Source organism: Phyllostomus hastatus, unplaced genomic scaffold (genome assembly GCF_019186645.2).
Source record: "Phyllostomus hastatus isolate PE091 unplaced genomic scaffold, TTU_PhHast_1.1 phas_contig_1, whole genome shotgun sequence".
Taxonomy (NCBI): domain Eukaryota; kingdom Metazoa; phylum Chordata; class Mammalia; order Chiroptera; family Phyllostomidae; genus Phyllostomus; species Phyllostomus hastatus.
In genome coordinates, this window is record NW_025333498.1 from 9,553,602 (window position 1) to 9,697,780 (window position 144,179).

Genomic DNA, 144,179 nt, shown 5'->3' on the forward strand with positions numbered 1-144,179 from the left:
ACAGTAGGGCTATTACCCTGTTGATGACTTTATTTTCTAAAAGAAAATAGGTAATTAGGTGTTCCTTTTGCTTTTATTAGGATAGACACAATTGGGAATTTCTGCACTTATTTTCATAGGAAATTTCACCTTGTGGCACTCTGTACTATTGCGATTGAGATTTGATGATAAAGAAATGAATTAGAAACACAAACTAAACACTCCTGGAAATAAATGCATGAGCTTTACTGCCACTGAGTGATTGGAAGGGTGACAACTCAGGGGCACGAGGGCCCCAGTTCACACTGCATGACATACAGCGTGCTGCAAAAGGAGGTTTCCAGCTGTGAGTGTGTGAAACATAGAGTCTATTCTTGTATTGTTAATATTAATTGATAATCATTTATTAATTATTGCATTGTTTTGCATACGAACAACTGTGAACCCACTTTTGCCCCACCCTGTGTATTGGCAGCATTCCATGATCGTGAAATTTGCATTTCACGTCCATCCATTTTCTCTATGAATGTGGAGGTGAAGGGAAGAAGTATTTGCACTTCAAAAGTATTTGCCTTTTGCTTTTTATTAGGAAAATTTCAAGTATATAGAGGGAAAAGGGGAGTTATTAGCCACACAGCCAAGGTTGTTTCACCTGTAACCCTGCTCATACCCTCCTATTCCAGGTCATTTGTGAAGCAAACCCCATGTACACCGGAGCCTTTCCTTTGAAAATATTTTAGTATAGATCTCTAAAAAAGCTCTTTTAAAAATAAACCACACTATTACCAAAAGATATTTTTAAAGTATTGTAGACTAACTTTTACATGACTTTTATAGTAAAGGTTTCATATAATCAATAAATAGCATCCAGAAACATATATCTTTTCTTTTTTCATTAATTAAAAGGAACTCATTAGCTAAACATACCTTCAATGACAAAATATTTGTAGTGTATATACATATATACATATATATGTGCATGCATATATATATAGATATATATAGGGAGAGAAAGAGCATAGTATAGTAATATGTGTGCATGTGTATTCATTACCTCTTTAGTTAAAATGTATCCTGAACAACAGAGTAACATGTATTTTTTTTCCCAGTGGGCCTCAGGACAGATCGGCAGAGTTGTGTGCATTACTCACAGTGCAGAAACCAGAATGTTCCCATGGAGTGCTGGGAAAACTGGGAGGATCTCAGATAAAAGTTACCTCATGATGCCTCTGGACACTAGAGGCTAAGAGTCCAAAACGCCAGAAAAAATTCACTCTAAGCCTGGCACAAAATGTGTAGAGCTGCTCTCTTAAAGGAACCAAATGGAATTGAACTGAAGAACAAAGGACTAGCCCCCAAAAGTGCTGAACTCATTCAAGTGCTTTAGACCAAATTTACACCTGCCGCATGTGCTGACACATATTTGGTTAAAGTTAGAATGGCTGTCTCTAGCAGAAGGAAACCCCTCATCCCTCTCCTGCACCCTTCAGCTTGGACGCCACACTCAAAAGGGTTGTGAAACACTGGCCTAAGATATAAATTCCAGAAGAGTTGTAACTGTGCATGGATGATAAATTTATACAGATCATATTTATAACAAATTCATATACTTTGGCAATTTTAACTCAATATCAAGTTAACTATTTTGAAAAGTATAGCATTCTCACCTTGTAAATTAATACTTTGGAGCATTCAAACAGGCTGAGTGATAAAATAATAGTCCTCTCAGCCCTGCATTGTGGATGCCAGGGAGCTATGATAGAAACTCTATCAATCTACAAATTGCTTTTTGTATAGATACAGTTTTGTACCCCTAGATCACCCTGTAGATCTATAGATGAAATCATTGTAATTGTTTGTTAAGTTGTCCTATGGATTCCAAATCTTGGCGATGAGAAAATCCAGTATATGACATTAAAAATAGCCACTTATAAGAAGTAGTTTTTAACACAACTGCTAGAGACAAATAGGAGCCATAAGTTGCAGAAGTGAGTTAAATGAATCTTGATGTGATGGGAGTCAGTGATTTGTCAGCAGAAGGCTAGCAAGAAGAGAGGGGATAGAGTTCTGTGTGCTATTACTCTCCCAACCAGATGTCTGTCTCTGGATTGAAAAGCAGGTATCATGGTGTCTTACATCAAGATTATTATGTGGTTCCATCTCTACCTTTCTTTACTCTCAGCTATAAAGATCATGAAAGTACCAGAAATGAGATTTTGAAAATGCCACCAAAAACACATTGTAGTTTGGTGGAATAAATGTTAGATAAAGAACCAAGAGATCTGACATCAGTCCTGACATTGATTCTTCCCCTACTACAGTAATTTTCCCTGGTGGGAGAATTTCAGGCAGCTGTTGGGACTATATGGAAACCTCTCTCTTTGGCCTGCACTCCTTGCTCCACTGAGTCTCCTGCTGGGCTTTTCCATCTGCTTTTCCTATCCGCAGAGCTATACCAGATTAGCCAGTTTTACATGTATCTGAATCTCCTCCTCGCAAAGAAACAGGTGAGCCCATTAAGGGTGCCATCTGTTTGGGTCTTCATTTACTCATTCATCAGTATTTACTCAATTGAGCATCTACTATGTGCCAGGAACTCTGTTAGGAGCTAGGAAGGCAGAAATAAACAAGATAGACACAGTTTGTGCTTTAATGTGGAATAAAGTTTAACAAGGAAAGCAATTTAAATGTGATGTCTCCTGCAAAATACAAACTATAAAATATAACAGGGGAGCTTATTATAATTACAGGTGCTATGAAGAAAATAACATAAAGAAAAATACAGACCAGTGCTTTTGAAACTAAAGTTGCAACTCATTAGCGGAGCATGAAATCAATTTAGAGAGACAAGAACAGCATGCTTTTATTTAATAGAATGAATAGGGATAGAAAGGAATTGTAAAGGAAATATCAGAGTGTATCATATAATAAGAAGTATTCCTTCAAGAATTAACACATAGATGAACGCTAGGATGGATTTTTTAGAAAATGTATTTATTCCTGTGAGTCATGGTAGAAAAAGTTTTAAGATCATTGATTTAGACACACTTTAGAGACTATAGTAGATATTTTTTATCATTGCCTGCTCCACCCACAACTACTTTGATAGAACCTCACACACCCGAGTTTACATGACCTGACTCCATAATTTTCTTTTTTTTTTATTGTTGTTCAAGTACAGTTGTCTCCATTTTCCCTACCACCACTCTCCCCCTCCCCACCCACCCCCACCTTCCAACTGCAATCCTTCCCCCCTTTGGCTTTGTCCATGTGTCCTTTATACATGTTCCTTGATGACCCTTCCCCTTCTTTCCCCCTTTATCTCCTTTCCCCCTCCCCCTCTGGTTACTGTCAGTTTCTTCTTTATTTCAATGTCTCTGGTTATATTGTGCTTGTTTTTTTTTTTGTTTTATTGATTAGCTTCCACTTATAGGTGAGATCATATAGTATTTCACTTAGCATAATGCTCTCTAGATCCATCCATGCTGTTGCAAAGGGTGGAGCTCCTTTTTTCTTTCTGCTGTGGAGCATTCCATCGTGTAAATGTACCATAGTGTTTTGATCCACTCATTTACTGATGGGCACTTAGGTTGCTTCCAGCACTTGGCTATTTGTAGATTGTGCTGCTATGAACATTGGGGTGGATAGGTTCTTTTGAATTGGTGTTTCAGGATTCTTAGGGTATAGTCCCAGCAGTGACTCCACAACTCTCGAACATGTCTGATTAGTTAGGAATGGGCCCCTAAGTCCCAGTGTATTACTACTGATCAATCAGACCTCTCTGTAAGGGTTTTTGAATTGAAACACAAAGTCTGAGCCCATCAGATGTAGGCATTTGAGCAAAACAGAATGAGAAGTCAACGTTAAGTTGGCCGTATAGGTCCCTGTGCAAAAAAATGAGTTAGTGCAGCAAACAGACTCAGAGAGAGAGGAATAGACAAAACACCTGCAGAGAAAGACAGAGAAAGGAAGCTCAGTTCTTGACCTCAAGTTTAGAAGCTCAGCTCTCCCTACTTACTCACTCTTCTGATATTCCATAAGATCTTAGTATTTCTCAGTGAATACCACCTCCCTCTTCACTTGAGCTATTTGAACATGTTAATTTTGTTATGAGTCACACTCAGAAAAAAATTGGAATGAAGTTTATAGTAAGTAACATTTGATTCTTATTAACATCAGTGATAATAATGTATCCACCAGAAAATAAGTAGATTATCATTTGTTTACAAACACCAGAGAAAGAAAGCTAGTCCTTTCGTCAAGGAGGTTTTACAAACAAGTCGTCAATCATTTTCTGTCTAATGTCTAGATTGAGAAATTTCAGCCTTTTAGACTGTATCCTTCCGTAATGAATGACTTTCTACATTGGTTTTGCTGTATTCCCAGCAGTACAGTGATCCATTTTTAGATACAGAACAAAGACACTGGCTCTCTTCCAGGTCACCCCTATGTTAATGACATATCCACAGTAATCCGAGCGAACTAAACTGAGAGACTCATTATTCGCCTACAACACAGTCTGTCTGTTGCCTCTATTGTGAATGGCACAATAGCTCAAAAATGAAGATGCCACTGATAGATGACATCCTTGTGTTCATTCACTTTGAACTTTGTTTGCTACTTGAACTTGATTACAACTGACATCCATTGAGCAATATAAATACATTCATTCTCCCTTTAGTGATTCAGGCACATAATGAATTTCAACAAAACACAGAAGCATCCAAGAATCTGCATCACCCAGAGAGTGCCCTTGAAATGGAGCCTTACCTTTTATTAGAACAATGTGTTATCCACATTAAGAGAAAAGTTTTAAGTGTATATGCTACAGCTGAGGCTGTACTTAGACATCCTATTTTTCCTGTGCTTATGAAACGTTAATTCTAAGATGTCAAAACTGAGTGAATAAAACACAGAAAATGTTTTCTTTTAAGAGAAGGGGAAGAATGGAGTTGGGTGAGAACTAGTCTCTAATGAGAAAAGACAAATTGCTCAGGTTGATGTCTGAAAATAACTTCTTATCAACCTAAAAGAAATCAAGGAATGTAAGGGCAGAAAATAAAAATGTACATAACTATAAGGAAGAAGAAAAATCAGTCTAAAACAAAAAGTTTTGTTTCACTAGACTAAGCAATTGTGTTGTAGCATCTGGCTGGGTCAGCCCTGAGATGACATGACCAAAGCTGGCTGTCACTCTCTCAGATCAGTCAATGCCCGCCATACCCTCAGACCAAATCCCAGCTCACACCAACAATCTTTCAAACACACATAGGATGCTAAAAGGCAGTAACACTTTATCAAAAGTAATTAAATTAAGCTTCATCTGTGCCCCAAAGCAACATCTTAGAGTGTAAACAAAAGCTAATTATTGTTAAAGCAAAATAAAGTTTTATCCTCTTATTCATCATGTCTAAAGCATCAAGAAGAGTGGGAAATACACAAAATTGACTGTGATTTTAACATCTTATATTTTTTTCTAATTAGTGTATTCCAAAGAAACAATGGGGAAAGTGCATGCCTAATTGCTCCAGTGCAGAACCAATAACTCAGCTAGGCAATGTGGTTCTCCATAGCCTCAATTTAAAGTGGGAGGAGAGGTCATTATCAGCCTGGAATCTCTCCCAACCAATCATCTTTTTCTCTTACTCCCAGGATTCATTCTAGGCCTGGTCCGAATTCTGTACTACACCTTGAGAAGAATGAAGGGTCTCTGGATTCCTAGGTGAAAATAAACTCAGTGTCCACTATTAACTACATCTGACCCTGAGTAGGTTCATGCTAAAGGCCATTTAAATAAATCGGGGGTGTGGGGGTGGTCCTCACAACTCAGGACAGGTGTTCATTTAAGTCACAGCTCTCTTCAGTTGGGACTGCAAGTCCAACAGAAGCAGGAGAAATATCCAATGTCAGTCAGACACTACTTTAATGTTTGTAAGGAGCTAAAAATTGGAAAAATAAGGATTCTAAGCTTTCATCAGATTTAAATATCTTTCAATTTATGTGAAAAAGACATTTGACACCTTAGAATCTCATTAAGTTCAAAAGCAAGTTAGAAGGGAAAGACATGTATCTTAGAAGAAAAAGAAATGTAAAACCAACCAAGTTACTACCCTGATTAGAGCTTGTAGACTTCCCTGAACATGCCAAAGAATTAAGCAATATGTAAAACTCAAATCCAAGGTTATAAGCTATATATATCATCCTGCTCAAGTCACTGAGTCATTGCTTTAGCAGCTACAAATGAGCCTCGGTGTGTCCCAACAAAGTCCCCAAAAGGAATCAAAATGGTGAACCAGAAGCATAGGTAACCTCAGTTAACTGGGATGGTGACCCTCTGACTCAGGGAGCTCACAGATTTCAACTCCAAGATTTAAAATTAAGTATGGAAATATTTAAGAAAATCAAAACCATGATATTAATATCTTGTGTTAGAAAGAAGTATGTTCACATTTCATATTTTCTATATTGTAATATTTATCAAAATCAAATCTGAGTGACAGCCTTGTGAATCCACTTTAAAATGTGTAATGGAATGATTAATTTAGACTAATAGTTTTAAATTAATATAGTACTCAGTTTACACAAAGCATTGAGCATCTAGTTCGCCATATTTCTAAGTTTAACATATTAGAATTAGAATTTGGAAAGCTTTTAGGTCTCATGAACACGTATAAAGAAAATAAAGTATATTAAATACATAAAGGCACTTTATAATATTCTGTTTAAATTAGAACAAATATTAATCAAGGTCTCTTTAAATGTGATTGACATTTTCTAAATTTATAAACCAAATGATAGGACACATAAGCTAAACTTAAAAGCCTAACAAAGAACTAGGTATTATGAATTTTTTAAGCCAAAACTAAACTTCTGAATAATCTTCTCTGCACACAAAAACCACACTGAAAAACACCAAAAGTTTCATATCAGCATATTGGATTCAGGAGCTCTAAAGTGTGCACATTGGGAGATTCCCTCTAGGGAATTATAATCTTTAGGGTTAGTTATAACTTAGTATATTTGTATCAGAGTTTAAGAATGAACCTTCTGTAGCACAGAATGGGCAGGATGAAGCTGCATCCTTGTTTACTGTTTCACATCTAAAACCAATGCTCTATCTTGATGCAGTTTCAATCTGACATTCACAAATAGGGGAAACGGAGCAACTGAAATCACACAGATCACAGTGACTTCTGGGAACTCTAAGTAGCTTGGTATAACTGACCACAGAGTACAAAGGATGACAACTTAACATTCCATATGATTGAACACAGAGATCAGAAATCCAGGAACAAAGGATTTCTTTCAGAGCTATATGCAGCCCTAGAGAGACTATTTCATTTTATCAATAGCAGAACTGCCTATCTCCAGGCTAATAGCTAGTTAAACGCAGAGCCCAAATTAGAACTAATGCTCTGTAATATGTTGCTTAATATTTTAAACTACTAGAACAGCTTAGCTTTCCCATAGAACAATTGGCAATTCTTGATAGAAAGGCAAATGCAATTACAGTATCATGATTAACAAATAAAAGACAAGGGAACAGCAAATGGTACTTGAAAAGACATTGGCAATAACTGCTTCAGGCCTCAGAGGAGACTGGAAAGGAGACTTTCAGATCTGCTAAGAAAGTAACCTGGAATATCAAAGAACACTTTCAGTCTGGAATAGTCTACATATAGTTACTAAGGATCTCCTCCTACATGAAAGGAAGTACAAAAAGTGCTACAACCTTGCTTAGTCCAGGAAATGCGGCAGTTGTGTTTCCAAACATTTCCATTCATATTCAACCTTCACAATTTTTGCTATAGTCTCATAACTCTTGTATCCTGTCATTTACTTGATGATATTCTTGTTGAATTTAGCTTTTTCCTATGCAGTAATATACTTGGAATTATAAGTTTGATGTGGATGTGTTACTTATTTTTTTACTAATACACCTTAAAATAAATATACTTCTATTAATTTGTTTTATTTGTTCGTGGCCCGACTTAAATTTCCACACATGCCTTTATGATACCTATATATCTCTATATAAACACCAGCAAGTAGGGAAATGGTGCTTTGATTGGGAATTGCCAAACACAAAAAAACTTTGTCCAGCCCCCAACAGGAAAGATGTTCTACATTTGGCCAAAAAAAAAAAATATGCTAAAATTACAGCTCAAACAACACGAGCACTCACATCCCATCGGGTCCAGTACTGTGCCCCGATGGTACCAGAGACTTGGCCTGGCCCTCCAGGAACCTAGCATGTAATGCCGGATGCATAGATGATCTGAGAAGAAAAGATACCCGTTGTCTTTTAATAAATATTCCTATTATGGTCTTCTCAAACCTCACAGCCACTTCCTCCTGAGACCTATTAGTAAACAATTAAGGACAAAACTGACCGCTGGCAAAGCAGACTGGGGGTCACAGAGTTTAATTTCTCAGAAAGGAGCCAGGAAGGCACAGTCCCATGTGATACATTAAGTTCTAAAACAGGTGATAAAATAGTGTGTACAATGTGAACACAATTATACAACTATGTGTATATTTACACATACAGTAAAGATTAAAGTATACCAAAATAGCAAAATGTTAACAGTAATTATCTCTGCGTGTTGGAATTTTGCATGAGTCTTATGTTGTTACCATTTTTGTGTTGTACAACTTTTCTTCAATTACATTTTTCTGGATATCAGACATAAAATCTTTTTACTTTAATCTTTTATTCCCTTTGCTTTCAGGTTTTTTATCAGAGAGGTATTGGTGTTTTGTTTGTTTGTTTTTTAAAGTCTGCCTCCCTTGGAAAGTAAAAAAAACAAAGCTTTTAAAGGAACATGGGTGAAGGGCACATGGGCAAAGCCAAAGGGGTAGGTTCAAGGGTGGAAGGTGAGGGGAGGCAACGGGGACATGGTGGGGTGAAAATGGAGACAACTGTACTTGAACAACAATAAAAAATTTAAAAACTAAAAAATTAAATGTTTAACCACTTGTTCTCTGCAGTGGCCTCGCCATGTTCTGCTTCATGTCTCTGCGATTCCCTCCGACCCAAAGGCATCTCCTTCACCTGCAGGAGTGAAGTAATATCCATGATGCCTTCCATGAAGCTCAAAGTCAGAAGCAATTTCTTGTTAATTCTGGAGCATTTTATTTGTAACTTATTTATGACAACGACTGTATAATATTTTGAACATGAAAAACAGAATTATATAATTTTAGGACTCAAAACGATCCTGAAGAACACCTCATTCAACCTACTTTGCAAAGAGGGGAACCTAGGCTGGATTAAATTATGTGATAACTACATGCGTCTGTGGATAAAGAGCATCCAGGCATAACCCACAAAAACAGACCGCAGTGCGGGGACAGCCAGAGGGACAGGGGCTTGGGGACTGGGTGCCGGTGGGGGCAAAAAGGTGGGGGAGGGGAGGGGAACATCTGTAATAGTGTCAACAATAAAAATAAATTCTGTGATATACTCCGAATTGCACGGTGAGTTACATGTATCATCAAAACCAGATGCCAGGCTCCATCCACACCCCTAGGTCCCTGTTTCTTCTGTTTACGCTGAGTTGTGCCTACGTGGCATTAGTGATAAAATTCAAGGTGGGGCAAAAGGAGGTTTACAGTTGTGAATATACAAAACACAGTTTATCCTTTTGTTATTATTTATTATTGTATTATTTTATATACAAACAAGTGTAAACATACTTTTCCCCCCACCCTGCATTTTTGTTCAGTTGAAAGGCAAATTTTGTCAACTAAAAGTCTTGAGTTACTTTTCCCCCAACTAGTTTACCAAATGTCCAGTGACTTATGTCTGGCATAACAGGATTTAGCCATGAATTGTCTGGGTTTCTCTTTTTCTTTTTTCTGGCTCTCATGTGACCTCCACAGGCAGATGAAAAAGGAAAAAATAGTCCATAAATCTGGTAATATATACTTGGGTACCAAACAGATGAGCATTCCATCCTTAAGAAGAAAAAAGACCATTTTTAAATCTGATATTTTCAATATGGACTTTTCCTAGAGTTTCCTAGTAAAATACTTAAATTTCCTCCCTACCCATCCTTTCCCAATTATTCACTTAAGTATTAGTATAATGGAAATGTCTCACTTTGTTAGCAATTAAGCAATGCTGACTTCCAAATCTAACAAACAATCTAAATTCACAGAAAGGGGTTTTGCAATACATCCAGGATCCACTTATTACCCCAGACAGTCTGTCCAGACCACCCAGGAGGCTTCTGCTTGTAGCAACACGGGGAATGGGCCAGGGTGGGTCAGAGGAGGGGCCATAAAGAGGGTAACTAGGCCATGGGAATGGGACCTAGCTAGCCGGTTGTGCACCAAGCCACACTACTTGGGTATGGAGGTCAGAGGTTCAAAAGTATTGAGGGCACACAGCCAAAGACTGCCTTCATAAACCACCCAGAGTGTGGTGAGGACATTGAGTTTGCCAGCACAGCATCAGGTTGCACCTCCAAGGGACGTATGCCAAGCTGCCCAGGTAACCAAGCAGTACATCGCAGACACCCCAGCGTGGACACCCTTCCCCTGTCTGCAGGTGCCCTGCCCCTCCCACTGAGGCCACCCTCGGTGCTGCCTGAGACTCCCGTGTAGGGTTTCCAGGGCTCCTTGCCTAGTCTTTGGTTTACTTGCTCTCTGTCAGTAGGCCCCAAGTGTGGGTAACTGGCTGCATGCAGGGACTAGGTGTGGGGTTGTGTGGAGTTGACTGAGCACCAGGGTAATCTCCTCATTGTACAAATGGTGGCAGGGGAGAGGTTCTTACACTGAGCTTGCACAAGGCTATCAAGGCTGTAATTGGAGAAAAGCAAAAGCCCTGCTCCCCCTTCTGGTACCAGATTTGGATTGGAACCAGGGGACAGCAGGCACATGCACAATAAAAATCAAAATGGCAGCAAAGGAAGGTGCCAGACCTAAGACACCTGTCTAAACTGGGAAAAGAAGGGATTGGTTGGGAGGTGAACCCACCCTAAACATGCAAAGGCACCTGGTCCATCCAACACACAAACTAATATAGTCCCTGGAGAACAAAGAATGTCTCTGTTCTCTCTCTCTCTCTCTCTCTCGTTGGCTGGTGACCTGGACTCTCATGATGGACTGTCCTGTTCTTTCACCATGCAGCCCATGGCCTCTAAAAGGAGACTCTCTCACTCTCTTGCCACCTGGTGATGCATTCCCAGGTGCATTCATGTGACCTTGCAGACCTAGCAGCCCCATGGCTTATGGTCATGTGTGGGCTCCACACAAAGGCTCTGGGAGGGAGCCTGAAAAGGACCGCAGCCAGGAACAAGTTAAGCTACCCAGATGCCCACTTAGCAGCTGTCTGAAGGCTTCAAAGGACTGCATTTTACATTGGAGCAGGAATTCTGGACATGGCTTCTTGTGTTGTTCTTGCTGAAGATACGGCTTTGAGACAAGAGTTTGCCATTCTCCCATTTCACGCAGCACCTGAATAAAACCTCTTTTTTTTTTTTTTTGTCTCCAGCATCTGCCTCAGGAGTTTGGCATTTGTGGTGACAAGCAGCCAAATCCCCCTTTTTTGTTCAGTCACACACTTACAGGGATTCTTCAATGTTCATTCAGCTACAGTTCTCTGAATTATTCTCTGCCCCCTCTTAAAGTCCTCCATACACAGAAGCCAGGTTTTTAACAGATATTCAAATAAACATTTCAAGGTAGCTAACAGCAGTGCAGCTTTTCAAACAACCATTTTGTTTCTTTATGATTGTGCAACTTTTTAAAGATTTTCTTATATTTCTTCTCACACAGTATAAAAATGCTCTACTATTATTAATGGAATTGGGGGGAGCAATATCTAAGCATACTGCAAAAACACATCTTTAGCTTCCATCAGATACTCATTGAACCTAGAGAGACTCCTGGGATTCTAATTGTGAAGGAAAAGAAGGAAATTAAAGAATGTGTTCAAAAAGCTAAAATAAAATTATCAAATACTTTCTTGAAACAATATTTAATAACACCATTTCTACTACCTGGGAAAGGAAACCTTTTTCTAACATGTTAAGTCTTTCTCAGCCACCACTCAGGTTCTAGTAAATCATCTATTAATTCTCTTTGACTTTTTGTTCTTGGATAAAGGAACCTGCTTCTACATCAGCTCCCTGGGCTTTCTTCCCCTTCTAAAATATTTATTCTCTCCTCTTTTGGTTCAGAAGCCAAATGATTAGCTTCAGGCCCACGACTGATTTCCCATTGTTCCCTTCCCTTTAACCTCTTGTCAACGTGCCAACAAACTGGACCCCAGAGGGATTTGTCACAGTTCTCCAATTCTCTTCCTCCCTTGGCAGCGATTTTTTATTTGATTTTTTTGTTTCCTCTACTTTTATAAAAAGAAAACTTCTCACTTTAACACTTCCTTTTGAATTGTCCTTCGGTTATAAGAGGAGGAAAGGGCCTTAACTTCTTGGAATTCATGCCATGTTGACAGGGGACACTGGTGCTCATTTCTTTTTGTTACAACCCAGAGAAATAGAAATGATACCCTCAAAAATAGTATTGTTTCTCAATTTATATTTGAATCTATTCATCATAATGACAAACTTCAGTTTGAGTCTATCATAGAAGCTATTTTTTTCAATCAGTTACAACATCAGAACAATCAATATCACTTTTAAAATTTTTCTGGAAAGGAAAGCAAAAATAATACTTTGATCTCAAAGAAACAGTGTGAGTTTCAGGTAACAATGTGCATTTAACAACAGAACAAACATGGTCATTGGAATCATTCTGACCAGGGAAATTTGTTGTCATCAATATCAGTCATAATAACAATGAAAATAACAGGAGCTACCATTTGTTAAGACCTTTCCATGACCCAGGCAGTCCATACTGGAAATTGTATTTAATTTGTGTGAGGTATATAGTTCTCATCCCTTTTTTATACATTAGGAAATAGGCTCAGCTAGGTAGCTTACTGCCCAAAGGCACATAACAGAGCCAAAATGAAAACTCATGTGTAATTGGAAGGCCTGGATGCAAGAAGAAAGCCAGATGAATGGATTCTATATTAGACTCTGTACCACCTGAAATCTTTAAGATTTTACCAAGAACAAGAGACTCAAAATATATATATATCTCAGTTGAAATCATACCATCACCTCTGGTATAGTTTTTGAGCATATATTTTATAGAACAATACAGTAAAAATGTTACCTGTATCACCAATTTTTGTGAATTGTGAATACAATAATTCACAGAACTCTTCCAGAGAATAAGAGAGCAACATTCAAAGGTTGTATAAGAATCATTTCATAATAGTTGTCAACACTACTAAAAATTTTATTGGGGGTGGAGGGAGATAGAAGAGGGTACAGAAGGGATAAATGGTGATGGAAGGAGACTTGACTTGGGGTGGTGAACACACAATACAATATACAGATGATGTATTACAGAGTTGTACACCTGAAACTTATATAATTTTATTAAGCAATGTCACCCTAATAAATTTAATTTAAAAAATAAAAATTTATCTTCATATTTGAAAATGTTAGGGCTTTTTACTATAATTCAATCTATACAGAAAATTTTTGTTCCACTTAACTCATTCACATATATTTTCATACCATTCGAAAGATTTTTAAAAATTGTTTCTACATAAGAAAAGTAACAAGAGTAGACCAACACTAGAAATTTGCAGGCTGACCACTGATTTCCTGGAATTCTAGGAAAGCTGACCAGCCATTTTCTTGAATTCTACCTCTGATTTTCTTTACTTATAATGGCACTAAGATGCAACAAATATGAGAGAATACTTTTGGAATCAATCCCAATGACTGCAAGGTACTATTCATCTCAATTCATCTCTTATTTAACATGAGCGAACACAAAGGGGTGGTGGGTGGGCATTCAATTTCTTCCAAATCAGTTTTAAATTATAAAATATGCACATTCTTGTTTATTTTATCATGAATTTTTAAGGGCCTCCTAGCACTGTTTCCACTTATTAAATAAAATCCTCCAACATCGGTAAGAGCTTCATCCTTACAAATTAAACAATTAGGTTCTTAATTTTAGAAATAAAATTATTTTTCTACAGTTTTCTCCTTTCCTCCTAAGATTCCATATTCAAAACAGTGGTGAGAGGGAGTTTCTCTCTCTTTCCTTGTTATATCCCTCTGAAAGCCTTAGAGTGTTTTTACTAACAATATGAACATGAATCTGTACCTTTGGGGGGGGTCAAAAAAATAACTAAATATTGAGGAATACGGGACTTAGGAGAGAGACAGTCTCTTTTACTCAACAAAATATGACTTCCTGTTACACAATTAAATGAGGAGCCTTTAAAAGTCTTCATTGACATCCTAGGCACCTCTGAGCTTAACAGAATAACATTTTGATAAGGAAAGTTGTAAATAGAGTACATATGGATTATGTTTCCCTTGAAATTCTCAGGATTTTAAAATCTAATAGATAATGTGCTTCGAGCATTCATCTATTTCTCCATTCTTGTGAAATTCAATGACCCTGAACATAGAAGATCTCTCCTTCCCATAGGATTTAAATAGGTCTGGAAATACTAGTCACATGTCATGGCAGATCAGTAACTTGGGCACATAAAATGACCAGAGGCACCAAATGAAAGCTGTATATTCAGATTTGTAATCCAAGCCCGAGAGACACGTTGGAAAGTAAAGGAGGATAGAGAAAGGAGCAAAAGAGGCAAATGCAACAGAAACGGCACAAGAGTATTGCAAGGATTTTATTGCACTAACTGTGAGTCAACAATTCTCAGTCTTGCAAGTTCCCTGCACATTAAAACATTATGAATCAAATATGATTAGCTTAAGAACAATACTAAGAGCATTTTTTTCCTTCTGTTCAAAGACCACAAACAGTACATTCAATGAACTGGAGGGGATATATTTGTACCAGGAAAATAAACTTTTGAACATGTTCTATTTAACAGTGTCTCGCAGGAACTTCTGTTAACTTTTTTAATATAAGTGAATCCTTAGGAGAGGAATTTTACAAACCAGCAACCTGAAAATAAGCCAGTAGCCTAGGGAGCTATACACAAAAGCACTTCAGGAAGGAGAATGAATGGGCATTGCAGTCTACTGTAATGGCATAACTATGCTGTGGGCAGAGTTTCCTGGTCCTAAAAATGCTACAGGACTTACTTAGCAGAGGACAAATAAACTATTCTTTTCTGAGAGAGAGCTATGTGTCAAGTGCTCTATCCATATTGTGTACCTGATCTCTTTATATCCTAAGAGCTCTGTGATGTAAGTGTCATCATCATCTTTAATGTATTAATGAAGGACCCAGAACTCAAGGAGTTCAGGCTAGGTCATAGCTAACTCTCAAGATTATCTTGAAAATCAAAAGCAACATACAAAATGTTATTATATAAACCACAAATAGAAATACAAACACAATAATTTAAAATTGGGTAGTTAACTTCTGGCTCACTATGCCATACAAAACACACATATTTCTCTCCTTCCTCCCAAATTCCCCTTTGACATAACAATTAAGGTAGACCAAAAAAAAAAGAAAGAAAAGAAAGAAAAAGAAGAAATCTTTGACATTGTGAGGTCAAGATAGAATCTCTTTCTCTAGATATGATATTCTGATACATTCACAAATTTCTGGGAGATGGAAAGGGAAAGGAACTATAATTATAAGCCCAGCCTTACAAAACCAAAACAGTTCAACTCACATCCATGCAGCTGTACAAGGGGGTGTTGTGTGCCTGTTGGAACAGATGCACATTCATCTACAGCTGGAGCCCCAAGACCTTCACACGAAAAACAGTGTAAGGTGTGTTTGGTAAGGAGTATTAGTAGGAATGTTGGGCTGGGGACAAAGGCAGAGCAAGCTTGAAAGAACTGTACCCTTCCCCTCAAAAATACCTCAGTGAACCTAGACAGGAGGACAGAAATGACAGTTAGTACAAGGAGTAAATCTGTTCTGGAATTGTGTCTGCCCTGAATTCATTATGTTAAAACCCTAACTCCAGTACCTCAGAATAGGACTATATTTGAAGATAGGCTCTTTAAAGATATAATTAAGTTAAAATGAGGTCTTTAGGGTGGGACTTAATCCCAATATGACTGGTGTCCTTATAAAATGAAATTAGGACACACACTTAGAGGGGAAGCCAGTGAAGACAAAAGGGAAAAAGTGTCATCTACAAGCCAAAAAGAGAGGCCTCAGAAGAAATCAATTCTGTCAACACCTTGATCTCAGACTTTTAGCCTCCAAACTGTGAGAAAATAGATTTCTGTTGTTTAAGTCACCCAGTCTGTGGTACTTTGCTATGGTAGCTAGCAAATGAATATTATCATTACCATATTACACCCAGTAAAATCTCCCTTACTTTGAAAATTGTGAGGGTTCTAAGTTAGCCTACCAGTGGCCACCAATGGAACCTAAATTATGTAGTCAATTGTTTTATTCAATAGGCCTTTGGCAAAGGAGATTTAATACTAGGCATTTTTATGAATCAACATATTTCCTATTTCAAAAATATAATTGCTCAACCAAAATTCAACAGATTTCTAATAAAAACTAACAGAGTGAACTGAATAGGCTTACCTTGGATGAATTAAAAATAATAGATGTCAGAAAAAACAGTCTTAAAAAAAATTCTAATTAGTATCCTCAAAATGTTTCAAGTTATTATGGAAATGGAGAGCCAGTCTCAGAATGGAGAGCTGTCTCACTTGGAATGACCTTGTCATGCCCAGTACACCAGAACTGCCAGCCACCTGTTTCTTTAGGCTCTGGACAAAATTAGTAAACAATAGAGGAAAATACAATGACAAAAAGAACAGCATAGACAGGTTTTCTTTGTCTATGCCCTACAACATTTCAAAATACCTGGTCAGGAAGATTTGAATAGTACCAGAACTATTGTATATTCTAATAACAGATCATTCATTGTATGTATGTAGATGAGTCACAAACTCTAAATCTCACTGTCTGATGTGCAAAGAAAGTGCAATTTCTTTTTTTACCTATAATGAATATGGCCTAAGTTCCTATTCGTTGGTAAGCAAACAAATATGCACATGGATGATAGATGATAGAAAGATAGATGGATAGATAGAAATATATTTGCTAAATTTCCAAACTTGATATAGTCTCATTCAGTACATTAAAACAATTCCTTGCCAGCCAAGTATACAACTGCATCAAACTGCTGTGAAACAGTGGTATATGCCTGGTGACCTCAGGCCCAGATTCCCTTTTATCAACTTTGTGCTCCCTCAGCTCTGGCTGGCTGCAGGCCCCAATCCTCTGCATCATCTTGTGTCAGGCTCCCAGCCCAGGGGTCCACCTTACCATGGGTGGCCCTCAGTAGACAGGCTAGAATTCCAGAGTCCACACCACTCAGGAAATCCAGATTTCAAATCCCCACTCTATCCTTCCATTTTGTTTTCAAGTTTACTTTCATGTGGCTGTGCCCCAAGTTTTACGTGGGCACCCCATGTAAACCCCAAAGACAACCCTTTTATAGAGCCCTAACAAAGAAAGGGGAAGGAGGTCCAGTTCTAAGAGCTCTGTCTGCCTTGGATGAGACCCCACAGAGCTGAAGTCCCTGCCCTCAGAAATATCCATCTCTGGCCATCAACATCCTCTTCTCTGCTTTCCTTCCAGGGTCTGAAAGGGCGGGATCTCCCCACTTTCTTTTCCTTCCCAGACTTCTTGTACATAACATCATCCAGAGCAGCCCACCAACCCTGGACTTTAATAAGATAAAAGAAAAGATAAAATAACTTATAAAATCCTTTCTGAAAATAATAGCCTGGTTTTTAAATCTGAAAAAAAAATCTTATTTTTGAATATAAATAGTTAAGCATTATTTTTGCTCTCCTTGCTTCGATTCCTATTCTTCCCAAACCAAACCCAGGCCTATGGATGTTCAAAGTCAACCAAGATCATCTACTCAAAACAGAAAATAATTTTTTTAATGAACTCTTATTTATAAATGTTTCTTTTTAGCTTTAGTCGTATTTCAGAGAAGAGATTAATTCATTGTTCTTTTTGTGTAATGGTTGGCAGAGTGGTCTGGCCGGGTCGCTGGGCAAAGTGGAGGGATCCTGGAGGTGGCCGAAAGGCTCCACTTCAAGAAGTGAGGGAGGGGCCATAGAAGGAGGCTGCCCCAGGCAATAAGAAACAAGCTATCACAGGCAGTCCAGCGTGCATTGCTCTAGCAACCCAGCAGGGGGTGTGACACAACAGAGGTAAGTTTGCACAGCGTATGCACCAGGCTAGTGAAATATCTGGACAGAGGAAAAGACCCTATTGCCCACTTCCAGATCGCCAGGGCAGGAGGAAGGGCAGGGATGCTGGTGCAGGCTGACACTGTGATGGGTGTCAGCCTAGACTGGCTGGCAAGCTGGATGCATCCAGGTGCACAGGATTTGGAGGCAGAATATTTAGATGGAGTGAACACAAAAACTCGCTCTCATTCCTCCCCTCACTAGGCCATTTGGGGGCTGGGGTGCAGCATTCCTGGCCTAGAGGACCCTGAAAACTGTATGGCCAGACAACAGGCCCCCCACCACTTCAACGTGAGAAGCACTGGCAGCTGGAGGAAAGCAGTAAGTAGCTCTCTGGCTCTGGAGTACACAGACTCCAAAAGACACCTGAAGCAGGCCTGGGACCAGGAACCAGGTAGGCCACCTGGATAATCATGCTACAGCCACCTGCATATCCCAAAGGACAGTGATTTTAAATGGGAAAAGAATTCCAGGTGCATCCTTGAGTGGATCTGGCAAAGAGTGGAGGAGTTATTTTCTTTTGGGTATTTTAAAGGGAATGGGCTTTGAAGCAGAAGCCCATTATTCCTCCAAAATTGTGTAGCTTTTAAATAAAAGACTACTTTCTTTTGTCACCAAACCTCTGCCTCTGGGATTTATGGACTGTGGGCAGCAGAACCCCACGTGGCTATACAGTAACACTTGCACGCCAACGAGGGTTTCCTGTACCTGAAACTGGATGAAAACCCCCAGAACTCCTGCCTGTAGGATTTCCAAGGCCCCGCCTGAGAGTTCTGTGAAGTCTGAGAGGCTTGGTTTTCTTCCAGGTACCTCTGAATCATCTCCTGCTTCTGAATTCTTGTTCCCTCCTCTCTTTCTGTGGTCCCTGTAAGTCTCTTCACAGGTGTCAACCCAAACAAATGACACCACCCACCTCTTTGATTTCCTCTACCTGATCTCAACACAACTCACATGAGTCAGCTGTCAGTGACTGACTTTCTATAGACATTTGGTGGCAGCAGTGAAGGGGAACGTAATCACCATTGAAAATTTAAAATTAAATAGTAGACATTTGTTCTGTAATAAAAAAAATATTGACTTTTCACTCAGATTCTAGTTCACTCATATTTTCATTCTTTTGCTTAGCCATTTCCATTTTTATACCAGCTGCAACATTTTACATGCTTCCATTTTAGTGTAGAAAGTATACATCGTTGCCCAGCACTTATATCCAAATTCTTCAATTAGTGAATAGATGAATAAAATGTGATATATCCATATAAAAAATATTACTTGGCAATAAAAAGGAATGAACTTCTAAGTCATGCTATAACATGCATGATCTTTGAAAATACTAAGGTAAAGCGGCCAGTCCCAGAAGACCACATATTTTTTATTCCATTATGTAGGACTTCCAGAGCAGGCAGATGGATAGAGACAGGGAGTAGATCGGTGTTTGTTTAGAGCTGAGGAACTGGAAGGAAATGGGAGTGACTGCTTAATGGGTACAAGATTTTGTTATGGGGTGATGACTATGTTCTAAAATGGACATGTACAACTCAGTAAATAAACTGAAAAACATTGAATTGTATATTTTAAATGGGTAAAATTTATGGTATGTAAATTATATCTGAATAACATTGTTATTCAACAAACAAACGAAATACTCATAGCCAGCATTCCCCCATGACAATGGCAGTCGACACTTTGTGGCGGAGGGTGTGCAGCAGGTAGGCACCACCCCACAGAAAAGTGTCTAAACAGGACTTCCTCCTCTCCGGGAGTGAGACATGTTGTAACAGCTCCCGCACTGATTGATATTTGTGATTTAGTACCATCATTGGCCTTCATCTGGCACACTGATGATACAGATCAGTGCCACCTGTTCTCCACTTGTCTCTCGCTGTGACTCCTATTGTTCTGTTCATCCTATCATTAAATAAATCTGTTTCATTTAAAAAGGCTGTGTTTGGGCTCACACTGCACAGTAACAAGGCCTCAGAAACTTGGCTGTACACACCTATTCCTGATATCATTTTAATGAACTTTGGCACACATAGGCAAACTACAGATAGGGCATTTTCTAAAACATTCTTTTTTCAAAATGGAAGTAGATATATTAAAATCTCAGATAAGATACTCCTTTTTAAATTAATTTTTAATTTTCTCTTTTATGTTCTTCAAAACCAAAAAATAATGAACACAGAAAAACCTTATAAAGCCAAAATACCTCACCAGAGCATTAGTGTCAAGTATTGAAGTAATGCTTAACCAAATAAAGGTTTCTTAGTCATGGAAAGGACATAATAAATACATTTTCACATTTATGTCCATTCACGTAGGTTTATTTTTTGACTTCTAGGGGCCCATGACGACAAGGAGGAGGCCCAGGTCTTTGTTCCAGACCAGGGTTACCAGAAAAATAGATATCTGAGTCCATGTGAAAGTGAACTCGGGAAATAAAGGACAACTCTAGGTTGCAGAAAGGGAAAGAAGGGCATCTGAGGTGTCTGCAAAGGACAGGCAGAGCAGCTGACCGGGTCCCTGAGGCAGAGCCCAGAGAGGTTCCCGACGGCAGTGTGACACAGGAGGTGAGATGTGGTGGGACAGAGCCAGACCCAAACAAGGACAGCATCATGAAGGGTACTGCCGCTCTGACTTTTTTAAGCTTCATTTTCTTCTTGAGGATTTAAAGTGCTGTACGTTCTATGCCTCATGCATATTTCTCAAAATCTTAAATGGGAATTGGATATGCAGTTCCTAAATCTTCAAACCTGCAAAAGTATTTGATCTCAAAACTCATGTTCATAATTATATATAACTTTTACCAGTTCTTTTTGTGACCTTCATATCAGCCAGAATTGGAGGGAGGGGAGACTAAAATGTCCAGCTCGGGCACAATTGGCCTTAAGTTCCCAAACAAACATTTCATGAATTCATTATGAGAAAGCATAGATGGGAAGAATAATAAAAAACGCCAGGTCCAACAGAGCTCCGAAGTGAGTGTGGGTGCTTCATAAGTGCTTGTTGTTTGAATAAACATGAAGAAATACATGCCTAAACTGAGTCTGCACAACCATTCCCAAACTCACCATAAAATACAGACTTCAGAAGTGTCGGCTAAAGACGCTGAATGTTTAGTGTGTTAGAGATACTACTACAAAACCTGTGATATTAACCCCTGCAACCAACCCTTCAGAGCAAAGACACACTTTCAACAAACTCCAAAGCACTGTAATGGACCACTTTAACCATTTACTCCATATAGTTACTCTGAAGCTTCCAGAGTGAATGGGCAACAAGTCCTGGAATTTCATGAATGCTTTATGATACTCCACAAAAGGTAAAATTTGGGACTCTTTTTAAAGATATAAAGAACATTTGTGCCTTTCCCAATTTCTAGATATGTTTATTATATCAGTAATTATGCATGAAACCCCAGAATAACTTACTTAGGAAAGAGAGCTTCAAGTACATTAAAAAAAGGATTAAATTAATATGAAGCAAAAATTGATTGAAGAAAAAGGCAAAGCCCTAATCCTACTGACAGTATTGACAATTTAAGCACAATTAATTATTTTCATACACTATTCATTTGCAACATTTTTCCATGTTTTAAGGAAATAGAACTTATGGAAATAAGTTTTCATTGTGAGATCATAAATAAAACCCACTACTTTCCTAATAGGTTCTTGTTAATAAGAGGCATTTGAACCATCACATATTCTAATAAATAATCATGCACTTTACAAGCATAGTGAATGTGAGGCAAGATACTGAGAAACAAGATGGGAAAGCTTTTAAGCTGAGAAGGAAATAGAAATGTGTAATTATGAACTGATAATTTCAAAATGAGGCCAGTAGTTACAATAAGAGTAACTCTAACCACAAATACAGTAGGATAAATTGTTTAATCCCAGAAAAATAGAGCAAGTCCAAGTTTCTAATAAATAAGGGAAGATAACTAACACTCTTGAAAGTGCCAATTTTAAACTATAGATAATACAACTGACTTATGAAAGCCATTTGAACAGTTTCTGAAACTTTTTTAAAAATCCAATTTTATTAGCTGTCACTGCCAGGGAATGCATCAAGTTGAGATAAAAATGGCACACAATTTGTCCTTCAGCATAAAATCAACAAAGTGTTCTGTTATTAACAACAAGCACCTTCTTTATTATTCATAAAGAACTTCATCTCAGTGCCTTTGAATCAAAGGGGGTTAACTTAGTGAACAGTGTCCTCCATTTATTGACTACTTTCTCTAAAGCCCTGGCCATTTCCAGCTGACAAATACAGACACGGTTTTCATTTTCAGAAACAACATTAGTTTGCTGCACCATTGGGTGAAATCCAAGCATTTAGTCAGGCTTGTTTCCCTTGCTGCCTGGCTTAGCACATGTAATGAGAATTATGTCTTTCACTTCTATGCCAACTTGAATACATTAGATGCAAGAATAACAGAGTCAGCACTATATCAAGACAGGCATGCCTGCAGAAAATAATCTAATGTGTCCTTACCCAGGTGGCATTTAACTTCTAAGTACTGTAATTAATGAACCATAAAAAAACTAATGACAGACTATGGTTTTCTTGTAGTCTCATAAAATTTCATAATTTAAACCATTCAGCCCATTTGTTTTTTTCACAGAATTATCCTAAGACTTTCAGATAATCTAGTCAAGTATTTTTTGCCATTTTGAAAATGAGTATATAAGAAACAAGGAAATACAACCAGATTTTAGTTATAAGGTTAAAAAAACTACCACACCAAACAGAATATTATTTTCTGAAGAATAGTTAAGCTCATGAAAATTAAATCTGAATAATTATATTTGTTTTCTCCTTAGTTTTATAAGTAAATTTTAGACTTTTTTAGTAAAGTGCTAGATGCTAGACTGTACTCTTTTGCATGTATTTTCTAACTGAAGCCTTGTAGTCATTAATGAAATAGACACTTCATTATCTTTATTTTAAAGATGAAAATTGAGGCTTAATGAAATTAAGTAACTCATATACATGAGCTGAAGTCCAAACCTAGGTTTGCTGACTCAATTGACCAGTAGGCTGTATGACCTCCCCGGGAAGTTTGGTCTTCATAAACAATGACTGCGTATCTTTACCATTTTTACCATTTTATTTCATTTGTTTTCATTTCTCATTGCCTTTGATTCTAGGTACTTATATTCTCCTTATGTTTACTCAAATGTCCAAAAATCCCGGTTCTTTACAGAAGTTAGTATTGATAAGCAGGAATTTGAACCATTTATTGTGCTCCTGAACTAAAGCAACTCTTGTTTTGACTAACATTCATTCACTCAGTGGACTTTTATTGACTACTGTGATAGGCACTGTTAACCAGTGACCCTGGTGGCCACTCCAAGACCCGTCCCCTTTGCTTACCTCTGCTTTAGCATTTGGATATTTTGAATATTCACCTGCCAGACTCCCTTTAGACTAGAAGTGGCTGTATGAAACAGTTCTCTTCAATGAGATGTAAACAGAAGTCACCTGGGGAGTTTGTGGAAACGTCTCTGCTGCCTGATAAAAGTAACACATTCTGCTAATACTACCCTTTTCCTCCTCTTTCTGCCTGGATTATAAACATAATGCCTAGAAGAGAGGTAGCCATCTCAGAGGTCTGAGAGTCAAAAACCGCAAGGACAAAAGAACAACACACCAAAGACATCAGTGCAGACAGGGAGGAAGAGTCCGGGGTCCCACTCCAACCCCATGACAGCTGACCCTTGGGCTTCTTGTCAAGGGTTAATAAATATTCTTCTAGTTAAAAATTTTCTTGGCTGCACTTTCTGTTAATTCAGAACCAGAAAACAATTTTAACTCATGTAAGTGCCGGTTAGGTTTCAGGAACTTTCCCAGGTCCTGTGAATACAGCAAACATTTTCATGGAACTCCCATTCTCATGGAAAAGACATTTAACAAACGACTAACATATTGCAAGGGTCATGAAGAACAATAAAACAGGGTAAGGGGATAGAAGATATGCTCAGGGAAAGTTTCTCTAAGGAAGTGACATTTGACCTAAATAAAATGTGAAACGAAACCATGCTTTGGAGAAAAATCATTGCACGCTGAGGAAGCAGCAGGTACAAAGGCCATGAAACAAGAAAATGCCTGCCATATGTGAGGATCTACAAATGACTATTTTAACTGAAGCCCAGTGAAAGGAAGAACAGAATATTGCTACAAAAATTAGCAGTTGGTTTAGTACCCATGAACTTTCATTTAAAAGCCTTTCATTTATCTGGAAGTGTTTAACTTCCTAAAAAAACCACTCATTTGACTTTTGGCAACTTGCTGCCCTGCACTAAAGAGTTTGGGTAGAACATTATTCTATCTGTAACATTTATTCATGGCAACTTTGGAACAATTTTTAACACACACGCACCTGTTTTTAAGGACAGTGGTGATACCAAAGAACAGTGGAGTTTCTTTGAAGTTTGACTTTAGACATGCAAAGGATGAATAACAGCACTTTCTAGGACCAAAAAATCGGGTCCTTGGACAGACGTCTGGCATAGTTTTCACACTTCTTTTCCCAAGATGCTCTCAATGTTAACCTACAGGAGTTTTTAAAAAAACTGACTTAGCACCTAAGAATGGGGGAAAAAATAAACAATTTCCTCACAAAGTGTTCATAAATGTTGACATCCACCTTTAATGATGAACTATGGGATTCCTTCAAGCCACCATCTGTTAGCGAGCTACATTAGGAGCAGCAGTGCAAAGATGCTGGATATTTCCCTCTGTGAGGACACAGCTGGTGGGCAAAACAGAAAAATGATAGATGCTAATCTAACCAATTAATCTGGTTTCCATATCCCTTTGTATAAGAGTTATGGCAATAAGCTAAGGATGATTGCTTTTCACCTTGCATCTTAAGGGAGGAAAAGTGATGGATCTGCAAAAAGTTAGGACAGTTCTAAAACTGGAGTCAGAGGAAAACACTACACCAAGTTGCAAGACTGGATTCTCTTTTAATACATTTTTGAGCTTCTAATATTAATGTATAGTTGTGTTCATAATAAGGAAAGTCTCCAAGATTCCATGAGTCTAAATATTGAATAAGAAGATAAACACAGGCACATCCATAGAAATAAAAATACCAAATTATGTTTTCTTCTACAAGGATTGAAATATTTACAAAAATTATATTCAATCATAACCTATCTATAAAGAATAGTTTTCTTTATAGAAGAGTTCCAGCTAATAAATTTCAAAGGAATGATAGTATTGGAATATAACCATTTTGCAACTGAAACAAAAACACTAATTCAAGCAATGTTCATCAATGGATGAAACCATTTAGTAACAGGTTGGTGGTGAGCTTATCAACGGGAAACATCAGGCAGTCAACCACCAGAAACCAGTGATCAATCTCAGTGTTTACAAGTGGAGCAACCAGATGTCACACCTCTAGATGAGATGATAATGTTTAGATACACAAATTCCACTGTGTTACAACTGCTTGCAGTATCAGCACAGTAACATCCTGTACAACTTTGCAGCCTAAGGGCAGTAAGCTATATCATACAGCTTAGGCGTGTAGTAGGCTGTCATCGAGGTTTGTTTAAATGTACTTTATGATGTTCACACAACAAAATCACCTAACAATGCCTTTTTCAGCATGTATCCATTGTTAAGCAGCACATGACTGTGTATCCTCACATGGCAGAGAGAGCAGACAATGAAACAAACTCCCATGGTCTCCTTTTATAAGGGCACGAATTCCATCATGAAGGCTCCAGCCTCATGGCCTAACAACTTCCCAAAGACCCCACATTTACTACTATCCCATTGGGGGTTAAGTTTCAATATGTGAAACTTGGGAGGACATAGACACGTGCTCCCTAACAATGATAAGATTTTAAGATTAGCAATCTCACTCCTGAGCCTGATAATTAATCCCTGCTCTATGTAGCTTTTTTTTTTTTTTTATCGTATTGTGAGGCAAGCGAACCTCTCCCTCTCCATCCCAGCCCAGTGCCTCCTTGGTCATTGCAGTATTTCTCCTTAGGAGTTTTGTTTTTCTTCGGTCAGGTGCCCCAACGTGTCAGTCACCTGCTTGAGATACAGTTTTATGTTAAATTCTCCGTTTAGAATTTCCTAAACTACCAGGTTAATGTAACTCACATGTCAAACCAATTCAAGGCATAGACCACGGTTTAAAGGTCTCATAAGAACTTTTTATCCCACCCAAATAAAGAGGAGGAAATCTTCCTTTTTGTCTCCTTCAGCCTGCACCATAAGGGGCGGGTGTTTTCAGGCCTCTCTCGGAGTTTACCTTTTCAGAGATTGAGAGGTTTGTGCTGGGTCTCACCTCTGTCTCTCCACCTCAGTGGCTTCTCTGAACTCCTTGTGTAGGTGTTCAAACCCCAGCGTCCGGGGACCACCTGGTTCCACACCTCTTCCAGGCTGCTGCAGAGCCCACGTCTGTGCTTGTCTGTCTAGTGCTCTTATTCCTATTTGTTCTGGCACCTGACCATTTCCCTTATACTCTTCTAAGTTCATCCATACATATTTTTTACAATATTTTGTTATATTTTCTCAAGCATTTCTTGGTATTTGTCATGGGAAAATTTCCACCAACTTTCTGGAAGGAGAAATAGCAATACTTAACCTTTCATGAGTTGGTAAGCATGTCCGGCTGCCACACCACAGGCATGTCTTCATGTGAAAATGAAAACAGTCACCCATGCTGCTTTTAACTCCATGTACATTTAAATTATTTTACTGGTTATAAAGTCAAATTTTCATTTTATGATGCTAATTCACAAATGAGGGAATGTCACAGAATAGGAGCTTAGTTTCTAAGGTACTTTATTAAATGAGATGATTTTGATGAAGTGAACAAAATATACTAAAGTAGGAAATGTATAGCTTTAGTTGTTATAGATCAGAAAGGAAGGGACTCAAGTGGACTTAACACCAAAATGGTGCCAAGTGAAGCCAAATGGAACCAGAGTTACTATGTGAATTTTTTCAGTGCAAAGAAAAAAAGTGGAAGAAGTGAGTCATCAACTAGATATGACACTATAGCCACCAACCAAAATCCTTATTAGAGATAGGTTAAATACTATCAGTTCAGATAAATACTACCCTCTACCATGTTAAGTTAATACTGCTAATTCAAATTTTATTTGCTTTTATGGTTTCATTGATGTTTAATGTATAAATTTGTTATGATTTTATTTCTGTTAGAATTATAAGAATGAAAAAGTATGTCTAAAATTATGTTTATAAATATTTCTGTAACATTATAAAAATATAAGTAAATACTAGAAGGTAGGTATTTTTAAGATTGAGAAACAGAAATGCAAGTACACAGTTATTCTTTCCAGCTTTGTTTAAGTTGCAATATACTGGAAACAACCTATATGCCCACACATAGAAGGATAATACAATAAACAATGGAACATCCCCACAATGATGTATTATGCAGCTAAAAAAAAGATGGGAAAAGGTCCCTATATGCTGATATAGATGATTTCCAGAATATGTTGTTAAGTGAAAAATGAAAAGCTGCAAAAGACTATAATATGCTACTGTCTTATAAGAACGAAGGGGAAATAAGAACATATACATGTACCTGCTCATCTGTGGAAAATAAAACACAGGAAATATGAATCAGAATCTAACAAGATTGGTTACCCACAAGGAGTAAATAAAAATGGTTGAAATGGGTGGAAAAACAGAAATGGGGTGGAATATATGGGGAGAATGACAAAGTTGGACTTTTAGAGTTTTTTTTGACATTTTCAGTGTTTTACATATCCCAATTTATAAATAATTTAAATCAACAAATATGTGGGGTATCCAATATTTAATACAGATACAAACAGATGAACTTAACTGCATTAAAAATGAATAACATAACCACTTGGAAGAAGATAAAGAGGAGAAAACTAACTTAGTCACTTTGGAAAACAGCATTTTAACTATATACTTTAAAAACAAGGTACAAATATCATTCTCTAATTAGTAAGTTTGTTTACACAGGATATAGATTAGCAATGCAGAAACTATCAATACTTCTAAGTATTCCAGGATTAAGCAAATCCATAAATATATTATGAATAATAAAGGCCATATTCCTACTGTCAAAGAATAAAGCTACAAATAAGGAAAGAAGGGAAAGCTAGAATGAATCAAATGATGTTGGATTGAAATTGCCCAGATTTTGATTTCTCAGTACTATTTCTCAGCAAAAAGAACCTGGGCTCCTTGGAGAAATGACTGGTTCCAGGTCTGGCTGGGTTAGTGAAGGCATCTGGCTGGGTTAGTGAAGGCACGAGATTGGCCTACAACATCTTGTAGTTCCAGAAAGTAAGGAGCTGCACACACACACAATTTTGTAACCACTTTTTGAGAGATATTTTGAGACTATGTAAATATTTTTTTCTCATCACACTTTTGCCCAAAAATTTTAGTACTGATTCTTTTTTTAATGTTTGTTTGTTTGTTTGTTGTTTGTTTGTTTCGAGAGAGAGGGGAAGGGAGGGAGAAAGAGAGAAAGAGAAACATCAATGTGCGGTTGCCTCTCTCATGCCCCCAACTGTAGACCTATCCTGCAACCCAGGCTTGTACCCTGAAAGGAAATCAAATCAGAAACCCTTCAGTTCACAGGCTGACACTCAATCCAATGAGCCACACCAGCCAGGGCAATATCAGTTGATTCTTACCTAAAAAAATTTCCTGTGGTATTTTACAAATGGTGATTTTCCATTTTCATCATCTTTGTACCTGTATTAACTGGAATCCTACTTTAAAGAAGAGCTTAATCTTGTACTCTATGTATCCATTCATTAATTTATGTCAGTCTGATTTTTATTTCATACTATAGATTAAAATACATTACAATCTTTATTTATGTTGTTGTTCAAGTTTGTGCATTGCCCCATAGGAGTTAGTTTCTAAGCCTTGACAAGTTCTCCTTGTGTGTTTGTGGTTCTGCACTTTATGGAACTACCAGATGTTCCAGGCCAGTGTTGTGTCTACACTAACCCAGAGCTCAGGCATAATGGGACAAATTGTCATCATGTGCCTCCTGCTGCTGTGTACTGAGAACACAGAAACATTTCCATAACACTCTAGCCAAAAATACATTACTAAATTTAACCATGACAAAGCATCAGAGCAATTCAAATTAAGTGACAATCTATGAAAAAACTAGCCAGTCCTTCGAAGGTGTCAAGATCATCATGGGCAATACCATTATCTAATTAATAAAACTTTAATAAAGTTCTTAAGTTACATATTAATATTAATGTTAATTTCTTGATTTTTATAATTATAGTGTGGGATACAATGCTAATTTTGGAGACTAAAAAGATATAGGAATTCTGCATGCTATTTTTGCAACTTTTGTAAAGTATGAAATTATTTAAATTATTTTAAAATAAAATTTTTTTTAAAGATTTTATTTATTTATTTTTAGAGAGGGGAGGGAGAAAGAGAGAGAGAGAAACATCAATATGTGGTTGCTGGGGGCCGTGGCCTGCAACCCAGGTATGTGGCCTGACTGGGAATCAAACCTGCGACACTTTGGTTCCCAGCCCATGCTCAATCCACTGAGCTACACCAGCCAGGGCTTAAAATAAAAATTTTAATTAATAAAAAGAATGTAGGCATTCTTCAATGTTGAGAAACATGACCAATCAGGGACAACTGGCCATGGTACAAATAAGAATGTGCAAAACACTAAGGTGAGAAAAGAAATGTTTTCATATTAATCAAAATGTAAAATACAATAGAAACAGACTCATAGAGAGCAGGCTGACAGCTCTGGGGAGGGTTGGTGGGTAGAGGGATGGATTAAAAAAAGAAAAAATAACTCATAGGCAGGACAACAGTGTGGTAATTGTGGGGGGACAGGGGGTGGGTAGAGGTGAAAAAAGGCATAGAGGATAAATGGGATTGAAAATAAATAAATATTCTTTAAATATTAAAACTAAAAAATGTAAAATACAACAATTTAAAAAATACTGAAATACTTCTATAACCAGTTGAATCATTGGCTTTAACCTCTAGGTGTCTCCCTTAACCTCCCCAATCACCCACAGCCCTCCCCCCGCACCTCCCCATGAAAGGAGACTGACAGGTTAACTCTTTGGGCACATGTTCTGATTGGTCAGTGTCCCTGCCACGTCAGTTGTCAAGCATTTTGACCAGCATCACTGATAAATGTACTTGTACTTTGAGACAGATATCCAAGCACTACTAATAATAGTAACACCTAACAGTTATTGAGTTTTATGTATGTGTCAGGCTACATCGCAGTGATTTACACTAATCGTTTCATTGGATCTTTCAACAAATAAATGAGTTTAATACTATCATTAGCTAAAAATAAATAAACTATACTGTAAAATTCTGCCACAATGTAGTAACTGTCATCAAAAAAAATCGATCATATAAAATATGGGTCACATTATGGTGAGGTTAAGGAAACATGTAAACCTGTAGAGCTAACCATCTTAGAGTTCTGCTAGCTTAACTGTGCAAGCTAAAATCTTCTAGTCTCAGAGTGCTTTGACAGCACCTAGTAGGTAGCTATAAATGTAAACTTAAATATTAATAAGAATAATTCTGTCTGTCTGGGATTTCCAGAACAGTGACAGGGATTCCAGGAACCTCTTAGACCATGCCCAGTCTGAGAAGAAAACTGGGACACGCCCCTCAATTTCCTGGTCATATTCCCTACCTAGCTCCACACTCCTCCCACTTGAAGAAGATAAGAACAAGGCCCAGCCACCAATAATACGGATTATTGTGAAGTAGGCTATTATGAGATTATACTTTATTGACAGAATTCAAGAAACTTGAGACTACCAAATTTAGTGGCATGCTCAATAGTACTACTCGTTGGACATGTAATCACAAAGTGCCTGTAACATTCCTTCCATTATTTCTCTAAATTATTTTGTCTCTTTGATTAGTTTTTAAGATATTTATGCATTTCTATCTACAAGATTGTAATGAACTTGAAACAAGAACTATGTTGTTGTGCCCCGCATCTCTCTCACTGCCCTGCACAGAGCCAGATATTCAGAAAATATTTAAATTGACTGAAATGAATAATAAAGTTAAGAATATCACATTGCTTTCAGACATGGAGAGTTAAGAAATGAGAAAATGGTGAGGAAGTAAAAAGCCAGACAATAGACTTGGAGGTCCTGGTAACGATTTTGTTCACAATCCTATGAAAGATAGGAAGCCATTAAATGTTACATTGTCAAAGTGGAATTACTTTTAGATTGTCCTTTGTTAGCCATCTATCTCCTTTTAACTTTCTCAGTTTTTGTAAAAGGTATCCACATTGATTTTGCCTAAATGAGAAAGAGTTGAAGATTTAGTTCCCTTATTATTAGTTTAGACTGTTTGATCGATGAGACTATAAGACCAAATGCAACAGAATTTAAAAATAATCTCCCTAAGCTCCTGTCAAGCCTTTTATACCTCTTCAATCCAATCCTACTCTATTGCAATCCTCACTTGATGAACCATCACATTTCTGATGGTTCTGAGTGATGACTGTTATATGTTTTAGCTGTAATTTTGATGTTGTTGTACAAAGAGGTCAGCCTTCTTTACCCACACGTGGACTTACTCAGACTCACTCTCTCTGAGCTCCAGCACCAAGGTAGCAACTTGAAAGGCACCAGTGGCATCAGGAAGAAACTGAAGTGTCTGGCATCCAGGTGGGGGCTGGGGAACATCTTTCTCCCAGACAGAAAGGCAGGCAGAGGCCATTGTCCCTTTTCTGAGCCCTCCCCACAGAGAGCCACAGAGCCAGCAGGCAGGTGCCATATCTGAGACTCCATCAACCTGGCTAACACTGTTTGCATCACCCTGGAGATCCCATAGACTCTATCCCACCCAACTTATAGGCCCACCCAGGCTGCTTTTCCATATGAATGGCTGGTCTTGGCTCATGCTTCACAACTTCCTAAATCCTCTCAAACAAGCAATAGCCAGCCTCAGTGAGCCCCCAGCCCCTGTAGCTCTTGCTAAGTGGCCTCAGGCCTGGCACAAGCAGCCAGTCTAGATTCACAGTTTGGCTTTGCCTGGGGATCTCCAAGCCCAGGAATAGTAGTAGCCATGTCAGACTGCTTTACAGCTCAGGCAGGGTACCCCGGGCAAAACACAGGTCAGGGCTGACTTTGACCTGTACCACCCAAGAAACCCCAGAGCCCACACACCCTGGGAAGCTGCAGACCACATTGGAGCACCACCATCCTACATAGCTGATCCTCCACAGAGGGCAGAGGTGGGTGGTCAGTGGTCATAGCCAGTCCTTGCAGCTAACTGGCCTGGGTAAATTTCTCCCATTGATCTGCCAACAAGAATCAAGGCTCCACTACAAGAAGAGGGAGTACTCAGTCCACACCAAGGGCACACCTCGAGTACCTAGATGTAGTTTTATATATATATAGAGAGAGAGAGATGAGATAGAGAGAGAGAGATAGAGATAGAGAGATAGAGATAGAGATGATATAGTTATTTCTGGTTTTATAGTACCTAAATTGTCCTGTTTTATTTTGAGAAATAACATGTTAAAAATGTGAGTTTAGAAATAGCAAAAGATTATTCAGAAGTATTAGATCCTTTATTAAAAATTTCTTGAGAAAAAGCTTCAAAGCAAAACTTGTTACTAAATATATATTCACCAATATAAAACAAGTATTTATGGTGAATAAGATTTTTAATGAGGTAACATTGGTTTATAAGATTTTATAAGTGTCAGGTATACAACACTATAATTTCACTATAGGATACTTACTGTCAAAAGTTTAGCTTCCATCAGTCATCACATATTTGGCTCCCTTTACCCATTTGCCCCCACCTCTTACACTTTACCCCTCCACTGACCACCAGTCTAGCCATTGTCAGTATCTATGGGCTTGTTTTTATTGTTTTGTTTTATCATTGTTCCTTCCTTTCTTTTTGTTTTATATTCCACATACAAGAGAAATCATACAATTTTTAATCTGACTTATTTCACTAAGCATAATACCCTCAAGGTCCATCCATTTTATCCCAGGTGGCAGTATTTCATTTTTTATGATGGAGTAGCATTCCACTATATACATATGAAAACACTAATTCTAAAAGATATATGGCCTTGGCTGGTGTGGTTCAGTTGGTTGGAGCATCATCCCGTAACCAAAAGGTTGTGGGTGTGGATCCCAGTGAAAGCACATAGCTAGCCTGTGATTCGATCCACAGTCAGGCACCTATGGGAAAGCAACCAATTGATACTTCTCTCTCATCGATGCTTCTGTCTCCCTTCCTCTATCTAAAAGCAATGAAAACAAAATGTCATCAGGTGAGGATATAAATAAATAAATAAGTAGTTGATATATGTATCCCTAATCATTTTCAATAGGGGAAATAACTGAAAAATCTCAACCACCTGAAGTATTTCACAAATGTTAGTAAACTGGAGTGAAAATAATGTTAAAGGTGGGTGATGTTGCTAACTTGTTCATTTTGTTCACACTTGTGAGAAGTGGCAGACAGAAAAGCAGAATGGAATATTTGACAGTTTTATGGCAAAAGAAGTCAACCTAAATAAATGTTAGGCTGAAACAATAACAAAACTTATCAAGAACTTCTCATTTACAGTGATGATTTCTCAAACTGCAGGACTTTCTTCAGGGCCTAGTAGTTATACTGTGTCCCAAGAAAGTGTTATTTTTCAAGTATGCCTATCCCTTGCTTAATGATTTTCATTAGTACTTGAAAACCATGCTGTTAAGTAAAGGGCCTTTGAATTTTAAAAAAGTATTTCCATTGAATTTAATGGGAAAATTGTGATGCTTTATCTCGACAAGATACTCAAACAATTATCACAGCTAGAAAAATAAATCAGTTTAATGAAAATGTGTTTATATTAGTAATAAGCAGCAATTTGAAAGTAAATAAATACAGCTTCTACACAACACACCATGTTATTGTTCCTTACCCCTTTTTTTTATTTCTGGAACAATTTCATCACCTATCTTTTGGAATTTGGGACTCATGATTATTTTAAACTCCAACTACACTTAAAAATATCACAGAAAAACACCTTTGGTGCAAAATATAGGCCAAGTATGGGGAGGGCATAACAGACCAAAGCTTCATAGGAGATACATTTCCAATACATAGGAGGTACACACTCTCTCTGAGTATACACATGATAGAATTCAGAACATGCTACCCTATAATACGGTGTCTTGACATGTTGAATATTTTAAACTGAAGAAACTTGAGAAACAGTAGGTACAAGAAAAACTTTCTGACTTTCCTTTCTCCCCTGAAGCAGGTCATGGAACCATCATAAGAGAGATGCCCTCGCTATATCCACAGGAAAGAAGGAAAGATCATCCTTACCTCCAAAGATGGAAGGAAGGGCTGAATCTGAATGAACAGGTCTTGCTCAGTTTCCCCTGGTTTACTAGCCTTAGTTCATTCTTTTTGTCCTATCACATTTTTACCTAACCTCCTACTTTTATCTAACCTAGTATAAAAGACTCAGATTTAACCTTTTATTTTGATCATTTCCTTATGAAAGTCCCCGTGTCAAATAGGCCTCATATTAAATACACAGCTATGTTTTTCTCTTGTTAATTTGTCTTTTGTCAATCTAATTCATAGGGACCCAGCCAGAGAACCTAAGAGGAAAGAAGAAAAAGACATTTTTTCCTTCCCTGCACACATAAAGGGAAGTATTTGGATTCATCCATACATGGCAGACAATTTAAATGTGTTCCACATGATAGCCTCTGACTAAAAATTGTTATGTCAAGTAAATTGTTGACTGTATCTTTGCCTGAGACCATAATATTAAAATGTCACTGTTTACAATGTGTTTATTTAGTGTATCTTTTGGTAAACAAGTTGTTTTAAGGAAAAATAAAAAGAGAAAGAAACAGTGATCACTTTTCAAGAGGCATGGTAAATAAGTTGTTCACTGAATATTTATTATGGGGTTAATTCAGAATACAGTTACAAATGGAAAACACATTATTCATTTAATAAGAATTTTTAAATTTTTACTTAAAGCAAGTTGGACTGCTCATGTAATCTAAGCCTCAGGATTTTTTAACTGCCTAATTCATCTTTCCTCGAGATTTTTCTGGAGGAAATGCTACAGGCTTAACCTCTTTAAACTCTACTATGGCTTTCTTGCAGGAAAGCGGCAAAAAAATTGTATCATTTTGCTACCATTTAGAGCTCATTTCCTTTCTTTTGTTTAAATTATATTTTATTGATTATGCTACTACAGTTGTCCTAATTTTTACCACTTTGCTCCTCTCCACCAAGCAACCGCCACTCCCTCAGGCAATCCCCATCCATTCTTCACGTCCATGGGTCATGTGTATATGTTCTTTGTCCTATTCCCTATGCTGTACTTTACATCCCCACAGCTACTCTGTAACTACCTGTTTGTACCTCTTAATCCCCTCAGCTCTTAACCCATTCCCTTCAACCCCCCTCCATCTGGCAACCATCAAAACACTCTCTGCATCCATGATTCTGTTTCTGTTCCTCACGTTCGCTTAATTTGATTTTTAGATTCAATATTGATAAATTATGTATTTATTGCAATTTTATTGTTCATAGTTTTTTTCTTAAATAACTATGCCAGAGTCTGGGACAACTATACTATACTATACTCATTATACTATACTCATTATACTATACTCATTTATTTGTTTATTCTTTGTTTCTTCTTGTTGATCTGAATGGTTGTTTTTTGCTTCCTTATGTTCCAAATCATTGATTTGATTCTTGGCTTCATCCACTCCACTGTTGTTTCCCTGAAAATTATTCTTTTCAATTAGTGTATCCTTCATTTCTGACTGGATCATTTTTATGTTCTTGAAGTCCTTACTAAATTCCTTCAGCATTCTTATGTTTTAAATTCTGCATCTGATAGATTGCTTATCTCCATTTTGTTTTGTTCTTTTTCTGGAATTTTAATCTGTTCTTTCATTTGATCCATGTTTCTTTGTCTCCTCATTTTAGAAGCCTCCCTGTGTGTGTGTCTATGTATTAAATAGAGCTACTTTGGTAGCTACCATGTCTTGGTAGTATGGCATAATGTAGCAGATGTCCTGTAGGGTCCAGTGGCACACAGCCTCCCTTATCACCCAAGCTGGGTATTTGAGGTGCACTTTTTTTGTGGGCTTACACCCTCCTCTTGTAGTTGAGCCATGATTGCTGTTGGTAGATCAATAGGAGGGGAGGGGGGATTTACCCAGGTCAGTCAGCTGCAAGGACTGGCTATGACCACTGACAACAACCCTCTGCCCCTCTGTGGAGGGTCAGCTGTGCAGAGGCAGTGTGGTGATGCTCTGACATGGTCTATAGCTGCCCACTGGGTACATAGGCTCTGGGGTATCCCAGGTGGTTCAGGCCACCCTGCCTGAGCTATAAAGCAATCTGAGATAGCTGCTATTTGTGCTGGACTTGGAGATTCCCAGGGGAAGCCAAGCTGCGACTCCAGGCTGGCTGCTGCTAATGCTGGGTCTGGGACTCACTGAGACCAGATGTTGCTTGTTTGGGATGATTTAGAAAGTTGTAAATCATGAGCCAAGACCAGCCATTCATACGAAAAAGGAGCTTGGGAGGGCAAATTGGATGGGCTGAGTATCTGGCGACCTCCAAGGCAGGTCAAACAGTGTTAGCCACGATGATAGAGTCTCAGATTGTCACCAGCTTGCCAGCTCTGTGGGGGGAGGGTTCAGAAAAGGGACAATGGCCTGTATTCACCTTTATGCCAGACATTTCAGATTCTTCCTGTATGCCACTGGTGCCTTTCAAGCTGCTGCCCACTGCTTGAACTCAGAGGGAGTAAGTCTGAGTAGGTGAGTCCATATGTGAGCTCTTTAAGAGGAATGGCTTGGGGCTCCAGACATTGCTTTCACAGACTCAATCCCTGATGGTTTTTGCAGTCAGCAGTTGAAGGGACTTATCCTCCTGACACTGAAACCTTGGGCTGGGGGGTCTGGTATGGGGCTGGGACCCTTCACTCCTGAGGTATCCCTCCTGAATTTTTACCCACCACATTTTGATATAGGACCAGCCCATTCTGCATTTGCACCCCTCCTACCAGTCTGAATGGATAGGGTTTCTTTTCTTTAATTTCTTTAATTCCATAGTTGTCAGACTCCCATTCAACCCAATTTCTGACAGTTCTGACTGATGGTTGTCCTATATTTTAGTTGTAATTTTGATGTGGTTCTGGGAGGAGTTGAGCTGTGTCTGCCCACACCGTCATCTTAACCAGAAGTCTCATTTCTTTTTTTAAGATTTCATTTATTTATTTTTAGAGAGAGGATAAGAGAGGAAGAAAGAGAGGGAGACAAATATTGATCAGTTTCCTCTCACATCTCCCTGGGACACAACCCAGACATGTGCCCTGACCAGGAATCAAAACAGGCCAACTTTTGCTTTGTGGGACAATGCCCAGCTGAACCACACTGATCAGGACTAGCTCTCATTTCTTGGAACAGCATGATAGTAATTAGCACTATCAATCACACAATCCCTAGATCAATATCATATACTGAAAAACTATTAATACTTTTAGATATTTGCTAAAACAATTGTCCTATTCATCTAGAGATCTTTTTTACTGAGGAGGTCAGGAATGACAATAGGAGGTAATGGACACCTGCCTGGACAACCAGGATCAGACAACTTAACCCTGGCATGACAGATCTATAGCTGATTTCTCTTTCCTATGAACACTACATTAATATCAGTTTCAGTCTCTTTATGTCTATGTCAAACAGTTCCTGCTCCTTTGTGTTTTATATAAGCAGTTAATAATTTACCATTTTCTTTATCTTTCTAAAGTATATGACAATTCAAAGGAAATATTGCTCTGTTAGCTGAGCCTATATGACTGTAAATTTTATTTACATATAAAAAAAGCAATATAGCCACCTGAACTCAATGCTGAGGAGCTGTGCTATATCTACCTACAATTCAAGTCTTTTAGGAACAATTTAAGGCAGTGTTATCTAATAGAACTTTCTGCAATAATGGATGTGTTCAATATCTGTATTGTCCAATAGGAGAGCCACTGGAAAATTTCTATTAATTTAAATTAAATGGCTACATGTACCCATTAGGCAAAGGAGAGAAGCAAAATGTGAATAACCAGGAGGTCCTGGCAAAGGAGCCCATGTAATACAGCAAAGAATTGTTATGCATTGCAAGCAGATGCCTCAGAGTAATGGATGTCAGACACAGGGTCAGTGCTGGCAAGCTCTCATCCTCAAGAGAGCAAGAGCTATAATTCAGATTGTTCAAATAGCTAAGACTGACTATTGTAGAGGAGGGAAAAAACTTCTCCTTTATCCTTTAAGGTTCAGTAGCTGTGGCCTGTGAATTAAAGTGACAAAACACACATTGCTCCACCAATCAGAACAAAACATTTCTGGCCTTGGCCAGGTGGCTCAGTTGGTTGAAGCAACATCCTGCACACACAAAAGATTGTGGGTTCAATTCCTATTTGCACATACCTGGGGCACATACCTAGGCTGCAGTTCAATCCCCAGTTGTGATGTATATGGGAGGCAACCGTTAATGTTGCTCTATCACATCAATGTATCTCTTTCCTCTCTCTCTCTCTCCCTCTCTCTCTAAAATCAATAAAACTGTATCCTCAGGTGAGAATTGAAAAATTTTTCTGAACAGAGATCTAAATTTTGTTGCATTTGTCTTTAATGGGAGTTATAACCCAGTATTGTTGTTTGTTGCTTTGCCCATGTAGTTATTCTTTTCCTAAAGAGATTTTAAATTCTTAGAGACACCATAAATTACACCAACAAAAATAGCAGCAACAAAAACAAAAAACAACAGACAACAAAATAAAACAAAAATACTGTCAACCAAAACTACCCTTCAAGACACTTCCAGAATGTATTTCAAACTTTCAGATATTTACTGAATGAATACTTGAATGGCTGTCTTAAAATATTAGAAATCACTCTCAAATTTAAAGGAGCAATGACTAAACCCAAACTGAGCCATTTTATTTCTTTAGAGAATTTCTTGTCAGCCAAACCTTTTATTGGTGTAGAAAGGTGGACATTAGATCACAAGGTAAAGGTGATCTAATGGTGATCTTACTTCCCCAAGTTTGATGCTGTATTTCGGTTTGGGGCCTCCTACAAATTTAATGGTGGCAGCAGGACTGACATTCAAGATTGGCTGGGCTTTTTTTTTTCTTTTGCTGGTTTGCTTCAGACCTCCTTTTATTATCTTTGGTTTCCTAGCAACAAATAATGTTGAGCTAAGGCCAAATGATGCCATCTAGGCTCTTCTCTGCGCTATGATTTCTTTAATTCATTAACCATGTTTCTTTGATATTCACATAAAGATCTATATTAGTGTGAAAAATAAAAGAGTGATTTGGCTAATGAAAAAATAATAAAAATAAAGTGACAAATGACAGATTAGCAAGAGAAAAACATAAATTTTATTTGATTTTAATATTTTAATTTTTTATGGCCATAGGGATCTTCATAGAAAAATGAAGACCCATCAAGGCAATTAGACCTGAGAGCTTATATACCATTTTAACAACAGTCAATAAATTTGTAGAGAATTGACAGAAAAAGGAAAAGAGATTTCGACTTCTAGAATGGTAAATTATACAAAGGAAAATATTTGGGGGAAACTAATGAAGATAAAGGTTGTTTTAGTAAGGGTTATTTGCACAGATCCGTCTCAGTGCTTTCTGTCTCCAGTGATAATGGTTGTTTTCCTCCTCCTACTACAGGAGAGGGAAGTGGGAAGGTCTTCACAAATGAAAATTTATATCTTGCTTTAAGAAGAAAGGGGGTGGGCAGAAACCTCTCCTTATTTGCTACTACTTAATTGCCTTCTGCTCAAAACAATCCCTGTGCCAAATTGGCTTACTTGGGGATAGAGTATTCTGATCTCTCATGCCATTATTCACTGTCACTCCTGGCTTTTGCATAGGCAGAAGTCATTTGTTTCTTATGATTGTTTTCTTTTGAATTTCTTCCTTGTTTAAAAGAGTTTGTACAGAAATATAATGGGGCAAAAATATAAAGTTTTGTCCTCTGAAAGTCATCGTCCCATCTCCACCAATTTTGAGATGTTGCATCTCTAACTTTGGACTCCAAATTCAGACCCTATGAATCTTTATATGAGGCAGATATTTCTGTGTCATCATTAAAACAGATTGAAATACATAATACTATATTCATATTTCACAAATATTTATTCAGAATCTACTACATACTTGATACTGTGCTAAATGTTGATAATACACTGGTGAACAAAGTCAACAGTTTCTGCGCCAGTGAGCTTACAGTTTGGTGCATAAAAAATGCATCTAAAAAGTAAACAAATTAGAAAAATAAAAATAAATAAAAGTAAACAAATTAATAAATATAAAATTGTGAAGTGAAATGAGAAATTTGAAAAAAAAAAAACTGAATGGCACATGATAGAATAGCAGTGAGAAGTACTTTAGCCCCGGGAGTCAAGCGAAGTCTCTCTGGAGAGGTGAGATACAAAGTATGCAAAGGAGCTAAGGAGTTAAGCATTAGAGAGAAAGATGAATGACTGTGCAAAGGTCCATTTAAGGCAACAAGAGGACAGAGGTACACAAGAGGAGACCAAAGAGGAAGGCAGGAATAAGTTTATTCAGAGTCCTGTAGTTCTGAGTAGGACTTGGGATTTTATTCTAAGTGCATTTAAAAGCTTGGAAGGATTTTGAAAGGGAAGTAACATGTTCCAATTTATATTCTAAAATAGTAGTTCTGAGATATCTCTCCACACCTGCCAAAATGCTATCATTAATAAATCAACAAGCAACAAGTGCTGACGAGGATGTGGAGAAAAGGGAACCTTAGTGCACTGCTGGTGGGAATGCAGACTGGTGTAGCCACTCTGGAAAACAGTATATTTTCTCAAAAAATTAACAATAGACCTATCTTTTGGCCCAGTGATTCCACTGCTAGGATTATACCCTAAGAATCCTGAAACACCATTTCAAAAGAAGTTATGCATCCCTATGGTCAGAGAAGCACTATTTGCAATAGTTAACTGCTGGAAACAGCCTAAGTGCCCATCAGTAAATGAGTGAATTAAAAAACTATGGTACATTTACTCAGTGGAACACTACATGGCAGAAAAATGAAGGAGCTCCTACCCTTTGAGAAGCATGGATGGAACTGGAGACTATTATGCTAGATGAAATAAGCCTGTTGATTAAAGACAAATACCATACGATCTCACTTATAAGAGAAATCTAATGAACAAAAATAACTAATGAGCAAAAGAGAACCAGAGGCATAGAAATCATACAACAGACTGGTAAGATGGGAGGAGGGAAGTGGGGACTGATTGAAAGGGGGTTGGGGGGTTCAGCCAAAAAGCATAAATGAAGGAGCCATGGACAAGGACAATGGTGTGGGGACTGACTATGGAAATGGGGGATGAGCTGGGCAGTAGAGTCAAGGAAGAAAAATTGGAACAACTGTAACAGCAAAAACAATAATAAAAAATAAAATAGTAGTTCTGGCTGCTGTACAATAAAGAACAGAAGCAGAGAAAAAAGGAGTGGTTGCTGAGAGAACATTCAGGAGATTATAAAATACCCTTTGTAAGGGGCTAATGAGTGCATGAAGTGGTTCCTGCAACAATATATAAGTAATATCTGTTGCATAAGAACCATCCCTTGGAACATAGTACTGGATTAATAGGTATGAGAAGGTTGGTGCTAAAATTTCATCACAAATTGTCTGAGTCCTCAGACTAATGCCTGAAATTCACTAAACAAAAAAGTATAATATTGTGGTTGTTCAGGAGTAAATGGAGAGAACACAGAATAGGAGAAGAAAGAACAATCAAAGAAACGAAATGACAGCACCTGGTAACAGAAGGACTACAGGAGATATGAAGAAACATGAAATGTAACTCTCAGTAGGTATCCTGACCCAGACCCAAACCACACAGCTGCTGAGCAGCATTTGTCCATTTGGACCTCCGTGCTGTACTTTCTCATCTGTAATATGGACAGCAACTAGGGTTTCCAGCTCATGGTGTGGTGTGAAGATTAAATGGCTAATAAATAGGAACATTTGGAATAGTGTCTCAAAAACTGGCTGACTCAGAACACATACAAACCTTGTGAAAATTTAAGTAAAATGTCAGGTATCCCCCATGCTTTCTGTTGACTTTAAATAATAGCAACTCCATATGGCAATCTAGGAAAATTAAAGTTAATATTTATAAGGTCTTTTCAATATAACTTTTGTTGACATATGATTTAGCTACCCCATCTTATTAACTTTTTTACTAGTTATTATATATGTACTCAGTTGCCTCCTTTAGAAATCTTGTTTATTCATTTTTGGCCCCCCACTGAGTTTAATAAGGTATTGATTGTTAATAATGTAATAATTCTCAATAAAATAGTATCAGTAGTTTGAAATTTATTTTCTAAGTTAATAATATATTTAAATTTCTAGATAGAGCACCTTTGCTAGGCTAGGATCAACTTAGAAAATCATCACCTTTGAGACAATAAGTAAAGGTCTGGAAACAGACAAAAGGAAAAGGCATCCTTTGCAAAAGGCATCCTTTGCAAAAGGCAAAGTAAAAAAGGCATTTTTTACTTTGAAATGTCTTTGGAAAGTCAAAAGAGGAAGTATTTTTATTTGCAGGATTATTCATACTGCTCTTCCAGTGATTACAATACAGTAGAAAGTATTTCATTACATTTCAATAACTAAACTATAAATCAAATAGCTATACGGAGCCATAAGTATTTGTAATATATAATAAATTATTCAGTCACAGTGCTGGTAAAAATAAGCATTAACATTTTTATTCAGTTCCTTGTAAAATGGTTAAATGGTGAGTATAGTTATCAAAACACAAAGGGATTCAAGATTGAAATCTCTTTGTTACAAAATCCTATATCCTATTCTGAACTCAAGTTTGCTCTTATGGAAATTGTAAAGCCCTATCATTTTTAACTCACTCTCTTTTTTTTTACATAAATGCCAATAATATCTCTCAACTTTCTTTTAATAATTGCTTAAATTATTTAAATGCATGCTGACTTCTTACTGGGTACTAAAACAGTGTACCAGCACTAATGATAAAATTAAATGACTCGTTTATGATAAAACCAACAACCCTTATGTGTTGTGAATTGCAGCAAATAACTCAACTGCCATTTATTCATTTTTTTCTTTGTTCAGATATTCACATTCCAAGCTAATAAGTGAATGGGTAACTATTTTCTTTTTTTTTTCTTTTTTTTTTCTTTTTTTAACTATTTTCAATATACTTCAGATTTCATTTAAATGTCCCTCATCAAAGACAATATTAGCTATACCAAGCAGTGACTTTAGCCTTTCTAGAGTTTTACATTTAAAAGAACTCCAGAAAAATTACATTTTATTGATTATGTTATTAGAGTCATCCCACTTTTCCCCCCTTTACCTCCTTTTATTCAGAAACTCCTACTACCCCAGGCAATCACCTCACCATTGTTCATGTCCACAGGTCATGCATAATAAGTTCTTGGGCTCTTTCATATACTGTACTTTACATCCCCATGGCTATTCTGAAACTACCTATTTGTACTTCTTAATCCCCTCACATCTTCACCCATTTCCCCACACCTACCTTCCATCTAGCAACCATCAAAACACTTCTGTATCCATGATGCTGTCTCTGTTCTTGTTTGCTTAGGGGTTTGGGGGTTTTTTTTGGTAGATTCAGTTGTTGATAAATTATATATTTTTTGCAACTTTATTGTTCATAGTTTTGATCTTCGTTTCCTAACAATCCCCTTTATCAATTCATGTAATGATTCGGTGATGATGAACTTTAGTTTTTTCTTGTCTGGGAAGCTCTTATCTCTCCTTCAATTCTAAAGGATGATAGATTTGCTGGGTAGAGAAATCTTGGCTGTAGTCCCCTGCTTTTCATGACTTTGATATTTCTTGCCAATCTTTTCTAGCCTGCAAAGTTTCTTTGGAGAAATCAACTGACAACCTTATGGGTATTCCCCTGTAGATAACTAACTCCTTTCTTTCTTGCTACTTTTAAAACTCTCTCTTTTTATTTAAACTTTGGTATTTTAATTATGATGTGTCTTGGAATGGGCCTTTTTGCATCCATCTTGTCTAGCACTCTGTGCCTCCTGGACTTACATATCTATTTCCTTCACCAAATTAGGGAAGTTTTCTTTCATTATTTTTTCAAATAGATGTCCAGTTTCTTGATCTTTGTCTTCTCTTTCGGGTACCCCTATGATACATTGTTGGAACGTTTAAAGTTTTCCCCAAATCTGCCTATGCAATCCTCATTTTAGGGGATTCTTTTTTCTTCTTGTTGTTCTGATTGGTTGTTTTTACTTCCTCATGTTCCAAATCATTGATTTGATTCTTGGCTTCATCCACTCTACTGTTGTTTCCCTGTAAATTGTTCTTTTTAAAAAATTATTCTATCCTTCCTTTCTTACTGGATCTTTTTTATGCTTTTGAGGTCCTCACTAAATTCCTTGAGCATCCTTATAACCAGTGTTTTAGACTCTGCATATGATAGCTGATTATTTCCATTTCGTTTAGCTCTTTCTCTGGAGTTTTGATCTGTTCTTTCATTTGGGCCATGTTTCTTTATCTCCTTGTTTTGGCAGCCTCCCTGTGTTTCTTTATATGTTTGTTTATAGAGCTGCTCCAACTCCCTTTCTTGGTAGCATGGCCTAAGGTAGTAGGTGCCATGGAGGGTCCAGTGGCACATCTTTCATTATCACCCAAGCAGCATACTCGAGGTGTGCCCTTTATGTGGACTAAGTACACTCTCCTCTTATAGTTGAACCTTGGTTGCTGTTGGCAAATCAATGGGAGAGATTTACCTAGGTCAGTCAGCTGCAAGGACTGGCTACAACCACTAACCACTAATCTCTGCCCTCTGTGGAGGATCAGGAATGCAGGGTGGTGGTGCTCCAACATTGTCTGTAGCTGCCTGCTAGGTGCACAGGCTCTGGGGTTTCCTAGGTGGTGCAGACCAAGGTAAGCCTCCGCCTGTGTTTTGCCTGGGGCCACCCTGTCTAAGCTATAAAGCAATCTGTGATGGTTACCACCTGTGCTGGGCTGGAAGCTACCCAGGTGAAATCAAGTCGTGAATCCAGATTGACTACTACAGGTGTCAGGCCTGGGGCCACTTGCAAGAAGTATGGGCATTGGGGGTTACTGAGGCTACTGTTGTTTGTTTGAGAGGATTTAGGAAGTTGTGAAGCATGAGCCAAGACCAGCTATTCATATGGTAAAGTCATAGTTAACAACTTGGTTGGGCACATAAGTTGGGTGTGACCAAGTCTCAGGAGATCTCCAGGACAGGGCAAACAGTGTTAACCAGGTTGATGGAGTCTCAGATATGGCACCAGCCTACCAACTCTGGCTTTTTGTGGGGAGGGCTCAGCAAAGGGTCAATGGCCTTTTCCTGCCTTTCTGTCTGGGAAAAAGCTGTCCTCCAGCTCCCACCTTGATGCCAAGCACTTCAGTTCCTCCCTATGTGACACTGGTGCCTTTCAAACTGCTACCCCAATGCTGGAGCTCGGAGTTTGTGAGTCAAGCAAGTCTACGTGTGAATTCTTTGGGGGGAAACTGCTTGGGATACCAGAAGTTTCTTCTACCGACTCAATCCCTGATGATTTTTGCAGCCAGAAGTTATGGGGACTTATCCTCTTGGCACTAGAACCTGTGCTGGGTATCCTGGTGCAGGGCTGGGACTCCCTGCTCCTGAGATATCCCTCCTGAATTTTTATCCTCCTCACATGGATGTGGCACCAGCCTGTTTTGCCTCGCTGTCCCTCCTACCATTCTGGATGGATGTGGTTCCTTTAAGCCATAGTTGTTAGACTTCCATTCATCTTGATTTCTAATGGTTTGAAGTGATAGTTGTTGCATAGTTTAGTTGTAATTTTTATGTGGTTATGTGAGGAAATGAACCATGTTTATTTACCTCTGCCACCATCTTAATCGGAAGTTCCAAAAACATCTTACATTAATGCTACAGACTAACATTCAGCAAAGAACACATTTACTACTACTTTTTTAAACCTCCACTTGAAAGAAAATAATACACCTTCTTTCCCAAAGAAGGTATCCTCTTTTAATGGGGAATGGATACACTATACTTATAATATAAAGCTATCCATATTAATCTTAGTAAATTTTAAATCCATTTTATACTCTAAGGCTGATTTTTCTCTCAAAGCTAGAGTCTACAGGTTAAAACCTTCTTCTCTAAGTATACTTTACTGAATCAAGAGGTTCAGTTCCTGTGTAAACCTAAGAAACAGTATGACCTCAGAGTCCCACTTACTCAAGAACATTGACCATAAAAATCCCTATCAGGACCAGGAAGAACACTGCCTGCATATTCATAAGCCCTCCCCCAAAGCTCTTTGTTCCACTTTCCCTTTCCTCCTCCCTTGTAAAAACCTCTGTATCCATAATTCTGTATATCCCAGCTAGTAATCAAAGTTATGTCAACTCTGTACTTCAGTTCTCCTTGCTGCAAGGGAGGAGATATGCTGGCACCCAGCCATGAACCACAGGTTAATGGGAAGGGAGGAATGCTCATGCAAATAGAGAGAGAACACCAGAACAAAGGGAGCGAGCTTGTGAAGCAGCTGCAGGACTCCCCTTTCAGCCTGCCCTCCTCTTACTCCCAAGAGAAACAGCACATCTGTCCACACTCCCCCTGGGAAGTTGTCCCCTCCTGAATTTCCACCAGGTCCCTATAAGAATCATTGGCTTGACCAGAGATGGGTGGATGAGTTTTTTCTGAGGACATGAGTCTCCTACCTTCTGGAATTGCCAGCAATTTGAATAAAACCTCTTTCCTTTTTCAGGAGCACCTGTCTCATGAGTTTGGCTTTCTTTGTAGCAAGCAGCCAGAACCTGGGTTTGGCTATACTCTTGTATTTTACACCCTAAAAAATACTTTCCAAAGTGACAAGCCATTTTGCTCTTTTTCTGTAAATATAACAACACTCTAATACCTCTACTTATATCATGATATCATTCACTGGAAAAGAAAAAGAATCAGAAACTTTACAACTACAACAGTAAAATCTGGCTGTTGCTAACTGGCAATTCTCAAGAGCCAAGAAGAAAACATTCTAAAAAACTGTAAGAATCCTGGTAAATTTTTAAAAAATCTATGAAAGCATAATATGACTATATGATAGTGGTTTATTAAAGTAGACTTTCTAACCTCTAAAATCAACTTTCTTGTCTTTTTAAAAATCTTACTCAAAATCAGTTTTGCTTCAAATGGAGAAATGTAGGGTGGGGCAAAATTAGGTTTACAGTTGTAAGTACACAAAACACAGTTTATTCTATTATTATTTATTAAATAATTATTGCATTATTATTATTATCAACCAACTTTTGCCCACCCATGTATTTTAACTAATCAATCACTAATAAAAGCATGATCATCATACACTTCAGAAAATTGCATTTCCAGTTTCTGGTTCTGATAAAAGACAAAGGACACCAATCAGTTGATATGATGTCCCAAAGGATCTGTTAAAAGATGAAATTAAGGCAATATTATGTGTAATACTGTTAAAACTGTATCGGGTAATAGTGTAATTTTTGCTAGGATCTTTCACTCTCTCCCTTTATCTTCTGTCTTAAACTTGTCACCAAGTGCTGTCATTCTTTCATCATCATCATCCTTCCTTCACTTGTTCTTTCTCCTTTATTCCCAGGTTCTCATCATTTTATGCCTGGATAATTATAATATTCAGTGGATCTAAGTGGACCCACCTTAACTCAGGGAATCTAAGACATCAATGTGAGAAGACATGGAAGTATGTAACAAAATGTTACTGCTATGAAGGAAAGTAAGGACAATGCAGTAAGTCTTTAATAACGCCATGTTTGTGCATTTTAATGTTCTGTTCTGTACTCTGGGAATATGCCCTTCTTACTAATTTGATGTTAAAATTCAACTACTTTATGAAATAGGGGAAATAGTATGTAGTAATTTACTTTTTATTTTTTGTTGTTTTTCTTAACATCCTTCCTTAGCAAAATACATAATTTGACCACTATATGTTAGTTTTAAGTTTTTTAAAGAAACTTTACTGGTCTATGAAATCCAAAATTCCATAAGACAGTAATAGTTGATCTCTCTAAATCTGCTCACTTCCTTTCAAATTCCAGAACCCAGGGTAAGGCCAAACAGATGTAATGTACCGCATGATAACTATAGTTAAGAACACTATGTTGGTTATTTGAAAGCTGCTAAGAAAATAGATCTCAAAAGTTCTCATCACAAGAAAAAAAATTGTAACTATGTAAGGTGATGGATATTAACTAAGCTTATTTTGGTAATCACTTTGTAATGTGTGTGCATGTACATATATATATATATATCAGTGTATCAATACATGTATCATACGACAATACATCAAAGACATCATAATATGTTTACACCTTTAATTTTTACAATGTTGTATGTCAATTACATCTAAATAGAACTGGAGGAGAAAAAGAAACTTCACCAGCTCTCGACTATACTCAGCATGTGTTCCCACATCACAGCAGCCTCTACCACCTGGCCTGGTTACAGTCATCCACCTACTCCAGGAGGCTCGGTGTCAACCTGTACTACCTTTGTACTACCCTTTAGCTCTCAGCTTTTGATCATGCTCTGAAAACAAAAAACAAAAAAACAAACAGACCAAAAATATTACTCTTTCCCCAGTTTAAATATGCCTAAAAGTAAACTATTCTACTTATTCCAGTAAGTGGTTGCTCCTAGTATTCACTTGTTCAGATTCCCTTATAGAATCAAAATCCCTGAATTCCTTTTCTTGCTGACTCAACTAATTAATCTTCTTAATCTTATGGTCTTGAGTATTTACAATAGATGTGCATATTCTCAAGGAGACTGCCTTTGAGAATAATTTTTATTAATGTAAATCTGAACTGGAAAAAGCAAAGCCAGATTTTGTAACCTAAATGTTTACATATTTATTACTTTAATTTTAAAAGGTGTCTAGAGAGCCTAGATTTTACTTTGTCATATACATATCACCCTTACAGATAGATCAGTATATTGTGCATTTATAGACACTAATTAATGAGCCAGGGATGCCCATGAAATTTTGTTATTAATATTTTAGGACACACTGAAACTTCAAAATTAATAGTCTGGAGGAAATATTTAAGATAATAATTATACCCAATTACCTTTCTTACCATTTCTACCCAAACTTCTTAACCTTTTCTCATTGACAAACAGTATTAAACACCCATCTCTATGTTAAAGACATTTCAGTTCAGAGCAGAGTTGTGTGAAAGTATATCTAGTCAAGTATATGAGGGCTCCTTATTACCAGCCTAAACTCATTTAATATCTATACCCACTCAACATACAGCTTTTTGAAAAGGCATCAAAATAGCTTAAAATGATGGGAAATGTATGGTCCGTAATGTTTAAACAAAAATGTCAGTTTAAAAAAATAAATTTAGGGTTCTGGTCAAGATGGTGACATAAGCAAACATGGCTCACCTCTGCACAACCGCATCAAAATTACAACTAAAATATAGAAAAACCATCACTCAGGAATGTCAGAAATCAAGTTGAATGGAAGTCTGACAACTACAGAATTGAAGAAACCGCATCCATGCAGACTGGTAGGAGGGGCACAGACAAGGAATGGGCTGGCCCCATACCCATGTGCAAAAAAATTCAGGAGGGATATCTTGAGAGTGAGGAGTCCCAGCCCCACACCAGGCCCCCCACCCCAGGGTTCCAGTGCAGGGAAGTTAAGTCCCCTTACCTTCTAGCTGTAAAAACCAGAAGGGATTGAGTTGGTGGGAGAGGCTGCTGGAGCCCTAAGCAGTTCCTCTTGGGAAACCAACACACGGACTCACCTACTCAGACTCATTGCCTCTGAGCTCCAGCACCCAGGTAGCAGCTTGAAGGGCACCAGTGATATATAGGGAGAGACTGAAGTGTCTGGCATCAGGTGAACAAAGGCCCTCCCTTTGCTAAGCCCTCCCCCCACAGAGCTGGTAGGCTAGTGCTACATCTGACACTCCATCAACCTGGCTAACCCTGTGTGACTCACTTTGGAGATCCACAGACGCTCTACCCCACCCAACTTACAAGCCCACCCAAGCTTCTTTTTCATAAAATGGCTGGTCTTGGCTCCTAAATCCTAACAAACAATAGCTGGCTTCAGTGAGCCCTAGCAACTAGATTAGAGTCACAGCTTGGCCTAACCTGGGAATCTCCAAGCCCAGCACAAGTAGCAGCTTCCTCAGATGGCATTACAGCTCAGACAGGGTGCCCTGGGAAAAACACAGGTTGGGGCTGAGCTTGGCCTGCACCACCCGGGAAACCCCAGAGCCAACATACCCAGTGGGCAGCTACAGACCATGCTGGAACACCCCCACCCTGCCCCTGCACACCTTATCCTCCACAGACGATGGATGTTGGTGGTCAGTGGTCACAGCCAGTCCTTCCAACTGACTGGCCTGGGTAAATCCCTCCCATCAATATACCTACAGCAAACAAGGGTCAACTACAGAAGAAGGGTGTACTATCCCACACAAAGGGCACACCTTGAGTACCCAGCTTGGGTAACAGGGGAGGCGGTGATAGTAGGACCCTACAGGACAGGACACCTACTACATTAGGCCACTCTATGAAGACACAAAATCAAACCAGCTCTACCTAATGCATAGAAACAAACACAGGGAGGCTGCCAAAATGAGGAGACAAAGAACCATGGCCCAAATGAAAGAACAGATCAAAATTCCAGAAAAAGAGCTAAACAAAATGAAGATAAGCAATCTATGAGATGCGGAGTTTAAAACATTGTTTATAAAGACCTCAAGGAACTTAGCGATGACCTCAGCAGCATAAAAAAGACCCAGTCAGAAATGAAGGATACACTCATTGAAATAAAGAACAATTTACAGGGAAACAGCAGTAGAATGGATGAAGCCGAGAATCAAATCAATGGTTTAGAACATGAGGAAGCAAAATACAACCATGCAGAATAACAAGAAAAAGGAATCCAAAGAAATGAGGGTAGTATAAACAGCCTCTGGGGTGTTTACTCAACCTTAAGAGGTCCAGCACTGGCTTCATAGGTGTGCCAGAAGAAGAGAAAGGGCAAGAAATAGGAAATCTATCTGAAAAAACAGTGAAAGAAAAGTTCCCTAATTTGGTGAAGGAAATAGACATGAAAGTCTGGGAAGCACACAGAGTCCCAATTATGATGGATGCAAAGAGGCCCACTCCAGGAGACATCATTTTGAAAGGCCAAAGGTTAAAGATAAACAGAGACTCTTAAAAGCAAGAGAAAAGACGTTAGTTACAGGAAGATTGCCAGATTTGTAAGGGAGCAGGGGGGAGAATGGGTGAAGAGGTGAGGGGGTTAAAAAACACAAATCGGTAGTTACAGAATAGCCATGGGGATGTAAAGTACAGTATAGGAATGGAGTAGCCAAAGAACTTATATGCATGACCCATGGACATGAATAATGGTGGGAAGATTGCCTGAGGGAGCAGGGGCACTGGGTGGAGGAGGGCAAAGGGGGAAAAATCAGGACAACTGTAATAGCGTAATCAATAAAATATAATTTTAAAAAGTAAAATATAAATTAACTTACTGTGAAGTGTCACTATATCTATACTGTTATTCGGTTGCATACTTGTACTTAGCTGGGTCACAGCTCTACACCTGCAGTCACAATGGCTGGATTTGAGCAAACACAAACTAAGAACTTGTGGCAATGTGAACGTGACAACGTATCTTCCTCTGAGTTTCACTTACTTTATCAGTACATAGGGGGAGAAGAAAATACCCTTCTAAAGTTGTTTAAGGATTAAATTGATAAATCTTTGCAATATTATTACATTACTATAGGGAGGTCTCAAATTGAACAAGGCTTCATTATACTTGTGCTAAAGTATTGTAACTGTAAGCCAAAAGAAAAAAAAAAAACATAAAGGTAAGCTGACTGAAATCAAATTCCTCACTAAAACACCTTGCGTACCTTTCAAACTTGCCACAATTGGTAATATTCCAAGTAACACAAAAATATTTTTATTGTACAAGTTTCTGCTTACTGGTAATAAAAAGATATTATTTCTTATACCATGCAGTTTGACTGACAGTTTCAATTTTCCCTTTGGCTAATACAAAGTGAACTACTCAGCAAATAATTGTGCACTATGTGCATGATTTAATTTTAATACAAAATTAAAGAGACTTATGTAGAAAGTAAAAACAAAAAAAAAAACCTAAAATGAATTATATGTGGTTTTTATGAAGTCTCTGTGGCGTGAACCATGTCAGTAGATTGATGAAGTCAAAAGTCAATTTGCAGTAGGCAGAAGAGGTGACGAAGTGAAGAGTGAAATTGTATGCTTCTCTTTTACAAAGTTCCGCCGAGAAAGAGCAAAAGAAGCTGTGATAGAATCTCAAGGGAACCTTCAGAAACAGGAATGACAGCAGAAAGGAGAGCCAGAGGTAGCAAGAAGGTGCATAAGTTCAAAGGGAAGGGAGAAATCCGTGGGGTCAGAAGCCAATTGCCAAGTCTTGCAAAGTGAGTGAAAGGAGAGGGAATGGTGAGAGCAAGAGCCTCACTTTTGCTTCACCCCAGACCTGCATTTCTTTTATTATTTGATTGTTAACCATTTGAAAGGGCCCATGGTGTTTTTTTTTCACTTTGCATAACATACTAAATCACAAGGGTCTCCCCTTCCTGCAGTTACAGTTGAGATGTCAGCTGGGGCTCTAGTCATCCCAAGGCTCTTACTGGAGCCAGAAAATTCAGTTCCAAGATGCTGACCCACATAGCTGCTGGCAGGAGGTCTCAGTTCCCTGGTGGCAAGAGGCTTCAGTTCCTTGCCCTGACACCTCTCTGGAGAGTCGCTTGAGTGTCCCCAAGCATGGCAGCTGGTTTCCCCAAGAACAAGTGGTCCAAGAGACAGCCCAGAGCTGCTCTCCTATGATCCAGTCCTCTAAAGATACACTCTGTCACTTTTCCCTGATTCTATCATTACAAGCAAGTTGCTAAGTCCAGCCCACATTTAAGGAGAAGGGAATTAGGCTCTATCTCCTCAAGAGTCAGAGTTTGTGAAGAGATTTGAAACCACCACAGAGGGCAAGAGTAGAAACAAGACTAGTTAGGAGGACAGTACAGTGAAAGATGATAATAGAGTAGAACAGGTTAGTTGCCATGGAGATATTATCAACTGGATGGATTCTTGATATATTATGAAACTAGAGCTAGCAGGATTTACTGAGGGATGAATAAGATGAGGGTTATAAGATAATGAGAGAAGTCAAGAATTAACTGCAAGTTGCTTGGCCTTAGCCACCATAAGCGTCCAGTTATCATTAACTAAGACAGAATTGCAAAGGGAACAACTTTTGCAGGTAGTAACTATGGGTCAATTTTGGACATTTTAAGTATGACATATCTATTAGACACGGAAGGAGAGATGTCAATTAAGAAGTTGAACATTTGAATATGAAGTTCAGGAGAAGAGCTGGGGAGGAAATATAAACTTGTTTAAAAGCATGAGAATAGATTAAACCACCCAAGGAATGAGTAGACACAGAGGAAATGGCTTTGGACTGAACCCTGGGGCTTTCTAAAATGGAGAAAACAGAGAGAAAAAAGAAAACAGAAAAAGAGACTGAGAAAGAGTAAATGAAAAGTATGTTGTCCTCAGAGAAAGTAAAATTGTGTATCAAAGGGAAGAAGGTAATTGATCATACTATATCCCAAACTGCTGCTGAGTCAAGTAAAATGAGGACTGAGAATTGACCGTGGAATTGGGAAGGTGCATCAGGAGCCTGGTCCATGTAGTTTCAGTGGGTTCCGGAGCCTGAAGCCTGAAAAGGGTGAGCTCAGCAAGAGTGGAAGAGGAAGGACGACCTATCCTTAACACACGAGGAACCACGGCGCAAGTATGCATGGAGGCGACATACCTTCTCCCAATTTTAACGAGTAGTTAAATCTTTATTTAGTAACAAATAAAGTTTCAGGAATTTCCTGTGATCTATTCAAGTTGTGGGTTTGCTGAGAATAATTTTATTGCTTATTTTGTTTTGATCAGTAATTAAATCATCACTAAATAAAAGTTTATAATGTTCTATTTATGGTTTTTATGTGGGTCATGCACAAGAGAAACTTTTAGCTTTTAAAAATGTAAGTACAATGGCTTTGTAAATTTTCTATTCTGTTTTTTCCCCAATTTTCTTCTCTCCTGAGCTTCTTTTGCAGGAAGTACTTAAAAAGACTCCACTTTCTATTTTTACTCTATATTTATCACAGTTTTGTCATAACCAACCCCAGTGATTTAAAGAATTAATAAGTAAATGTAATTGTTTTTTAAAGTGTTCAAATGTGGATATATTTCTATCAAAAATGTGAGTTAATGTTTAAAAAATTGAAAAATTATTCCTCATATATTTTCAAATAGTTTATTTTTTTCTTAAAATACTGAAAACAAGCCCCAACTGGTATGACTCAGTGGACTGAGTGCAAGCCTGTGAACCAAAGGGTCACTGGTTCGATTCTCAGTCAGGGCACATGCCTGGGTTGCAGGCCAGGTTCCCAGTTGGGGGTGTATAAGAGGCAACCACACATCAATGTTTCTCTTCCTCCCTTTCTCCTACCCTTCCCCGTCTCTAAAAATAAATAAATAAATAATCTTTTTAAAAAGGTCAAAAGAAATATTCAAAACCATTTCTTAAAATTAAAAGGCACAATTATTAATGGAATCTATTTTAAATCAACATTATTTGAAGTCAATAGTTTTAATTTAAGAAACAATATTATAAAATTAAATAGTTTAGAAAAATAAAACCATTCCCAGTTCTAACCACTAAAGCATCTAGTTGCCAATGTGATACCATACTTAACGCATATTATATCTAAACACAAATACATACAAATTTAGGAATAAAATGAATGTTCACCACTGCAGAATATTCCTCAGCAACCATGGGAGTACTTCACCAGCACATGAGGACCTCCAAAAGCACACATTAGAACACAAAGTAAAAGAAAAATAACCCAAGACACTGAAAGTGAAAACAGGCTGACAGTGACCAGAGGGAAGGGAAGAGATAATGGGAGGAAACGGCAAAGGGTTTGCAGGAACAACTATAAAGGACACATGGACAATAATAAGGGAGGCGCGGAAACTGAGGAAGGAGTTGGGGAAGGCTGGGGTGGTAGGGAGGGCTGGAGGGAAAGGCAGAAAACTGTACTTGAACAATAAAATAAATAAATTGTAAAAAAAAAAAATGACAGGAGGCACTGGGGCATCTGCGGCACTCATACTATCTCATAGGAAGGATCTGGTATGTTAATCTGTCCTCCTCACTTAGGAGTTTCCTCTGTTCACATTCTCCTCATGCCCTGAAGCTGTTCCTTTCCAATGTGAACAACACAACACACACATTTGCAGCATTTTGCTTCAAGGAGTTTGGGCAAGACAAGTAAGGAAGTTTTCCCTGTGGCCTGAACACAGCCCTCAGAGTGTTGTTTTGTAATTGAATTTCACCACTTTATCTCTCCCCTCCCCCACCAAAGGAGAGCAATAAAAAGAGACAGAAACACCTCCCCTTTGTTTCAAAGGCAACCTCTGTTATCTGCACACAACAACCAATTAAGAGATTTGAGACCCAGGACTTAGGGGGCAAAGACTCTCTCTTTCAGGTAGAGGGCCAAAAACACTATTATTAGTGTCTGAATATTATTGGGGCCAATGCATTTGATAGAGAATAAAAGTCATAAAAAAGTCTTTGCTTAACTTCCTAAAATTCCAGCCCATTGTTAAAAAAGAAAATCAAAGGAAGGTCTAGCCTAAGATGGAAAATCACCTCTAGTTTTTGCAGACAACTACTTGCTACTTAAAGTCTTTTTATTTTATTATTAATCCCTCTGTCTTATTTTCTTCAGTGTTAATCTCTTTTAGCTCCTATAGATGGCTCAATTTATGTAATTGTAGCATATTTTCCATTAGTCTTAACAGAGAAAAATTCTGTAGTTTTATGTATATTCTGCTCTGTGGATATAATAATGCAGATATTTTTTTAAACAGTTAACATCTAAAATTTAGCTGTTTTGAAAAAGAAAATCTCTTCCAAGAAGTTGGTATACTTTTTTTTGTAGTCACACTTAATTCTATGAAAGGCTTAGTCCTCCATTGAGAACATGACAAAATTGACCCCAATGCAGTTTTTACTTCAGTACACACAACCCGAAAATGAACATGCTCTTTCATTTGGGAACAAAATTCAATTATAAAGAAACAGAAAAATGCAATCTGAGATCAATAGCCTATTACAGTGCCAGCGTGAAGGATAATGTCAGCTCGGTTAATTCTACTGAAATATGTGGCTCTATACAGTTTATTTGCTCGTGCATTCCTACATGAGAGTCGACATACATTTAGTTTAATTTTATTGGAATACAGAGGGTATATATGTAGAATTGAGTAGTGTTCAAAAGCATAATAGAAAATTCAAAATCAACAAGCTAACAAGCTGGAGCAAAAGAAAAAAATTACTTTAGTAAAATATACAGATTCTCCTTAAAAATATAATTGGAATTTTAATATCCAGTAGTCTCATTTTAATAAACACATCTCTGGGCTAGAAATTAATTTTAAAGATGAATATTTCTATTCCATAGATTTGTTTTTACAGTAGGAGTCTTGTATGGATTATGTGATCCCCGGCTGTGATTTCATTGATGAACTGGCCCAGAGAGATTGAGTGGCTTGTTAAGGTCAATCAGCTAGTTAGTTCGGATAAGAAGTGCACTCTCCTAGCTGGTTAGATAGGATAAGAAGCTTCCAGATTTGAAATGTCTCTGCCAGCGCTCAAGACATTCTATCCCAAAATATGGCACATTGGCATACTCCTATATTGTAAGCTGAGGAATTTGAGGAATGGCAGGCTTCAGCTGAGAAACTGAAATTAATGTCTAGGACCAAGATGAAGCCTCTCCTGCCTGGGATGCAAACTAAAAGGTAAGACAAAACCAGAAAAAGGGTTGGGGAATGCCAGATTAGGGGGGTGGAGATTGCAATTTTAAATATGGTACCAGGGAGGCTCCACCGAGAATGTGACATTTGAGAACAGGGTGAGAGTTTGAGTCATGCAGATATTAAGGTTAGCGCTTTCCAGGCAGAAGAAACAGCTAATGCAAAAGCCCCGTGATCCGAATGTGCCTGGTGTGTCTGAAAAACAGGAGACTGCCCTGATCAGTGTGGCTCAGTTGGCTGGGTGATGTCCCACAAAGTGAATGGTTGTCAGTTGGATTCCCAGTCAGGGCACATGCCTGGGTTGAGGGTTCGATCCCCAGTTGGGTACAAGTGAGAGGCAAACAATTGATGTTTTTCTCCCTCTCTTTCTCCCTCCTTTCCCCCCTCTCTCTAAAAACAAATAAAACCAGAAAAGGAAGGGAAGGGGAGAGGGAAGAAGAAAAAAAGGGAGAAAGATGCACAAATAGGAGACCTGTGTTGCTTGGCTGAGCAGAGCAAGCAAGGGCAAAAGGGGACAGGGAGAATATGTGGGAGCTTATGGACCAGGGTAAGAATTTTGGCTTTTACTCTGAGGGAAATAGAGCCATTTTGGGGTTTTGAGCAGAGGAGTAACATGACTTCACACTCAAAAGCATCACTCTGGTTATGTAAGAATATATTCTAGAGAAACAAAGGTAAAAATAGAAAAAAAAAAACGGTGGTGGTGGCTGTGGTAATGGTCATAGTGAAAAAGAGCTGAGTTCTAGGAGTTGCAGGTGGGTTTTGTATAGATTATGAGAGCAAAGGAAGAGTCGAGGATAACTCTAAGACTCTTTAGCCTGAACAACCATTGGTTGGAGTTATCAACTGACAAGGTTTCATTTGGATGTGTTAGGTTTCACATGTGTATCAGATATCCCAGTGGAGTTGAATAGGCAATTTACTTTAGGAGTTAGGCATTCAGAAGACACTTACATTCTGGATTTTTAAATTGAGAGATAGCAGCATAGGAATGATATTACAACAAACAAAATAAGTTTAGATAAAAAAAGGAAGACATTCAAGGACTGAACTCTTAGACCCCCAACACTGAGAAGTTGGAAAGATGAGGAGGTGCCTGCCATCCTTTTCCTGGTATCCACTGTGGGGTGCCTGGTATGATCCATGGGGGGTGCCAAATTGTATGACTGAAGAATACGAGGGCCATTAGTTTTGCTCAGTCGTAGTCTAGAGAGGCTCCACCACCTGCCCCACACAACCCTCAGTGACTCAACCCCCAATCAGACTTTGCCAGCTGTGAAGACGTCCTCTTGGAGTCTGGAGGCAACTCCCATGGAAGCTGGCTGGCCCACCACTGCAGCAAACCACTTTGAGCAAGTTCCCAGAAAGACCCCTCTCAGATACAGCTGTTCTGTGGGAGCCAGGAATGCCACAGCAGACTCATCAGCCATTGATTGCCTTCCATGCTGACACAGAGCTACCCTAAGTGGCAGCCTCATGCCAACATTCTGAAAGGAGAATGGAACAAAGATACTCTATGTTTTACTTTCCTACAAATTTATCAGCCTGAAGAAAGGAAGTCAGACACCCGTGTCTAACTTCCCACATACTCTGGAACCAAAAGAAAGTGGTTTTCCACTTTCCTCTGGCAGTCTTCCAGAGCATGGTAGCCTCCTTCTTTTCCTTTGGGTACTAGACCTAACTGCTCAGCTGGAAGAGTGGAAAGGTTGTCTGCTGTTATAGAAGGAAATAGGGGATCTGAGTCCCCTTGGCACAGTGCTAAGTAACAAAAGACTTGGATTGACTTGGAACTAGATATTACTAAAGATGAAAATATATTGGTTTAATTGTCCTAAGGTATTATCCCTTCCAAACCAACTACCACTTGCTACTTGCTCTGTGTAATTTGGAGCTGAGGTGTTTTTTTTTTTTAAAGAAAGAAAAACCTGACTTTCCATTGTAATCTGTAATTAAAAGGGTGGTTTTTTCAAATCAGTATTTCATTCCATGATTGTTTTAGTTGCTCATGTTTTGTTGTTATCACTGACTTTTTTGCTTTAATTATGTACTAAGATGATTTCCCAAAGGATACAACTTTAAAAAAATCAAATCAATCAATAAATATGCTTTACTGCTACCTAAACTATAAATCCTAAATATTATACCAAGTGATTACATTGAGATTATTTATGCATTCACTTTTAAAGGTCACTCCTGTAAATTGAAGGCTTTCTATCAAACTGACATTGCCTGTGTTTTGCTCATCACTGTTTAACCTCTAACGACCTGTTTTCCTCTTTGGAGAAGAAAACCTCATTTGTTCACATTAACACACACAGGTTTGACAGCCAGCGCCAGCAGGGCTTCAACACTTATTAATGCTTAAGTACCACAACCTTACCGAGAACTTTTCTTCTTGTCAAATAACATGCTGAAAACATTACATGAAAAAAATAGCTTCGCCAAAGAGGCTTACTTTAAATTTGTACCTAATGGATCAAAAAATGTCTGCTTCATTGATTGTTCCTCTTCAATTCAAGGTTTAATAGACTTATTCATTAATCACATAGAGTTGTTTTATGAAGGAGAAAGTCAATTCATTTGAGCTAAATGTGCTTTTGTGATTTGAGAACATGAACTTTTGGGGGCTAAGCTACAAATATATTGGAGGTTAGGTAGAATGGCAAGGTAGTAACATTAATGTTTTATAATGGACAAATTTTAAACTGTATAGCAGGAGAAATGTAATGATATTGCATCTGTAACATTCAAAAATTTTATATTTCATTGCAATTCTTATATTGTATCTTATGAGTGGAATTTTTCTATTAATAATTTGTGCTTTATTTTATTTCACACTGAACACAGAAAGATTTTGGAAAATGTTTTCAAACCTAGCCAATCAATGATAAGCATGTAATGAAAACTAAAACTGTTTTACATTTATTAAGTTCTCATCTTCTTCTAAAGGTCCTAAGAACATGAATAACTGATGGTCCTGGCCCTGAGATTATCCCAATTTCTGGTCGTCTGGGGCCAATGGTACCTACACCATAAAAGCATGTCTCTCACTATCCTGGATTCTATTTAGAGCAGATATTTAGTGAACACCTGCTCAAGTATATAATAAACAAAATAGATTTTTTTAGGGATTTCTTAAGGATTTTAAGACCTAGCACATCCAAGAAGCCACTACATGTTTAACAGTTAAATAATAATAGAATGTATTTCCACATAAGTGTTTCAAAACCATATAAGCTGTACTCAAAAGTGACCTCATGTGAAAGTGCTACTGTGGAAGCTCATAAAAACAGACAGTGCTCTGGTTGAGCAGTTGCCTCAGAGGGTCCTGCCGATCTAACGTGAAAACCACCACTGGGAGGAGCATAAACTTGAGCATCAGATAGATCTGGGTTTGACCCAAACTCCACTCCCCACCACTTTTACGGCCCAGAGGGACTGTCTCAAGTCCTTGCCTATAAAATAGGAACAATTATACCACGGTTGCTTTATCAATAGGGGCAGTTGTTTTTTTTTTATGAAGTACCTGACATATGGTAGGTGCTCAAAGTAACTTGAAAGATTCCACTAAAAGGAAGGGACAGAGGAAAGGAATAAACAATTTCCTATTGTGTTATTCGACTGATATTCCATTTCAGTAATTTTCATCCTGCTATACTGTATGTATTTTTAAAAGCTACTTCAAAGGCTTTTGGAGAGGGCCACAGTATACAGACATACACACTATCATAACACAGCTACATTACATTTCCTTCTAACCCTGCACATTCTAGTCCCTGTAAAAATATTTTTCCCCACCTTGGAAAAAAACTCTGTTTCATACAGACTGTGTGTGTGTGTGTTTCTGTTTAGATGAAAGCAGCATTTATCAAGCTTAATAAAAATATAAATGAGAGAATAGGTAGGAAAAAGCATCACTGTCTTTAGCAGGATGCAAAGGACATTATAGCTGAATGGTAATATAGTAGCATCTACGCCAGCAAAGAACCAAAGCTAAAACTTTTAAGGATTTTTTTAAGCTTTAAGGTTTCACATTTTTTTGTACTGTCACAGAATTACTAACCTCAAACTTCTTCTGCTCTAAAAACACTCAGGGAAGGCTGCCTTAGAGCACTTAACCGAAACTACACTTGCTACTCCACCTGAGCCGTAAAGCACCAGTACTTCTCTGCGGCCTGCTTCCACCCTCTAGCAGCAAGGAGGTCCTCAGAGCACGCTGAGTGCAGAGGTTGGAAATGGAATAAAATGCTTTAAACACATTGAGACTTATCCAACTCACTAGCAAAATTATTTGAGAACTGAGCTCTTTATGAAGTAATTTTTAAGTACATAAGCTAAGAGAAAGCCTGCTTTTAACAATACTGAGAAGAGCTTACTTAGCATGTACAGTACTATTGAATTTACTGCATGTCATGTGCTATTCTAAGCCCTTTATATCTATTTATTTAATGAACTCTTTTGATAGTCCTATGTGATAGACATAAATGTTATCTCCCACGATCAGATCATGTACCTAGTGGGTACAAGAATCTGTATCTGGAGTCCACACTCTTCATTACATTAAACTTTCATTTTCCTCTGTTTGGGAAATATGTATTATTTTCTGAAGCATTAGGGTGTGTTTTTATGGATGTAGGTGATTGAAGGTGGGATAAGGAAGAGATGTGCCTTTTGGAGGAAACACGACCTTTTGTCACCACATAATTTTTGATACCTTGAATCTAAATTACCCAAGAAAGTACTTGTAACTTTTTTTAGTGTCTATATATGTTTCCATGTAAGCATACTTTGGGTAATTATATTTAGGTGTGAGCTATGTATCAATTATTAGTTGTCACAGTAATGCTACATAATAAACTATCCCAAAATGTAGAGTGTTAAAATAACAACCATTTATTGTTTCGCCTAAGTCTGTCAGTCAGCTAGGCAGTTCTAGTCTCAGCTTTTCCTCACTCAGGCAGTCACCTGTGGGCCAGGTAGGCAACTCTGCTGATCCCACCAGGTTTGGGTTGATTCAAAATATCTGGGATCACTGAGCTTTTTCCTACCTATTCTCTCAGTGTCTGTTAGGCTTACCCAGGCTAGTTCTAATCCTGATGGCAGTGTTTTGAGAGAGAAAAGAGCACAAGGCTTCTTGAGGCTTAGACTTGGGACTTTCACACTATTTCCATTAATTCCATTGACCAAAGCAACTCACTAGATCATCCCAGATTCCAGGGGTTGGGAACTGAACCCCACTTTGTGATGCAAGAAGCTGCAAAGTCACATTGCAAAGGGAAATGGTCACAAGGTGAATAACTAGGCTTTTTTGGTGATTTATCTGTCATTTCACACACTATTTCATTTTTGTGCCATCTTGAAACATTCTAATATATGGTCAATTCCCAATAATTTCCAAGTATATAGGAAATATGCAACGAGAAACTATATTCAATGTCATAAAACAATCTTATGCAACTTAAAACAACAGAGATCATACAAGAGCATTCTCAGATCACAGAACCAAAAATCAGTATCTGGTTCTGTGATTTCTCTTAGAGAAATCAGTTTCTCTAAGAGAAAGGTATCTGGAAAATCCTCAAATTCATGAAAAGTAAACAACACATTTCTGAATAACCCACAGGTCAAAGAGAAAGCCTAACATAAATTTTAAATTACTTTTAACTTAATGAACATTAAAATACAGTAGTATTTTACAGTGGTCTCCCTCTCATCCATGAGGAACGTGTTCCAACAACCCCCTGGATGCCTGAAACCATGGATAGTACTGCCCCCTATTTATAACACAATTTCCTCCTACATACATACATACATACATACCTATGATGCAGTTTAATTTAGAAATTCAACAAAGATTAACAATAAATAACTAATAATAAAATAAAGCAATTCTAACGAGACACTGTAATAAAAGTTAATGTGAATGTGGTCTCTCTCAAAATATCTTATTTTGGCCCTTGCCAGTGTGGCTCCATTTGAGAGTCATCCCTACACCCTAAGGCTGGGGATTCGATTCCCGGTTAGGGCACAGACGTAGGTTGCAGGCTTGATTCCCCGATGTTTCTCACATGGATGTTTCTCTCTCTCTAAACTCAATAAACACATTTAAAAATTTTTTTTAAATATCTTATTTTTCTGAACTCACCTTGTCACTGAAAGGAACCACTTTTACCGCTTCTCTTGGCTATCCAAATTGCCAGAACCACTGCTTTTCCACTTTGGGGCACTACCTAAAATAAGTGACTTGAACAGAAGCACTGTGATACCAAGACAGTCCATCTGATAACTGAGAAGGCTACTCAGTGACTTAAGGGCCAGGAGCTATGGGCCAGGTGGAGACACTGATGAAAGGATGATTTACATTCTGGGAGGGGCTGGACAGAGAGAGCAAAACATCACGTGAGATTTCATCACGCTACTCAAAACACTGTACAATTTAAAACACATGGTTTATTTCTGGAATTTTCTATTTAATAGTTTCTAACCAAGGTTGACCACGGGTAACTGAAACCATGAAAGGCAAAATCGCAGTTAAGTGGGCACTAATGTACAGCGTTTCAAAATTTGTAGAATACAAATTTGATATTCTACAGACCTACCTTAGCTAATGCTGTCTGGCTTGCATAATGACAATGGAGTCTGGGTCCCCCAAATAATTCCCTGAGTGAAGCCTCTGGATTCATTTTTCTTAAGTTTACCCCAAATTTTACAAGTCCTCAGTCTTCTTTATTTTATTCATGTTTTTTTTAAATTATTGATTTTGAGAGAGCAAGAAAAAATAGAGAAGCACACTGATTTGTTCCACTTATTTATGCATTCATTGGTTGATTTCTGTATGAGTCCTGATCAGAGATCGAACCTGCAACCTTGGTGTATCTGAACAATGCTCTAACCAACTGAGCTACTCAGCCAGGACAATCTCCTTTATTTTCAGTACTTGATAGTATTAATTCTTCTTTCCTAATTAGTCAAAATATTAATCATTAATATTTCAAAAGCTTTAACTTAAATCTGACAATGTCACATTTGAGTTGGGTTTTCAATGGCAATGGGAACTTGCTGCTATAAGATGCATTAGGTTAAAGATTTAATGTGAACAGATTTTACTGATCCTTAGAGAACCAATTGCCTTAATGTTTGGTGCAATGTTCAATGCATAAGTGAACTTCATCTCAGGTAGAGTAACATCATATTTTTTAGTTCACAAATTACTATGGATGCAGCATATTTATATTGTGCCCAGCATTTTACTACAAAGAGGATGTGTCCTGTCCAGAAGCATGGAAGTTTCTCACTAAAAATGTTTACATACCGCCGCCTGCACTTCTGTTTGGAAGAAAGCTGCTTCTCCAGATCTCACCCCGAGGCAGTACAAGTCAATTCCTTCCTGTTTGTCCCTGGTGTCTTCTGAGCTGCTGCCCTAGGGCTGGAGCTCAGAATTATTACAGCAGCTCTCAACTGGCACTAGTGCATTTCTGTACTCCACAGCCTTGGGAAGCTAGCGACCTACACCAGACATCACAGGTATGAAGGGTGCCGGAGGCCTTCAGAGAAAGGAAAATCAAGGATCCTGAGGGTAGTGGCATAGGACTTCATTGGCAAAGTGGGACTCGAATTCATCTTTGAAATATTAGAATTCAGACATTTGCAAGTGGAAAATAATATGGCAAATGTCAAGGTTGGGTATTTCCAAAGTTCTCCAGTCTTGACAGACTAGATGTCCTACTGAATTTGTCATGGATGAAATGTGACCCTCAGAAACCTGATCATGTGAGCACAATGAGTTCTTCACATAGAGGCAAGTGCATAGCAGCCAACCTCAGGACATTGATGTCCAAAGTTGGAAGAGATCAAAGAACCATTTTTAAACAATTAAACTTTTTATTTTGAGATAATGATAGATTCACATGTAATTATGAGAAATACTAGAGATTCCATGTACCTTGTACCCAGTTTCTCCGATTGTAGCATCTTGCAAAACTTCAGTGCAAAACCACTCCCTGTATATTGACATTAATAGTCAAGATGCAGGGCATTTGCATCACCAAACCACACCTCATGTTGTCCTTTCAGAGCCACACCCTCTCTTCCCTCTTGTACCCGCGCCCTCCTTCTTTGTAATGTCCGGCAACCCCTAATCTGCTTCCCATTTCTGTAATTTTGTCATTTCTAGTATACCATACAAATGAAATCATACAGCTTTATAACCTTTTGTGACTGGCCTGCTTCACTCAGGATATTTCTCTGGAGACTCACCCAGGTTGTGGCATCAGTAGCATGCTCCTTTTTATTACTGACTAGTAATGTACCACTGTTTAACCCGTTGAAGGACATCTGGGTTGCTCTAGGTTTTAGCTACTGCAAATAAAGCTTCTACAACATTTTTTTAGAAAAAGAATCTATTAGAAACTGCTCAGGCCTATTTTCAGCCTTTCTGCATATTGGCCCAGAGGTTTTCCTTAGTCTTTTCCCACAGCTGTAACTTCTTAATCCATAGTTGATTGGAAGTCTGTGGTCCCAGGTTGAAATGTGTTGTCTCACATGGAGCTGGGTTTTATTCAACTACTATTCCAATACAAATTTAGAAGACAGTTATTAATTGATGATTGATTCACAAAACTCATATGCTGCTGCTGCCTGAGCAGCCAAAATGGAATACTGAGGAAAATAGACACAAATTTTAAGAAACATTGACACAAAAGCTTAAAGACAATAATATTGTTTTATCTCTCACTTAATCTTTAATAACTTTAGTTTTAATGAGGACTTAGTCTGTGGGAAGGAAAAACTCAAAAATAGAGAAATACAGTAGAGGGATTAGGATTATCTTAAGAGGTAATTCAGGCTTGGCTTTGCTAATAGGGATTAATTTTTCCCTAAATGAATTAAATAACTTTGTATTTATTGAATTATTCTAAATCATATTAATCTGAATTCCTGGAGAATATATATATTCAGAAAGTGTAAAGGCTTTTCAAACTGTCAAAATGTAGGATACCAACATCTTTGGGAGCCAGTATGCTGCCCATCACAGGTGTCTGATATCAAGGATATAAATTACTCAGCCTTTTAACTACCAGAGCTGAAAGGTGATTACCCTAAGAGATTATAAAAACCACTTGTGTTGTCAACAGATTACAGAAATTTACATAAATAAAAAGGACATAATTCATATCATGATACACTTCTACTCAAAAGTATCCAGTCACTCCGTTTCAAAGTGTATTCGTTTTCTATTACCGTCAAATCAAATTAACAGAAACTATTTTACAGACCCCACAGGTCAGAAGTCCAGCGAGCTCAGATGAGTCTGCTTACAGTCACACAAGGCCAAAATCAAGGACACTCGAGTGGAGAATCAGTTTCACTGCTCGTTTTGGTTGTTGGATTCAGTTTTCTGCCATTAGAGAACAGCTGTCTGCCATTGTAGGACAGTTGTCTCTGTTTCCTTGCTGACTGCCAGGTGAAAGCTGTTCCCACATTCCTGGGGCTCTGTCTCTGACTTAGGGGAATTGCTCCAAGTTTGAGGGCTAATGTGACTACACTGGACCCACCTGAATAATCAATGATAATCTCTCCATCTCAAGGTCTATATTGTTCATCATATCTGTGGTTCCCTTTCCACAGAATGTAACATATGCACAGGTTCTGGGATGAGGACATTGACATGGCTGGGGGCCATTATTCTGCCTACCACAAAGAGTAAAAGCCAAAATATTTATAAAGGTTTTGAAGATCCCATGTGATCTAAGCCCCCACTCCCTCTCATCTCTCTTCCTATGCCTCTTCCCCTTGCTCTCACCTCTAGCCTCCTTCATGCCATTCCTTGAACACACCAGATAAACTCCTGCCTTGGTCCTTGCTGTCCCCTCTGCCTGGAATGCTCTTCCCCAGATTCCACTCTGCAAACAACGTCATTCCCTCTAAGTTTTTGATCATATCTCGCCTTCTCAGTGAGGCCTATCACGAGTGCCCTGTTTAATATTCCAAGATTTCTGACCACTTTTGCCCATAGCACCTATTGCCACCTTACTCCGTAACTTACTTACCATGATTATGTCCTGATGTTTCTTTCTGCTAACATGTTACCTCCACAGAGGTGGGGACCTGTCTACTCCTCTGATGCATCCAAGGCCCTAGCGCATACTGGGAGCTCAATAAACATTACTTGAATTGGTTGTAGAACAGTTTTCCAAATACTGAGTGATTTGGGGGATTACAAGTAAATACAACCGACGTTCTTTTTGTAGGTCATATAAACAGTAGAGCTGCTTGAAATACTGAACTGTATCTTCTTGATCTTTACTAATATCTTCTGTTTAAATCAATGACCCAACTCAGTGTTCCCATATTTCAATTCAAGATCAATAACCCTTTCATTCTGGCTCAAAAGAAAACTCTGAAAAAGAAAAATGACTTATTTATACCTGTCCACTTACTCAAAATTTTTTTTGATCCTTTATGATAAAAATAAATATGTACAGTAAGACTAAAATCAAGCCTCAAAAAAAAAGGCAGAAAGGAACAAAGATATAAAAAAGTTGTCAATATTTCCAAAAACGTAAAGACAACAAATGCTTTTTATCTGACTTTCCAGCTTCCTCTGAAGTTTTTCATGTTGGACACTTCTGAGAGTCACCACCAGATGGAGGTACATCTGCAGTTTGAGTTACATTCCTGATGTATTAGGAACATGAACAGTTTTCAATAATAAAAAATCTATTTCAATTCCATTCGAAACTTCCCTTCAAAAACTGATTCTGCAAGATTTTTAATAGCTACTTCTAAGAAACCAAAAGAGACAGACAGTTGAAGTTTATAAAATATCTTCCACTGAGTAGTCAAGAAATAACCTGATAATTTAAGATGTGACCCAAAGTCTCCAAAGGAGCCTGTTTTACTGACCCATCTCTTAGAAAACAGCTGAGTCTCTCCAGTGTCACTGTCCCTGCTCCTGCACACACACCCTGATGTTTCTCCCAGCTGGCAGAAACTTGGAGCTAAAACGGATACACGTGTCCTCTGAGCCAGAGATGCCTTTTTGTCTCAAGAATTTCCCTAAGCCTAAGTAAGCCTAGATAATAAGTGTTAGCACAAACTATATGAAGAATTCAGCAAACTTTAATAATATTTAAGTACTCATGATTAACAAATGTTTGAAGTGATTTATGTTAATATAATCCTTCGTATACTATAAATTTTATGTAAATTTTATTATGGCCAAAATAATTCATTTATTTGGTTATAAGTTGTTCATTATGCTTTTTAAAACACATTCTTTTACAATTGGAATCCAAAAGTCATTTCAAGCACTTCCGTACTCCAGCACATCTTAAATTTAACTGATTTAAAAATCAAATAACCTAATTATTAAATAAAATATGCCATAATTGCACAACACACTCTAAAGTAAAGAATCTTGGTTTCTGCCCTATTGCCACAGGTATACATCAAAGTGACCTTAGGCAAACCATTGATGTATTCTATGTTATTATCCTCTGTTCCAGTTGCTTTGCAACCTACCACCTGTTTTAAAGCTTAGTAGCTTAAAACCACTACCATTTTATTATAGCTCAAAATCTCGTGAAGAAGAAAGTAAGGCAAGGCTTGGCTGGGTAATTCTCCAGTTCCACATAATATGAATGGGCTCCTGGTGATACTGAGCTGGCAGCTGAGCTGGGCTTAACCGGTCTGTGACATGTTTGGTGCCTTGGTCAACAGGAAGGCTGGGTTCAGTGGAGTCCCTTTCCCACCACATGTAGCCTCAGATTCTTCCCATCTCTCCCACAGATCAGGACTACAAGAGACCAAGGCTGAAGTCACTTGTCCTCTTTTACAGGCTATTTCTGGAAATGGCATAGCATCACTTCCCCTATACTATAGTGGTTAACACACACACACACACACACACACACACACACACACACACAGAAATAGATCCTGTCTCTCAAGGGGAAGGAATGTCAAAAACAGACATTCAGTCAGAAATAAAGGATACACTAATTGAAATAAAGAACAATTTACAGGGAAACAACAGTAGAGTGGATGAAGCCAAGAATCAAATCAATGATCTGGAACATAAGGAAGCAAAAACAACCAATCAGAACAAGAAAAAAAAAGTATTCCCCCCCCCCAAAAAAAAAACAAGAATAGTGTAAGGAGTCTCTGGGGCAACTTTAAGCACTCCAACCTTCACATCATAGGGGTGCTAGAAGGAGAAAGAGGAAGAGCAAGAATTGGAAATTTATCTGAAAAAATAATGAAAGAAAACATCCCTAATTTGGTGAAGGAAATAGACATACAAGTCCAGGAAACACAGAATCCCAGACAAGGTAGATGCAAAGAGGTCTACTGTAAGGTACATCATAATTAAAAAGCCAAAGGTTAAAGATAAATAGAGAATCTTAAAAGCAGCAAGAGAAAAGCAGTTAGTTACCTATAGGGGAGTTCCCATAAGGCTGTCAGCTGATTTCTCATAAGAAATTTTGCAGGCTAGAAAGGATTGGCAAGAAATGTTCAAAGTCATGAAAAGTGGAGACTTACACCCAAGCTTGTTCTACTGAGCAAGGGGCAGATAAAGAGTTTCCCAGACAAGAAAAAAACTAAAGGAGTTCATTATCACCAAACCATTATTTTATGAAATGCTAGTGGGACTTATTTTTAAAAAGATCAAAACTATGAACAATAAACTGGCAATAAATACATATATATGAACAATTGAATCTAAAAAACAAACTAAGCAAACAAAAAGAACAGATAGGATCATGGACACAGAAGCATTTTGATGGTTGCTAGATGGAAGGCGGGTATGGGGAAATGGGTGAAGAGGTGAGAGGATTAAGAAGTACAAATAGGTAGTTGCAGAATAGTCATGGGGATGTAAAGTATAGTGTAAGAATGGGAGTAGTCAAAGAACTTATACTCATGACCCATGGACAACAGTGTGGGGACTGCCTGAGGGAGTAGAGGGTGCTGGATGGACGGGCGCAAAGGGGGAAAAATTAGGACAACTGCATAATAATTAATAGCATAATCAGTAAAATATGATTCAAAAATATTTGCAGCCATCTTTAATCTATCACATGCTCTTTTTTTAAAATGAAGCTAATTACCAAGCATATTAATTACATTTGCAGACTACTTAGTAAGTTAACATTTGATGGGTGCTTAGTACATGTCAGGCAGTATTCTAAAAATATTTACTGCATTCATATTGGATCTTGCAATTCTATGAAGAAAACACTATCATTGGCACCATTTTATTGTGAGGCTGAGACACATGAGAAAAAGGTTAAGCAGCTCTCTCTTCCTCGGCGCTGCCTATGGAGGTAGCAGCCATCTCCTACTCGGCACCATGGCAGCCCTCAGACCCCTTGTGTAACCCAAGATTGTCAAAAAGAGGACCAAGAAGTTCATTTGGCACCAGTCAGACCGTTATGTCAAAATTAAGAGTAACTGGCGGAAATCGAGAGGCATTGACAATCGGGTGTGCCGAAGATTCAGGGGCCAGGTATTGATGCCTACCATTGGTTATGGGAGCAACAAGAAAACATAGCACATGCTGCCCAGTGGTTTTCGAAAGTTCCTGGTCCATAACGTCATGGAGCTTGAAGTGCTGCTGATGTGCAACAAATCTTACTGTGCTGAGATTGCTCACGTCTCCTCAAACAATCACAAAGCCATTGTGGAAAGAGCAGCCCAGCTGGCCATCAGAGTCACCAATCCCAATGCCAGGCTGTGCAGTGAAGAAAATGAATAGACAGATTGTGTGCACATTGTATTTGTGTTAATATTAATACAACCTTAAAACCTTAAAATTCTGCAAAAAAAAAAAAAAGGTTAAGCAATCTATGCAAGGTTGGATAGCTAGTAAACAGATGAGTTAAAAAGTCTCACTCCAAAATCATGCTCTTAATCATTATAGAGTGCAAATTCTAAGATTCCATGAACTTTAACCACTACTTTTATTCTTTGTTTACTTACATTTTAGAGAAAGGGGAACTGAGGGAGAAAGAGAGGAAGAAAAACATCAATGTGAGAGAGAAACATCAACTGGCTGCCTTCCACACACCCCCCAACTGGGGAACAAACCTACAACCCAGGCATGTGCCCTGACCAAGAATCAAACCCATGACCTTTCAATTTGCTGGATGATGCCCAACCAACTAAGCCACACTGGCCAGGGCTTAACCACTACTTTAAATTAATCTGGTAGTAAGTGATACAGTAATCTAAACTGCATAAGTGATCAGAATGCTTACTGCAATTAATGTAAAGACATCAAGTCAAGAAAATGAGTATTACAGTCAGAGAGCTATCCACTTAGGAAAGTATTTAAAATTATGTCAAAGGGATTATTTTCAGTTTAAATCATTACCATTTAATAACCTAAAGATTGTAAGTTAAAATAATTTTGACTCCACTTATTTATTAACCTGTGGTTAATTTTCAAAACTGGATCAGAGTTATGATATCCACACCTTTGCTTCATTAACATTCAAAAGTCTTACAAACTCGTTAAGAACTTTAACATCTATCAGTTTTCTACATCAAGTAGAAATCCCAACCCTTCTAAAGCCTGTCTGGACCAACAATGTCTGAAAAACACAAACACTAGTCTATTTTACTTCTAATCTAGCTCTTCTTGCAATTGGGATAAAAAAAATTCACTGGAAAGTGTAACACTTGAGTGATAAGAGTTTCATATTTAAGGCTAATTTTGTAACTCACTGGAATGTCTGCATGCCCTAAATCAGGGCCACTGCTAATCAATTTACAGGAACTGAAACCTGAAACAGGGATTCACCATTCCCTATACTATCAAAACATGAAGTATCAATATTGTGAATGGAAGAAACAAAGTATACAGAGTGTTTGCCATTTAAGTTACACTGGAAGTTTGAGATAAGAAAGAGTTAGACAAGGAACAAGCATAAAGGACCCACCGACAAGGATAACAGGAGGGGGGGAGACTTGAACGTGGGAGGGGGGTAGGCAGGGCAGGGGAGAGTAATGGGGGAAAATGGGGACAACTGTCACTGAACAATAAAAAAAATTTTAAGTTACAAAACACAAGACCAACCCCCCCCCGCCCCCCCCACACACACAAGCAATCAAAATAAATGTCACCTAGCTCAAGATTTGTTTATGGCCATAAACTTTCCTTTAGTTGTCAATTAGTAGATGAATAAGGCTAGGTTTCAAAGTTAAACTCTGTTTTAAAAATTAATGCAAAAGAACCTTTTTTTCTTTTTTCCTATTATTCTTTCTTCATAGTATTGGAAAGATGGGGGTTGGATAACCTAGAAGTGTAGTGAGACTAAAGGGTGAATATGGTGAACGCTGGCTACATAAGGGTAAAAAGGGTGGGGGGAGGCAAAGGGGAGACACTAAGTAAATTAATCATTTTGAGTCCCAGAAAAGAGATCGAAGTCCCATGTCTTATTTCTGCTCAACCTCCAATACCTAGCATAAAACATAAGACATAATAAGTACCCAATAAACATTTGACGAATGATCAAGAACTGCCTGTCAAGATCAGCAGCAAGAGGAAGGGTGGAAGGGAAAGAACTGTTCAGATTTATGCATATAGCACTTTATGAGGACTTGATAATACATTTTGGAGAAAACGCAAAAACATTTCAGAAAGGAATGAGGAATTTAACTGAAAACTTTCTAGCTACAAATTCCTGCATTTTTACTCAGCAATGAAGTTCTTTGTGAATTACAGCTCCTAAATACATTACTACATTTCTTTAATTGGTAAAAAATATATAGCTGGAAATAAAACACTGTAGTTCTCCATCTGAAAAACATCCAGCTCTACACGTATGCACACACACTTCTGTCCTCTCTTCCACAGGACCAGAGGAGAGTGAACAGGGGGCCTTTAAATCAAAGTTTCACTACACTCCCTGCCCTCAAGAACCCATGGTTTCAAATGTTATTCATTTCAATGTTCCTAGACACTTACCTAATGTTCAAATTTTACCGATAGTCTCCTGAGAAGCTATACTGAGGGAAGACTGTCAGGGAGATAAATTTGGTCTATTAGCAAAAGCAATTCTGAGTACAATATGATGTTGCCATTTAGTTTGTGTTAATATTCTACCCCTCATGAATTCAGCTCACAGTCCTAAGACCTTGTGAACAGAGATGAAGTTAAAGTGGGTGTGATTTTACAAACCGAGACTGGTTCAGGACAACAGAAAATTTTGCTTTATCTCCTTCCTGACAACCAACCTAAATAACGTCAGGAAATACCAAAATGTTCTCACCTAGGAGTTTCACAGTTCCATGTCATGCATTTAAGCCTTTAATTCACATTAGTTTTTGTATATGGGGTGGGCAAAATAGGTTTACAGTTTTGAGTACAGAGAAGAGTTAATAAAGCTAATGTAATAATCTGCATGTCTTTTTCCACATGAACTGTAAACCTACATTTACCCACCCCTGCACAGCATGATATAAGGGTTCAGTTTCATTCTTCTGCAGAGGAATATCCAGTTTCCCAGGACCCTTCATTAAGAAACTATCCTTCTCCCATTGTGTGTTCTTGGCAGTTGGCATTACCTACATATTGTGAAACCACAATTCTAGGATATGAGTAGAACACAGAAAATGTTTACAAGTTATAGTAATAATGATAACCTATAGTGTTGCGTTTGAATTCTACCAGTATGAGCTCATGAAGTACTTTACTAAATAACTTAGTAGAAACAAGCAATTTCAAGTACCCAGATTATGGTGTAAAAAGTTATCTGCCCCACCCCTTACTGGTATGGCTCAGTGGGTTGGGTGTTGTCCCACAAACCAGTCAGGGCACATGCCTGGGTTACAGGCTAGGTCCCCAGTTGGGCACTGATCAACATTTCTCTCCCTTTCTCCCTCCCTCCCCTTCTCTTTAAAAATAAAAAAAAAAGATTTTTTTCTTTTTTTAGTTATTTTCTCTAAAAAGAACTAAGGCTTACTGGAGAAATGGCTAATTTTAGGGATGCAGCAGAAAATTTAACAAAGTGATCATAGAACATCTTTTCATAGCAAAGAAATTACCAAAGATGACTAGAAGTTTCAATAGACATATGAAAAGATGCTCAGTGTCAGCAATCATCAGAGAAATGCAAATTAAAACCACAATGAGGCATTACCTCACACTGGTCAGAATGGCTATCTTCAATAAATCAACAAACAACAAGTTCTTGCAAGGATGTGGAGAAAGGGGAACCCTTTTGCACTGCTGGTGGGAATGCAGACTGATGCAGCCACTGTGGAAAACAGTATGGATTACCTCAAAAAAGTAAAAATGGAACTGCTTTATAACCCAGCTACTGTGATTCTGGCAATTTATCCAAAGAAACCTGAGACACCAACTCAAAAGACTATATGCACCCCTGTTCGTTGCAACATTATTTACATTCGCCAAGATTTAGAAGCAATCCAGGGGTCTGTCAATAGATGAGTGGACAAAACAACTATGGGACATTTCCACAATGGACTATTACTGAGCTGTAAAAAAAGGAAATTTTTACTCTCTGCAACAGCAAGGATGCTCCAGGAGAACATTATACTAAGTGAAATAAGCCAAAGAAAGACAAATACCATATGATTTCACTCATATATGGAATTTAATAAACTGAACTAACAAGCAAAATACAGACAGAGAGCAAGATGACAGCTCAGGGTTGGGGGAATTAGTGGGTAGAGGGATTGAGCAAAAAAGAAAGAAGTCGTGGACACAGACAACAGTGTGGTGACTGCAGCGGGGAGGGCAGTATAAGGGGATCAATGGTAATAGAAAAAATACAATTTAAAAAAAGGACTCAGGAGCCAACTTGAGCTAACAAAGAAACTCCTAGAGATGGGATAATTTGTGCTTAAATGTATTTGTAATAATGGACTAAAACTATCAAATATCCTTAATTCCAGTTAATAACTAAATACAGTAAGTCTTCAGTTAACATCATTGGTAGGTTCTGCAATATTAAGCAAAACATAAAGTGAAACCAATTTTACCATAGGCCAAATGATATAAATGCGTTAAGTTCCTAAGTTATCTCATTAATGTTATAAGGAAAACAATGTAATTCAAGAACCTAATGTAAAATAAATTTATTAGTCATCTCCAGAGAATTAGGAACCAATTCATTAACTTGAAACATTTTAAGTACATATTCTGTTTTTTCTATATTATCTATACTATTGGTAACAAAAAACAAATGAAGGGTAAGTGCTTTCATAAAAATGCTACTAAATATGATAAAATTAGAGTATCACCCTTTTTAACCCCCAAATGAATTAATGTGGCCTTGATAAAAAGAAAACAGCATTAGCTACAGTTTTGACAAGAGATCAAACTTGAATCTGATCAAGTCTTTGGATCCATCTGTCAATTCGAAAACTACACAACACTGAAGAACACGCAGAACTTCAGGAGTATACGATCGGCAGATCCCAAGTGTGGTAAATCTTGTGCATCAAATGATACTGATTCTTCAACAATAAAGTTTAAAGAAAGAAAAGAATGCATGGAGGACCTGCAGATAAATAGACTTAAAAGATCACTTTTTAAAATATATTTTGATTATGCTATTACAGTTGTCCTTTTCTTCCCTCTATTCCCCTCCACCCTACACGCCCCCTGACAGCATCCCCCCACCTTAGTCCATGGGCCATACATGTAAGTTCTTCGGCTTCTCCATTTCCTATACTATTCTTAACCTCCCCCTGTCTATTTTGTACCTACCAATTATGCTGCTTATTCCCTGCACCTTTTCCCCCATTCTCCCCTCACCCCCCCGCTAATTCTCCATGTGATCTCCCTTTCTGTGATTCTGTTCCTGTTCTAGTTGTTTTCATCTTTGTTTTTGTTTTAGGTTCAGTTGTTGATATTTGTGAATTTGTTATAATTTTACTGATATGTTTTATCTTCTTTTTCTTAGATAAGTCCTTTTAACATTTTACATGATAAGGGCTTGGTGATGAAGCACTCCTTTAACGTGACCTTATCTGGGAAGCACTTTATCTGCCCTCCCATTCTAAATGATCCCTTTCTTTGCTGGATAGAGTAATCTTGGATGTAGCTCCCTGTCTTTCATGACTTTGAATACTTCTTTCCGGCCCCTTCTTGCCTGCAAGGTATATTTTGAGAAGTCAGGTAGGTTAACTGTCTCCTTTTCTTTTGCTACTTTTAAGATTCTCTCCTTATCTTTAATCTTAGGTAATGTAATAATGATGTGCCTTGGTGTGTGCTTCCTTGGGTCCAACTTCTTTGGGTATCTCTGAGCTTCCCGAACTTCCCAGAAGTCTATTTCCTTTGTCATTTTAGGGAAGTTCTCCTTCATTAAAGACATCATTTTTTAAAGGGCAAATTATAGTATTTAGGAATGCACATTTGGATAATAAAACCATTTAAATAATTGTAAAAGTACTTATTTTTGTGGGGTAGAGATTAAAATGGAACATGTGGAGACAGGCTGTTAAAATTCTATTTCTTGACTGGGTTACCCAATTATTCATTAAGTTGTATTTTAACTTTGTATATTTATTTGGTCAATAAAATGAGTTCTTAAAAGGAGGAAGGCAAAGAAAGCCACCAAGGTATTGGTCTACATATAATTTTAATAGATCAAGAGCACATATGAAGAAGACTGACATCAGTGACCACAGAGCTGTTTCCAGATGGGAGCCAATTCTTTGACAGACTAAATGGGAATTTTAAAGGCCAAAATTAGTTACACAGTAGCAATTCTCCCAGGTCATCTTCATTTTTCTAAGTAACTGTACACTGAAGACGAATACCCAGATATTTTAAGGGCTGTTAGATATAAGGTCTTAGTTGACACTGATGAACCAAAATGTTCCTCACGGTTCCTGTGAGAGCAGGGCCATAAGGAAGCCAGGTGATAGACGGAATCTTGGCCCATGTCTGTCTTGGGCATGCTGTAATACAGCCAGAACTCTCGATCACTTGGACAGTGTGCTGGCCTAAGGTGATGGCATCATGTTCGTTTAACCTGCAGAAATAAGTGGAAAATGTTCTGGACTTCCTGGTAAGGCACACATATGCCAGAGGATAGTTGATGCACCACAACAGTTCAGAAGCTTATCATACTGGTGAAGTTACGAGGGGTCAAGTGGTCAGGGGCACACTGAGACATTCCTTCCTGAAGGATGAATTACTCGGTTTGCTCCTCCTACCGCTAGCAAAGAGATACAGCACTTGGTAGTATTCTAGATTTTGGAGACAACACAAAATATACATGGGAAAAATGCTTCAAAAAATTTTTCAGATGACTTAAGACGATTTTAGGGGGATCCAAAGTGAGAGAGGGTAACAGAAGAAAGTGAGAGGGTGCATTGGAACAAGTGATTTCCCACCTAACCATTACTTACATCATAGCATAACTGTGTGACCAGAGCTGCCCATCATAAGCTGGGCATTGTCAGATCCACCAAGACACAAGACTGAGCCAGAATATTAAGAAACAATGGTACATTTAGGATGGGGCCCAAGCATGTCTAGAGGCTCCAAATTTCATGAAAAGGTGGCCCAGAATCCCACATCACTTACCTCCAAGAAAGTAACATCTCCCTCCCCCTCTCAACTCACAACCTATGACTTCATTGGAGTTCAAAGGAGGAAAAAAAAAATCCAGACTCGGTTCTCAAATGGATCAAACTAACTTGTTGCTGTAAGCCAAAACTGGACTGCTGCAAGACAGTGATGAGGGGAAATCCATCCCATGAGCTAAGCTTCCAGCAATAAACCTAGTCAGCCCTTTGTTCTAGTGATGGGGTGTCAAATTTAATGCTCACCACAGACTTTATGTCAACACAGTTCTAGTTATTTACCTTGTCTGAGCATATTCACTAGTCTACTCCTCCGGAAACACATAAGGGAAGTATGTTTCCTGAAGTCTTACATGTTGAGAATGTCTGAGCAATGATTTTTATACTTGGGAAAAAAAAAAGTTTTGTTGGATACAAAATCTTTTACTTTTTTCCCACCACAAATGTTTTAAATGTGTCATTTTCCTGGCATAGTGCTAAATTTAGTCTTGCTCTTTACAAGTCACTTGTTTTTGTTTAGATAGCCAACACCAAAGTTTATATCTGGGGTAATATTCTCAGGTAGGCAGGGTGTTTTTCAATGTGTAGTTCTTAATCATTGTTTTCAGCAAAGTATTTTTCATATAATTTTGTTCAGTATGTATGTTCTGATATTTTTAAATCTCTAAAATTGATATTTTCCCACCAATCCTTTCTATATTATTTCTGATTTCTAAAGCCACTCTCCTTTTTAAATTTTATTTCCCTTAAGGCATTATCTATTGTCTATGTGCCTTTGTGTTTATTATAGTTTAGTCTTCATTTCTGAATTATTTGTCCCTTTATTTCTAGTATTTCCCAAAGATTTTCAAATTCTGATTTTTTGTATTCACATTTTATATCATTTTTAAAATTTTTATAACCCATTTTAAAATAATAGGTTACAGTTTTGATCTATTGTATGGCATGACATTCTGATATGCTTTCAATGCACACAGGATATAAAAATCACACAGGGCTATAGTTTTATATTACTTATTTTTATATGAAATGAGCTTTTCTGAGCTTTTAGAAAGAAGCTTTTTTCAGGAAAATTTCTCTAGCTCCAGAGTTCCCACATCTGTTGTTTTTGTACAGTATTGGAAAATATGGAAGCTTACTTGCTGAGATTTTCCTGGCTTTTTAAAAATGTTTTTGTTGTTGTTTTTTAAATTACTGTATTTTTAATGAGGCATAATTGAAATATAACATTGTGTAAATCTGAGGTATTTAACATGCTGGTTTATTACATTTATATATTTCCTGGCTCTTTTTAAATAAATGCTGTGATGGATACAAAGATACATAAAATATAATATTAGGTTAAAAAAAAATCCAAACATGGCAAACAAAAATTTTTAGTCAGAAAGGAAATTTCATGCTCCATAGAGTTTTAGAGTTCTATAGAATAAAATGCCCTCTCCAAAAGAAAAAAAAGCCCACAGTATTTTTACAAAAATGTAACTCAAGTACAAATGCAACAGTTTAATGGGATTTAGTAGCCAGAGCCAGTTCTACCTTACATAATTGAGTTCTGCATGTAATGAAACAGAATATAAAATGTAATTCTATTTTAAATTGAAGAGAAAGACTTAAACATAAAAGCTTCAGATGAAAAATACTCTATAAATGTAACGATAAATCAATTTGCATTCACGCCTGTACATTCCTTAATATCACTTCATCTCAGAGAACAAAACAAGTCTTCACTGGTAGTTTGCTGTGATTTAAAAAGTGTAGTAAAAGTTCTATACAGTGTGTTGATTTTTTATAATGATGTACTAAAAATAAGGAAAGGTACCACATACCTAGATACCTGTACTATGGTGAAATATATTTCAATTAAAAACCTCCTTTGCACAGAAGAACCACCTTGATAAAGTTCTCACCAGCCAAAGGGGATAATCTGAACAAAAGAATAATGACCACAACTATCTGAAACACTAAATTAAGAAAAAAACATGTTGTGAGTTCATAGTGATAGTGAAGGGGAAAATTTCTTTTTTAATTCATAGGACACCAATGGAGGTTGGCAGGACACCAAAAATTACTCTGAAAACAAATAAAGGGGAAGGACTAAATATGTACCCTGCCATTCTGGCATGCATATATTCCATGATGACCAAATAGCACCCATCCATGGATCAAGGTTCTTCTACACAGAAGAATTGCACCTAGGAAGTGCATTAGGAACGATAAATTTGGAAAATCACCATTTTGCAAACCTTAATGACTGATTCAGGCAAGTGTCATTAATTCATGTTTAAAAAAAAAATCTGTAAAAAGGTTACAGGACACTTTCCTATGAAGATGTAAGGTTTCTGCTGCCCATGTGGCCAATGACCAATCTGAGCATCATTAAAAAAGGGACAATCAGAATTAAGTGCCTCTTGATTTCATACGATATAAAGTAAACCACACTAATATAAAATATTCTTATGGAGAATAATGAAATCAGAATCTAATTAATCCTCTTTAGATCTAACTTCTAGGATATGGAATAGATGATGAACACGTTAAACAACAACAAAAAAAGAAAACAACCAAATTCAGTCCATGGGACATGACAGAAAACTCACATGGCTCCTTCAACAAGCCACAGCATGTTTGAGGAGGGTGAAAGTGGGGAAGCTAATTTAGATCTCAAGACACTCCAAAGACAAAACAACAAAATGATGTGTACACTCAACCATAAATACATTTTTGAAAAATTTTTTAAACAGACTGGATATTAGATACTAATAAATCATTAATTCTACTAGGTGTGATACTGACATTGTAATTACATATAGAAATGTTCTTCTTTGATACACCCTCAAATATTTAGATAAAAATGACATCACATTCGAAATAAAAGTATGACAACATATTGAAGGTTACTAAAGCTGGTTTATGGGTATATGGAGGTTCATGACATATTTTCTCTTTTTCAGCAGGCACTTAAAACTTGTTGTAATAATAAATTATTCTTTCAAAAAATATCTGATACATATAATTGGCAAAGTTTATTATCAAGAACTTTAGTAGGTTTTTAAAAGACTGTTTTGGTTTTAAGTATAATGAAAGATGACAATCCATGATAAAACATACACAAACAAGAATAATTAAAATATTAAATACTGTCTAAATTAAAAGGCCATAATTCAAATTGTTCACTTTATAATTTTTGTGTCTTGTTAGATGTAGCCAGACAATCACTCTTCACGAAATTCACCCCATCAACTCATGAAGGCTGCAAAGCCTCAATGCAAACTCAATTATATAATTTTCAGTTAGTTATCAATGCTGAGGTTTTTGTGCTTAAGTGTGCATTACCATAGAAAGCACAAAATCCTGAAGGGATTTTTTGTTTCTTTAAAATATCTCAAGCATCTTTTAAAGTGCGAGCTACAAATATACTGTATCATTAAAGAAAAAGTCTTTTAAAAGTATGAGACAGCTATCCAACACGGCCAAGAGTGGTTATATAACTAACCGAAGGACTCCCGGCAGTGCCCTGCTCTGTTAGTGCAGCAGCATCCTCCTCTGTAGTCGATTGAGTTCTTAGCTCTCACTGTACTACCAGCCAAACATGTACTCCATTGCTTTGGATACAAGACTTTCATCTTTTTTGGGCGTCTGTCTGTCAGAAATGACCTATTAAAAAAACACACAGTTGTTAGGTTATGGTTTCTTTAGCTTCGTAGTCAATTCTAGAGATAATGACTAATTTAACAGAGCCGAACACTAAAATGCATTTGTAGAATTGAACTGTATATTTAAAAATTAAAATATGGCTTTGGTTAGAACCTCCTTATATTTTTAAGAGTAGTAAAATTGTATTCCTTTGGTAATTACATCTATTCCTTAAATTAGAAAACTGAACAAACACAAAAGCTACGAAAGATGAAAGCTTTAAAATAAAACAAAACTAAAGGGAAAAACCCCCACAGTTCAAGAATGATCTCCAAATTTCATAAGGAAATCAAAATACTAAAGTGACGAATCTTTTAATTTGCCTTTTTAGAACCCATGTCTGTTGCTAGGCAAGTTCAGAACTCCTGCCCAATAATTAGGGGATAATAACAAACTGAATGGGAATCATAATACTCCTACCCTTCTTCAAGGAATATAATAAATTTTTCCTTTAAACCTTTTTGAAATGAGAAAATTTGAAATAGGAACTGGTCAATGCTTTCTTTTAATAACCAAAGGCTACTCCAACAGAACCTAGGGTTCTTCATTTGTGATACCATCAGATTTAGTTATCAATTTAATAGGGCTTTTAATATTCCTTCATGCCAGAGATGTTCACCAAAAAAAACCCACACCTTTTTAAATATGCAAAGATTACTTAAAAAACTAAATTAAACTCTGAAAATGTTTTTAAAATGGCAAAGAAATTTTTTAAAAAATTCAAGGGATGCTTCCAATTCACGAAAATTCTAATTTTTTAAATAAGAAATTTAAGAATATAAAGTTTATAGGTTTCATCAAGGCAATCACTTCAGTAGGAAATATTAATATTTAATGGCATATAAATCAATGTAATAAAACTGTTAAACATGCTATGCACTGTAGTCTTCAAAGTACATCCATGTATCCAATCCTTAAAATACCTGATAGTCGCTAGTAGAAGCCTTGTATGCTGTAGCAAGAGGTCTCATGGTAGAAATCCTAGGAGTACTTCCAGGCTGGGTGGGTGTACCTAAGGTTTTGATTGGTGGTGTAAAGGCTAGAGATGAAGATGACAAAGCACACCTGTCACTGTTTTCCATAACACTCTAGAGAAATAAAGATAAAGAACTTTTCTGTTTATAAACATATTATTACATCCTATTTACAAAGAAAACTTTATTAAAAGATGCATGCTTTATTTGATCTAATTAATATATTAAATAATGTTGGGCTTGATAAAACAATATATGCTTCTTGGCTAGCATTTGAGATCTAATGTTCAGCCAGAAATCTAACTTCAGTGACCTCAAACATCCTTAAGACAACTACAGACTCACAAGAGTAAGAATCTCCTAACAAACAGCAAGAAAGAAAAAGAGAATCCTTGGGGAAATCTGAGAGGAGGGGGAAATTAAAGTCCAATGCTACTTAGTCCCCAGTAATGCCAAATTCTCATCTAGCCTCTGCAAACTTCTGGTCCAACACAATGTAATAATGACAGCGATCCTATATACACTATGAGCACCAGAAGCCATTCTGCTTTGTACACCAATGTAGACAATTTCTAAGCACAGTCCATGGTAGGTAGTATATTTCACACATATTTACTTAAAGAATGATCGTGATGACTTTAAAGTCACAAAGAAAAGTTTAAGTTGTACTCAGTATTGTTTTTTAAGTATATAAATACATGATACTTTTTAAATACTGTATCTTAGTATAGAAATACCTAATAAAAAGCTTCCACCACTTAAGATAACCCTTATGTGAAATATTTCATTCTGAAATAACGCCATTCCTTTAAAGTAAAGAAATTTGACGCTGCTTGGCATAAGAAAGAATGGGTTAGAAGTTAAGAGACCTAGAACAGAATCTAGGCCTCATCTTTCACAACTCTGGGTAAGTTGCTTACCAAGAAAAGAGTATTCTAACATCACCACAGTTTACAAACTAGGAAAAACAGGCATAGTGAAGCATAGTGACATAACCGATAATCTCAATATTTACACTTGTGCTCTTCAAATGGATTAAGACATTTCCCTTACATAAACAATGACTTACTTTATCTATACATGGTTTTACACCAATCATGATTGACTCTCCAAAAATCCTCCCATCTTTGCTTAAGGCTTTCCGAGCCTGCAGTTTAGATTGGTAACGAATATGCATCCAATTTCCTGTGTTAGACATCTGCAAAAAATGAAGCTGTTTCTTTAAATATAAAATCGAAATGTAATGTATTACATTAGAAAATAGAAATATATGAAGATAAATCTGCTTCTAGTAGTTATTTGATGCCCTGTAAAAAGCTATATAGTAGGATTCAACATAAATTCCATTAAACAATTTCAGTAATTTCTATCTGGCTCTCAATTCTCTAATACAAAGAATATGTGGTAAATATTCTCTGAAAGCAAAGCAACTCTCAAAAGATAACTGTTTCTCATATAATTTGTAAAATTATGAATTGGTTATTTTGAAAAAAGACAACTGTTTCTAGTAAAAAGGTCTCATCAATACTTGCTATGAGATTTTTAAAAACTGTGTTCACCATGTGATTTTGTGTAGGAGTTGAATACATTAATCTCTAGTAATAGAAAAAAATCTTGTTATTTATAATTTGTGCAAAGTTAACATAATTTGTTTTAAAAAGTTCTCTATAAGCTAAAAAGCCCTAAGAACTCCCTTTTCCTTTATCCCCAATAAAACAAGCTCAAATCGGAAAATGATAATATGATATTCAGCAAAGAGGTGGGAGAAAGCCTGAAATTTTAGTTCTCTTGCTTATTTTGTTTGTCCATTTTTGACAAATAGTATGCAACTTCCAGCCTTCCAGACTCTAACAAACATATTCTATGAAACCTTTGAAAAAAGGAAGAGCAGATATAAAATTCAGCAGCAAAGCTTCCTTCTATTCATAGCTTATCTGTCCTCAGCCTAAATCATGAATTGAAAAGAATTAAGCCTTACCACATGTTTTAAGATATTCCCATATTGTGCAAATTGTAATAATATATAGGAAGCAGATGCTTGAGGAAACCTGAAAAAAAGAGTTGTCCAGTCATCTTTCCCAATAAAAACGAATGCAAATTACCCTACTTGCAAGGGTTTCAAAATAAATTCCTCCCAACTGTCTAGAATAGTGCTTTTCAACCTTTTTCATCCCATGGCACATATAAACTAATTTCTAAAATTTTGCGGCACACCAAAAAATATATATTTTTTTACCAATCTGACAAAAACATAGGCATAAATTTGTCATTTTTTAAAATTTTACACTCTAAGGGAAAAGAGGTCGGTGCCCCTGACTAAATACAGGTAATTGCATGCTTCAGAAATTATTGCAGCACATCAGTGTGCCTGCTGAGGCACACCAGTTGAAAATCGCTGATCTAGAACCACAGGAACCTTGACCATCCTATTTCCCCCTATTAGCTAAACCTATCACTGCCCATTACCCAAAAGCATATATGTTCAAATCAGTTTTGACTCAGCCATTCTACTCCCATTCCCAGATTCCTCCCCTGAAATCTCTAAAATTCCACTCTGCCATATCACAGCCCTAACAAAAAGAATTATAAAGCTGCAATTCTGTACATAATTTATTTTACAAGGGTGGTATGTGTGGGTAAGAGAGAGAGAAAGCAAGAGAGAATTTTTAGACATATTATAGCTATTAAAAGGGAAAAAATTTAAAATTATATAGTAATTATCATTGTACACTTAGTACCACCTAAAAATTCATAAATTTAGTCCTGAAATAAAAATAGAAGTCAGTACTACTGTCAATGGTATAGAAACATTTAAAAAGGATGGTTACCAAAATTTTAATAGCCATATACTCTGGGAAAATTCCAAGTGACTTTTAGTTTCTTCTTTATAAAGCTCTCTATGGTTTGAATATTTTATAAGACATTAATACTTATATAGTCCAAACCACAGAGCTATTTCGATGTGAAAATCTAGAGTTTCCTTTGCTAATAACTACAGTTATCTGGAGCTTGCATTGGGGAGGTGGATCTGAGTCCCCAAAATAAATTAGAAACTCCACACATTAAAATCTACGTGAGTAAACCCTGGCTGGTGTAGCTCAGTGGATTGAGCGCGGGCTGTGAACCAAAGTGTCGCAGGTTCGATTCCCAGTCGGGGTACATGCCTGGGTTGCAGGCCATGACCCCCAGCAACCGCACATTGATGTTTCTCTCTCTCTCTATCTCCCTCTCTTCCCTCTCTAAAAATAAATAAATAAAATCTTAAAAAAAAATCTATGTGAGTAAAATCTATGTAAGTAAAATACTGAATTAAGGACTGGAATTTTATTTTATATGACATAAGCTTGAATATGATTTCTAACCCCAAAGAAAAACAACAAATGAGGCAGGGTACCTAGCAAAGCTGACCTACAGAAAATATAAATGAAGGGGAGAAATAATGGTTGCAAGTGAGGAAGATAACCTGAAAAGTACAACGGAATTTTAAGACTCAGGGCCACTCTGAGTAGAAATATTCCAATATCCTGTATAAGAATCACTCTGAAACAATGAATGGTATCCTGTGCAGACCCTGAGTCAGCAGGAAAAGTTAAATTATCAAAGAACACATATTATGTATTTTAGATATATTTCTCTACAAATGATCAACATATTTTATTCCTCAGAAGAAAATGTTTCAGTTCCTTCAACTAAACTCATGTAGAGGGTTACCAAAAAATAAAACCAATAGAAAATAAATAGCTGAGAAAGTATATGTCTTAAAAATGAAGAAAAGGACTAGCATAAGTACTTTAAGTAAATTACTCAACTACCAAGGAATCTTATAATTAACACCATTACTACTGAAACTAAAAAACAAACTTGGTATTGAACATACAAATTCAAAAACAGCCATTTCATGAGAGAATATAAAAATTTAAACAAACACACAAAAATCAAGTATCCAGCCCAATTACTGTGAATAAAGGGCTGAGTGCAAACTTCTGCAAAACAAGAAAAGGCAACAGTTCTACTTTTTACCTAAACAGAATCAGTAACACACAGAATCTCTCTATTAGACTACACAAAATACAGCTGTCAATTAGTGCTTTAAAGGGTAAAAAAAAATTGTAGCTGGGAACCAAAGTGGAAAGGGAAAATTTTCACTATATATTCTTATATGTTCTTTTGAATTTTTAACTTTCAAATAAACTAAATATATAAAGTCTACTAACATTTATTGTTCTTCCTTCAAGGAGCTCATGTATTTTTATATTTTTTAACCCAAAACTAAATATAATGAGATTCAGTTATCAGTATGACATATAACACTTTCAGAAACAAGCCTTATATAATACATACCGTGTAAGCAAATAAACAGTTTAAAATTCAGAAGATCTGGATTTTGCTGAAGCTTTACTAGTAACTAGATGTAAACCTCTGAATAAATCAACTCATCTATACCTCAGTTTCCTTATCTATAAATGATCTAATATCTCTAAGATGCTGTAAAGTACTTTTTTGATCTAAAAATTTATTTGAAATGCAGCTACATGTGTTGGAAACAATTTCTATTAATAGTCAATATTCTTTGACTAGAAAATATATGTGTATATACTTGTGACATAGTACTTATACACGAAGGAAACTCTTTTTTCTAAGTATATTTTATTGATTATGCTATTACAGTTGTCCCTTTTCTTTCTCCTCTTTATCCCCCTTGGCCCTGCACCCTCCCACCCTCCAGCATCTGCCCCCCCAACCTTAGTTCATGTCCATGGGTCATACATATAAGTTCTTTGGCTTCTCCATTTCCTTTACTATTCTTAACCTCCCCCTGTCTATTTTGTACTTACCATTTATGCTTCTTGTTCCCTGTACCTTTTCCCCCATTCTCTTCCCTCCCCCTCCCTGCTGAAAACCCTCCATGGGATCTCGATTTCTGTGATTCTGTTCCTGTTCTAGTTGTTTGCTTAGTTTGTTTTTGTTTTTTAGGTTCAGTTGATAATAGTTTTGAGTTTGTTGCCATTTTACTGTTCATAGTTTTGATCTTCTTTTTCTTAGGTAAGTCCCTTTAACATTTCATATAGTAAGGGCTTGGAGAGGATGAACTCCTTTAACTTGATCTTATCTGGGAAGCACTTTATCTGCCCTTAAATTCTAAATGATAGAATAAATAGAAATTCTAAATCTAAACAATTTTACTGAATGGAACAATCCTGGTTGTAGGTTCCTGCCTCTCATGACTTTGAATACTTCTTTCCAGCCCCTTCTTGCCTGTAAGGTTTCGTTTGAGAAATCAGCTGAGTTTTATGAGGACTCCTTTGTAGGTAACTGTCTCCTTTTCTCTTGCTGCTTTTAAGATTCTCTCCTTATCTTTAATCTTGGGCAATGTAATTATGATGTATCTTGGTATGTGCTTCCTTGGGTCCAACTTCTTTGGGACTCTCTCAGCTTCCTAGACTTCCTGGAAGTCTATTTCCTTTGCCAGATGGGGAAGTTTTCTTTCATTATTTTTCCAAATAAGTTTTCAATTTCTTGCTCTTTCTCTCCTCCTTTCTGGCTTCGATGACTTGGATGTTGGAACGTTTAAAGTTGTCCCAGAGGTTCCTAAGCCTCTCCTCATTTTTTTGAAGTCGTGTTTCTTCATTCTGTTCCAGTTGAATGTTTATTTCTTCCTTCTATTCCAAATCGTTGGTTTTAGTCCTGATTTCCTTCCCTCCACTGTTCGTTCTCTGTATAGTTTTCATTTCACTTTGCATAGCCTTCACTTCTTCCATTATTTTCCATCCATACTCAATGATTTCTGTGAGCATCTTGATTACCAGTGTTTTGAACTGTACATCTGATAGGTTGGCTGTCTCCTTTTCTGGAGTTTTGATCTGTTTTTTCACTTGGGCCATTTTTCTTTGTCTTGGTGCACCTGTTACGTTGAAAGGGGCAGAGCCTAAGGTATTCACCGGTGCAAGGTAACCCTGCGTTGTGACACTGTATGTGGGGGAGGGGTCAAAGAAGGGACAATGCCACTTGATAACTTGCTCAGCTCTCATCCACTTTCTGTCACTTCCCCTGATACTCACAAGCAAATTGGGCCCTTCTTGTCCTGATTCCCAGGCGGGTGGGTTTGTGTATGTTTCAGGACCCCTGGGTCCCTCCAGTGGACTCTCCTTCTGCGAATGGGAGTTTCTCCTGCCACTGCAACTCCCCTCAAATTTTTGCAGCCAGAGGTTTTGAGGTTTTATTTCCCTGTGCTGGAACCCCCAGTTGTTCCTCCCAGCTTATCTGCACACCATTGTGGGACCTCCTTGTCCACCAGCTGCCACCTTGCTGCGCATCTTCTCTGCCCCCAGCTGCCCATCTCCATCCCTCTTACCAGTCTGGATGAATGTATCTTCTTTAACTCCTTGGTTGTCAGACTTCTACACAGTTTAATTTTCTGGCAGTTTTAGTTGGTTTTTGTTTTAAAACTGGTTGTTTTCCTTCTTTTGGTTGTATGAGGAAGCAAAGCATATCTACCTACACCTCCATCTTGGCCAGAAGTCTCTCACAAATGAAATTCAATTTGTTAGTTCCAAAGTAGTTCAGCCTACTATAAGCAGAGAAATGGTCACTAACTAGAAAGAGAAAAAGGAGCTTCCTAAACTTAATTGGGCAACTCCATTGCAATATCCAGCAAATATGCTAAAGAGAAAATAATCTGAGAACAGACAAACAGACAAATAATGAAACAACAAATGAATAGTAAACACTAGTTAATAATATGCACGCTGAAGTACCAGAGTGATCTGTACTAATGTCTGCAACTTACTCTGAAATATACCAACAATAAAAAAAAAGATGAATTAATAAAATATGAAATAAATGTAGCAAACTGTTAAGTGTAGAATGTAGGTGTTGGGTATATGGGTATTTGCTTTGCAATTCTTTTTTTTTTTCTTGTATGTTTGATAAAATTCATTATGAAACATTGAGGAGCGGGTTATTTATTCTTTAATGGTAAATGATCCAGAAACCTTACCCGAACACAGTTACCCATGTGTCATCAAGGTGATCTTCAGAAGTCAGAGAATCTCCTTGAGTATAAAAAGGATCCAACTGGGCAGGAGATAATGTTGTCTTTCGTGGTTGACCAATGTTTGCGGGACTAAACATACTTTGCCCTATATTAGCATATTTTGTAAGTTAGTTACAAATATAAACATTTTGGTTAACTTTAAATCAAAGCTTTTAGTTTTAAATGAAAGTATATTAAAAGTTGACAATTGCATAAATAGTTTAAAATACACAACTGTCCTCAAATGATAATTTTATACTATCACATAATTTGAGAAGTCATAAATAAGTGAGAGTAACTTATGATTTTCCAAATGTTTTAACTTCCATTTCAGCCTACAACAGAAGGATCATCAGTCAACCTCAAAGGCTTCTGATGGATTCATCTTCCAAATCTACCACTTTCATCATGGCACCTCTGCCTTCAGAATATGTAGTAACTCATTACCCACAGAACAAAACCCAAATGGCCTAGCCTCCACAGTAAAGTGCTACCCCCTTTTTTTTTCTAGTTTGCCACTAAATGGTCCCTACCCTGACCACTAAGATGTGAATACAATTTTCTTTTATTCCGGTCATTTCTATCTGAAATGTCTGATTCTGCTCTTTATTTTCTTATCCTTCAATAACCACTACCAATTAATGAATATTGCTATACATCCAACATGCCAAACTAAATGCTTTACATATTCATCTTATCTCAGAGGCACTGTCCTATTGGGACCACACATTTCTGAGCAGCAGAGACCACTTTTCTTCAGTGTTTGGAGTAGAAATAATGAGTTATCATAAAGAAATATTTTTTCAGCACTTAAATATGCACCAAGCATAATTCCAGGCATCTAATTTACAGTAGCGAACAAGTTAGACTAAAAAAACACACAAGAAATTCTATTTCGAATGGTCTTAAATCCTAGTGAAAGAGAGGCAAACAAGTACCTAATGTCATAAAACAGACAATCCTGCATTAAATAAATAAATAAATAAATAAATAAAGCAGAGAAGGGAGATTAAGTATGCACATACATACGTGGAAGAGTTCAATAGAAAAAAAAATTTCACTGAAGTGTCATTAAAACAAAAACCTGAAGGAGATGGGAGGCAAAACCTGCCAATATCTGAAGACGTGAATATTAAGTGGGAGAAAAAATGAGTACAAAATCCCTGATAAAGGATATGACTGGTGTTTGATGAAGAACAAGAAAGCCAGTTTTGCACAGTAAGGTGGGAGATTGCACAATGAGGTCAGAACAAGCAGGTGAGCACAGGGAGGTAACAAGATATCAGATTATGAAGAAAAACATTGTAAACTACTGTAAAGACTTAGGCTTTTACCTGAAATGAATTAGGAAGGCAGAGATAAATTGTGAGCAAGGATGACATAACAGGACGAAATATGTGAAATGATAATAAATGGCAGCTTTTCACAGAGTACTTTTAACACCATTCTCTCTACATATAATTTAATTCTAAAAATCTTATGTGATAGATCTTATTAGTAGCTCCATTTAGCAGGGTGATGTGAAATAACATCCAGAAAGAAAGCTGGAATGCCAATCTAGGCAATCAAATGCAAAGCATGAGCTCTTAGCCTCTAATCTAGGGAATACTCTAATTACTACAGCAACAGTTGTACCACAGTGGACCTTAGATCCTCAGGTCCCCAAGACCCTCTCATGGGATCAGCTAAGTCAAAACTTTTTCCATAATAATTTAAAGTTTCTTTTGCCTTTTTCACTCTCACTCACTCATGACAGTACACTGGACTTTTCTAGACACTACTTAATGTGGTTCAATCAATTCACATTGAATACAGAAGCAAATAAGAGATTTCAGTTGTATTTTAAGGAAGACGTTAAGATTAGGAAAACAAAACAATGTCACTCTTCTCATGAAAATATTTTCTTATAGAAAAGGTATTTACTTTAAAAAACTTATTTGTATTTATATGAAACAGATTACTTTAATTAATACATACTTTAAAATAGTTCTCAGTTTTAACTTTAATGCCAAGTACCAACAGCTATAATCTAAAAACAATTTAGTCTTCGATTTCTCAGAACAACTGTTCTACAGGACCTTGCACATGACTCAAACTCCACATTTACTAACTTTCTGAAGGTTCTCTGCTCAGCCAGCTGCCTTGTCATTTTCTCTGAATTCCCAATTGAGTTGAAAATTACCCTAAGTCCTTCCAAAGAGTTTATAGTCAAATGGATTTGTTAAAGTATATTTTAATAAAAAAGAGACTCTATGGGAGTGGAGGGGAAGGTACTGTGGTAAAACTTTATAAAAGGCCATATACTATATTGTGCTAATAGGGAATTTATGAAAGGCCGCATGCTATATTGTTTTGATGGAAATTTACACATAAGCTCTCGAGTGTTTTTCAATAAAAAAAATATTTGTAACTACATCTGAGTCAAAATTTCCTATACTCTACTTGACTATATTTTATTCTCAATAAAACACATTATTTTTGGTAACAGCTAATCTTGTGTCAAATACCTCCTATGTGCCTTATAAGTGCATGACTAACATAAGAATTTACAGGGACCAAACCTATTAGGAAATGAATAATAAAGTTATTACTATTCAAATCCAAAGCTGAGATGAAAAAAGGTTTACAAATGAGTTTTAATTTTCTATTAATAAAAATAGAATGATTAACTCAGAACCATACAAAAAGTTCTCTTAAACAAGCTAGTACTGTATCACAGTGACTCACAATGACACTATTAACCCACAACAAAGGAGGACTAGAGGATCAAGTTACTCTCAAGATGTAATTATAGCCCTGACTGGTGTGGCTCAGTGGCTTGGCATCATCCTACAAACCAAACAGTCCCAAATTCGATTCCTGGTCAGGGCACATGCATGGCTTATGGATTAGGTCCCCAGTTAGGGGAGTGCCAGAGGTAACCAATCAATGTTTCCCCTGCAAACTGTTTCTCTCCCTCTCTTTCTCCCTCCCTTCCCCCGCTCTAGAAATAAGTAAATACAGTACATGAAATCTTTTTTTAAAAAAGATACAACACTTAAAAGGTCGAAAAAGCCCTGGCTGGCATAGCTCAGTGGATTGAGCGCAGGCCTACAAACCAAAGGGTAGCAAGTTCGATTCCCAGTCAGGCACATGCCTGGGTTGCAGGCCAGGTCGCCAGTAGGGGGCATGTGAGAGGCAACCATACACTAAATGTTTCTCTCCCTCTCTTTCTCCTTCCCTTCCCCTCTCTCTAGAAATAAATAAGTAAAATCTTTAAAACATGATAATGCTTAAAAACAAGTCAAAGAAAATTAAAAAACACTAAACTGCCCCAATAATTTATTTTGGGAGATTATTATTTTATTATAGAGCCTCATGTTCTAACTGCTACTGTATTACAAAAATAAAACTATTTTTAATATATAGAGAAGAAAGGCAGCATAACATCTTGCATTTTGGAAGGCAACATGTAATTGGAGCCCAGAACTAGACTGGGTTGGAGAGGCAAGAACAACACTAGGCCTGGGCCAATCATTGACCTTGACAGAGAACATCACGTAGTGCGAAGAGTAAGTAATATGCTTTGTAGTCAGTTCACACTACAGTTCTACTACTGTCACAAACTAACGCAAGTTATTAAGTGTTACCTCCCAATATTACAACAAAAATATAAACAAAAACAGTAACAGCATTAATGATAATGACTGCATGTATTGAGTACTTATACAGTAGTCCCCTGCTTATCCTCCAGGAATACATTCCAAAACCCTCATGGAGGATGCCTAAAACCATGTATAAGCACCAAGCCTGAGATATATACTACAGCCATGCCACACAACGGCATTTGGGTCAACAACAAACTGCATATAAGACAGTGGTTGCTTGAGATTATAATGGTGCTGCCCTGGCCAGTGTGGCTGTTGGTTGGAGCATCATCCACTAAATCAAAAGGTCACAGGCTCAATTCCCAGTCAGGGCCCATGCCTGGGTTGTGGGTTCAGTCCTTGGGGTGCATGTGAAAGGCAAATGATGAATGTTACTCTGTCACATCGATGTTTTTCTCCCCATCCCACCTCTGTAAAAATCAATAAGCATGTCCTTGGGTGAGGATTTAAGGAAAGATTTTATTGCCCTGGCTAGTGTGGCTCAGTGAATTGAGTACCAGCCCGTGCATCAAAAGGTTGCCAGTTCAATTCCCAGTCAGGGCACATGCCTGGGTTGCAGATCAGGCCACTGGGCTGGGGGCATGCAAGAAGCAACTGATCGATGTACCTCTCATGCATCAATGTTTCTCTCCTTCTCTTTTTCCCTCCCTTCCACTCTCTCTAAAAATAAACAAAATCTTTAAAATATTTAAGACTATAAAAAGACTATAACGAAGCTGGAAAATTCCTATTGCCTAGTGACACTGCCATTGTAATATCAGAGTGTAACACATTAGCACTTAAGTGTTTGTGGTGATGCTGGTGTCCACTGTTTATAAAGCCTACAGTAGTGTGCAGTAATGTCCTAGGCCTTCACAATTACTCACCACTGACTCACTGACTCACTCAGAGCAACTCCCAGTCCGACAAGCTCCATTCATGGTAAGTGGGCTATACAAGTGTACCATTTTTTATTTTTTATGTCATTTTACTGTATCTTTTCCATATTTAGACATATATAGATACACAAATACTTACACTGGTATTACAGCTGCTTACAGTATTCAATAGCAGTAACATGCTGTATGCTGTACAGATTTGTAGCCTACAAGAAATAAGCTATACCATATAGCCCAGGTACATAGTTGTAGGCTATACCACCCAGATTCGTACTCTATGTTCACACAACAAAATCACTTAATGACACATTTCTCAAAACATATCCCCAATGTTAAGCAACACATGACTGTATATTTGTTCTCATACATACATACCCATGATAAAGTTGAATTTGTAAGTTAGGCACTATAAGAAATTATCAACAAATAATAGGACAATTATAGCAGTATACTGTAGTAAGTTATGTGAATGTGCCCTCTCTCAAAACATCATTTTATATATTCTTCCTTGTGCTTAAAGAAAGTTCTGTGTGTTTTCTCTTTGGCATATATGAATTGCCATGACTACCCTTACGCTTTGGAGCCATCATTAAGTAATTAGAGGTTACTTGTACACAAAGTGGATAACATATACAGTGTAGATACACTGGACAAAGGGATGATTCATGTCCTGAGCATGAGAGAGTGGGACTGGGGAAATTTCATCATGCTACTTAAAACACTCAATTTAAAAATGTGTAAATTATTTCTGGAATTTTCCTTATTTTTGGATTGACTGTTGGTAAATGAAACTGTAGAAAGCAAACCAGCAAATAAGGGGGGACTACTATATATGTTCATACTTAATCCTAAAAGCAATTGTATGAGAAATAAATACTATATCCATTTTACATATCAGGAACATAAAATGTATATAAAATATCCTATCCAACATAGTTGATGATTAACTGAGAGAACATGTTTAAGAGGTTCAATAAATGTTAGTTTTCATTTTACAAGGCCCCATTACCCTGATTCAAAAGCCAAATAAAGACTCTATAAGAAAACTACAGAGTAGCATTGCTGATTAACATGGTGGCAAAAATTCTCAACAAATATTGGCAAACCAAATTGAAAAGCGTATTAAAATAATCATGTATCATAATCAAGCAGGATTTATCCTTGGAATGCAAGAACAGGTCAACACACTCAAATCAATAAATGTGAGATACCACATTAACAGAATGAAAGAAACCTATACAATCGCCTTAATAAATGTAGAAAAAAGAATTTTACAAAATACGACATCCTTTCATGATAAAAATTCTCAACAAATTGGGTACAGAAGGGGCATACCTCAACATAATAAAGGCTATATACAACAAGCCCACATCTAGCGCCCTACATAATGGAGAAAGGACTGAAAGTTTTTAAGATCATGATGAAGAAAAAGGGTACCCACTCATCACTCCTACTCAACATAGTACTGGAGGAAGTCCTAACCAGAGCAATCAAGCAAGAAAAAGAAACAAAAGCCATCCAATTGGAAAGAAAGAAGTATAACTGTCTTTGTTTACACATGATATAATCTTACATAATCTTGTATATAGAAAATCCTAATATACTAACAATGAGATATCTGAAAAAGAAATTTATCAAAAATCCCATTTATAATACCATCAAGAACAATTAACATAAATTTAACCAAGGAGGTGAAAGATTTCTATACTGAAAGCTACAAGATTCAGATAAAAAAACTAAAGACACAAACAAATGGAAAAATTCTGTGTTCATGGGTCAAAAAAATATTAAAATGTCCATACTTCTTAAAGCCATCTACAAAACCATCAACAAAATGAAAAACAATTCTTATCAAATGGAATATTTGCAAACCATACATCTGATAGGGGTTAATATCCAAAATATTTTAAGAAACTACTACAACTCAACAGCAAAGAAAACAATCCAATTTTTAAAAATGGTTACAGTAACAATGTTTTTTCAAAGATATACAAATGTCCAAAAAGTACAAAAAAAAAAGATGTTCAATATCACTAACACCAAGGAAATACAAATCAAAAGCACAATGAGATATCACTTCACATCTTTTAGAATAGCCATCATCAGAAGACAAGACAGGTGCTGGCAAGGATTACAAGAAAAAGGAATCCTTATGCACTGCTAGTGCAAACAAAAATAACTATCACATGATCCAGCAATCCCACTTCTGGGTATAGCCACCGAAAATGAAAGCAGGATCTTAAGGAGATACTGTCACTCCCATGTTCATTACAGCATTATTCATAATAAGCAAGATATGGAAACAACGTAAGTGTCCGTCAATAAATGAATGTGTAGGAAATCATGCCATTTCAACAATATGGACCTTGAGGGCATGATGTTCATGATAAGTGAATGCACTCAGAGAAAGACAATTACTGTATGATCTCACACAAAGTATAAATTTCCAGTCATCAGATGAGTAAGTTCTGGGAATCTATATTACATGCTGTGTTATGCTTAATAACACCGTATTAGATAGTTGAAAGCTAATACAGTAGATCTTAGATGTTCTCGCCAGAAAAAACAAATGGTAATTAGGTGTTAGTTAACACTATAGTCATTGTGCAATATATAAGTGCATCAAATCAACACACTGTGTACCTTAAACTTACACAGTTTCATGTCAATTGTATCTCAATAAAACTGTAATAAATGAATGTTAGTTTTCTGTAGTTACATCCATAAATGAACCTGCAACACAAGACCTACTTGTAACTTAAAGAATCAAATGGAACAGTAGACAAGAACTCAAAAAAGTTAATGTTTTTTAACAATACATAACTTCAATATAAATGATACACTTGGTACAATTATTCTTTTGCATTAACAGTGCAAATATATACAGAGTCAAGTCAAAAGGACTTCTAGGAATAATGTGCCAAACCAAAATTACACCCTCAAGAGGATCAAAAGTTCAAAGCATCAATCAACTAAAAATACAATGCAACAATGTGATTATTGCTAAGGAGAAAAATATTATGGTCACCTAAGAACTTCAAAATTCTCCCTCTTAATTATTCTATACAACTTGAATCCTTTATTTCATTTGGGCTCAAATTTAGAAATCACCATTAATCTAATTTATGTAGCCTTTCTGTCAGGAAAAAAATATGTTTCAGATCACCTCAGATCTATTAGGCTCATTAAAGATTCTATTTAATTCACAGTACTATCCCAGACGCTACTAGAAAACAAGGAAAGGTGCTCACAACTGAATGCTTATGTCCAGTTATCAAGTTAACAAGCTATAAAACAACTGAGCTCCTAGAAAGCTTGAGAAACACATACTCAAGTATTTTTAAAGCAATCAAGCAAAAGTCTATATGCAACAATTAGCTCTAGAGAAAACAAAGGTACACAAGAAAGAAATAGAATCCCAGTATATTACATAGCTCCATCCTACAGATTTATCTGACTTTTAAAACTGAGCTTGTGTTTAATTTTTTAAAAGAGAATACAAAGTAAATCACTGAAATGAACATCCAACTGCATCCATGTTATAATACACTTAACAATTATTTTTTTTCTCATCACAGATGCATTTAATAGGTACAACCATTTCTAAAATGAGGTTAATTTAAAATGAAATACTCTTTTTAATTACAGTTATTGGGATGACATTGGTTAATAAAATTACAGTTTCAGGAGTGCAATTCTATACTATATCATCTGTATACTGTACTGTGTGTTCATCACCCCAAGTCAAGTCTCTTTCCATCACCATTTACTCCCTCTTTACTCTCTTCTATATCCCCCACTCTCCTTCGCCTCTGGTAATCACCATACTGTTGCCTGTATCTAAGAGGGTAGTTTATTTAGCGGGGGGAAGGTGTCAAAAATACTCTTAAATAAATTTAGTTTTTACAACAAAGACATGCCTTTAACATACAAAAGATGAAAAAAGCATTTTGGTATAAAATCTGAAGCCAATATAACTTTTTTATGTTTTGTATTACCATTAAGATGGTACACTTTATTCATGCTACATCATGTAACAACCTTCAAGCAAGAAATTAAATGAAGGCGTAAATGAAATAACCATTGTGACCTTTAAAAAAGACAAATCAAAATTAGGTCTCAAACAAATAAGAAATCTAATTTTTGCCCTGTCAACTACTCTGAAAAACATAATTACTTATACATAATCTAAAAGTATTTACATAAGTTTAGCATAATTGCCCCCCACCTGGTTAATGTTTAATTGCTCCACTGATTTTACTTCCTTTCAATCAGACTTCTGGTATCCACATGCTATGCTTTATAAGATGAAAATAAAGTATACCTAACAAACCACATCAAATGCCTGTCCCTTGGTAAATCACAACTCACTCTTCTAATATCAGACTAAAGTGAAGGGCAAAAGACCCTATCACCCTTTATGAAAATGTCTTCAATTAAAGAACATATTCAATTGCTTCAAAATAGACTACTAGTCTAAATGAAAATAAAATAAAGAGTGATAAATTTTAAACAGATACATGGCATATGAAACTTGGGAAAGAGGTTCCTTCTTACCATGAAACAAAGTAGCACAATATATAATAAAGAATTTGGCCTCAGCCCAAAGAGAGGTCAGACCTCTGTCCGGTTCCTGGGAGGTAACATCTAAACCCTAAGATTTGCCCAGCAACAGAAGTGTTTTTGCTACTCATGAAGAGGGCTGCTCAATCAAGTGCACTAGTTCATGCTAACAACGTGACTCATGGTAGGGACAAGTCTCACCAGAAAGACCATGTGATAAAGAATGGAGCTTTGAGCCACGTATTATCCCACCTCTGAGGACAAAAGGGGACTAGAGATGAGTTTAGCCACTTTATCAATGATTCAATCATATTTACATAATGAAACTCCAATAAACACTCTGGACACAGAGGCTCTGGCGAACTTCCCTAGTTGGCAATATCCTGTGTAGAGCGCTGGAAACATAACATAGCATGGAAGCTTTGTGTTTCGAACCCTCCCAGACTTTGCTTTATGCCTCTCTTTCTTTGGTTCTAATTTGTATCCTTTGTTACAATAAAACTATAAACATATATATAGCAGTTTCAGTGGGTTCTGATTTTGTAGCCAGTAGGTCTGAAAGTAAAGGTAGCCCTGGGATACCCCCAAACTTGCAGCTGTCATCTGAGGTAAGAGCAATCTTGGGGGTACTTTCCAGTCTGACAAACTCATTGTATCCAAAAGCATAGTGAACAATGGATACAACAACATCCACTCAAACATGATGAACTAAACATTTGTATTCATCTCTAATCCCTTCAACACCCAATGACAGTCATTTTAGAAACGTCCCAGTTTTGGAGACCACAGGAACTATGAAAAGTGTGAAAGAGGATGCCAGCTAAAATCAAGGAAGATTAGTGGGCATAGTAAAAAGTGAGATGGCAGGTTCCTCCTCATCTTAGGCAGCCTGATGACTGTCACTAATCCACTCCACTCCCAAGAGACCAAGGACTTAGTCTCTAAGGAAAAGGATAATCTAAATAGCTCAGGACTCCATGAGTCCAGTCGCAGTGTAAGAACAACTGTAAGGAGACTAAATTCTTCTTTGGGAAAACTTAAAAAAAGACCTACATATGCTGAAATCAGAGATTTTTCCCAACAAAAATATAGTTAACTACCTAATCTAATCCCCTTACAGTGAAGCCCAGTAAGAGACAAATAGCCTCTCTCTACAACTTTCCCTCTTCCTGCGAATGTTGATGTGCACACAAGCACTAATTCCAGGTAGTTCTTTAGTGACCATTCAATAAATATGCCTTCCCCAAGAAAGAAGATGTGGAAAAAGGAAAAAATATTAATAACTAAAAGAAAACAGACAATATGAACAAGAATAAAAATCAACATTAATCTCACTGGTAAGATTCAAATTTATGAAACAACAATAGGATGCTACATTTTTAAGTATATTCAAAAATCAACAACAAAAAATTATTGAGAATTAAAATGGCAAAAAAGTTATTATAAACATTGGAAACTGAGACTGAGGATAACTCTCAGAAAGCAGACTACATATATAAAAGACAATGTAAGGGAAGAAAAGTAGAAAATTAGAAAAATCTACAGTGTTCATAATTAGAAGGAATTCCAGAAAGAAGGAACAAAGAAAACAGAGGGAGAGCAATTACCAAACAAATACAAGGAAGTTTCCCAGACTAAAGATAAGTGTCTCTAAAGGATCCATCAATTAATTCCCCAGCAAAACAAATGAAAAAGTTCCATAGCAAGGCACATTTCTTAAATTGAGACACTAACCATAGAGAAATCTTAAATTTTCAAAACCAAGCCACACACAGACTCAGGAATCAATACCACAAATAACTGCCACAGAACACTAGAAGCTAGAAGACAATGGAATGCTGCCTCCAAAATTCTGATGTAAAACACTATACCTGGCCAAACTACCAATCCAGTGTAAAGACAGAAAAAAAGGAATTTCAGAAATGAGGTCTTTAATTTCACTTCCCATGCAAGCCTTCCTAGAAAACTAATCAAATATGTTTTTCACCAAAATGAGGAACTAAACTAAGAAGAAAACATGTTATCTAAGATAAATAGCTCAACTCTAGAAACTTGCCAAGGCAAGTCTCAGCATGATAACTGTACACCATGCTGAAACAGGAAACAGCCAAAAGAGAGGCTAAGAGTGACATGTTCTGCTTAAAACAAACAAACAAAAAAAAAATGTTTGATAGTATGTTTGAACATTTAAAAAAGGCAGATATGTATCATAGCAACAGACCATTTAAGATAAAGAGAGCAAATAACACATAGAAAATTAGACGAATGGGGGAAAAGACAATTATTAAAGAAAAATTAAAATTTTACAGAAAGGATAAATTATGATAGCTGATTTAGCACTGACAGTGTTTTAGATGGTCATAATAATATAAACACTAAAAAAGGAATAAAGTTTAATATAATTATATTGAGATAATGTGGAGGAGATAAGATGTAAGATCTTCAATCACCTTAAATATAGTGATACTGAAAAGTGAAAATCAAGAATTAGCAATATAATCACACATGGCTAACTGAGTAATGGCCCTCCAAGATGACTACGTCCTAATCCCTGGAACCTTACCTTATATGGCAAAAAGGACTTTGCAGACATAATTAAAGATCTTGAGATGAGAAGATTATCCAGGGCTATTCAGGTGGACCCCACAATTCCTCACAATATGTGCACTAGGATCCTCACCAGAGAGAGAGGGAGGGAGATTTTGCTACAGAGAGGTGATGTGATGATGGAAACAGACTGGACTGATACACTTACAGGTAGCCACTAGAGGCTGAAGAATTCTTCCTAGAGCCTCCAGAAGGAATCAGTCCCACCAACACCTTGACTTTAGCCCAGTGAAACTGATTTTGAACTTATGACTCCTAAACTCGAAGAGAATAAATCTGAGTCATTTTAAGCCACTAAATTTGTGATATATTGTTACAGTGGCAACAGGAAACTAAGACAGCATCTCATTTAGATGAAGAGAAATAAATCCCAAAAGCAAATAGTTCTAAAGTCTCACTTAAGTTTTGGAGGAATACAACTAAAGCCTGCTACATTTCATTATATATAAATACTATTTGATTTTTAAAACTATCTTCATTTATTATTTTTACTAAAAAAAAATGCCCCCCCTCCCCCAGAAACTAGAGACCACTCAACAGTACTATGACTAATATGGCATGACACTAAAAAAATTTTGGTGACCATTTTTTTTAATTCTATTAAATATATGATGGGCAAAAAATCATCCCCCAAAGATATCCATGTCCCAATAACCAGAAGCTGTGAACAAATTATATTCCATAGTAAACAGGAATTAAGGATGCAGATGAAATTGACTGCTAACCTCACTTTAAGTAAGATTTTTCTGGACTAACCCAGTATATCTGACATAATCACAGGGGTCCTTAAATGGAGAAGGAAAACATTGGCATAAGAAAGACTCAACTGGCCACAGCAAGCTTTAAAAATGGCAGGGAGACATGAGCCAAGGAATCCAGGCAGCTTCTAGAAGCTTTAAAAAAAAGTAAGATCTCCCCCAAGAGCCTACAGAAAAGTATGCAGCCCTACCAATGCCTTGATTTTAGTCTATTAAGATCCATTTCAGACTTTAGACGTCCAGGTATTTTAAGATACTAAATCTGAATTGTATGAAGACTAGTCTATGATAATTTGTTTCAGCAGCAGTAAGAAACTACTGTAATATAGAATAAGATTGTTTATTCCAATTATTATTAAAGAACTATGCCACCCTGACCAGTGTGGCTCAGCTGGTTGGGCACCTTCTGCAAAGCTTCCCAGCAGGGTGTTTTTCTGGGTTGCGGGTTTGGTCCCCTAGTCAGGGCACATACGAGAGGCAACCAATAGATGTTTCTCTCACATGAATGTTTCTATCCTCCCTTTCTCCATCCTTTCCCCTCTCTCTAAAATCTATAAATAAAATAAAATCTTGAAAGAAGAAAGAGACAGGAGAGGGAGGAAGAGCAAAAGAGCGAGCCATACCAACTTGGACACAAATATTCCTCTTTTTGGTAGTAGGATATTATTGCCTCAAACCACTATACACACATATGTTTCCTGTGTCTGCTATAATAAATTACCACAGACCGGGTGGTTTAAAACAACAGAAATTTATTCTCTCCCAGTTCTGGGGGTCAGAAGCCCAAACAAGTTTTCGGCAGGCCCGAGCACCCGCTGAAGGCACTAAGGGAGAATCCACTGCTTGCCTCTCCTAGCTTCTGGGACTGCTGGCATGTTTTGGTGCTCAAACAGCTTGTGGCGACAACACTCCAATCTTTGCCTCTGTCTTCATATACCTTCTCCTCTGCATGTCTCTCTATTCTGTGTCACTTTTCTCTCTGCTTCTCTCTAATAAGGACATTTATACTCGGATTTATGGACAACTAAGGTAATCACCAAGATTAACTTTCCCCTCTCTCTATCTCAACTGTCTAAACTCTCCTTAGAGAGCTTCTCCTCTCAAGATCTTTAACTTAGCCTCATGTTCTTGCTACAAAGTAATAATCATAGATTCTGGGTATTAGGATGTGGATGTCTAATTTGGGGACAACCAGTCAACTAACTAACAACTTAGACATGTCAATGTATTTAGTCATCAAACATTTACTGAGGTCCATTTACACCCAGCTCTGTGATAGGTAAATAATAAAGATACAGAAGGAATCTGTCCTGAAGGACTTCATAACCAGGTAATGCAGAAAGGTAAGAGGTGAGCAGTGAGAGCTTTTTAGGGGCAAATACAAGGACCAGAAAAAGAGGTACCAGGGAAAGGTCCCCCAGACAAAGTAGTCCTTCCCCTTCCAGCAACACTATCAGAACTCTGAGCTACTAGAATCAACAAAAGCCAGTGAAAAGTGCTACAGTCTATTTACCACATTTAGTCTATTAACAACATGCTAACACAAATAAGGATTCTAATTCAGTAGCTGTAAGTGGTTTGCCTCTTGATAAAATAGCTGATAGGTACCTGAAAGAGAATCTCAAGAATTAACATTTAGAAGAAAATTAAAAGCAGAGGAATATTTAAATAGTAGCAGCAGAAAACTGACAGGGGAGGACAGGGAAAGACTGAGTAAACATGTTCAACATTCTCTACCAGGGCAATAATGTACCATGGTTGAAAAGAGTTTCTGAAATTCTTTAATCCAAACTTCCCACTTTGTCCTATGACCAAGGTTTTCCTGCACCAAATAAGACTCTAAAAGAGATGTTAACATCAATTATAAAATTTAAAAACCTCCTTACTGAACACAAAGACCTAAGCATAAAAGACCACGTGCCATTAAATCCCATGACCGTCCTCGACAGCTCTATATACATTTGCCAATCTCAGAAAGTTAAAATTTACAAATTACACAGAAATTTTCATTTAACACTAAATATAGGAGCTAAAAAAAATAGCTATAACAGAAAAGTCTACATTTTCCCTTAATTTTCCCAAGTCAACTCTTTTTCTCATTTCTTGCTTATTATTGGCCATGCATGGTAGGTCTTCACAACCATCACATCCTCTTAAAAATACTCTTTTTCACTTGTGCCTCATTAATTCCTACACGTAAATTCCTTAAACTCAAAGTAGAAGCAGCAGTGGCTCCCAGTGGCCAATTTATGATTGGTGTATTTTCCTACTGCAGATCTTTGTTATTTTCACATTTGATTTCAAAAAGTGTAAGAACCTCATAGACATTACAGTATTACACAAAAATAAACTAACAAAATGATATTTAATTAACTTTAATCCTTGACACCAATAAGAATGTTATAATGCATGCTTTTCAGACAATTGAGAGATCTTTGAAGTATAAAATACATTATGCTTTTGCATTCTTCAACATCCCTAGGATCACTCACTGTTTATTAAACAAGTAAACTGTCACTGTTGTAACAAATAGTCCTATAACAAAGCACTGTCATCTACCTATTTGTCTAATCAGATTAAGATTGTTAAAATCTGAACTAATTCCCCTAGAACATTCCACCTCAGGTTTGTAAGGATGAGACTGAGGTGACATCCTAGATTTTTCACCATGACATACAGGGTGGGGAAGAGTAGGTTCACAGTTGTGAGTACATTAAACACAGACTTTGTTCTTATATTATTAATTTTTATTGTATTATTTTCCATACAAACAACTGAAAATGTACTTTCGCCCCAAAGTGCAGGTGGTAGACAGAAATCTAAAATTATCAGCCCCAAGTTTCTGTCCCCTGATTAGATTAATTGATAATTCAAATACTCAAGAACATATTGCTGTAAAGGGACTTTGTAGATAGTATTAAAGCTACTAACCAGCTAATCTTAAAATAAAGAATTATCTCAGATTGCAGGTCTCTTCCGCTTTCACATGTCTGCTATATGCCACTTTGCTTTTATAAAAAGACCCTACAAAAATAGAGTTCAGCACTTTTGCAGCATGCTCCATGAGCAGCAGCGAGAGTTGCACCACCAAACTCCCGCCCTGGGAACAACACTCAGCATCAAGCTGTCATAGCTTTGGATTGTGTCTGTGAGCATCTGTGCTTTATCCAGACTTATTCTGTGCATCCATTAGCAAGAAGTACCTTGAGATACACAATTGCTTCTTTGCTTTAGGACATTTCTACATCCCAAAAGTTTCATAGGAATACTCTTCTTGGGGGGGGGGGAGGGGCGGGGAGCATGGGGCAGGTTAGGGTTAGGGTCAGGGTCCAATGTAATCAAATGAGCCCTTAGCAGCAGCTGGCAGAAAAGTCAAGCCAGTGATTCAACAAGAGAGGTCAGAGAGATTCAAAGCATACAAAAGAACTTATCTGCCATTTACTACCTTTAAAGATAGAAGAGGAGCCACAAGCTAAGACATAAGAGCAGGCTCTAAAAGCTGAGAAAAACCTCCAGGCAATAGCCTGCAAAAAAACAGGGAACTACAACCTCATGGAACTGAATTCAGCCAACACCCTGAATGAGTTTGGAAGCAGTACATCCCCAAAGCTTCCAAAAAGGAACACCAGCCCTGCTGACACCCAAGCTCTAAAGAAAGAACCAAGTTGTGCCCAGACATCTGACCTATAGAAACATAATAATAATAAATGTGTGTTGTTTTAAGCCACTAAAGTTTGTGGTAATTTCCTACAGCAGCAACTTAATAGTATAGATTTTGGTGCAAGAGGGGTGCAGCTGTAACAAATAACTAAAAATGCAGAAGTGGCTTTGGAATCGAGCAGTGAGTGGGGGGGCTGAAGAAATTAGAGGAGCATGCCCTGGCTGGTGTGGCTCAGCAGACTGAGCACCAGCCTGTGAACCAAAAGGCCTCCTCCACTTCGATCCCCAGTCAGGGCACTGGCCTGGATTGCAGGCCAGGTCCCTGATTGGGAGTGTGCGAGAGGCAACCAACTGGTGTTTCTCTGGCACAACAATGTTTCCTTCCCTCTCTTTCTTCCTCCTTTCCCCTCTCTCTGAAAATAAATAAATAAAATCTTTTTTAAAAAATTAGAGAAGCACGAGAAAAACAGCGTAAATAGCTTGAACAGACTGGAAGTAGGAATGTAGATGTTAAAGACACTGCCAGGGAGGATTCAGAGGCTACTTGAAGAAATCTGGATCTGGAGGATGAAAAGATCTACCTTGTTATTGGATCCTGCTTTTGTTACACACTCTGACAATCTCTACCTTTCACTGGAGTGGTTAGTAAATTTTGTTTTGTATTGTTGATTTTGGTTCATTTTAAATCTACTACCTTGCTATTGTTTCTTCTGTTCCACCTTTTTGTTGTTACCTCTCTTCCTCTACTTTCTGTCTAAGCCCCCGCCACCCCTCGCCTGGCTTAGCACAGAGCCTCCTATCTGGCTTCCTCTGCTTCCACCCCTGCCCCTAAGTCTCTTCTCCCCATAGCAACAGTATCATTCTACCTATTTTCCACCTGTTCTTGGTAAAAGCCAGTTGTTACTGTGACCTACAAGGCCCTGTGAGATAGGCCCCCATTATCTCTCAGACCTCATTTCCTACTGTCCTTCCCCTCACTCACTCCATTTCATATTTGCCTCCTTACTCTTTTTGGAACACCCTAGACACACTTCCACCTAAGGGCCTTTATAACTGCTATTTTCTCTGTCTACACTTCCACTACCTCCCTTCCTTAGTTCAGGTTTTTGACCAAGTGTTACTTTCCCACTAACTGCCCCAAATGTCCACATCATTACCCATGGAACCTAGGAATGTATTACATTACATGGCAAAGGAGAATTAGGTTGCAGATGAAATTAAGGTTGCTAATCAGTGTCCTTAAAATGGGGAGATTATCCTTGACTATCCAGAAGGGCTCAATGTATTCACAATGATCCTTAAAAAAGAGAGGGAGACGTGACTACAGAGGAAGGATCAGAGAGATGCAAAGTTGCTGGCTTTGAAGACGGAGGAAGAGGACCACAAGCAGAGAAATGTGGGCAGCCTCTACAAGATGGAAAAGTCAAGAAAAAGACTCCTCCCTATAGCCTCCATAAATTAACACAACCTTATGAATGCCTTAATTTTAGCCATTCAGACCCATTTTAGACTTCTCACCTCCAGGAATGTAAAACAATTCATCTGTCTTACTTAAACCACTTTTAAGTTTGTGGTAATTTTTTATGGCAATAGAAAATTAATTCACCTCCCTATTAAAAACTGAAAGCTCTCACACCCTATACTCCTTTACGGATTAATTTTCCTCCATAAAATAGATTACCTGCTAACAAATTTTATAATTTACTTACTTTATTTATAAATGTAAATTCTGTAAATAAATGTAAGCTCCATAAAGGCAAAGGTTATCTATTTTGTTCAGTTTCTCAGAGTCTGGTACATGATCATGTGCTCAATTACTGGCTGACTGAACACCTGACAGATTATAAATATATGAATATGTAAGGAAAGTGCTGCTAATGATGATGCTGATGTGATAAAAATACCATTAATGTTAAAAAAAAACTAGGTATAATCAGCAGCTGTTTAAAGCCAATGACAGATTTATAGCTATGCATTAATGTCTCTCAAAATACCTTTTATTATTCACTATGTATTCCTCTTCTTCCTAATTATAACAGCTTTTTTATTACAGTTTTTAATAACACAGAAGATACTATTAGGTACATATTTTTAAATTATCAATCTTTTGAACAGAATTCACATCTTATATTTAAATTCAGAAAAGAATAAATATACAAAGTGTTTCTTTTATAAAATTACTTATATTTGAACAAGTCTCCAAGTGTGAAATATAAAAGAAAACAATTTGGCAATTATTAACAAAGGTCCTATATTACCATCATTCAAAAAGCAGAGAGCAGTCTCTGCTGTTCAAGGGCACTGCTTACCTGTCCCAGGAGTCGTTGTCATAACTCCAACTAGAGGACTCTGCATTACTGACATGTTTGGCTACATAAAAACAGAAGGAAGTGTTAAGGTAAAAATGTAAAGTTCTAACCATAACATATACACAATAAGTGTTGAAAGGCTTCATTCAACAGACAACTGAGTATCTACCAGGTACTGGAGATGCCTACAATTAGCTCACAAAGAGTACTCTCTAACTTTTTTTTTAAGTTGAGCAGTAGTAATCTAAAATATCCTAGACCCTTATCATAGTATTTATTTAAAATAAGTAAAATCACATTAGGTAAAAAAGCATTATCTTTAGTAGAAAGTAACACTGCCATTTGGTTTTAGTTCCTAAGGTACAGAAATAACACAGGTAATGGTGATACTTCAAATCGCCAAGCTCACACAGAAAAACAAAAAGATGGCAGGATTTTATTTTTAAATAAACTCTTACAAATTATGAAATACTACAGTTTCAAATCAGTCTACACAATAAAAGACAAGATTCCTCTGCCTCTACTGGTAGAAAGTCACAAAGAAGGAAAATTATCAATACCAGTTCCTTTAAATGCGAGAAAATTAAAGATTAAAGTAGCTAAAAGTCCTTCTATAGCCCTGGCTGGTGTGGTTCAGTGGATTGAGCACCAGCCTGTGAACCAAAGGGTTTCAGGTTTGATTCCCAGTCTAGGGTGCATGCCTGGGTTGCGGGCCAGGTCCTCAGTTGGGGGCACACAAGAGGCAACCATACATTAATGTTTCTCCCTCCTTTCCCCTCTCTAAAAATAAATAAATAAAATATTTTTTAAAAAAAGTCCTTTTGCCCTGAATGGTGTCGCTCAGTGGATTGAGTGCTGACCTGTGAACCCAAGGGTCACTGGTTCAATTCCCAGTCTGGGCACATGCCTGGGTTGCGGGCCAGGTTCCCCAATGTGGAGCGTGCGAGAGGCAACTAAACATTGATGTTTCTCTCCCTCTGTTTCTCCCTCCCTTCCTCTCTATCTAAAAATATTTTTTTAAAAAGTCCTTCCATAAACAAAGATAAAAATATCAAATCAAGAATGATAAGAGTCTCTAGAAGTAGATATATATAATTTTTTAAAACAAAATATGATTAAACTAAGGAAATCTAAATTTTGGCTATTATCTAGCAACCAGAACCAAATGCAGAAAGAATGTTAGGGAAGATACAAAATGTACTGTTCAATTCTTAATGCCAGCTTCTTTTGTAATGAGAGAGGATGAGCAAAGTCTCAGGGAACAAAACCAATATAGGTTTTGATTTAATAATAATATTCTTACCAACCTTCAGTCAAAAACATTCTCTACAAATTATTACACTTAAGACTCTTAAACATTTTGAACATAGCAATTATTGTAACTACCTTTCTTCTCATGTAATATCAGTGGAGTAATGAAAACATAAATTTATAAGCCAGTGGTTCTCATACCAAACTAAACATCAGATTTACTTACCAACCTTTAGAAAAATATCCTGAAACAGAATATTCTGGACCTCTTACGTCTAGATCACCACTGTCCAAATATTAACACAAGCCATGCAAGCAATTTTAAATTTTATAGTAGACAAGTATATCTCAAGTATAGGACTAGCCATATTTTAAGTGTCAAGAGCCGCACTTGGCTAGTGGCTACTATAATCGACAGGTGGGCAAGTCTAGAAGTGCTGGAGAGAGAAGGTAATCTGTTTAACACAATGAATTAATTTTGTTTTGCTTGACAAGTAGGCCTAATATGCCAGGAATATAAAACCTATAGTCAAAATTTACTGAAGTATGCATTTTATTAAACTTTCCAACAACTATGCTATATTTGATTTAGGGAAAGTCATAAAACAGTTCTCCAAACTAAACAGCAGAAATGTCTTTATACAAACGATGTATAAGTTAAATTGACACACTTTGTTTATATGTCCTACCAAGCATAATAATGACAGGAAAGAACATGACTATAAAAGCTACTAAAAGCTACTAAACTTCCCGCTTAAAAGAAAAATCCATACTACCTTTGAAGTGACAGTGAAGAGTTACCGCAGCAGTATTAGCACAGCGTGCTATTATAAACACTGGCTCTAGAGTTAAGGCTGCGTTGAAAGCCTGGCTCTGCCAGACTAGCTGCCTTACCCCTGACAAGTTACTGAAACTATAAGATCAGGGCCTGTGCACCACAGGTACTTCCTAATACCAGACACTTTCCTGTAACAATCAGTCCCATCAAAACAGAGATCTCTATCTTGCATAATCTATGACTGAATATAACGCCATGAGAACACCTACACCAACCAAAGCTTAACATCACCATCAGAACACTACACAAGGAACACACTAAACTAGTGATTTTCAACCTTTTTTATCCCATGGCACACATGAACTAATTACCAAAATTCTGCACCACACCAAAAGATATATTTTTGCCAACCTGACAAAAAATGGGTATAATTTTTACTGATTTACCAAAAAATCCTAACAATAGTAATTACCTACCTTTTTGCTCCAAAGTGACTTTTTTAAAAAATCAGGTGCCTATCAGACAGAACCTTAATATGCAACGTGACCAAAAATATGCAATTCTATTATATGACCACTATATTTATACATCTATTAAGGAAGGGCATTGAAAGGGCATTCACACCAAATGGCTATTGTTATGTTGGCTACTGTCATTTTTTTTTTTTATTGGACATTCTAAGGAAAAGGAGATCAGTGCCCTGACCAAATAGTCAGGTATTATACATCTTAAAAATTCTTGCAGCACACTAGTGTGCCATAACACAACAGTAAAAAATTGCTATGCTAAAGCATCAGCTCAGAACTATGTGGGAGGCAGTGTTTTTAGTAAAATAAGCAAATAATGAACATAGCTCTAAAAGGATAATGGCTGTATATTAATAATTCCTACAACAAAGATCTCAAATCATTACAAAGTGCCCTAAATCTGGATAAAATCCTGAATCTTCATTTGTTCTTTCATAGAATTATGTATAAATAAATACTGAACTTTTTAAAGAATTGGAATGACTTAAACCATAAGCATTCCTACATGTATTTGAAGTACGTTGAGGGCATGGACAGGTGACTATGACATATCTATCAAAACCACAGAAGTACCTACATAAGAAAATAATCTGGAGTTCTATTTTTTTTTTGAAATGCCTTTTTTTAAAGATTTTATTTATTTTTAGAAAGAGAGGAAGGGAGAGAGAAAGAGAGGGAGAGAAACCTCCATGTGTGAGAGAAACATTGATCAGTGCCTCTCACATGTCCCCAACAAGGATGTAGGGGCAGGGGGGTTGGGTGGGTCTGGCCGGCAGCCCAGGTATCGGCCCTGACCAGGAATTGAATCAGCTACCTTTCAGTTTATGGGATAATGCCCAACCCACTGAGCCACACCAGTCAGCACTGTAGTTTTGTTACATTTTAATGTATATTTCATGATAAGCACAATTTAAGTATATTCTATGATAAATGTCCTTAATGCTTATTCTGTGCAATAAAATTATACTACAACAGACCTTGGAGAAACATTTCAAAGTACTGACTGTCACTGTATAGCCACATAAAAACCTTAAAATCATTCATTGTGGATCATGAGTGCAGGTATGTGTATCACCTGTCTTCTTGAAGTTAAAGGTGTTGATCCAAGTCCTGGGCTGGAAATGTCATCATATATACTTCTAACTGGTGGAGCTCCACTTTTATCTTTATGAGCTGGTACGACTGGTTGTGGTGGTGACCCACCTACAATGTATAAAACATACAGTCAGGTGAGAAAACAAAGAAATCTTCCTTCTTTTTAATAGAATTTTTCTCAAATAATCATACTGGTGTTATTATTTAACTTTGTTCTCCTGACCACAATCCTATGACTTGAGAATGATTTCCATTTAACAAATGAGGAAATTGAGAGACAGGGAGTTGCTTCACAGAAATTGCTCAGGAGCACCTTGCTGGAAAGCAAGATTTTTTTTTTTAATTTATATTTGTAAAATATTGACTTAAACTCATCTCCTCGTGCTTCTGAAACTTTAATACACATGAAAGTTACCAAAGAATCTTGTTCAAATTCACATTCTGATTTACAGCATGTAGGGTAGAACCTGAGATTATGAACTTCGAACAAGCTCCCAGTGATGCCAATGCTGGTGATCCACCGACTGCACTTTGAATAAAAGATCCAGCATAAGTAAATAGAAAGTTTAGTTTATAGTAAACACATGTAACGTTTGCTTTCCCTACACAATACTTAGCATTTCAACACAACACTCAATTCTCTTTCTCATTTGAAAGTAAGTATTAAACAGATCCAGTCTGTACATACTTGAATAAATATAATCCCATAATGTGGCATTTGTCAAAATTAAACAGATCCTATAGTGTTTCTCATAGTAAAAACAGATTTAAGTACATAAGTTATTTAAAAAAACAATTTTTAGGGACATAAAGATGTCTATAAATCAGAGAATTAGCAATGCCTTAGAAGTGAAGCAGCCCCTGCCCTCCATGACACTAAGGTCTGCGCCCAGACAGTACAGCACAAGCATAGAGCAAGCAGACTGCAAAACAGGACTGACCTGGGCTTTGACCTGCTTCTCTGTCACTTAGTAACCTGTGAGTTTCAGCAATTTCTTTATTGCATTTAGCCTCAGTCTCCTCTTTTGAAAGCCTGGGATAACTACTATATACTGCTCAAGATTGAAAAAAGAATAAAAATAACAAAATGCTTAGCATATTTCCTGGCTCATAAGTATTCAATAAGTGATAGCTACAATAACAACATGTTTGAAATATATACAAAACAAAAACATATCCAGAATAGTATCTTTAAGTGAATTACTTCAAATATAATTTATAATTCCTCCTAACCAATTTTTATATATATAAAACCACTTTAAATCAAATCATAGGTTAAAAACAAAGAAGAGTTTACCTTTAAACATCTACTAAAAGGATACTAGCTCAAATTTGGAATTCAATCATTTTTGCAGGTAAGTCTCACTACTCATAGTCAAAACTTCAAAGTTATCTTTTAAAATGTTTTTTTTTGCTAAAAGGGATCCTGTAAAAGATATATGTTGTATTTAAGTAACAACATTTTGTGCTGAGGCTTGCATAAGCGACGTAAAAATCTTCCCCATAGTTGGTGAAGTCCTTTCACTAAACATACTACAAGTGAGAACCTTAATTAACTCTGCCTAGAGGTAGAATCCATATTTACAAACTTTCAAATTACCCTCCTTTTGACTGACTGTGTTCTATTATTATATTCAAGATGAATTAAACTCAGTTGAAATTAAATGACCATATCGCTCCCCCATACACACAGGTATTTTAGATTGGATGAAATGTAGTACGGTAGTACCCCCCTACTCTGAGATTTTGATACCTGCCATTTCAGTTACCTGTAGTCTGAAAATATTAAATGAAAAATTCTAAAACTAAGGAATTCATAAGTTTTAAATTGCTGCCTGAGTAGTATGATAAAATCTCACATCATCCAGCCTGGAACATGAATCGTCCCTTTGTCCAGTGTATCCAAGCAGTACATGCAGTACAGTAAGATATTTTAAGAAAGAGACCACATTCACATAATGGTATCATAGCATATTATTATAATTATTCTATTTTATTGTTAATGTCAATCTCTTCTTGTACCCAATTTATAAACTTTATCACCAGTATGTGTGCATAGGAAAAAACATAATGTACATATAAAGCGTGATATTATCAGTGGTTTCAGGCATCCACTGGGGTCTCGGAACTTTCCCTCTGCTAATAAAAGTGGGGACTGCTGCAGCTTATACCGCTTACACCTCTATTCTAAGAGTCGTGTGGTAAAAAAAAAAATAGAGCCACTACTTAATTTTTTAAATTACCATATTTTGCCGTGTATAATACACACCTGTTTTTGGCCCAAACTTTCAGGAAAAAAAAATCTTTCATTTTAATTTTGTAATTCAAGTTTTTATTTACTTATATTCAGAAACAAAACCAATTTATCATATTCTAAGGTATTATTTGTATAGGGATATCGTTACTGCTTTCTAGAGTTACACCTTTAACACATAAGCATAAATAAAAGAATTATAAACATTTATATAGCTACAGAATTGGTACTACCCATGTATAATGCGCATCCTTATTTTTCCCTCAAAAGTTTAGGCAAAAAAGTGTGCATTATACATGGCAACATACAGTAATGAATGGGGTGGGAAGAGTGCATGCTGAACCATTACCCTTTTTAAAATTCTAGTATATATACTGACATTACTATGAAACTATTTTAGGCAATTTACCTACCTGCAAGTAAAGGTGATCTCATTTCCATTACTCCTACTGAAGGGCCACTAATTGATCGAGGTTGTGGAGTCACTGGAGCTGGCAAATCCCCCATTAAAAATCCAGGTAAGAACTGGGCATTAACCCCTGGTTTTGGAGATGTGGGAGAACCTAGCATCATTGGTTCAGATCCTAAATGAATCAGAAATAAAATAAGGACTTTAATTTTATAATATCTAACAAAATGATATAAGAATCTAGAATTTTGAAAATTTAATCAATACCATTAAATACTATAGAACCATAGTTAAATTTATATTTTAAAAACCAACACAAATTATTTCTAGAGAAACAAGTATTTTGTATTAACAATATTAATCCTTGACAACTATTCTGTTAACATTTCACAGGTTTAAGAATCAACACGTTTTTAAATTTAAGAATTTTAGTTTATAATATTTTAAAAATTCCTAATATATACAGAAAAACTTTCCATTTCTGGTCAGCTATGCACCAAAAACAAGAACAGGGTGCACAAGTTACTTATTTACACAAAGTCTTAACATATCAAACTCAATGAGTTTAGCTTGCTATATGTCCCATTTTTTTTCCTCACACACAAAAAACCGTAAATCATGTTGGTCATAAAAGTGTAATCACACACACATTAGAGCACATATGAAATAACAGTAATGAGTGGCAAAAAACATTTAAAATGTTTTGAAAGTTTATTTCTTGGGTCTTTTTTAAATTAATCATTTTAAAACTAGGAGTAATCAATAAGTCTCCCTGATATAAAACCAATTTCAAAAAAAAACACAGATACTTCACAATCATCAATTCAAAATTAACCTTCACAATTTACTTGGAGATTTATTCCTATCATGAAGATAAGGAAGTTATAACTTAGACGCTAACTTCAGAGCATAAATAACACAGTAAGAAAAACATGGGCTCTGGAGTGAGAGACCTAGGTTTAAGTCTCTCAGCAAAATGAGCATAATCGTATCACCCACTCACAGAGCTTTGATTAAAATTATAGCAAGTAAAGCACTTGACCCAGTGCCTAAAATGTTGTAAATGTTCAGCAAACATTAGTTATTATAACAATATCTTATAATACTTATAATATAAATATACTTATAATACTTATAGTATAAGATACTATAACAGTATCTTATAATAGCCAAAACTGAGTGACAAATGTGTAAGTGAAGAATCTGCAATTTCTGCTTCTGAAAATGTAATTTTCAACAATGTGACTAGCCTAAATGTGATTCATGGAACTCAGAAACATCAACGTTTCTTATGTTATTTATATGATCTTCATTAACTATCACTTAATTTCTAAACGGTCTCAAAAATTTATTTCCTACTCTCCAAATGCTGTTGGTCATTTATGCTTCCTCTTATAACTTGTTATAGTTATACTTGAATATTAACAATGCAAGTGTATAAAAGAAGAAAAGGCAAAGCAATTCAAGAAAAAGATAAAGCAAATACTGAAATAGGGAAGAACTATAATTACATTGTAATTGGAGTGATAGTTACTATGTTACTATGAAACTATTACATATTTCCAAAGAACAAACACTAAAATCAATCCAAAAGCATTTTCTGAACAGATATTAAAAACCCACAGTAATAAATACAAAGTTTTAGGAACCACTAACTGTCTTCACTCTCCCATCCCCCAAAAGAAAAAAATATGGCGATTGTAAAAGTCAAGTCAAAAAAAGTTCTTATACATCTGGATATATACTGTGATACAGTAGAAAGCACCAGAGGGAGTGCACAAAAAATTCTATCAGATTGTCACTAACCCCCCATCAGGCTAAATTTTGCTTCAAGAGAGATCTATCTCGCTGCACCAATGGATCCCGCAAGTCTTCAATTCCCTATCACAGTCTGTACTGTTAAAGTAGTGTCTTCTTACCTAGCACTGATTGTTGAAGTAACACCTACTTTTAAAATACCATTAGGTGCTGGGAAAATGTTTATTCTCTGCAATATGTGGACTTGAACATTTACTACTAGCTAATGTCAGATTTCTGATCAGGCAGTAAACAGAGGTTTAGACACATTTGTAACCCCAATAAATATGCACTCCAATTTTTTTAGTAGAAAACTGATCTCTAAAATACCTAGACCAGTATCTGTATGTAAATTTGAATGTAGCAGAGTATCTACACTGACATTATGCATTTAGTTTATGACTAATACTAAAAAAATTCACATTGCTCTACTCTCAAAAGAAACTTATTTTGTACAAAACATGTAAATCGTTACTCTTCCTATCTTAAAAAAAAAAACACCTCATTCTACACATAAATATCACGGTCACTCTGTTTTCCAAACTCAGAATGTGGTGACCTAATTTCCAACTAAGTCTCTTATAGTAGACGGTTAATTTAAAAATGTTGACAGTTCTCAGAAATCCCAAAACTCAGCAGACAAAAAGGAAATCCTGTTAACTTTCTGGATTTTTTCAACGTCACAATTCAGCAATGGGAATGAACTTTTAAGTATTCATTATGTGATTGACTTAAGAAATACCTACAATACTTGGTCATCTTCCCAAGATTAAGGCAAGGAATATCGTGCGAACTCCTGGCTTCCTATTAAGGCCAATATCCAGATGGCTTTCATCATCTGGCTTATTAAATGTCGCACGATGCAAGCTTCCATTAATAACTGATTCCTTTGCCAAAGGCCAAAAGAGGGGAAAAAACAAACAGGAACTAGAAGCCCAGGTGACCCAACAGCCGAGGTCCGTGGCCACTCTCCGGGGCACCGCCCACCCACGTGTAAGCCACCAGGTCCCTTCCCACCTACAATCCCCGGATCCCGACACCCGGATCCAGTTTAGAGCTCTGGAGGTCTCAGGTATCCGCAGGTTTGGCGGGCTCGCGTGTAGGGACACAAAACGGCGCTGCCCACATTCGACAGCCCTTTCCTCACCGGTCCCTCCAAGGACCGCAGCTTCCCGGAGCCGCCCTGGCTGCCTGATGACTAGAACCGAGTGCCGTCTAGGCACTTGGGGACGATCCAAGGACTCCCCCTGCGCCAATGAAATTAGCAAACGAGAGGGTCAGCACCACTACCCGTCGGCTTTGCCCGCCTGCAGGCCTACGGCACCGATCGCAGTGCCAGCGAGGAAAAGCAGTTTTTCACTCACCCAACGAGGGCACCTGAGGTTCCACAGCAAAGGCTGCCATCGCGGCGCCAACTATCTTTCGCCCCGGACCCTCCCGATTTTCAAAAATGGCGGAAACACTCCCCACGGGTCAGAGCGCGCTACCTTAAGGATTTGCGTAACTTCCGGATATGCGCCGCACTGAGCTGTGGACGCCGGGGCCGCCATTTTGGAGTGGGCAGGGGCTTTTGCGCAGACTCAGCATCTTCCGGAAAGACTTCAAAGTAATTGTGACGAAATCGGTATTTCTTGAAATCCTCTGCTAACTGTGTGAGCGTCCTGATTTTTTGGTACTTGAATTTCACAGGTGTACTGTTCGTTTTACTCAAAATTTCATTAGCTACCGTGAGTGTACCCATTGGTCTGTCATCCGTCAGCTTTCCCAAGCACCATCTGCAGAAAGTTGGCCAAGAGCAAAACTGTTGGTGCTGCTTTTCAGTGTCGATTTATATGGGCTTAGTGCGTGAAGCTGCATTCTTGCTGCATATTTTTTGTCATCTCTATGCCATTTTTTTAAAAATGTGTTATGTGGGAACAATTTTACAATGTATGCTTTAATACATTAAAGCATAATTCATGCTTGCTGTTTTTTACATGTCAATACGTACAAAAGATAGTGAATAATGGAAGCTAAGAGTAAACAAACACCTGTGAACCCGCCACATCGCAGCACCCTCTTTGTGCCGTCAGGACTGTCCTTCTCCCCCCACTTTCTGCTTTTCTTTAGAGCGTATTCAAATATAGCCTATATATGTGTGCAAAAAAGAAAGTTGTTTAGTTTTGCTCTCTATATAAAAGTGATGTCCTACATTTATATATATTCTAGGATATTCTCTAGTCCATACCAAACTATCCTGAAAATACTCACCCATCCTTCCTGTTTCCTCTGGGGTTTCCTGAAATTTCAAATCCAGCAAGAATTTTGTAATTTGAGTGAGGCAATTACAATGACATAATTAAATGGAATGTCTCCTGAGATCGAAATTTAAAATCACTGAGATAAATTGACTCTTTTTTACAGGTGTATGGGTTGGACTGTGTCCCCCAAAATGATGTGTTTAAGTCCTAACCCTCAGTGCGTTTGACTGTGACCTTATTTAGAAATAGGTACCTTACAGATGTAATCAAGTTCAGATGAAGTCGTCGTACTGAATTACCTCAAAGGGTTAAACCACCACAGATCTTTCACAATTCTGGACGCCAGCAATCTAAGTTTTATGGGGCTGACATCAAGGTGTCAGGAAGACTGGTTTCTCCTGGAGACCCCAGAAGAGAATCTGATCCCTTCCTTTTCGAATTTTTGAAGACTAAATTATATCCCTGGGCTCAAAGGCTCCACCCTCCCCCTTCAAAGCCAGATGCATGACATCTTCTTCCTCCCTGACACTGCTGCTCTCTGTTTCTGTCATCACATGGCCATGGATGAGTCTGTCTCTGTTTTGCTCATTAGTTCAGTTTGTTCATTAGACTCCACATGAGTGAAACCATATGATAGTTGCCTTTCTCTGACTGGCTTACTTCACTCAGCATAATGTTCTCCAGGTCCACCCGTGCTGTAGCAAAGGGTAAAATTTTCTTCTTTTTTTTTTTTTACTGCTGAGTAGTACTCCATTGTGTAAATGTCCCATAGTTGTTTTATCCACTCATCTACTGATGGACACCTAGACTGTTTCCAAATCTTGGCGATTGTAAATAACGTTGCAATGAACATAGGGGTGCATATAGTCTTTCGAGTTGGTGTCTTGGGTTTCTTCGACGAATTGCCAGAAATACAATTGCTGGGTCATAAGGCAGTTCCATTTTTAGTTTTTTGAGGTAACTCCATACTGCTTTCCACAGTGAGTACACCAGTCTGCATTGCCACCAACAGTGCAAAAGGGTTCCCCTTTCTCTACATCCTCACCAGCACTTGTTTTTTATTTATTGATGTTCCCCATTCTGACAGACGTGAGGTGATATCTCATTGTGGTTTTAGTTTGCATTGCTCTCATGATTAGTGACATTGAGCATCTTTTCATATGTCTTTTGGCCATCTGTGTGTCCTCTTTGGAGAAGTGTCCATTCAGTTCCTTTGCCCATTTTTTAATTGGATTGTTTGGGGGTTTTGGTGTCGAATTTTATAAGTTCTTTATAAATTTTGGATAGTAACCTGTTATCAGATGTATCAGTGAATATGTTCTCCCATTCAGTGGGCTGTTTTTTCATTTGTTGATGTTTTCCTTTGCTGTGCAAAAACTTTTGTTTGATATAGCCCCATTTGTTTTATTTTTTTTCTTGTATTTCCCTTGCCTTAGGAGATATATCAGAAAAACATGTTGTTACAAAAAATGTCCAAGATTTTACTACATATATTTTCTTCTAGGATTCTTATGGTTTCAAGTCTAACATTTAAATCTTTAATCCACTTTGAGTTTACTCTTGTGTGTGGCATAAGAAGGTAATCCAGTTTCATTTTTTTGCACACACCTATCCAATTTTCCCAACACCATTTAATGAATAAACTATCTTTAGCCCATTGTATGTTTTTGCTTCCATTATCAAATATTAATTGACTATAAAAGTGTGGTTTATTTCTGGGCTCTCTGTTTTGTTCTATTGATCAATATGTCTGTTTTTATGCCAGTACCATGCTGTTTTGATTAGTATGGCCTGGTAGTGCAGTTTGATATTTGTAAAAAAAAAAATTAAGAAAATAATTCTTAATTATTTTCTTCCTTCACTTGCATTTCAAACTTATACCATTTCAACACACTCTTTCCTTATCAGGGTATAAAGATGCCCATTTTGTCCTATCAAAAAACCTTCCCTAGGACTTACCTTTTTTGTAACTGCCATGAACTATTTTCTTTCACATTTCCTTTTTTTTTCAACATTTCAAAATAAGGGTCCACAGACTTTAGTACATGACCTATTTCTCTAACTTTACCATCTTGTTTTTTAATACATTATACACTGACTCCTGTGTAAATCCTTCTTTGAAACTATTGACCCCAACTATTTTTCTCCTGCCATGTTAGGCCTGTATCCTTGACATCTGTGGTATTCAATAGCTTTGACAATCTTTTCCTATATACAATCGTTTTCCTTATTTTTGGTGATGCTACACATCCTACTCTCTTCTTAACTTTCTGTTCTTTCCCTGGCTCTTACATATGTGATCCCATTTTATCCTAACCTGGATATAGAATTGTTTTTGTGTGTGTGTGTGCCATGCTCATATTTTTTATCATTTTTCCAATTGTTCAAATACAGTTGTCTCCATTTTCCCACCACCACTTTCCCCCACCCCACCCACCCTCACCTCCCACTTTCCGTCATTCCCCCCTTTGTTTTTGTCCATGGCTTCTTTCTTTCCTCTTATCTCCCTCCCTCCTCCCCCAGGTTACTATCAGTTTGTTCATTTCAATGTCTCTGGTTATATTTTGCTTGCTTGTTTATTTTGTTGATTAGTTTCCACTTATAGGTGAGATCATATGGTATTTGTCTTTCACCACCTGGCTTATTTCACTTATCATAATGCTCTCCAGGTCCATCCATGCTGTGGCAAAGGGTGGGAGCTCCTTCTTTCTGCTGCATAGAATTCCATTGTGTAAATGTACCATAGTTTTTTGATCCATTCATTTACTGATGGGCACCTAGGTTGCTTCCAGCATTTGGCTATTGTAAATTGTGCTGCTATGAACATTGGGGTGCATAGGTTCTTTTGGATTAGTGTTTCAGGGTTCTTAGGATATAATCCCAGCAGTGGAATTGCTGGGTCAAAAGGCAGTTTCATTTTTAGTTTCCTGAGGAAATTCCATACTGCTTTCCACAGTGGCTGCACCAGTCTGTATTCCCACCAACAGTGCACTTGGGTTCCCTTTTCTCCACAACCTCACCAACACTTGCTGCATATTGATTTGTTAATGATGACCATTCTGATCGGTGTGAAGTGGTATCTCATTGTGGTTTTAATTTGCATCTCTTTGATGGCTAGTGATGCTGAGCATCCTTTCGTATGTCTCTGGGCTCTTTGTATGTCCTCCTGAGAGGTGTCTGTTCAGGTCCTTTGCCCATTTTTTAATTGGTTTGTCTGTCTTCCTGGAGTGGAGTCACATGAGTTCTTTATCTATTTTGGGGATCACACCCTTGTCCCAGGCATCATTTGCAAATATATTTTCCCATATGGTTGGTTCCCTTTTCATTTAGCCTGTTTTCTTTAGCGGTGTGAACATGGAATTGTTAATGAAGCCTTTATACTCTCTCTCCTCCTCAATTTTTTATCTTCTCAACAAATATAAAGGATACGTGAACAAAAACAAGGGGGGTTGGAAACAGGGGAGAGAAGTGGGGATGGCTAGGGTGGTAGGGAGGGGCGGGGAAAAGGCAGAAAACTACTTGAACAATAAAAATCAAAAGTATTTAATAAAAATGAAATAAAATTAAAAGCTCTGAAAAATAAAAAAAAACATTTTTTATGTTCTCCCTTGGAGTCCTCATCCATTGTTACATCCATGCAAATAATTTCTGTTATTGTATGCCCCTTCTCTCTCTGAAGCCAAATGATACTTTTCCAAGTGGTTGCTGAACAACCTACCGTGCATCAAACCTTGAAAACAAACTAATCTTAACCCTAAAATCTGCCCCATTCCAGTTGTCCCTTTCCCATTATTCTCTTAGACACCCAAAATTTAAATTTTATTATGTCAGGTTTTAACATAATTTTGTTACAGTATGTTACAGCAGAATTTAAGGCCAAATAGACCTGAATTTAGAGCACAACTTTCCTACTTAAATCCTGTATTACTTGGATTGGTATTAAATCTCTGTAAATTTTATTTTGTGTAAAATGGAAACAATACCCACTTTGAAAGGAGGTTATGCTTCATAGAAGCACTTCATCTGGTCCACTGTGCTTTTTCTGGCTTCCACCTTCTCTACCATCAAACATTCAGATACCAAGTCCTATTCTTTCTCTATTCTTCTAACATGCAGACAATTACAGTCGACTCTCAGCATCTCCCTTTGTTCAGTCAGTCTCTCTTACCAAATCCAAACACCACTAGCCAATACTCCCTTCTCTATACACATTACCCAGCTGTCCAAAAACCATCCCAGGCTTCCTGTTCCCTATAGCAGCCTCCTTTTCTTCAGCTCCACAAGGTACACATGCGCAGCACATTCCAACCAATAACACCCCTCATTACACCACATTTTTCTTTAATATTTGTTTTCAGTTACAGTTGACATACAATGTTGTATTAGCTTCAGTTGTACAACATAGTGATTCGACATTGATATAACTTATGAATACACTACATACATTTTCACTTAGCAGCAAGGGAAATGGAAAATCCGAATCTCTCAGGGTGGGAGATTGTTACAAACTGAATATTGGTGCCCCCCCAAAATGATGTTGAAATCCTAACCTCCAATGTAATGGTAGTTGGAGTTGGGAATTTGGGGTTAAGTCACGAGGGTAAAACCCTCATGAATGAGATAATTGCCCTTATAAGAGACCCCAGAGCATTCCCCCCACCTGAAACCACTGCTTCAGCCATGTAAAACCACAGCAACAGGACTGGCAACTATGAACCAGGAGGCAGGCTCTCACCAGACACCAAATCTGTTGGTGCCTTGATCTTGGACTTCCCAGCCTTCAGAGCTCTGAAAAATAAATTTCTGTTGTTTGTAAGTCACCCAGTCTTTGTTATCCTCTTATAACAACCTAAATGGACTGAGGCAGAACAGTAGAAGGATCCGTATGGATGGTGTCCAAAAAATGTACATCTATTAGTTGTTATTTGCATTATCTGACCTTTGTAACTAATGCCCAAAGCTATCTCTTTGTAAATTAAATAAATGTTACACTTGAAAAGTTGTGAGTTTTTTCCCTAATCATTTCATTAAACAACTGGCAGAAAGGGAGCCAGACATCAAAGGAAACATCAGTTTTGCTGATACAGCTGTTATCTTTTAATCAATTAAATGGTTCTTATCACTCTTTGGAAGTGAAAAAGTAACATCAAAACTTATATAACTTGCAAAGATATGCATCATTTTTTCCCTTCGATCCTCTCTCCCTTTCTTCTAATAAGCAGTTTTTGAAGGTCTGGTATGGAATATACCTGGTATAGAAAAACCACACAGTAAAAATCTCTGCTCTCATGGGAGCTCCAGTTTTGATGAGGAAAACAACAAAATAAGTAAAATATACTGAATTTGGGTGATAATTAGGGCCATGCCATATATAAAACAAGAAAGGTGAATAAAAGTGTTCCAGATGGGAACAATTATAAATAAGGTGGTCAGGGAAGGTTTTATTAAGAAGGTAACATTTTATCAAAGTTCTAATATTTCTGTGGGAAAGTGTCCCGGGTACAGGGAACAGCAGGTAAAGAAGTGGAGCCTTCATTATGCACTTTCAGGGAATGCATAGCCAAGACAGCAGTTGGGATAAAACAAGGAGAGGGAGGGAGGAAACAGCCCAACTGCCTAGGTCAGAGAAGTAACAATGTGTGTAAGTGGGAAGTGGGTGCTGAATGACGTTCCAATAATCTCAGTGCAGTCATGGTTAGAATATTCGGTAGTTTAATCTGAGAGTAACTCAACATCTTCTATTGACTTAAAATTCTAGCTGGTTCTATTGACTTTTCAATGCCTATTTATCTGCAGTAATGCCAATTATAATATACTAGCTTTTCATTTCTTAACTTGTACGGAGCAAACAAATCTGTACAGACCTTAAAGTCATTTATATTGCAAGATATATAATTTTTGTCCTGTCAAAATATTTTGGAACCCAGAATTTGACAGCAAATATGTTAAATCTTTTTAAACAAATAACCTGAAAGAAATGAAGATATTAACAGGGGAAATAGTAAATTTATTATTTTATTAAAGTATATCAATACCTAGAAACAATAAAGGATACATTATAAATATGGATACAAAACATGTCAAGCTTCACTTATAATTGAAAAGTTTGTTAAAGTATATCGGTGGAAACAACCATAAATTTGTTAACTATAAATGCCACTGCATATATTACAAGAATATAAAACTTTAAAGCCTTCTGGTTTAAATTCTTAAATAACTACACAGTGACTAAATATGTTCAGGATCCTTTGGGCAGAAAAATCAACTATTTACAGTTACCTGACAAAACTAAATAATTCATTGTACTACATTTCTGTTATTTTAAAATGTATGTGGCTTTGCTTATAAAGGTATCAATTCACTGAGTTAACTCACTAAGATTTTACAACAATACTCTGATTTTTACCTGTTACTTTCAAGAATCTTTGGAGAAATTACCTTTGAGGGGGATTTGCTATATACAGTTGAACCATTTATACTACTAATAATCAGGTGACAAATTCAGAAGGTTTCCCCATCACCAGTGAAATTATCAATCAGAATGGAAATATGTACCCTAGGTTACACAATACATATTCATACTACATGAATGTGGTATATTCATACATTTCAGTCAAGGTTCAATAGGGAAGAAGTTATGCACAAGTAAAATTGCAATGATGATTTTAAATACTACACTCCATTTTCCCTGAAATCTTTGAGTTAATATAAGGGTCTAAATTTTATCCAAAAGAATCTAAGAAAAAGATTTCTTCAGTTTTCAAAAATTTAAATATTTCTTGGTTTTCAATACAAAGTATATGTCATCATCACATGCCTATATTAAAGCATAAAGTTATCAAAATGTTTTTAAAATATGAACCTCAAATAAATAGAATTGTATCATATTTTCCAGTCTTTTTCCTGATCATCTTTCTCAGGTTGCTAGGAAGGCTTTATATTTTATTTCTTTTTAATGTTTAAAAACAAAAGATATTTTCATTTCCTCCTTCTTTTGAAAAATTGTAGAAATATCTACTTTAACATAGAGGTAAAAACTCCTTGAAATATTTTCCTTCTTTCTCAAAACAGACCTATATTTGGTATATATTTTTATTTATAATATGTGAGATAAAGAATCATAATGATAAAATTCCTTTTTATAAATAACCAGGTAGGACAGAGTGACTTACATCCATAGGAAACGCAATAAATATACTATATATTCATATATATGACCCATCATTGCCTTATATAGTATCCCTAATTTAAATGACTGAATTACATTTGTTGATCTATTTTAGATATAGCACACTACTATCATTTCAGATAAAATAAAATAGATGCTCAAAGTATTTCTGTAGGTGATACAGAGTATACGAGCTTGCACCATAACCAGAAAACTACAGGCAATACCTGAGCATACAAAATACAGACATAAGTAACATACTATCCATTATGAACAAGTTCTATTCAAGGCTTCAAATTTAATGGCTGATAACAGCACCTAGCAAAAGAAAATGTATTTAAATAAATGTTTTTACATTAATGGAAAAGGTTCACCCTGAAAATGCTCGGCAATACTGACTATGGAGACATTATACATCAACCTCATATTTAAGATGATTCTATCTGTCTTTGTTGGCTTCAGAAAAGTCACTGTAGGTTGATTACATTTATACTGCCCAACAGAAACAAAGTTCATAGTTTTGCATGTGATGGCATCTTGTCAAGCTATAAGTGATCTCAAGACATAATTTACACTAATCACTTCTACATTTTTTGTCCCTGACAGCATAAGAAAGCCTGCTTCCTCAAATACACAGATGCACTCAGTGTGCACTTTCTTACATATGGGAATACACTAGATTATGTATTTAAGAAGAGCTGACTTTCTTAATAATATCCCAATGGCAACAATACTTTCTAAGTCATAAAAGGTTACTTGAAAGCTATTAAATAAATCCTATCATAATTATTATATTAATTTTAAGTGCACTTTATTTTGAATAAGTCAAAAAATACCTTTAAGCAAATTTATAGAGTTCAGCCTTGCCTATATGGAGACTTAATATTTCATTTTTATTTTTATTTATTTTATTCTTTTATTATTGTTTATGCTGTTACAGTTGTCCCAATTTTTTCCCCTTTCCCCCCCTCTGCCCAGACCATTCCCCTGGAGACTTAATATTTTAAAAAGAAACTATTCAAGGCCTCTGGCCAGAGATAAATTGTAAATAATTTTAGGCTTTCCAACAATGTATTTAAAATTCCTTACAAAACCATAACCCTTCTTTCCTTAAAAATATGTTCTCTAATAGAATATTGAACTTAAAAACAGATCATTTAACAAGTCATATCTAAAAAACAATCATTCAGTATAAAAGATTTTTCCACAGATCCAAGAAGATCATAAAATTATGCCATGGGACCCAAAAACACAATGCTAGGAGCCCAGGATAAAAAGCAGACAGTGTTAGAGACTAGCTTCACCTAATTAAAGCACCATAAGCTCATAATAATGTCAGGGAGAAAAATCTACACAAGAACTTAAAATATAAATCCAGGGAGTATAATTAAATTTAAAAATCAAAATGAAAAGTGAGTACATTTTCATAAAAGGAGATAAAAACTTTGTGAATATTGTAACCACTACATAAATATTGTATGAACCTTCACATTTTGGTTACCTCTTTTGGAAAGTTTAAAGTATTGGTTTTTAATCTTAAATTATTTACAAAGAAATTTATCTCCCTCTGAAATGGTAAGTCAAGTAGCATTTCAAGTTTTTTCCTTCACGGATACAGTTGCTGGAATAGAAAAGTACCAAACGTCTTAATCAACTGATTTAAGCTTTCCGTGTTCTAACACAGATTTTAAATTTAAACATTTTTTCTTCTACATAATCACTTTTGGGAATACACTGTTTTTCTCCCTTAGCAAATCAAAGAAGCATTTAATCACACATTATAATATCAAAGAAAATAATGTAATTTTAAAAATTATTTATAGACTATCTCAGGACAATCAACTGACTCCATTTTCACTTGGAAAAAAAACAAGAAAAAGGAAGTTTTTATTACTATACTCTATAAAAAAAAGAGAAAGTTGGTTATAGAGGCCAACTCAGACATTATTTGTCCATCATCCACTAGTGTAACTCATGAACTGTTGTCCCCTTCTAATTCCTGTATTTTGTCACACTCATTGCTTTCTTTGCCCTCTTGATATGTACGAAGCTGCTCCATGAAACCAGCATTTGGACATATGGAAGGCCTTGCAATTTTCACCAAAGAAAAAGCGCTGTTAAATGAGATTTCTTCAGAATTCATCAAGAAGCCTATTACGATTGCAGCTGCCCTGGAAACCCCTGCATTACAATGAACAAGAACCACTCCATCCTGCAATAAAATCAAACAAAACTCTTCATTACTCTTTTAAGAAAGGTTATTAACTCGATTGTACCATCTTATACTCATACAAATTATAAAATAAAAATAAAATTCATTCTATCGATTATTCACTCTTCAAATACAGTTCATTGTAAGGAAAAAATGGAAAAACCAATCATTCGATGGACTAATACCTCCTCTTTTCACCTCCCAAGATTGAAGTGCTGTGATGGTGGATTTGTAATTCTGAAACAGTATCTTTTGTTAAACTGAAGTAATCTAGTAAAGTATACATAAAGACATAATAACTTGGCCACATGTCTATAAATAAGAGAGAAATTACAGGAAATATAAGTGGAAATGTGAAGAAAACCATAATCATAAACTAAACAGAAAGCCTGAGACATTCTATGTACACATAGTGTTCCTATAAAGCTAGTGTTATTAGCATGGAAATCTGGGTGTAAAATGATCAGGAAAGACAAAATTCCCTTCTCTTAGGTACATTCTGGAGGGAAGTACCTTAAAAAATAGTTAAACTTATCAGGTAGTAAATGATGACACAAATAGCTTACAAAAATGTGAAGTGGAAAAAGTAATTAGACACCAGCATGAGGTCAATAAATGAATAACGTTTCAGGTAACTTGAAAATGATACTTTACAAGTGAAAAGGAACACACTGTAAGACCAATGCTGATGGGGTAATATTGCATTAATAATGAATGTGATAGATCTGATGGAACACCATCGATACAGGTTGGCTTATTTCAGGCTTTTAAAAAGTTAATGATCTGAATGAAATGGAGTGAGCTGTGAGCACACACTGTGGAACTAAACATTTTAGTTACTTCATTTCCTGATTCTTCTTTTGGTACAACACAAAAGAAAGATCGAAACAGAGGAAGGGGAAAACAACAAAACTTAGAACTAAAGACTCTCTACCCAAAGCACATATTAGCAACACTGTGTTTATAGTTCATTGGATTATTTTACTTTTGCAAGGCAGTTTTCCCAGATTCATAAATCTGTTGCAAAAATCCTTTTCCAGATCTGTTGTAACAAATTTTCAAGTGCATCTCATTTCAAAAATGTCAAAGAATCCACAACAAAATTATCCTCATATTAAAAAGATAATTTCAATTGTTTTCATATATATATGGAGGTTAGGATCCCAATATAAAACATAAGGCCTGACAAATTAGGGCATGCCGTGGAATTCTAATACAACTTGCAGCAGAAATGTTTTACGCGCCTCCTCAGAGTGTCTTGGTACCATCATCTCATGCACCCTAAACGGGCTCCACCTCAGCCATCACCTCTATGCCCAACTGCTCCTTTTAGGCCTATTGAGTTTTGCTTCCTTACAAAGTCCTGGCTCTTTCCCAGTAGCGGTCTCTGCATAGACAAGAGTTCTGGATTCCCTTGCTGCTCCTGAACTTGGATGGAAAGTAACACCACAGGGCATTGGGTTTGGCTTCAAGGTGGCTGCTGAAGCAGTCAAGTGCTGTACCCTGGAATTGTGGGGCTCAATTCCACAATTGTTGTGGAATTCAAAATTTCACAAAGTGTTGTGGGAAATAGTTATTTCCCTGTGGGTAAACTTTGACCAATGGGGAACAGGAGCCGACACACAGCCAGTCAGATAAATTCTCTCTTCCCTCCCTCCCAAATTCCATATGGAGGTTTCCTTGTATTCCCTGCCCAGAGGTATTCTGGGTGGTAGGGAAGGTGCATCCAGCTATGTCACTGTCAGTTCACTGTGAAGTTGTACTCAGCAGGGCCAACATATCACCTTATGTTGCTTCTCATCCTTCTCTGAATCACTTCCTCCCCCTCTCACTGCCTGGCAATTGCACCTCTCAAATGAAGCATCAGCTCTTAATCTTTGTCTCAGGTTCTGTTTTTCAGGAAATCCAAGCAAAGGACCATTTTCATTAACTATCACTCTTTCCACTTTTGACCTACAACATGTACATACCTTCTAATGTTAAATATGAATATGAATGCTGTCTATACTTTACCATCTTAAGGCATATTCTATCTCTCCATAGAGAAATAGCTAATACAGGGACATTGTCATTTTTATTTTTAACTTTAATTACTGGTACCTGGGAATGTTACAATCTAGAGCCTATTAAATTTTTCACAGAAGAAAAAACTGGCAAATACTAGGTTCTGACTTAGAAAACCTTTTCTCTCATCCAAATATCTGCTATTGAATAAAGCTGAATGGTAAGGTTGAATAGTTTTATATTCTCAGTGTAATCTAGAAAAGGCACCTTGAGCAGTGCTGGGCACATACAGCACTCAATAAATATCACTAAATAGGAGGAAGAGAGGAGAAGGAAGGAAGGGGAGGAGAAAAGGCAGAAGGGAGATCATTAAACAGAATTCAATTAAACTGGATTCTAACATTAACTGTCAGTAATTGTTAGGTGTTCCCGGAGAGTTAACTTTTCTCTGTAAGTGCTTCTACATTCCCATCTATTTATCTCCCATAAATTTGGGAAGATTTACATTATGATTTGAAATGATGTCATTTCAAGGTATAATTACGGCTAGTGGCCAAACTAGAAGCCCAGTGTGTCAGTGTGTTGACTTGGATCCAGTACCAAGATCCAAATATTACACTGTCAGTCTTCTAAAGTCAGAAAACCCAATGGACAGTTTCTTATCAGCATTTTCATACAATCTCAGTAAAGCAATACCCATTTAGTCCTTAGAGCACCCTAAAATTCTATTATTAAAAATGCACAGATTTAGCCCTGGCTAGTGTGGCTCAGGATTGAGCGCTGGCCTGTGAACCAGAGGGTCACCAGTCAGGAAACATGCCTGGGTTGCAGGCCAAGTCCCCAGTAGGGCACAAGCGAGAGGCAACTACACATTAATGTTTCTCTCACTCTCTTTCTCCCTTCCTTCCTGTCTAAAAATAAATAAATAAAATCTTTAAAAAATGCACAAATTCACAGTCCCTACCTCCTCAGCCACAACAATAAAGGCATATTAATCTTCACAAATGCATTAATAGGACTACAGCAACATCTACCTTATAGTCCAGTTGATTACCTTGCAAACTGGTCAATGGACAAGTGGTTATAAACTATCAAAGGAAATCTAAGTATATAGGCACAGGAAAAGGGAAAATTAATTTGAAAAATAAATATCTCATTGAGAAAAGAGCAATTAAAGAACTAAATAGTAGAAAACTGTACTTGAACAATGATTAAAATAAAAAAATAGAAAAAAAACTTTAAAAAATAACTAAATAGTTGTAGGAATTAATAAAATATTGTTGGAGGAGAAATTTATTAATAGTGCTCTACATATTCATTACAAAAAGAATAAAGATTGGATAACGGACTCATTTTTAAATTTCTGCTTTTGAAGAACTATGGATCAAAATAAAACTTACCTTCATTTTTGCTTGTTCAATAAATTCAAAACATTCTGGAAAATAAGACAGGATATTGGCTTCAGGCAGATCCAGGATAGAAATGTTTTTATATATAAAGTCACTGAGGAAGGCATTTTCAACTCCATATGCAACATTGAGAATGTGAGTCACCTTAAAGAGAGAAAGATGATTTTTTTAAAAATTCTCTTGAATTAGGTTAATTAAAAAGAGGATGGGATGTTGAGATCTGTAACAAGAATAACGAATTTAAGCATGACCAACTTGAAAATACTTCCTCAAGAAAGCCTTATCTGACTGCCTCGTCTGTCACTAAGGTGCCTTATTTTCCCATACACTTGTCCTATTATACCCCTTACCACTTACAGATTATGTCCTTCACTGTGTTAGAAACTCCACGAGGGCAGAGACCATGTTTAGCTCACTATTATAAGTAAGCATTATGAATGAGCAATGTGAATGAGCAGTGACGTTGGCACAGAAAGTACTTAAAATATTTGTTGAATAAATCAATGAATGTCCATATGAAAAATTTAACCAAGGGAAGTGCATCAGCAGCACAAACTTCCCTTCATAAAGAAATAATTATTTCTTCTTCATAAGCACATGGTTCTCCAGAGTGGCTGCACATTCTAATGACCTGGTGAGCTTTTTAAAAAGTATCAGTGCCACTGGGCCTCAAACTCAGAGGCTATGATGAATTAACGTGCATGAAAGATGAGATGGTCATGAAAGAATTTCTTTCAAATGGTACACATAGCAACCTCCTATTCCATGTATGCATCTGAGCCCCTTTCCTGGAGCCCACCAGGCATATGGAAGAAGCTGTGGGAAGTCCACTGAGAGGATCCAAAAGCTAAATAGACTAGAAAAATGAATCACTGTTTCTTGTCATAACATGCTTCTCACTGTATTTATTCTTTCTTAGAGTGCATCTTCTTTTGTTTTTTGGTGTTTTTTTTTCCATCTTAGGTTTTTGCCTGATCTCCGTATTTTCATGTATTCTCCACATATTGCAGAGGATTTGTCCAGTCCTGACTACCCGCCCAGGTATGGCTCTGGAAGCGCCCCATGCCTCCCTTCAGCACAGCTGGACTGGATTCTACTGGACACATGACTAAAGCTAGGCTGATCAGATTATTAGAATGATCTGCAAATTTGAGAAATATAAGACAGCTATTTTCTCTTAAGTGCTCAGGGAAGCTAAAAATTCCTGCTTTAAAGGAGAAGAGCAGAGTAGATACACGGACAGGGCCATGATGCCAGTGGAGAGAGTAGCCATCTAGAGATGGCCTTATATTTTCTGGCATGGCCATGCTCTGTCCTTGAGTTCCAGAGACCCCCTAAATCATCACATACATTCTCTTCCTTTCTTAGGTTTCTGTGGTTCACAACCAAAAGAATATTAAGACACTCAGGGAGCAAGGCTTCACATAGGGAGAACCATAGGCCATTTATTGACCCAACTGTCTTGTGGAAGACCTTAAACATTCAATCCAGAGAAACTCTCAAATAGAGAGGTGATGGGAAAAACTAGAAAGAAGGTAGGACATTTTTAGAAAATAGAGTCGGAAATGTCCTTCTGCTTTACTCTCTCACTACCAGTGTCCTCCTGGCCAGGATCATATGATTCTGCCCTTAATTACATAATATCTTCAATATTTTATAATATTGATGTGTTTGCTTTCTCTTTACAACTATATTCTATATTCCCAAAAGACCAGAAATGAGGTCTGACAACTTCCAAAAAACATATGTATACAAAATATGTATGTACATATTGTATATTACATTTATATTATAGATATCATTACCTATATATCTTGCCTATACATCACAGGATTATGGAGGAGGACAAATGAGAATCTTGGGAAAACCTGTTGAAAGGTAAAAGTGCATTACAAATATTGTGGATTAATAAGCCAATGCCTAGGTAGTTTAGCTGTTTGGAGATGCAATTTTTATGTATATTGATTGAATGAGCTTGACTGAAAAGAATAGTACTGAGCCACAGGTGGTGGTGCTGAAAGGGACACAGCCTAAAACCCTTCTAGTCATCAAGCACACTTCCAAAACATACTTACAGAGGTCCTAACAGTGGTTGCCTTTGGAATGCCCTTTATGATAGAAACAGTGAGAACAGCCCCTTTATTAAGTACTTATTATATGCTAGGCATACAATTTATCTCAATCTTCATATTTATTATTTCCAACTTCAATGAAATTTAATTTTGAACTGGTTCAAATATAAAACATTACGAAAAGAAGCATTAAGAATTCCTGCTTTCACCCTGCCTCTCCCCACTCCACTACTTCCCACACCAGTGACAACCACAACCTCCTCTGTTGGTTTCTGGCACATTCTTTGTAGTATCTTTTTGTAAATGCTTTACTCACTCCCTTCTGACACAAAGGCAATGCCTTGTCCCATTCAGATATGTCCTAGGGCTCTTTTCATACCAATCTTTAAAGACCCCTTTCTTGTATTCCTTTTATAGCTAGTTGGTATTCTATGATGCGGGTGCACTATTGTAAGTGTAACCAATTTCCTATTGATGGACACATGGTTTGTTTTCGATAATGTGCTATTATAAATAATTCTGCAATAAATAGCTTGGAATATTTTTTATGTTCCACTCAGTTTTCTATCCTCCATAGGGCTTTATCTGACAAACACTAGGCACTGAAGAAGTATCTTATTAATAAAGCAACCATCATTACCACATCTAAACATTAATATTCCTATAGAAATTTCTGAAGTGATCCTCCACAAGAGAATTTCTCCTAGTTACAGCATTTTACTTAAATGTTAGGATATCCCTTTGAAATGTGTTATGTATTTAAATCAGTAAGTTTGTTTTGCAGCATCCTTAAATTTCTGTAGAAACATTCTATTCAGCTGCTCAGTTTACCTCCACTTCCAGCCATTTAACGGGTCATGTGCACAGAAACAGGGAAAGATCTTTCAAACAGCTACTTGGTTGACATCACCAGAATGAAACCAGAATTGAACTAGTATACCATAAGACGGGATAAATAATAATACTTGCCAGTGAACAAATTTATTAGTTTTCCTATTTTTCATTTTTACCCTGATTAATTATTCCTTATTCTGAGGAATTATTATAACAAAATGAGTCCAGTTTAAACACAAGTTGACAAATAAACATATTGAATTACTTAATGAATTGGTTAGTAGTTATTTCCCTGTGGAAATTAATTGCAACTGTTTATCACAAAATTTTTAGCCTCAGTTCAATTTTTTATTCTCAAAGCTGGGGGCAACAAAAATAAGTAAGACAAGGTCTCTATCTTTTAGAAGTTTGCTGAATAATAGAGGGGGAAAACGTGTTTACTGAGGATGATATTGTAATACAAAGCAGAGAGGTGTGAAGAGCTGTAGGAGAACTAAGTGTTACAGGCCAGAAGGGAGGAACAGATTACTTCACCTGCTCCCCACTATGGACTTTCCCATTTGCTGTTCTCTCAGCCTGAAGTCTGCTTGTCCTGATCTAAGCAAGCATGGCTGACTCTGTCATCAGTTCCCAGCTGAAATGTAATATCCTTGGAAAGGCCTCCCCTGACTCATGTTGCCACCCCCAACTCCTCCAACTGCCTTGTTTGATTTCTTTCAGAGAATGTATTCTCATCTCAAAGTATCATATTCTAAGAGCAAGGACCTTACTCCTTGTTCATTCCTATATCTCCTGAACCTAGAAAGGTGCCTAGCACTCATTTACCTCATGGGTGAGAGGTAGGGTGGCATCCTTTTGGCTACTCCCTGCCTTCTTGCCTGTTCAAATCATTTCTGTTTCACCCTCAGGTAACAATTCTTGCTTTTTGAAGTTAATCCAAACTGCCTGTATTTTGGGGGGTACTCGACATTCAGTTGGCTGAATCCTCTCTCAAGTCCTACCATTACCCTGGGTGATAGCAATTTCCACTTGGGTTTAACAGTCTCCAATGACTTTCCTCAGCACTCCACTTCCATCACACTCCTTCAAGGCCAGCACCCAAAAGCGCTCCAGGTCTGATATAATAAATTCAAACAGCTCTTTTATTCAGTTACTCCCATCAAACCTCACAAGAAACATCAACTCCACGATCTTTTGATTTCTTTTTATCCATTGGCCCCCTCTTGCCTTTATTTCCTTTTTTATTTAGCTGACAGTCTATGGCCCACCTCCCCTGCACCTGTCTGGTAAAAGTTGACTGTACACCCAGACTGCTAAGCATTGCTGGAGAAAAGTTGCACAATATTGCAGACCATAAATTTATGACAGCCAATCTCATAAATGCTTAGCAACTGTATTTCCTTAGTAGGTTCTCTCCTTTACTCCCTATCAGCTTTTTCAAACTTCCCCACTCTCCTAATAACATTCAACACTACTATCTCTTCCTTACTCCAGCAGATCACCTCACTTACTACTTTAGTATAAAGAGAAGCCATCACATAGGAACGTTTACATTTACCATCAAATTTAACAACCTTGACGACACCTGCACCCACATTTTTTCTTCTATCTTCTTACTACAATGGATGATGTCGTCCTGCATTCTTTATGAGGCTCATTCTGGCATCTGTCTTTTGGATCAACCTGACTACTACTTTTGTGGCACATCCCTCTGGCCATAGTTCTTGCTCTATTTTTAATTCCTTCCTCTACCACCAGCTCTAAAGCATGCTCAAAACTAAAATATCCCATCTCTCTCCCTTGGCTGTTCCCATTCTCCTTTCCTTTTTTTTTTTTTCCTCTGCCATCATTTCTTCCATTTCTCAGTCACCTGGTTGCTGGCTTTAGTGTCCAATTCAAATGAAACTTCCCACCCAAATCACTAATAACTTCTTTGTTGCAAAATCAAATGGATGAATTTAGTGCTAATTGTACTTAAACTTCTGGCAACATCTGACTCTGCTGACTTTCTCCTCCTTAAACTCTAGCCTTCTTTGGCTCCCTTGACACCACATTTTTTTGACTTTCCTATGACCTCTTAACTATACCATTCTGGTGGCAAATTCTTCTTCCTTTGACTATTTCTTAGAGTTTGGTGTTACCCAGGGTTCTGTTGTAGGCATTCTTCTCTGTTTACTTCACACCTTTCTGCAGGTGATCTTATCTATTCTAAAGATTCTAATCACTGCTTATATGCCAGAAGGTTCCTAAATTTATATTTTTACCTCACCTGAACTTCAGACCCCATACATCAACACTGTCTACTGAATAACCTAATCTAGATTATCCATAGCATCTGAAATGAAAAATGTTCAAAACTGAGCTCATTCTTTTTTGTCCAAAACCTGCTTCTCTCTATCTCATGGAATGGTACCAACCTTATTTAGTTACCCAAGAAAGCTGGCCATCAGCTTTGACTCCTCCTCCCTCAAACTTGCTCTCCCCTCACCCTGATTTGTAGATAATGGTTAAATTGTGAGGATTCCGCCCTCTTAAAAAAAAAAAACAACCTCATCAATTTATCTTTATCGCTGCTGAATCCTAATATAAGCCACTATCATCTGTTTTTGTTTTTGTTTTTTAGATTACTGCAACAGTCTCTAGTCTCCCATCTCTAGCTTGAAGATCCCTCCAATCTATTTTCCAAACTGCCTCTAGTGAACAGTATTTCTAAAATGCAAATTTGGTCCCTGGGTAAAACCTTTCAGTGGCTTTCCACTGTCTTTTGGGCCAAATCCAAATACTTTACTCTGGCTTACATAGACTTTTGTGATCTGGCTCATGCTTACCTCTGGCCTGTCTCTTGGTGCCATTCTTTCTCACACTATCTATATCAAGGTTACTGAACTTCTTTTTCTATCCCTGAAAACTTCAACCTTTCTCTTGCCCATGGGTCCTTACACAAACTGTTTCTTCTATACTCATATGCTCCCTCCCCACCCACTTTTCTATCTGCTTCCTCTCCACGCCCTTCCAGAGCAAAATTTCAACATCACTTCCTCCAGGAAGAATTCCGTCCTTCCTATCCCTGGCCCAACCTGACCCAACCCAAAGCAAATATAGTTAAGAGCATTATCTCCTGTGCACTCCAGCAGCAATCTGCACTTCCTCATCAAAGCACACAGTGCACTGTTTGTCTTTCACCCTGCCCTGCCTCTCAAATCATCAGTGTCATGTGAACAAGAACCTCTTGCCTTCCTCAAACCATAGCAATTCCATGACTCTGAAATAGCATTTATCAAAATAGTAGATGGCTAGAAAAAAATTTTGAGTATATACTGAAATAAGTAATAAATCACATCAGCCCTGGCTGGTGTGGCTCAGTAGACTGAGTGCCAGCTTGCTTACTTACCAAAGGATTGCCAATTTGATTCCCAGTAGGGGCACATGCCTGGGTTGCAGGTCAGGTCCCCAGTAGGGGCGCTCAAGAGGCAACCACACACTGCTGTTTCTCGCCCCCTCTTTCTCCCTCCGTTCCCCTCTATCTAAAAATAAATAAATAGCCCTGGCTGGTGTAGCTCAGTGGATTGAGCACAGGCTGTGAACCAAAGCATCGCAGGTTCAATTCCTAGTCAGGGCACATACCTGGGTTGCAGGCCACGGCCCCCCTCAACCGCACATTGTTGTTTCTCTCTCTCCCTTTCTCCCTCCCTTCCCTCTCTAAAAATAAATAAATAAAATCTTTAAAATAAATAAATAAATAAATCTCCCTGGCTGGTGTGGCTCAGTGGATTGAGTGCTGGCCTGTGAACCAGGGGGTTGCCAGTTTGATTCCCAGTCAGGGCACATGCCTGAGTTGTGGAACAGGTCCCCAGTGGGAGGTGCATGAGAGACAACCACACTTTGATGTTTCCCTCTCTTCCCCTGTCTCTAAAAATAAATAAATAGATAAAACCTTTAAAATACATACATATATACATAGAATCTTTAAAAATAGTAATAATAATAAATTGCATCAGTTGTATGGGGGAGCATGGGAGGAAATGGCATTGGGGAAGAAGTGGTATACAAGTTAGGACTCAAGGCCTGGGTAGGTCTTAGTCAAGAAGAGGGGAAAAATCTTTACCACACTGAGGAACTACACAAGCAGAGGCAAGAATATGTGCTTCCAAAGCCAGGTTCAAGAGGGTATGTGAAAGAAGATTGAGAAAATTTAAAACTGGAAACATGGATTACAAATCCATATATTTGAATTAGGAGTAATAATTTTTGCAACTTAATGAAAATGACAGGCAAAAATGTTACCAATTAAACTCTAAAATGGACCAAAACAGTTTTTCCTAAATAAATGTAACATTTAATAAATGTAACTTTCTCTATGTGGTACTAGACCTGAAACATTTGTTTTACCTTGTGCTTTTTCAGTGTATCCAGATCATGAGCAGCATCTTGTGAGCCTATAAGAAATAAATCATATCACCTTGAACGTAAAAATAATCATCCTGACATTTTATCCAATGTTTGCAACAATTCTGTTAGTTTTTCATTTAAGAAATACAACTTGGGAGGACTTCATTCTAACTTTCTGAAAGACAGTGTGGTAATAATTATAAAAATATTCATATTGTATATACTCTTAGACTGTGATATCCCACTTTTAGGAATTTGTCTTAAATGTTCTGGATGTTACAAAGATCAGCTATCAGGATGTTTATTATAGTATATTTGTAATACCAGAAAAATAAAACAACCACCTAATAATAGGTTGTTTTTAATCTTATTAAAAAACAAAGCGCAATAATAAGTGTTGGGTTCAATAAAAGATGGTCCAATTGTGTAGTGAAATATATAGATATTAGAAGTGACCTATGTAGAGGAATATTTAGGGTATGGAAACACATTAGGTGATAAAAGCAGGTTACAAAATACCACTATCCATTGTTGTAATAAAAAAAAATGCATATGCTTAAATTGGACAGGAAACATAGAACAAAATGTTAGTGTGATTACAGGTGATTTTTTTCATGCTCATTTGTAATTTTTACAATAAATATTTGTTTTGAAACTTAAAAAAGGATATTTTTAAAAAGACAGTACCAGCTGGTTTGGGAACACCAAAACAGACTTAGTACCAGCTTGTTTGGGAACACCCAGTAGATTTAAGCAAACACTGTTGGTCTGTAGAATTCCACCCACATGCTGTGCACCACCAGGGCTGTATCCTTTTACAGTTTCTGTCAAAGTTGGCTTTCCAGATTTCTCACGCTTGGAAGCTGACTCTAAATAATAAGCAAGCTCTTACAAGTGAATAACTAGTTAAAATAAAGTGAATTATACAATTGGAAAAATAGGATATTAATTATTCAAGTATTTTACTCTCCTGAATTAGGTTCTATTTCCATAAATAATGTTCTTCTTACCTTAGCTATCTGGGAAATCTGCCAACTTCTATGACATGATTTTAGGTAGCTGAAAAGCCAGTGTGCTGGTTGGTCAATATTCTCTTGGTAATACAAAGCTCACAGACTCCTCACTGAGCTTACATTCAACTTTATTCTGCCCAAAAGTTAGCCTATCAAAATATTACCATTTGTTAAAGTTGAATGGTGGACACATAGTTGTCTGTTATAGTATTGTCTGGAATTTTCTATGCATTTGAAATACTGCATAATTTAATTTTATTTTAAATATTTGTTTATTTTTAGAAAAAGGGAAGTGAAGGAGAAAGAGATGGAGAGAAACATCAACGTGAGAGAGAAACATTGATGGGTTGCCTCTCCTATGCACCCCAATAGGGGGTCAAACCCACAACCCAGGTATGTGCCCTGAATAAGAATCAAACCAGCGACCTTTCACTTTGTGGGGGGCTATACCCAACCAACTGAGCCACACCAGTCAGGGCAATACTCCAAAAATTTAAAAAGTTTCTCAATTTTCTATCAAAAGTCCTAAACACCTGGGGCAGGTGAGGAATTGGATCAAAAGACTTAATCGGAATTTGGTGATTTAATATGCACTCATCTTTTAAATAACAATTCTACTCTTACTAGTCCTGAAAATAAAAAGAAAAATCTATTAATGAAATCCTTTCCTTTATCCTACCAGGGGTGTCCAACCTGCAGCCTGCTGGCCACATGCAGCCCAGGATGGCTATGAATGCGGCCCAACACAAAATCATAAATTTACTTGAAACATTATGAGATTTTTATGTGATTGCATTGCAATGTGTTTAATGTGTGGCCCAAGACAACTCTTCTTCTTCCAGTGTGGCCCAGAGACACCAATAGTTTGGACACCCCTGCAACCGTTATTATACTTTGACCATTTCCATTAAACACATACATACACACATGCCAAAAGAACAGGTCTATTATATTCCGGAGTTAGCTGCAATATTTTGAAAGTGACTTCCAGAGTATGAGTATGTTGATAAAAATTTAATATTCTTGAAACCAAAAAATGCAACTTGTATGCTCTGTCTTTTTAAGCAATAAAATTATAGAGTGTTAATAGTATAGAGGAACAAAATTTTAGTCAACACAAATGAACTTCAGGTAATCAGTTTGTGTTTTATCTAATACTTAGTAGTATTCAGTTCGGTTAATTCTCTTTAAATTCTAGATATAAACATCAATGCTATTCCAATTTTAAATGGCTACTTTGTGTTGCAGTCTTATATTAAACTTTTATTGGTAAAACACTTATTATTTCAAAAAATAAAGACTAAATTTTATGTTATGACATGTTATTAAAACCTTTGTTTTGTTAAAGTAGTATACTATCCTTTTATAAACTATTTCACTCAAGATTTAAAAACAAATATTAAATTTTCCCTAGTCAGGTATCTCAGTTAGTTGGAGCATTGTTCTGATATGCCAAGGTTATGGGTTCGATACCCAGTCAGGACACATACAAGAATAAACCAATAAATGCATGAATAAGTCAAACAACAAATTGATGTCTCTCTCTTTCAAATTGATAAATACAAATTAAAAAGAATAAAAAGAAATATCAATTTTAAGAATTTGATTATTTTAATTGTGGCTACATGAATCTGTACTAGTGTTAAAATTCACAGAACTGGATACTAAGCCAATTTAACTGTATCACAATTTTTAAATAATAAAAAAAAAGTTGAATAGGGTTAGAACTAAACAAATAGGTATAATAATAATAATTTATAGTTATACTGTACATTGACAAAATTTGCTAATATTCATTATCTTGGCCCAGCCTTATTATGAAACTATTACAGATGCAACAAATGATTTAGAAATAATACAGGGCTGGACAAAAGTAGGTTTGCAGTTATAATACAAATAAATAATAAATAGTAATACAGAAATAAAATTTGTTTTGTGTATTCACAATTGTAAACCTAGTTTTGCCCACCACTGTATATATTACATGCTGTTGGAGTTGAGACCTCAAACAAGTTCAATGGTTTGCAGTGATAATAGATGTATTATATAAAACAGGTTATATAAGATCTCCAGAATCCCGTTTCTATTGCTTGAGATTTTTTTTTACAAAAATAGCAAATACTGTATAAATTCTAATATATCTTAATTTACAAATCACTTTCCACCACTATAAAAACAAACCAAAACGACTTTATTACATCACTAAAAAAATAACTGATATTCCAAAGAGAAATATTTTATTTGATAAAATTGGTGGGAATGACCATTCATAAATGGACAGAAATAGGAGTATAAATTAATAGGATAAGGTAACAATATTTGTGAAAGAGTTTTACAAAATAAAGAGCTATATAAATTTAATGTATTAAATTTGTTCCCCCAAAATACTGGGCTTCCTAGATCTTAGATATCCTCTATAATCTCATAAAAGATCCCAAGCTTTTCTTCTAGAATTTAAGAGATCTCAAAATGTCACCAGCTGGGACTTCTTAACAGAGTGAATATAACAAATAATAGTGCAGCATTTCACTACCCATACAAATCACATTTGACTGAAGAAAAGTCATAGTGACTTTTGTTAAAATGTCATTTGCAAAACCTAGGACAAAAATGCTAAGATCTTTTAGCAACCTGATTGACTATTCAAGGGCCCATGTAAGATTTTCGAAAGGCAGAAGCTTGTTTGAATTTATGAACTACCTTATAAAGAACAGATTATATTTTTAAAACAGAATATATTAAAATTATATAAGTTTATATAAGATCATAATTTATATAAGCATATTTATGATATTTAGCTCTCTATTTTCTTTATTACCCACCATAAATATTAAGTTAACTGGCATGAAGTGCTGGGTTGGAGTTGTGCTTCTTTGAAGAGGTGTAGGAAGCTCTTGGAAGCAACCTAGAAGCAACTGCCATCTCCAGAAAGAAACCTAGTCTGCTCAGAAACAACCCCTGCATCATTCATGTGGAAGAACTTTAGATGTAATCATCCAAGGGTCCCTAAAGAATAAGGCACTTGTAACTGGGCAGAAAAAGGTCAATCCACTTCTCAGAAGAGGGTTGTGCCTGATGAAAATATCCCATCTCCTGGTGTAGAGAGGGGACCAAATAAGGACTAGTTTCACAAGCCCCTCCCAGTACTCTCCTAGGATCCCGGGAAGGCTTCCAATAACAATCAGAGAATACTGCTGTGATCCACTCACTTTGGATAAGTCTAGATCAGCGATTTTCAACCTTTTTCATCTCATAGCACACATAAATTAATTATTAAAATTCTGCAGCACATTAAAAAATACATTTTGTGCTGATCTAACCAAAAAAAATAGGTATAATTTTATTCATTCACACCAGATGACTATTGTTGTATGAGCTGTCATTTTTTTATTTGACAATCTAAGGCAAAAGAGGTCAGTGCCCCTGACTAAATAGTCAGGTATTGCATGTTTTAAAAATTCTTGTGTCCCACCAGTGTGTCTGCTGTGACACACCAGTTGAAGATGGCTGGTCTAGGTGAAGAAATAATAATAAGCAAAATTTTAAATTCTACAGTAATTTTAAACCATTATTACTACAATGGAAGCCAAATAACTGAAAAATATGCCTGGATATATTTCCTTCCTAGAAATGGTGTGCAAGTCCTGGGTGAACCTTCCAGACTAGCTAGATGGCCCACTTAATTTTTCACTGGGCTGCAGAAACTAGTTAGAGATATTTATTTGGTGAATTTAAGGTTAGCTCATGTAACAATTCAATAGACAACACAATAACAATAGACAACACAATAACAACTCATGTATACTGCAACTGATTTGTTTCAAAAACCTTTCACAAAAGAAAATAAAACTTTTACAACAACCTCAGGACAACCCTGAGATAAGCAGATACTGTTACTTCGCTTTACAGATGACTTTTTAGGAGGCCCAGAGAGGATAAAAGACTTGCACTAGCTCATCTAGTAAAAGAGAGGCACAGCAGGGCTGAAAAGCTGGACTCCCTGATATAGTCCATATATCCATGGAGAACAGGAATCAATCAGATTTGCACTTATGTCTAGCTGTTATTTACTAGGTGTGTTAACCTTGAGCAAGTTACTTTACAAATCTTAAACCCAGTTCCCATCTGTAAAATGGAGCTAATAATCCCTACTACCTTTCTTTTAAAAGAAGTGAGATGCTGTGTACACTTCACGTAGTCCCTGGCTATTTCTGAGTCCTACTCCAGGCTTATCTTCATAAGTATTAATGAATTCTTTCCAAGTCTTAATTTCTCTTTTCATAAATGAAAAACTTTTCAAACCAACTTGAAAACATTGTTGACTATTTTTTAAAGAATGCTGTGCCATACTATTGCCTAGCTAACAAGTTTACACATTTATATTTGTGCTTCGTTTGCTATTTGCAGATTAATCTGTGTATAGAAAATCAGTAATTTCCATGATACAAAAAAAGTCACAAAACCTTCAGGCTCATAGTTATAAAAGTCCTCCTTTTCCCTAACAGTGTGTAAACAGCCACCATGGGCAGACGTGGTCTCAGGAGGCATGCATCCCCTATGGTTTGTAATAGCAGAACAAGCAAACAAGCACTTGACTATTTCAGGTACTAATTTTTCAATAACTTTACGTTGAAACTTGAAGTTTTGCCTAATAACATTCTTTTAAATTTGATTTTTTTTA

General features: G+C 37.0%; 2 protein-coding genes and 1 pseudogene across 3 annotated transcripts in view; 1 reads left to right on the forward strand and 2 right to left on the reverse strand.

The window, feature by feature from the left end:
- Nucleotides 1–70,695: 70,695 nt before the first annotated feature.
- Nucleotides 70,696–71,148, forward strand: LOC123809543 (annotated as a pseudogene).
- A 5,598-nt stretch (nt 71,149–76,746) lies between these two features.
- On the reverse strand, nt 76,747–117,640 carry NUP35 (nucleoporin 35). 2 transcript variants are annotated; one of them, XR_006784788.1, is made up of 10 exons: nt 117,522–117,640; nt 114,365–114,535; nt 111,678–111,805; nt 108,047–108,107; nt 89,589–89,730; nt 84,570–84,639; nt 83,661–83,789; nt 82,541–82,705; nt 81,418–81,578; nt 76,747–77,368 (listed from the first exon to the last, which is right to left on the reverse strand). XR_006784788.1 is itself a non-coding variant. In XM_045830674.1 (9 exons), the coding sequence occupies exons 1-9, from the start codon at nt 117,559–117,561 to the stop codon at nt 81,501–81,503; spliced, it is 984 nt and encodes a 327-aa protein (XP_045686630.1). In that variant the 5' UTR covers nt 117,562–117,640; the 3' UTR covers nt 79,413–81,500. The 2 variants fall into 2 exon arrangements, 1 of the variants encoding a protein (XP_045686630.1); XM_045830674.1 differs by lacking the exon at nt 76,747–77,368 and having other exon boundaries at nt 79,413–81,578.
- Nucleotides 117,641–122,721: 5,081 nt separating this feature from the next.
- DUSP19 (dual specificity phosphatase 19) overlaps nt 122,722–144,179 on the reverse strand; it is a 22,149-nt gene continuing 691 nt past the window's right edge. Inside the window, exons 2-4 of the mRNA XM_045825834.1 lie at nt 138,486–138,532; nt 131,182–131,334; nt 122,722–127,777 (exon numbers count right to left, since the gene is read on the reverse strand). Coding sequence (XP_045681790.1) covers nt 127,538–127,777; nt 131,182–131,334; nt 138,486–138,532 — 440 coding nt within the window. The 3' untranslated portion in view covers nt 122,722–127,537. The remainder of the gene's footprint in view (nt 127,778–131,181; nt 131,335–138,485; nt 138,533–144,179) is intronic.

Coding starts and splice junctions, on each gene's coding strand:
- NUP35 (XM_045830674.1), bottom strand. CDS start 117,561: ATGGCAGCCTTTGCTGTGGAACCTCAGGTGCCCTCGTTGG. Junction 89,731..108,046: donor GACAACGACTCCTGGGACAG/GTAAGCAGTGCC, acceptor ATGCTAATATAG/GGCAAAGTATGTTTAGTCCC. Junction 84,640..89,588: donor ACATGGGTAACTGTGTTCGG/GTAAGGTTTCTG, acceptor TCTTTTTTTCAG/GTTTCCTCAAGCATCTGCTT.